Genomic DNA, 142,350 nt, shown 5'->3' with positions numbered 1-142,350 from the left:
TTCCTTTGATGATTGTGATTGGTGGATAACTCTTCCTTTGATGATTGTGATTGGTGGATTAACTCTTCCTTTGATGATTGTGATTGGTGGATTAACTCTTCCTTTGATGGTTGTGCTTGGTGGATTAACTCTTCCTTTGATGATTGTGACTGGTGGATTAACTCTTCCTTTGATGATTGTGATTGGTAGATTAACTCCTCCTTTATTGACTGACATTCAAACATTTAATCTGGAATGTTTGTTTGCAGTTTCGTCACTGAAAGAATACGACATGAACACCTCCGAGAAGATTAAAGGTCAGTCTTTCCACGTTACTATGCAGATGTCTGTCCACGTTACCATGGAGATGGTTTATTTGATGAACATGTATTATTCCTGTGTCTGTAGCTACAGACAGAGACAGACTGGACATGGAGCCACGGACCAGAGCTGACTTTCTTCACTGTAAGTTTTAGGCATTTTAATTTTACGTTTTATTTTTTAAGTTTCTTCTTCTCTGGATTAAATGTGATTGATTTCAGATTACAACAACATCACTCTGGACCTACACACTGCTAACTGCTACGTTAGCCTGTCTGAGGACCTGAAGGAAGCCACTACCCTCTCTGAGCCTCAGAGTTACTCGGACCGACCCGAGCGCTTCACTAACTGGGCTCAGGTCCTGGGCCGGGCCGGCCTGGCTGGGAGGTGTTACTGGGAGGTGGAGTGGTTTGGTAGCGTGTGTGTCGGGGTGTGTTACAGGAGCATGAGGCGGACTGGAGGTGGGGGCGACAGTAAACTGGGACACAACCGGCGCTCGTGGAGTCTGGATTGCTCTGACAGCAGCTGCAGTTTCCATCACCACAAACTGAGTGTGAGCGTGAGCTCCTGCAGCAGCAAACTGGGACTTTATCTGGACTTTAGAGCAGGAACACTTTCCTTCTATGACGTGTGTAGCTCCATGAAACTCCTTCACAAAGTCCAAACCTCCTTCACTCAGCCTCTGTACCCCGCCTTCTGGGTGGGCCTGGGCTCCACTCTGCAGCTGTGCTCGCTGTCAATGTGACAGATAGAAGACTTCAGTAACTCAACCAGCACCTACACCTGGACCTTGGCTCTGACCTTAAAGTAACTGTCATAGAACCAAGAGGAAGATCCAAACTTTGAGTTTAATCTACAAACCAAAGTTTAGAACTTATTCTTGTGTTCATTCAATCTCAAAATGTTTGAAAACTCTCTCGTGCTAGACTCACGTGAGAGTTTTGGTGAATTTGCTGCATAGATGGTGGTGGAGATGAAATCATGGGCAAAGCCTCGAGGGTGGGCGTACATTGAACTACGTCCCCCCAATACAACTAAGGTATTCAGATAGTAGGAAAGGAATTAACCCTTTCATCATCCTATTTATGATAAAACAAGACAAGAGGAAAAGGATTTTACTACAGAGTGAGATTCAGACGTGTTATGATAAACGTTTTACCACAGAGTAGATTTTGCACGCCGTCTCTCTCTCACACTGATAAGGATCACAGTACAAACGCAGCTTCTATATCTGCACCTGAGGACAAAAAATAATAATAAATAAGTGAAACATGCCATCACAATTAAATAAAACATGTTGTTCTGCTCTGTTATTCAGATGAACTGATTTAGTGTGCGTATCTCTAAGTGAATTAGGTTGGTTCTGTTAAAGGTGCAGTCCGCAACTCTCAGATCCCTCTCTCCCCCTCCCTCCAAACTTTCCAAAGTCCCTCCCTCAGAGGAGCTAACAAGCTAACATTAGTCCGACAGCAACATCACAGTAATATAACATGCTCTGTTAAAAGTATATTACTGCAGCGCTTCTCTATCTTTATGTGCACACACCATTCTAGCAGCACCACAGAGTTGTAGTGTAACAATTACAAATCAAATATCATGTAAATCAAGCAGCAGTAATAACCTTTAAAGCAGAAAAATCACCAATTCCATCTTCTACTCCTCCAGCCCGGGAAAGGGGCAGGGCCTGTGAGCAACAGCTGTCAGACAGTCCTTCAAGCACAATCCTGGCTCTGATTGGTTCTTTTCGCTCGGTCGCGGTGCATTCTGGCAATCTGCCAAAGCTTGCAGGAGCAGCAGGGGGCGGGACTCAATGAGCCAGTTTTTTTCACACAAACTACTAGTTTGATGTAAAGCTGTCCTTACATAGGGACAGCTTTAGCAAATATGACAAAAAGTCACTTTTATGAGAGTTGCAGACTGTACCTTTAAGTAAGCTGTACCTTTAAAAAACACGCAAAGTAGGTCACGTGATTAGACTCGGAGAAATTTTGCAGTCTGGTGAACATTGCTTCGTTTCATTCCTTGTGTGCTCTTGGCAATTGTGAGATTTAAACCCTCACCAACATACCAACAAACAAAATGCAACATTTTATGTTTTGTGCTTTGGGAGTGTTCTCTGAAAGCACATCTCAAAGACCCTTGCAAATGAAATTAGAAAATTTTAGTTTTTGGCGTAGAGCTGAATCAAATACATGTTGGAAAGGTCTCATCATGGAGAGTAACGTATATGAAGAGTCGTTTTTTCACACGAACCCTGCTTTGAAGTAATGACTTTTGAACCTTGACATCAGAGTATGTTTGAATAACTCAGCAACAAAAAGGGCTACTGACATGGAACAAGATATTTAAAGGAGGTATTGAACCCAGATATCATATAAGGGAACCAGTGACGTGCAGTCAGAGTAGGCAAAGTAGGCAGTGCTTACCCAAGGGTGAATTGATATTTTGATTATTTGTTTTAATTATAATGTAATTATAAATTATTTATTTTTTTCATTTTCAATAGCCTACAGTACCTATAAGTTTGTGCGTTTCATAGCCCAAATGACTAACCAGCACTATTTCCTGGAACGGCTGCCGTCTCACTTTGATGTAAGGCTGGAGGATGCCACACCCCCTCCCAAAAGCACATGGCTGCTCTGCCTCTGTTCCCATAGCGTGTTTTTATGTGTTTGCGCATGCGCAGTCAGTTCCCCAAGATGACAACCATTTATGTCCAAAGGCAGCTCCCTACGCTGCTCTTGGACGTAATCACGCTATGCTAAATGCTATATTTAGATTCACAGTGCATTAGTGAATTGATCCCATGTGACCGCTGCTGCTACTTTCTCTCTTGCTCTAGCGAGTGGGCGGGATAACACTACAGTCAGGATGATAGCGCTAGAGATGATAGAGAAACTTTTTTTTAGGAAAAAACGACAGCTTTTAAAAGATGGGAGACCAACACCTGAGTTACCAGAGCTTCAGCAAAGGTAAGGTCAGAAAATGTTTCATACTTTTCACAGTGAATGGTACAAAAGGTAGGATTGGCTTTGTGGATGCGCCTCACTGAGACTGTTCTGAGTTGTTGCCATTTTCTCTGTGTTTCTGTGTTTCCAACACAAACAACGAATGTGCTGCCGTGTCATGAGATATATCTTGTTGGGAGAGTATGGAGGCTATTATTATGAATTTTATATTTTGATAAGCGCATTGAGATGACTGTTGTAAATTGCTTTATACAAATAAAGTTGATTTGAATTGAATTAACACTTGCAAGCAGAAACATATGAAATTGTCACTGGTGGTCTCCATTTGCAACGTGCCTACCCAACCCTAGTGGTAACGACACGTCACTGGAGGGAACTGAACAACAGGGGGCACTCAAAAATGAGTCAAATCTGGTTTAATTTATATTTTAGAAATTTAAGTATTATATTTGAAAAATCTGACAACATCAATGTGTTTACATTTCATTTAAATTCCACAATCTACTCTTATTTCAGTAATCATAACTTAACATTAAAGGGAAAAGACAAAAAGTTTATAATGAACTACATTTCCCTGGAGGCAAGTCATACAGCTTATATCAATATGGTGCCATAGTTGTAGGTTTTACTCTTTCTAAAAAAAGGTTGTAACTTGGGGTTATAAAAACATGTACATTGAATATGTTAATTATCCCATGCAGCTGAACTCCTTCTTGCATAACAATGGACTGATCTACGTTGCAATAAATAAAAAATAGAGGGTAATTTCATATATTTTCACTGTCATTCTAGAAATGAGAATATGAGTAGGGAGATCTTGCATTTTGCAAAGTGGGATTAGTTGGATTATATTAAGTTTATAAAAAAGGTATATTTATAGATAAAATATATTTAAATCACATTACATGTTTCAATCTGTTGTGATCTCAACTCACTGAAGAATAAAGGTTTACAGTTTTCTATATGTATACTTCATTGTTTTTATTTCCGTATCGATCATCAGGCTACTACGAGCTTGATTGCCTGGCCACAGTTTCATAGCGTCTGTGTCCGTAATCCACTTGGCCCTTGAATGGATAATAATCTATGGTTGAGTTTGCCATTTTTGGCATCCATAGGTTGTCATAGCAACCACAGAAGAATGTTTGTTGTACCGGAAAAAATACAGATCTTTTTCATAAACTGAATGGATATTATGAAAGATAAGGGTACATTTCTCACTAGAAATGTCATCAAAACAATTCTAAAGCCACAATCTATATTGAAATAACACAATTTGTCACTAAAATATACGAAATGTCCCCCATGTTTTTCATTGAAGAGTCAGCAGTCATGTAACCTGTTTCAGCTGATTATATTTGCAATTAAAGAGAGCCTGAAGGAGAGAGAAAGGAAAGGTCAAATATTAATCATGATAATCTCGTGTATTAAAGCTGCAGGTTGTAACTTTTTATTGACATATGGTCAAAAATCCATGATCATCTTTGAGCATATTGTAATCCAAAATGTTCTGAGGAGACAGCGAATCTTATTTATTTCTCCTGGCTCAGTAAATGAAGTTTATAAATCTTTCTTCAAACACGTACGCTCCATGAACTCTTTTGGGCATTTCTATTGGCTGCTCGACTGAAGTCAGACGCGATGAGGTATTATCGGTAGTAAAAGTGTAATGACAGAAGTCCATGGAGAAGTCTCCTTAACCAGAGCCAGCCCCACCACTAAGCAGATTAAGCAGCTGCTTGGTGCCCCACGGCCACCAGGGGCCCCCACAAGATGGCTGTCCGTCAAACTTCTTAAACCTGTTATTTACAACGAAATGTTACCTACTTGTTCACAACCCCCATCCTTCAAAAAACACTGTCAACGTCACGATCAGTATCAACCATGAGGTTGGAAGGCAGATTTCCAATGATGACATTACAAAAAACTTTGCTTTTAAATAAAACATAACAAGAAAAACAAACGTCTAGTCATTAGCAAGAAGAAAGAAAATTAAAAATGTGGTTGAGATATTAGGCTGTAATGTTTTTCTTTTAAGTTTTAAACAATATTATAACTTATTTTTTCATTTGGATGTTTAGATTTCTTTTGAAGCTCCTTTTTTAATATAAACAATTACATTTACCACTTTATAAATATTATTCATATTTATTTGTTACAATGCATGATTTTATTTTATAGTTGTATTCAAATTTAACTTTACTTTTTTTTTTGTTTTAAAGAAAAACGTGTTTTTGCAGTTTTTACCTTGTTCATTGTGTTTCTGCTAAGTAGAATAGTTCAGGGTTGGAAGTGTGTTTGAAGGAATCCCTGATGCAAATGAAATATTATTGGCTTATTGAAAATAGTCATTTATGAAGACATTTAAAATTAGGCTTTAACATTTGGTTGTATTTATTTATCTTCCATGAGAGTGGCTTTGCATACATTTTATTAAACCCTCAAGGTTAAAGTGGTTCATCATCATCATTTTCAGTTAAAATGTTAGACACTCAGAGGCATTCAGACAGGAGAGAAGCAGTTAGTAAACTATAGACATCATCTTCATAGAGGAAAAATATTTACCACAAATCAGAAGTAAGGCTATAGTAAGGCATAAAAATGGAAAAACTTTGAATTTTTTTTTTAGATAAGGCTATCACAAGAACCTTAAATTCGTGCAAATATGATGAGCACACTTAAACTGGGGTAAAAAAGCAGTAATGCATGAAAAATGAGAAAAAGTGACAATCACCACAAATCAGAGGTATGGCATAAAAATGGAAAAACTTTGGAATTTTTTTTTCTGAGATAAGGCTATCACAAGATCCTTAAAATCAATGCAATTATGATGAGCACACTTAAATTGGGGTAAAAAAGCAGTAATGCATGACAAATGAGAATAAGTGACAAACAAAACAAATCAGAGGTAAGGCTATAGTAAGGCAATAAAATGATTTTTTCTTTTTTTTTCTTTTGAGATAAGGCTATCCCAAGACCCTTAAACTTGAGTAAAAATGCAAAAAGGCAAAAGAATTGAGAAATAGTGACAAACACCACAAATCAGAGGTAAGGCTATTGTAAAGCATAAAAATGGAAAAACTTTGGATTTTTTTTTTCTGAGATAAGGCTATCACAAGATCCTAAAACTCGTGGAAATATGATGAGCACACTTAAACTTTAGTAAAAATGCAATAAGGTATGAAAAATGAGAAAAAGTGACAAACACCACAAATCCGAGGTAAGGCTTTAGTAAGGCATAAAAATGGAAAAACTTTGGATTTTTATTTTCTGAGATAAGGCTATCACAAGACCCTAAAACTCGTGCAAATATGATGAGCACACTTAAACTGGGGTAAAAAAGCAGTAATGCATAAAAAATGAGAAAAAGTGACAAACACCACAAATCAGAGGTAAGGCTATTGTAAGGCATAAAAATGGAAAAACTTTGGATTTTTTTTTTTGAGATAAAGCTATCCCAAAACCTTTAAACTTGTGCAAATATGATGAGCACACTTAAACTGGAGTAAAAATGAAAAAAGGCAAAAAAAATTGAGAAAAAGTGACAAACAACACAAATCAGATTTAAGGCTTTAGTAAGGCATAAAAATGGAAAAACTTTGGATTTTTTTTTTCTGAGATAAAGCTATCACAAGACCCTAAAACTCGTGCAAATATGATGAGCACACTTAAACTGGGGTAAAAAAGCAGTATCGCATGAAAAATGAGAAAAAGTGACAAACACCACAAATCAGAGGTAAGGCTATAGTAAGGCATAAAAATGGAAAAACTTTGGATTTGTTTTTTCTGAGATAAGGCTATCACAAGACCCTAAAACTCGTGCAAATATGATGAGCACACTTAAACTGGGGTAAAAAAGCAGTAATGCATAAAAAATGAGAAAAAGTGACAAACACCACAAATCAGAGGTAAGGCTATTGTAAGGCATAAAAATGGAAAAACTTTGGATTTTTTTTTTGAGATAAAGCTATCCCAAAACCTTTAAACTTGTGCAAATATGATGAGCACACTTAAACTGGAGTAAAAATGAAAAAAGGCAAAAAAAATTGAGAAAAAGTGACAAACAACACAAATCAGATTTAAGGCTTTAGTAAGGCATAAAAATGGAAAAACTTTGGATTTTTTTTTTCTGAGATAAAGCTATCACAAGACCCTAAAACTCGTGCAAATATGATGAGCACACTTAAACTGGGGTAAAAAAGCAGTAATGCATGAAAAATGAGAAAAAGTGACAAACACCACAAATCAGGTAAGGCTATAGTAAGGCATAAAAATGGAAAAACTTTGGATTTGTTTTTTCTGAGATAAGGCTATCACAAGACCCTAAAACTCGTGCAAATATGATGAGCACACTTAAACTGGGGTAAAAAAGCAGTAATGCATAAAAAATGAGAAAAAGTGACAAACACCACAAATCAGAGGTAAGGCTATTGTAAGGCATAAAAATGGAAAAACTTCGGATTTTTTTTTTTGAGATAAGGCTATCACAAGACCCTAAAACTCGTGCAAATATGATGAGCACACTTAAACTTTAGTAATAATGCAATAAGGTATGAAAAATGAGAAAAAGTGACAAACACCACAAATAAGAGGTAAGACTTTAGTAAGGCATAAAAATGGAAAAACTTTGGATTTTTATTTTCTGAGATAAGGCTATCACAAGACCCTAAAACTCGTGCAAATATGATGAGCACACTTAAACTGGAGTAAAAATGCAATAATGTATGAAAAAAGACAAAAAGTGACAAACACCACAAATCAGAGGTAAGGCTATTGTAAGGCATAAAAATGGAAAAACTTTGGATTTTTTTTTTCTGAGATAAGGCTATCACAAGATCCTAAAACTCGTGCAAATATGATCAGCACACTTAAACTGGGGTAAAAAAGCAGTAATGCATGAAAAATTAGAAAAAGTGACAAACACCACAAATCAGAGGTAAGGCTATAGTAAGGCATTAAAATGATTTTTTTTTTAGATAAAGCTATCCCAAAACCTTTAAACTTGTGCAAATATGATGAGCACACTTAAACTGGGGTAAAAAAGCAGTAATGCATAAAAAATGAGAAAAAGTGACAAACACCACAAATCAGAGGTAAGGCTATTGTAAGGCATAAAAATGGAAAAACTTTGGATTTTTTTTTTTGAGATAAAGCTATCCCAAAACCTTTAAACTTGTGCAAATATGATGAGCACACTTAAACTGGAGTAAAAATGAAAAAAGGCAAAAAAAATTGAGAAAAAGTGACAAACAACACAAATCAGATTTAAGGCTTTAGTAAGGCATAAAAATGGAAAAACTTTGGATTTTTTTTTTCTGAGATAAAGCTATCACAAGACCCTAAAACTCGTGCAAATATGATGAGCACACTTAAACTGGGGTAAAAAAGCAGTAATGCATGAAAAATGAGAAAAAGTGACAAACACCACAAATCAGAGGTAAGGCTATAGTAAGGCATAAAAATGGAAAAACTTTGGATTTTTTTTTTCTGAGATAAGGCTATCACAAGACCCTAAAACTCGTGCAAATATGATGAGCACACTTAAACTTGTGAAAAAATGCAATAAGGTATGAAAAATGAGAAAAAGTGACAAACACCACAAATCAGAGGTAAGGCTTTAGTAAGGCATAAAAATGGAAAAACTTTGGATTTTTATTTTCTGAGATAAGGCTATCACAAGACCCTAAAACTCGTGCAAATATGATGAGCACACTTAAACTGGGGTAAAAAAGCAGTAATGCATAAAAAATGAAAAAAAGTGACAAACACCACAAATCAGAGGTAAGGCTTTAGTAAGGCATAAAAATGGAAAAACTTTGGATTTTTATTTTCTGAGATAAGGCTATCACAAGACCCTAAAACTCGTGCAAATATGATGAGCACACTTAAACTGGGGTAAAAAAGCAGTAATGCATGAAAAATGAGAAAAAGTGACAAACACCACAAATCCGAGGTAAGGCTATAGTAAGGCATAAAAATGGAAAAACTTTGGATTTTTTTTTTCTGAGATAAGGCTATCACAAGACCCTAAAACTCGTGCAAATATGATGAGCACACTTAAACTTGAGAAAAAATGCAATAAGGTATGAAAAATGAGAAAAAGTGACAAACACCACAAATCAGATGTAAGGCTATAGTAAGGCATAAAAATGGAAAAACTTTGGATTTTATTTTTCTGAGATAAGGCTATCACAAGACCCTAAAACTCGTGCAAATATGATCAGCACACTTAAACTTTAGTAAAAATGCAATAAGGTATGAAAAATGAGAAAAAGTGACAAACACCACAAATCAGAGGTAAGGCTTTAGTAAGGCATAAAAATGGAAAAACTTTGGATTTTTATTCTCTGAGATAAGGCTATCACAAGACCATAAAACTCGTGCAAATATGATGAGCACACTTAAACTGGGGTAAAAAAGCAGTAATGTATGAAAAATGAGAAAAAGTGACAAACACCACAAATCCGAGGTAAGGCTTTAGTAAGGCATAAAAATGGAAAAACTTTGGATTTTTTTTTCTGAGATACGGCTATCACAAGACCCTAAAACTCATGCAAATATGATGAGCACACTTAAACTGGGGTAAAAAAGCAGTAATGCATGAAAAATGAGAAAAAGTGACAAACACCACAAATCAGAGGTAAGGCTATAGTAAGGCATAAAAATGGAAAAACTTTGGATTTTATTTTTCTGAGATAAGGCTATCACACGACCCTAAAACTCGTGCAAATATGATGAGCACACTTAAACTTGAGTAAAAAAGCAATAAGGTATGAAAAATGAGAAAAAGTGACAAACACCACAAATCAGATGTAAGGCTATAGTAAGGCATAAAAATGGAAAAACTTTTGATTTTTTTTTTCTGAGATAAGGCTATCACAAGACCCTAAAATTTGTGCAAATATGATGAGCACACTTAAACTGGGGTAAAAAAGCAGTAATGCATAAAAAATGAGAAAAAGTGACAAACACCACAAATCAGAGGTAAGGCTATAGTAAGGCATAAAAATGGAAAAACTTTGGATTTTTTTTTTTCTGAGATAAGGCTATCACAAGACCCTAAAACTCGTGCAAATATGATGAGCACACTTAAACTTGTGAAAAAATGCAATAAGGTATGAAAAATGAGAAAAAGTGACAAACACCACAAATCAGAGGTAAGGCTATAGTAAGGCATAAAAATGGAAAAACTTTGGATTTAATTTTTCTGAGATAAGGCTATCACAAGACCCTAAAACTCGTGCAATATGATGAGCACACTTAAACTTGGGTAAAAAAGCAGTAATGCATAAAAAATGAGAAAAAGTGACAAACACCACAAATCAGAGGTAAGGCTATAGTAAGGCATAAAAATGGAAAAACTTTGGATTTTTATTTTCTGAGATAAGGCTATCACAAGACCCTAAAACTCGTACAAATATGATGAGCACACTTAAACTTGGGTAAAAAAGCAGTAATGCATGAAAAATGAGAAAAAGTGACAAACACCACAAATCAGAGGTAAGGCTATAGTAAGGCATAAAAATGGAAAAACTTTGGATTTTATTTTTCTGAGATAAGGCTATCACAAGACCCTAAAACTCATGCAAATATGATGAGCACACTTAAACTGGGGTAAAAAAGCACTAATGCATGAAAAATGAGAAAAAGTGACAAACACCACAAATCAGAGGTAAGGCTATAGTAAGGCATAAAAATGGAAAAACTTTGGATTTGTTTTTTCTGAGATAAGGCTATCACACGACCCTAAAACTCGTGCAAATATGATGAGCACACTTAAACTGGGGTAAAAAAGCAGTAATGCATAAAAAATGAGAAAAGTGAAAAACATTACAAATCAGATGTAAGGTTATAGTAAGGCATAAAAATTATTATTTTTTTTTTTTCGAGATAGGGCTATCACAACACCCTAAAACTAGTGCAATTATCATCAGCACACTTAAACTTGAATAAAAATGCAAAAAGGTATGAAAAATGAGAAAAAGTGACAAACCACAAATCAGAGGGAAGGCTATAGTAAAGCATATAAATGATTTTTTTTTTTTTTTTTTTAAGAGATAGGGCTATCCCAAGAACCTAAAACTAGTGCAAATATGACAAGCACACTTAAACTGGTGTAAAAATGCAGTAAGGCATGTGAAATTAGAAAAAAAGTGGAAAATGGGGAAAAAAAAGAAAAAAAAAGACAAACACCACAAATCAGACATAAGGCTATAGTAAGGCATAAAAATGAAAAAACTTTGGATTTTTCTTTTTTTATGAGATAAGACTATCACAAGACCCTAAAACTCATGCAAATATGATCAGCACACTTAAACTTGATTAAAAATGCAATAAGTTATGAAAAATGAGAAAAAGTGACAAACACCACAAATCAGACATAAGGCTATAGTAAGGCATAAAAATGGAAAAACATTGGAATTTTTTTTCTGAGATAAGGATATCACAAGACCCTTAAACTCATGTCATTATGATGAGCACACTTAAACTGGAGTAAAAATGCAAAAAGGCAAAAAAATTGAGAAAAAGTGACAAACACCACAAATCAAATGTAAGGCTATAGTAAGGCATAAAAATTATTATTTTTTTTTTCTGCGATAAGGATATCCCAAGACCCTTAAATTTGTGCAAGTATGATCAGCACACTTAAACTTAAGTAAAAATGCAAAAAGGCTAAAAAATTGAGAAAAAGTGACAAATACAACAAATCAGATATAAGGCTACAGTCAGGCATAAAAATGAAAATTGATATAAGGTTATCAGGACCATAACAGCGTTAAGTCTGGTATATACACCATATATCAGCCTTTAGACACAACAGTTACACGGCAAATGAAGCAGAAAAAGGCAGACCGATGTGTAGAAGCAAAACCTTAAAGTTACAAAAATTGAGTACTATCGAAGTGAGCAACTTTTAATTTGTACTTGAGTATTTTTTGTATGACTTCCTGTACATGTACTTGAGTACAATTTCAATCATCTAACAGCACTTCTACTGGAGTAGTATATATCAGTACTCTTTACGCCTCTCTCTATATATAACACAATATAGCTTATATCTTTCAACTGAAATATAAAATATTCATATACAGCACAGGTTTATGGTCAAATGTTTCATTCATTCTTTAGTTTCATCCATTGAATGATAATTTAATGATAACAAGCATGTGGCTGATGTGACAGATAGGCTCCACCCTCTCACCACAAAGTGGAGGAAACACGCTGTGCACAAGCAGCCTCCTGACACAACCCAAATAGCTTTCCTAGTGACCACAACGTAAGTCTCGGCTTCCTTTAGGTTTTGATTGTTTTAAGTAAATATGAATATAAATAACAGCAAAAATATTTTTTGCAGATAGACCGCTAATACAGCATGGGTGCATCTTCCTCTGGCTTGTTGGATGAGGCTAAAGTTAGTCACATCAAAGGTAAATAAGAATTTGTTCATTTTTCTATTGAGTTTCATCTCAGCTAATATAAGAATCATAGTGTTAAGTGAATGGGTTGAAAATAATAGTAATGAAGGCATGTGAAAAAGAGACAAAAGGGTTATTGCTGCCTATGATACAGCATTTGTGGATATTGTTACTTTTTCATTAAATGGATCTCTTATTGAGACTTGAACTGTATATAAATGCAGTGTTTAAAAGTTCATAAGTGTAATTCTGCTTATGGGACACTGGGATACAAAGCCTGGTGGTGAATAATTTCTAAGCTGTGTTTCACAGAGAGACCTTTCTTGTTACTGAATTGTTTGTTACTGTTTAAAGTGTTCATTTTGTCTTTATTATTGAATCTTTAAAAAAAATTGAATCACCTTAATCCCACATTTTTGGTGGGATTTCAAGTTTATTTTTGCATTTAAAAACTTTTTTGATTGCAAGGAACAGTTAAAAAGTTGATTTTGTTCTTTGATTGATGTGAAATAAATAAAAATAAAATAAAATAATGCATCAGTTTTTTATAGCACTTTTCAAAAAAAAAAAAAACTCAAAGAAAAAGTTTTTTTTAAGCTAATGGTTAAAGGGGCAGGCAGTATTATGGAAAAAAATCACTTTATACTTACTATATAATATATTTTATAACGGTTTTCAGAGGGCCAAAGTTGAAAAAGTTTCCTCCCTCCCTTGTTATTCTACATTTTGTAAAAAGTCAGCTCCAAACGGGCGAGTTGGATTTTCCCGCTACTTGACGTCACCTAGCGGAATTTCCTCCTCCTGTCAATCCTGGCTCCTCCTACCCTATAAATTAAGAAAACTAGCTCACAGCTAAAACAAACACTGCGGTTTAATATAGGATATACATTATACTTTATTGTCATAAATGTAAAGCTACATACACAAAATGTGTTCTCAGCATTCAACCCTCCCAGAGGAGCAGTGGGCAGCAACGATGTAGAACACAGGGAGCAGTTCCATTTTTAGTATCCATTATATTGCCTTGTATCACCTTTGACTTGATCTGATTTGTGACACAATACGATGCAGAGGTTGGACAAAACTAATGATTGGCACCTTAAATGCACTATTCCTGTAGTTAATAGAGATGAGGAGGAGAAAGTGACTTAGCAGCTTAACACTCCGGTGGGTGTTTGAAGCAGCTGAATTACTCCGCTGCTACTGCTGCTGTCATAAACATACAGCCCGAAGTGCTGAGACGGACTCACAATCACAATAGCGCTTATATAGCCATATGTTTTACTGTAATGTGCAGTTTTTTGGCTGAAAACATTAACAACAGCCAGTGTCTATAGACACGCCCACTCATGAACATGCATAAGTAGGCCCCAAAACAGCCTGTTTAAACTGCTCAGAAAGTCACCTTTCAGAGGGCTAAAAGTCTGGAAAACAGGCAAGTTTGGGAAAACAAACCTCAAATACTATGCTTTTGGGGTTCTTCGAACAAATAGCAAAATACTGCCCCTGGAAGCAGGCTTGTAACTGGAGATTTGTGTCTTTGAAAAATCCACTTTTGCTGTCTTTTTGACCACATATGAGGTAACTTGAGTGTCAACCGGCACAGAAAATGTGAAATAAAACCATTCAGTCGTTTGTTTGTGGTCTGAGTAAGTCTTACAACAAAGAGAAAAGTCCTCAGTTTCAAATTTTCTAAGTTTGTGACATCACAAGCTAAATCGGGAAAGAAATTACACCCCCAACCTGATTAAAACTTTTGCGAAAGTCCGCCATTGTTTTTCTTGCTAGCGAAGGAGTGAAGGTGCTTTCACACAGAATGCGACTGTAGCGACTGCAGGCACTTCAATGGCGGGAGGGAGGGGCTGCTGCCTCGGCTCTACAGACAGTGAAGGACGGAGGAGTTGTTGCTTGAAGTCGCTTGAAAAGTTCAAATTTTTTAACTTTGAGCGACTAGGTCGCGCAGAACCTCTTGAAGTCGCGTCATTTACAATGATTTCGAATGTAATCAAGTCACTTCAATCGCATTTGGTGTGAACACACCTTTAGTGTGTGCCACCCCGCGGAAGAGGTTGAAGGGGAGGTCTTTGCAACTAGAGGGACACACCACCCAAAACGGAGCGCTCTGAAACAGCTGGATTATAGAAGGTATTCAACCTCCCCTGTTGCTTGATCTGTGTTGTGTTTCGACCAAACCCCAGCACAAACATGTCATTTAGACCACAGGAAACACTTTTAAAAGGTGAAAACTTGGTATAATATGTCCCCTTTAAGACTAAATAAAGATTACGAAATGTTTAATTTGTGCATTTGTTTTTTAATTTTTTGAGATTTACGTCCTGTGTGAATGCTAACGTGCTTTTCTTCACGTTTATTATCGGCACAGTTGCATCCGGTCAATTATGTCCTATACAAACAAAGAATGTACAGCTATTTTGAGCCATTATATATTGTGTGTGTGTGTGTGTGTGTGTGTGTGTGTGTGTGTGTGTGTGTGTGTGTGTGTGTGTGTGTGTGTGTGTGTGTCAGTGTGTGTGCGTGTGTGTCAGTGTGTTAGATGAAAGCTAGGCGGGTCTGAGACCAACTCTAAGAATATGTGATAGTGGCTGCTCTCTGTAAACAAACGATAAACATTATGACTCTATCAGTAAAGCAATTAAAATACCAAACATACCAGAACACATGGCTTTAAAGATGTAAAGAATGGTACATTAGGCTTGGCTCAAATTTAGCAATACTCACTGAATTTTAAAAACATCTATGTCAAACTATATGATATTTTGTATTATACTGTATAACTGCTTATGCAGTGGATCAGTGGTTCTCATACTTGTTTGGCTAAAGTACCTAATTTCTCTTATTTCTGAATCCAAGTACTATTTTGTTCAAAAATAATATTTTTCTCAGAATACTATAAAAAACAACAACAGAGCCTAATGATGGAATCAGTGAGTGTTAAAGAATCTAACTTTGTAAATAAGTAGAAAAAACAGTATTTAATGCTTCCTCAATCATTTTTTTCTTCAGTGTTTTCATTTCTGGCATTTCTTATTTATTAATTTTTCTCTCTCTCTCTCTCTCTTTCTCGCTCTCTCTCGCTCTCTCTCTCTCTCTCTCTCTCTCTCTCTCTCTCTTTACCCACTGTAGTGTCATCGCGTAACCCTAGGTGTACACGTACCCCCATTTGAGAAACACTGTTGTAGAGAACAGCTAGATAAACTACATATTCAATTAAACTCACATTTTTGTAACTAACAAAATATGCTAATCTAAAATACTTTGACTAAATATCTATTTGACATTTACTAAAAAAGTGTTTTTGGTGTATTCAGGTATATACATTTATAGAAAGACTCTGAATAGTAAAACTCATTTTAAATGATTTTTGTTCTTTTTGTGTATTCAGGACTTGCTGACAGTTCGTTCCAGAGGTTCAGTGCATTTTACCGTCAGCAGTATGCAGCTGCCTACTATGGACAAGTACACAAGGAGGTGGAGCCTAAAAAAGAGGGGAGGAGCCTAATATTGACACAAAGGGTAAGGCTGCGTCCGAATAGTACCTCCTATCTCCTTTACTATCCACCGTTCCTTTACCCCCGGAAGTGTTTAAGTGGTGTCCATAACGAAGGGCGTCCGAATTCTCTTTAAGCTCAGGAAAAGAGACTCAATGTTTCCTTTATTTCCTCCTTTAGCCTAGGGAACACTGATGCATCCTTTACTAAAGGAGACGAAATAATGCAGGCCCACAATTCCTTGCTGCGACAACATTTAAAGGGAAACGCACACCCGAGTGCTCACGGAAACTCACGATAAGTAACGGAGACCATGTAAGCTTTCAAAGCAATAATATGCCTTGAACAACTTTAAATAAATAATCTAAAACCCATATACGTGTTATATGTAAGACATATTATCAGATTATAACTGATATAAAACAGACTCTCTGTGGTTCAAGAAAAAGGGATCAGAGACATTTTTTTGCCACATTATGTTTTATTCAACATAATTTATATTTATGAGTGGAAGGTGAGCGTGAGCATGTGACGTTCTTTTAGTTTCACTGTTGTTCCTTGTAGCCTCTTTGTCTTTGATTTACATTCAAACCTTATAAGTTTTTATATCAACGGAAAGTGTTACACATGAGCTTTTAGTCCATTTTTGGAAATTTGTAGTTTTTTATCCACGGCAGACGTCACTAACCTTTGTGGTCGTCACCTAGTGAAAGTGCGTCTTTCCCTAACTCCTCTCCTAACACCTTTCCTTAACCTCGTGACGTCATCCATGTTCTTAATTTAGTAAAGTAAGTGTGTGTGTGTGTGTGTGTGTGTGTGTGTGTGTGTGTGTGTGTGTGTGTGTGTGTGTGTGTGTGTGTGTGTGTGTGTGTGTGTGTGTGTGTGTGTGTGTGTGTGTGTAGCCACAGTATGACCCACAAACAGTGCTGTACCAAAGCAGTGTAAAGTTCTCCTGCTGGGATGAGCAAGGAAAGAAACCTAGAGAGAGATACATTGTCCTGAGGAGGAACTACAACCTGGAAGTACTTGAGAACATAGAGGTAACACACACATCATTTCACACAGTTCAATCCACTAAACAACAAATGTAAAAACTCTCTTTTGTGTTTCCAATTTAAGAGTTTCAGAAACCGCTGCGCCGCTAAGTTAATCATTCAACCAGCAGGGGGCAGCGTATTCACCACAGAAGAAGAGTTCAGAGTTCACCTGGAAAAGACCTGTTCAGGAATCCTTAATGGTATTTAATGGGACTAAATTCATGTTTTATCAAACATATTCGTTTTTCATATTAAACACAATGGCAGGAAATATAAATAACACAATTTCATTTAAAACTTTGGATTCTACATGAATGTGTCAAACATTTACATTGCTGTATATGAGTATACTGTGCTTTCAATATAGTAAAACTAGTAAAAATGGCCTTAAAGGGATCCTTCACTGTTTTTACAAATGTGGCGTAAAACCTTTAACATGTACTTAGAAGATCTGTGCCTAACACAACACATTATTTTGCATCACATTCGTTTTATCACCTTTTAAAAATGGGACTACTTTACCGTTTTAGAGCCTGTATTCCACCATCTTGAAATCACATGATTAATGATGTCACACGGCCCCACTGCCTGTAAACATCCTATTGTTTTCTATTGGAGTGAAGCATTACGACTGCTTTTTAGGTTATTTGGCAGCTTTTTCGGTCAAAATGCCAATTTGTGCTTCTTTTGGTTGCTGTAAATAATCCAGAAAAGTAAAAGATGTCGACGTAAACCTCTTTTGTTTATCGAAAGAGGATAAAAACCGTTTTGCCCCAAAAAATAATCTAATACCGCACAGGGCGACAGTTCCAACTCTCCGGTTTCGGAGTAGACAATGAAGCAGAGAAGAAGATCTCTTCTAAATGACCTTTACTCTCCTTTAAAAAGTGCACAGCTGATGTTATGATTGGGCGTCTTCAACAGACCGTTTAAATTTGTAAAAACAGTGGAGGATCCCTTTAACACCAAGACCTGCAATACACTAGTGGCCACTGGTGGTATTACAGTATAAAATTAAGTTGCATCATTTTCTTTCGGCATAGAATCTCTTTTCTGCAAATATCTTTCTTTTTCAGATCACAACCTATCTTTCATTGACTGTTCACACAGGCGTTTGATTTATAAACCAAACAGAACAAGTTTAGAAACTGTTGGATTTTTTGTGTATTTGTGTAATAAGGCATTCAAATAATGTACTTGCTTTATGTTCTGCTGCATGTGTGACCAGAAGCAAGAGAGGACTCTTCTTCGGTGGTGTCGCCTCCCGATACGTTTGCTGTGTACCTGCAGCTTCCTCACAGAGGCCACAGCTGCTTCCTGTTCCAACAAGAGAAGGAACGACATCACTTCCTATCTCACCTAAAGACCTGCATTCGACACTGCAACCTTGGTAAAACTTCATCTTTATTATCCAATAATAATAAAAAAAATACAATCATCAAAATATTGGTAAAAACCCTAACCCTAACTTTTTTTTCCCCAAAGATTCAAAGAAAAACTACTTCAAAACATTTTTTACTTCAATCAAAAAAAGTGTTTGAATACAAACTTTTTGTATCCAGAAAATTCAGTTGTATACTTTTTTCTTTGACTAATATTGCTTTTTTTTAAAATTGAAGTGAAGTTTTCTTTATTTAAAATATTTAATTAATATGGGCCTGACAACAAATTCTGAAAATGACAAAATAATACACCAAATGACAACAACACGCAAAGTAATAACAAAAACAGACATTTTAACAAAAAACACACACAAAAGGACAACAAAATGTCCCAAAATGACAAAAAAAAAATACACATTGTGACTCGAAAAACACACAAAATGACTAAAAACAACAACAAAACCACACAAAACAGCAAAAGACAAAGACAAAATCTTTATTATTTCCTTTATTGATGCTCGGATTGTTATTTTTTGACATGCAGACATAAATGTTGATAGTGAGACCTTTGGATCAGACAATCACATTTTTGTGGCCTCGCTGTGTCAAAAAAATACATCTGTATATCATTTTAAAGACAGTTTAAAGCTTTTAGTTTCTAAATTCACCTATGTGTGAAATAGCTGTCTAATATTAGAAAAACAATCAGTTATGACAGGTAAAGCACATGAAAACTATAAAACAAGGAGATTCTTACATTTTTTTGGAGCAGCGAACAATTTATTTTTTTTTTTTACATTGTTCTTAATAACCTTCAGCACATATTTCATCTCTACTAGAAACCCTGGCATGACAACGTATAAATAAATAGATGCAGTTTATTTCCTGTGTGGTGGGCTATGAGTCACATTTCTATCAGTCATAAGGTTTCACAAACGCAGCATCAACATCTGCACGACTGTGTTTGCAACAGTGACAGGAAGCAACACACAACTGGTCTCATCATCAAAAAACCACAACATGCAGAGTTAACCATAAAGTCGTGGTCTTCACTGCTTATAATATAACTCAGTATTATTCCTTTGTTTGATTATTATAGAGCTGAAATGTAGAAGTGGATGTGAAAGCTCAGGAATATACATTGTTTTTGATTACCGTACTTATATGTATCAATAAACAAAATAAAATCGACATTGTTTATTTAAATGTTAGTTGGTCACATAAATTAGATACAGGTTAGCGTTCAGTTTTGGAATAAATGGGGACTTCTGTCTGCTGACTAAGACTTAATTTATATTACTTTGATATGGTGACAACAGAGGAAGAATTGCATCATGGACGTTGATTTTTTTAATTTATTTATTTTTAGCTTGTTTTTGTGGAAATGCTGCAGATGCTGCTGGTAAAATAAAGAAGTTTTTGAGCAAAATGAGTTTCTCTTCCTCGTTTCTATCTGATTAAGTAAGAAAGGATTAATCCAAACTCTTTCTAGGAAAGTGATTCACAAAGACAGAAAAACATGAAAAAGTCCCAAGTACAAACATTTTATTATGAAAGCAACATTTTTTTTATCTGCAGTAGTTAAAAATGAACATTTTTGACTTATGATAAACTTTGATATTTTATTAAAATTCATCTAGATTTGTCTAAATCCCACTTTTGAATTGTTTGAAAGGAGAGATCTGGAACAATTTCACCTGTATTTATTAGGGGTGTGCATTTTTAGATTTACGATTTGCGAGAACAAATAAAAACTTGCAAGAAAACTTGCGAGAACAAATCAAAGGTAACTAAGTACAATTATTAAAAACAAGTGGTATGTTTATCAAACTGTCAAATTACATTTCTCAAAAAAGTTTAACTTTTGCTTCTAAAACAGATTCTGAATCTGTTACGTTCTTAAATTGCTAAAAAAAAAAAAAAAACAAAGACAAAAAAAGCAACATACATCTATAAAAGCTCAGTATGTTTTATAAAAATAAAGTGTAATTAACTTCCAGCTAAAACACATTGAGGACTGAGGTAGTTAAACAAGGTCTGATGTGGTTCACTGACACCTAGTGACCGGGCGTTTACGTGCTATGCATATGTTAGTGAAATTAAATGTTTTTTCTTCATGAAAAACATCATTTAAAAAATCGATTTGGTCATTTTTCGGATAGATACAATACGCGCCCGGTGAAATATCACGATATATATTTTTTCTGACACCCTTAGTATTTACATTAAACCCTCACTGAATCATAAACAACAACTACCTCCTACAGATCCCTGGCGTAGTTCTTCCTTTGAGAGCCAGGCGTTTGCCAGAGCTCTGCGACAGTACCGACAGGACAAGGGACGCTATGAATCCTGGGAAATGCAGTTTGGCGCAGAGGAGCAGGTCAGCAAACACTCACATAGTGCAGACCTGTGGAGTCATCACATACTGAATAGTGTGTGTGTGTGTGTGTGTCCAGGTGCTGGCCTCTCAGGTGATGGAAGAAGTGTTGCCATGGTTACAGACTCAGCTCCATTCCAGGGTGAAGGGGAAACAGATGGAACGGATAAGATTGTGGCAAGCAGTGAGTTCAACCTAGATTATTTAATATGTTGAGGTACGCTAATGCTATTTAGAAAAATACAACTAGTGTCTTTTACATGTAGTTTTTTTTTCCATTCTCCCTCAAATACATTTTTTTTCTTCATGATGTTTATTTTAAGTAATAATACTGCTATCATTAAAGTAATGAATCTATTTGTAACATGGCTTACATATTGTTCTAAATGTGTCTAATCCTAGATATATTGTGTGTTTTGTTGTTGTTGTAATATCTAGTGTGTTCTTTTTAAATAAAATGTGTATATAGGTATCTAATTTTAATTCAAATCTTAATATAATATTTGTATTAGTGTATTGTTAGCTTCAAAGTGTTAGCTTTAGGGTTAGCTTTACCAGCCATAAACGTATCATGATTCTGAAGTTTGAAATTTTAGATTAAGATTCAATCTACAAAATAAGTCTAACGCAATCGTTAGGGCTAGCTTTATAGTTTTAGAGGTTAGCTTCTTAGCCATAGAGTTATAGGGTTTAACTGGGTTAACTTTAAAGCATTAGGGTCAGCTTTATATGGTTAAGGTTAGATATATAGGGTTAGGCTTAGCTTTAGATCGTTATGGTTAGATTTATATGCTTACACTTAGATTTATAGGGTTAGATATATCTTTAGATTGTTAGGGTTAGATTTATATGGTTACACTTAGATTTATAGGGTTAGATATATCTTTAGATTGTTAGGGTTAGATTTATATGGTTACACTTAGATTTATAGGGTTAGATATATCTTTAGATTGTTAGAGTTAGATTTACATGGTTAGATGTAGATTTATAGGGTTAGATATACCTTTAGATTGTTAGGGTTAGATTTATATGGTTACACAGATTTATAGGGTTAGCTATATCTTTAGATTGTTAGGGTTAGATTTAGATTAGATGGTTAGACGTAAATTTATAGGGTTAGACTTAGCTTTGAAGCACAAGGATTGGCTTTATAAGATCATCATGATCATGATCATCATCAGCTTGTCACATACTGATGAAACAGCTGACAGAACAATTTCATCAACTAATTCTGGCTGTGATATGGACGTCAGATCATGGCCTATTGGAACGTCTATACGCATATCATTTTGGTTGTCTATAGACGTTGTAGAATTATAATGAATCTTTAACCCATGAAGGACTAAAATGACTCTTTTGCCCTTTATGGAGGATGAAAGAGTGAGTTTAGTGTTGGCTCAGCTAAACTCTGTGTTTTTAACATTGTTATTTGGCTTTCAGACGGTGCAGGCCACCTACACTGTGGTGCTGGAACAGCTGACAGCAAAGCTCCAATCTCTCCGCAAAGAGTGTCATCAGACAGCATCAGCCAATCAGATGCTTATTAGATCAAACTTGGACCAGATTGTGACTTCTCACAGCTACCTGGAGCAGAAAGTCAAAGGTTAACATTGATTGTTACATTAAAGCATCCCTGTCTGAACAGTAATGGTAACATTTGTTGACATGTTTCAGACTGCATAAGTAAGGAAGCAGAGGAGGTGTGCCGTGAGTTTATTACACCGTACATGTCCTCAATGACTGAAACCCTCACAGACAATATCAGTGCAGCGTTTGTTGGGATGCAGGACGCACTGCATGCACACATGGATTCTGTGTTTTCAGAAACTCTAGGAGGAGTTGAGCACACAAAGCAGGTCAGAGAGGCTTTAAATTATTGGTGAGGTTTAAGTTGATACTTTAACGTTAGTCTTTTCCATCCTTTTTTCTTAAGGCTTCATCAAGCCTGAGCTCCATCAGTCTGGATCAGTACTACCAGCAGGTGGAGAAAGTGGCAGCTCAACTAGAAGATCTAGAGCAACGTTTTGGAATGAGTGACGTACAGAGACTAATCTTCTTCACACATCTGGAACTGGAGCAGGTGAGAAGAACCACTAACCGGTACCAAACAAAAGTATTCTCAGTGGATCAGAAAGAAACTATACTTGTTGTGTTTGTGTTGCAGCTGCAGGAAAATGCTCTTTACACCTTGGAGCAGTTCATCAAGTCATCGGCTAGACTGCAACCCTCCCAGGTTCCAGTGAAAATGAAACGAGCCAAAGAAAGAGTACTAAAGGTCTGAACAATTCTGGATTTTATACTCAATTATGCAAGGAAGCCTTTTTTGTGAGATAAAATTATCTACTTTTGTTTTAGGATCATTAAACTAAGGCTGCAGTGATCCAATATTTTGGAGATTGAATATTCTTTTGATTAAACCATATTATTCTAGATATACTTTTACCTATACTTAATTTTAGATATGCAATAGAAAATAAGCCCAATCGCTTAATAATACCAACCTATTTGTTTCCTTTTTCAGAAAACATTTACTATGGTATTTACATATTATTAAAATTAGATTAAATTATTTGTCATGAAAAGATTCCACTATGTGGTGTGTCAACCTAAGAAGCATGGCAAGGCATGGTTAAAAAACGTTAAAAGAAACTCGATAAAAAAAAAATTAAATAGTTTCAAATAGATGAGGCTTTCTTGGTTAAAATTCATTAAAAAAAATGTTTTTGTAATATGTATTTGTGGACCTCTAGGAATCATTTGAGCCCGACATTAGACAACTGAAACTTACAAAAAAAATCCCTCAGGTAAACGCAAAAAAAATGACACAAAAACACTGCATAAAACACACAAAATTACTCCAAAAACACAAAATGACAACTGAAATGCACAAAATTACTTGCAAAACACACAACTACAAAAATACACAAAACCCTAACAAATAAACACTGCCGTAAATAACAAAACAAAAACACACACAATAGCAAAAACACACAAAATGATAAGAAAAAACAATATGAATCCAAAATCATAAAACAAGCACACATAACATGGGAGGAAAACATACAAAATAACACTAAAAGACTCCAAAAAAAAATCACACAAAACCAAAATAAACAGGGAAAAAGATGTTCTTTCCTGTGTTAATGCTCAGATCAGTTATCATAAATTCTGACATGAATGTTAAGAATGTAGCTCTCTGCTGTGATAAAACTTCATTATCAGTGAATAAATGAATACCAGTGAGTTAAATGAATGAACTCCTCCATAACTCAGTATGTTAAAATATGTGTGAGTGCAGCAGCTGGATTATGACAGTCGGGTGGTCCAGAGGAGGCTGTATCAGGAGGCTCTGCAGGACATCACTCTGCCCTTCCTCACCAAAACTATGGACCGTCGGTGGAGAACCGTATGTTGAACCCACAGATGTGGCACAACCCTGTGTTTGTGTTCTTTCTGCTCAACATAAAGTGTGTTTTCTGTGTCCAGGACCTGCAGCAGTTTGAGCAGTACATTTTCTCTGACTACAGCAGTTTCATCCTGGTTGAAAACATCTACGAGGATGTGCTCAGAAACATCCTCAATACAGAAATAGAGAAAGGTAAACACAAGAAATGAGCATGGCATGTTTTTTTTCCTAGGAGCATAGTGATTTAGTTATTTAGTATGTTGGGCATCATGAGGCTTTGTTTGATCTTTGATGAACTAGATTAGACGTAGGCACCGAACGTAAATGCACATGATGACTCCAAAAACACACAAAATGACAAATAAATACATAAAACCATAGCAAATAAGAAAAAATTATTCAGATGTCAACAATTTTTTTTTAATAACACACAAAATGAAAACAAAAATACGCAAAAATTACTAATTACCATTAACCGTTAACAAAAATACACAGACTGGCAGAAAATTGTACAAAGTGACAACAAAAATACACAAACATGAGTGAACATCAACCCAAATACACAAATTGGCAGAAAGTTGCCAAAATTGGCACAAAAATCCACAAAACAACAACGAAAATGTAGAAAATGACTCCAAAAACACACAAAATGACAAGAAAAATAAACAAAGCAACAACAAAAACGCACAAAACCCTTTGTTCTTTCTTCTATTAATGCTCAGATTGGTCATTATTCTAAATTTTGACAGGAATGTTGTTAAGGTGGCCCTTGGATCAGACAATCACATTTTGTTGCCCCTACTGTGATGAAAGTTGCCCATCTTTTGACATCATGATGCCACAATACTATATGAATGAGAGATTATTTTTACCTTTTTGTTTTTTGCAACTCAGATCTGCATATATTATGTCCTGTTCTCTTCTTAGAAAGCATTACCAAGCAAAACATAATGTATTAATGCTTTTTAAAATTTACTTACATGTTCCTTACATCTTTCAAGGCTCAGTTCATTTAATTATTGGTTTTTGAACTGATAAAGGCCTTTTCTGTCTTTCACAAAGTAATCCAGAATCTGACCCCTGACCTTATATTTCTGCACTCTCTGTCTCAGTGCTCCAGGAGGCTGTTAGCAGGAAGACCATCAGCCTCCTTCTGGACATGTCTGATCTGGCCTTAAGTCAGTACAGTCTACTGGGACCCAGCCCGCCCCGCTCTGCCCCGCAGAGCCCAGCTGTTCACCCTCGACTTTCCTCATCAGTCGTCCCAATCAAAAATGAGGAACTTCCTCATCTCATGCTGCTAGGTAATAGTGAAATAGCTGAGCAAAAAGTTAGCACTGGTGCTGAACTCAAAGCCAGTCCTGCTCAAACCTCAGAGCAGGACACAATCCCTGTGTCACCTGTGATTGTTGTGACACAAGAACCGGATGAACAGGAAAGATCAAAGGATCAAAGCTCAGGACATCAAAGGTCAGGGGATCAAAGCTCGGGGAAAATCAGTGAAGAAGTTGTGGCCGAGGCAGACTCAGTAAAAACAGAGACTGGAACGTCAACCTCTGAGAAAGATGTAACAGACGATGTTCTTCCAGCTGATCTAATTTCTGATCCAGAATCTAGCACCCTGAATCCAGAATTTAGTACCCTGAATCCAGAATCTAGCATCCTGAATTCAGAATCTAACATCTTTACAGAATCTAGCACCCTGAATCCAGAATTTAGTACCCTGAATCCTGAATCTAGCACCCTGGTTCCAGAGTCTAGCATCCCAAACCCAGAATCTAGCACCCTGAATTCAGATTCTAGCATCCCGTATCCAGAATCTTGCACCCTGAATCCAGAGTCTAGCACCCTGATTCCAGAATCTAGCACCTTGAATCCAGAATCTAACACCCTGATTCCAAATTCTAGCACCTTGAATTCAGAATCTGGCACCCTGAACCCTCCTGACCAGAAGTCCATAGAAACAGAACATGATAATTGTTCTATGACAGACTTCTCATCATCAGATCAAAGGTCAGAGGTCATTCCTTGCACTGAACCCTTTTCTGCTGACACAGATAGACCTTTAAAAGTCAATCTTGGGACCCTTAGTGAGGTCATTCGTTGCATTCATGAGGAGACTCCAATAGTCCAGCAGACGACTGACAGAGCCGTTTACTTAAAGGGAGAAATTAAGAAAAATTGGGATGCACAGAACGTGAAAAAGCAACAAGCAAAAGAGGTTTCAGAAAAAAAGGAAGAAGAAGAAGAAGGATTACCAGCCGAGGGCGCCATCACTGAACAGGAAGATGTCAAAGCACATCTGCAGCATGAAGATGAAGGAGCTGAGCTCAAGAAGAATAAGAGAGAAGAGAATGAAGAAGCAGCAAAAGCAAACAGAGGTCATCATACAGAGGAAGAAAAAGGAAATGTAAAGGAGGGCTTTAAAAGCTCTCAGCCAATAGAATCACAACCAGAGAGTGTCACTGAGCTGCCATTGGACAACATCGCCCTCATTAGAGAACTCATAACCGAGGTTACTGTTGTGGAGACGGTGATCAGCCCGTGTGACGTGATCCATACTAACCTGACACAAACATCAGCATCTCAGCCAAATGTGCATCACTAAAGCAAACATTACACATATTTGATGCTTAATCATAAAACCATGAATAGAATAGAGAAAATAGTGTTTTTATCCATCAGGTAAAAATTCCCTAATAAAGAACTTTGACATGTTGACTCAATCAAAATGCAAATGGTCAAACACATCAAATAAAAGCAGCTCTACAATGGACCGGTGCCCTGCCCATGGTGCCCTGGCCATGGTGCCCTGCCCATGGTGCCCTGCCCATGGTGCCCTGCTCATGGTGCCCTGCCCATGGTGATCCTGCCTGTGTCCATAATGTAAGCTGCATTAGGCTTCAGCACATGCCAGTTAGAGATAAACGAAAGCACAAGTTTCCTCATTTAAATGAGCCTTTGTTAATCAGCTGATAGATTAACGTTTCATACACAAACAAACTGCGTATGTCCTAAGACATAGTAATGTGTTTATACAAGAAAGGGTTAAATCTATCATTGGAAAACACAGCACTGTAAATAGAGCTATTAACAGCTGGAATAACCTTGATGCAGAGACAAAACAAGCTGCAAACTTGACTAGATATAAAGAAAAAACTCGGAACACATTCTTACGCGAATACGAGATCAACACATCAATGAGGAACGTCGAAAGAAGATGAACTCTTATTTTGAACTGGAGGAACGCAAACAACGTCGGGGAATGAAATCTGCAGGGAACAAGGACGACACAAACAACGATGGAGAGGAGGAATGAAAGAAGACAACACTGACTACAGCTGAGCATAAATCCTACATAAAAAGGACAAAAAAAAAAAAAATGAAATTGTGTTCAGAACAACTGTTTGACCAGAGAGACAAGCTTTGATGTAAATTTTCTGTGTTCAAAACAGGGGACGGGACTTAGATAAGCAAACTGCTTCTCTCGTCTCCTTTTTCGGCATGTACAAAAAAAAAAAAAAAATGAATAACGAAACTTCTGTGAATGCAACCATGTCGGAAATAAACTGAATAAATAAATAAAAAAATAAAAATAGATCCAAAGAAAACAGGACAAACTGATCATGTATCGACTTATTAATGATCCAAAAACAACTGTCACGTGATTACGCGAATAAACAAAATAACAGCCAAAGCCCCCCCATCCTATCATGTTTCAGCTTGATATTTAGTACTTTTTTACTATAATGTACCTCCTAAGAAACCTAATCAATAACTATTTGTATATAACTAATAAAAAAATTGCATTTGACGTTTTCGGTCAGTTAAGGTGGGTGATCCTGCAAGATTCGGTTTTTAACATCTTAGGTTGATCATTTATCATCAAACTGCTGGCCTTCAGTTATTTTTGTGATTTGGACTATTTTCTCAAAACATAGGACAGAATAAGGGCAACATCTATACGTGACTGAAAAATACTTTATCGTGATAAAACTTATTTTTGCTCAGAAAAAATAGGAAAGTTCCAAAACAAGCATTGTCATGTGTGAATTTTTTTCTTAAATAAACAAAGTACAAGAAAAATTGTTTCGGTAGTTAAGAAACAATACAAAAATATACCTGTAATAAAATGTATCCACTACAGTGCACGTTCTTTCTGGATTTTTCTTCAACAAAAGTGTCCAAAAATATAAATTAAAGAAATCACACCACAACAAATTATTTAAAAAAATGAATGGGCAGATACATACAGCTTGGTTGTCGCTTTGTTGAAACAGCAGCAGTATTTTTACACTAGTATCACAATCATTTAGGGCCTATGCTACGAATCTAAAGTGGATTAATCTCTCTGTTAGCTGGCTTCAACTAACCAAACACTCCCTGTCAGACAGGAGCTGTACTACGAACATCGATCACAACACACTAATTGAAGCCAAGTGATTACAGCCTTGCTACGTGCACATGCACATGAAAAGGGTGGAGCTTGCATCATCTGACCAACCAATGGAGAGAACTGGCAGACTGAGCGTCTTTACAATGAATGGAGGAACAGTTTATGATCTTAAACAATTATAATGAATATAAATCCATGATGACAGGAAGAGCAACAGTGAAGTAGTTCAGTGCACAGCAGGAGGCGGAGCTTTTATACTCTCTCAGATCTGATCCACTTCATAACTTGGTACCAACCAGGTTGCTGAAGTTTAAAATGATGAATAATTAAAATCCATCATTCAGACTAATGACAACCCTGTTGTTAATCAATCAATCAATCAATCTTTATTTGTATAGCGCCAAATCATAACCAATGGTATCTCAAGGCACTTTACAGTAGAGCAGTCTTAAGGACGGACTCTTCATTTTATGGATACACACATATGCATATATACGTATATACACATACATATGTATCCCACACCCAACATGAATTCATCATGGCGGCAAGGAAAACCTTCTGTTAAGCAGCAGGAACCTTGTGTGGATCCCATTCCTATGATGAACAGCCATCCACGTTATGCTGTGTTGGGTGTGTGCAGAGAAAAGGGTGGAGACAGAGCCGCTGAGTCTCTGTAACTCCACACTGAGGATCCCACGGACCTGCAAGACAAAAGCCAGAAGGAGTACAGGAGCAAACACACAAGGGAGTAAGCAGACATAGAGGGAGTGTTTGAAAGAGGAATGGGACCCTCTCCGGTCCCTCTCTAACCTAAATGACCTCTCTCTTAACGCCCTCTCCAACCTCTCTCCAACCGAGCATGCCAGACCCCCCCCCCGGCAGTCTATGCCTATTGCATCTTAATTATGAGCTATGAGCTGGTTCCTAACTAAAAGCTTTATCAAAGAGGAATGTTTTGAGCCTAACCTTAAAGGTAGAGAGGGTGTCTGCCCCCCGAACCGTGGTTGGTAGATGGTTCCAGAGAAGTGGGGCCTGATAACTGAAAGCTCTTCCTCCTATACTACTTTTAGAGATGAATGGAACAACGAGTAGTCCAGCATTTTGAGAGCGTAGTGTTCTGGGGGGATTGTATGGCACTACAAGCTCCTTGAGATAGACTGGTGCCTGTCCATTTAGGGCTTTATAAGTGAGAAGAAGAATCTTGAATTCTATTCTATATTTTATGGGAAGCCAATGCAGAGAGGCTAATACAGGAGTAATGTGATCTCTTCTCCTAGTTTTAGTCAGTACACGTGCTGCAGCATTTTGAACCAGCTGAAGTGTCTTAAGCGACTTGCTCGGGCAGCCTGCTAAAAGAGAATTACAATAATCCAGTCTAGAGGTAACAAAAGCATGGACTAGTTTTTCGGCGTCGCCCTGAGACAGGATAGATCTGATTTTAGCAATGTTACGGAGATGAAAGAAGGCAGTTCTTGAAGTTTGTTTTATGTGAGAGTTGAAGGATAAGTCCTGATCAAATAGAACCCCAAGGTTTCTAACAGTTGTGCTTTGTGCCAGAGTAATGCCATCTAGGGCAGTTAGGCTAGCATAGGTTTCTCTAAGGTGTCGCGGGCCCAGTACAATGACCTCAGTCTTGTCTGAGTTGAGAAGAAGAAAATTTTGGTCCATCCAGGCCCTAATGTCCTTTAGACAGGCCTCAAAGAAAAGGCAGGGATGAAAGAACCCAGGCAGGAAGTTGCTGACACTGTTAATGATATTAATCCACTGGATGATAAAGGAACAGCGCTCTGCAGTTAAACTTTGTTACAGCACACACGTGTTTCTATTCAAGAAGACCTCTATCACACACACTGGGATGAGAACAACATTGTGCATGTTCCTGCTGATAATGTCAGACCCAGCGTATGAATGAATGAATAACTTCAGCCGTCTGCGCACATGGATCGACACAAAGGTTTCATCAGCTGACTGTAGATCAGTCCATTAGATATAAATAATTCCTAAAGGATGTCATCGGTAAATTAAAGGATGTCATCTATAATTAATAATCTTCTTTCCTAAAATCAGCTGTCAAATCTGCACCAACCAGGATCATCTAACAATGGGCAGGTCGTTTTCTAAGAAATCTGATTGGTCAGTGGGCGGGGCTTTAGGACTCGCTAACATCCAAACCAGAGCAAAACCTTGTCGCAACCAGGTTAGCCATTCAGCATTAATTTCCATAGTGATTAAGCTAAAGTTTTGTAGTCCAGCACACACTGATTAAATCCCGGAAGTTAGCGCAATAAGAGGTCATCTAGATTCATAGCTTACCCCCTTAATCAATACCAATGTTGTTGATATTATCAATATTTTGGATCAAACCCACCCAAATCTACCAGTCAAGCATTGTTCTATTCCTAAGGATGTACCTTAATTACATTATTAAAGACTTGTTTATCATGTGTGTTAGATATTTCTTTATTAAATGAAATAAAGGTGAAGGTGAATGGCATTGATGCAGATATGAACTTGTTTCTATTTACAGTATCTAAAAAACAACAAAGCATTTAGTTTCACTTTTAATAACTTAAATATACAAATAAGAGGTTACTGTGCAAAATGTCTTTAAGAACAACAGTGAACAGTTATTAGCTAAGAGACCCATTGTCTGTCAGTTAGTACATGATGCTGTGATACATGGATACATTCAGGAAGCAGATCCTAGTCTAAGTTGGACGTATCGACAAAATTATGCAAATAATAGAAAGACTTATGCTTTTAAAAGGAATGTAGCAGCCAATTTTTCTACCAAATTCACAAACAATGGCACAATCACAAGCAATAAAATCCATTTCCTCTTACACACAAATAAAAATACACATTTTGGGGACTTGAATGTTTTGAACCTGAAAAGTAAGACACTTCGCAGAGCTTGTTGTGTAAAAAAAACAAGCAGACTCGCAATGAAAAGCTGGAATGAAAGGAATGGATGCAAGTGATGTCACATTATTCAGTGTGAGCTCATCAGAAAACATTTATGTCTGCAGGAAACTCATTGTTTTGTGTATGACAATATATTAGTGTCAAACTCTAATCTGAGCTTCCCTGCTCAGGATGGTGCCCCTGGGATCCGACCCCAATAAGTGGTAGAAAATGGATGGATGCCTTAGGCTACGTTCAGACTGCAGGCAAACGCAGCCCAAATCCAATCTGGTAAAGACAGTTTGAATAGCACACAAGGAAACTTGAAGCGCCTGTTGCACTTGCTAAAGGTTTTTCCTTCAAGTCTAAATTCCTGCTTGTGTAGAACTTCGCTTTACACAAAAGCGTCTGCTAAATGAAATAGTAGAATGGTAGAAATAACAATTCTTTTTTTCCTAAATCAAACCCAGCTCCCTTCCATGTGCTTCTAAATCTAATACGTATCTGATATTTTAACAAAAGCCCTGCCATTGTCCTACCCCAACTCTTCTCACCTGTTCCTTTCCCCCTCACGATGGTATAACACTCTTGTTAATATTCTCTCTTTAATAAAGTTTATCTTACCCTTCCTTAGGGGGGGCTGGTGATGGTCACAACAAAATAAATGCATGTATTTCATTGCAATAATAAAACATGCATAGCTGTCTAGACTGCACTTCATGTAGTGTTGACCTTCGAGCGGTGGGTGCATGCAGGTCACTTCAGGGATCCATTCAGCTCATATTCTAAACTAATATATGTTGCATTTAAAGGAGCACAGGACAGGATCAAGAAATAAGTCTCCATAGTGAAACGACTTCACAGCAATGCAGCAGATACTGTGACTAGAAGATGGATACCCGACCAAAGCCGGGTGGAAACCGTTCACATAGGGCTTTATTCTATTCCAAAAAGCTGCGCAGCAACACTGTTTTTGGCTGCGTGCTATTCTCCCTCTGTACTTAAGTCAGTCGCTGTGTGCCTCCATCCCAGTTACGCACTCTGGGTGGAGCGGCCCTGAATTGTGGGCGTTCCCATTCAAATCTGGCCTTGCGCGCATTCTCACGTCTGCTTAAGTGCTTTTCCTCTTACGCACTTCTAACCTTGGAATAAGTGCAGCGCTCCGATAAGGTGAAACATTATATTGCACTAGAAGTTTGGACTTAGTTACATTTTAAGCCACACGGATTCGTGCGTCGTGGAGCTGCAGCTGTGATCACCCGAGTTGCGCCTCAGCTGCTGCTGCTTGATTAATTAAAGCTCTGAAAGACGCAGACTTCTGTCCACGTTGCCACAGTGATGTCCAACTATTTTCATACTAGGTTCAATGTAAAGCCACAGTTGCCCTGTGCGCTAATCTGTTCTGTCGACATTAACAGTTTAAACAAACTTTGTATGAGGAAAAAATTGGATTTTAACTGTCGCGTTCAGGTTGGACTCGGGACAAAAAAAATGCAGCCTGATTCACACTCCAACTGTGACACGGTTATTTATTTACTTGCCGTTCACATGACCGTTTACTGCAAGACCTGCACACATGCCTCTGCATGTCTACTTGTCTTCTTCCAGTCTCCAAGCAGTCTTCTTCTTCTTTATTTCCGTCAGAGTGGACATATCTCCAAGTCGTCAAGAACGCGTACCAGCGTCATTTGACGTCACGTCTGCAGGACTACACGAGAAATTCGGGCCCGCAATTGCAGTACAAAACGCATCACACTCACGCAATAGGGAGAAGTGTGTGTGGGCTCATTCTTTTTGGTTTTTAACACTTCATCTCCCATTAGCATTAAAAGACCTAAAATGTTTTTTTTTTTTTCACAAATCCTGCCCTATGCTCCTTTAATATGTAATATGAACAAGCGTAAACATAAATCTGATTTCTCCAAATAATCAAAATTTTGCATTATCTGTTGTATGAACGTAGCCTTTAGTTGTATTTTGATGGATTCTAGAGGTTTAAAAAGTTGGCATGCAGGACTAAGTTTACGAGTACTGATAGAAAGGCTGTTCATCGGGTCTGAAGCCATAAGCGGTGACGGGTCGTCCAGGGGAGGAGCTTGTCTGGTCAAAGACGTCATTGGCATCGCTACAGAAGAAAGACAAACATGGATTATAGTTAATGAAGAGATGAATTATTGGAGTTCATTTTGTAAGCAAAGGGTCTGTGAATGTGTGTGAACTCACCCTGTATGGTAAAAGTCTCCATTCTGTTGCTGCAGATCATTGAAGAAATCCGGACTGACTGAGCCCTCAGCAGGAGTTATTCCATCTAAACACAAATCAGGACAAAACTTTGGGTTTTTTTCCACCAGCAAACCTGCGTTTTTGGAAATTGAATTGATTGAAGGACCTTCACCAGCTTGTCAAATTTAAACTCTTTTTTTTCCTGCGTTCTGTGGAGTAGATTATAGGCTAAAACCAAACTGGCAAATAATGGGCATGGCAAATCATGAATGTGGTTAAATTGGCAAAAATAAGCATGAAATATGGTGAACAATAAAAGTGACGAAGTGGTGAAAGAATATGGCAAGTTTGGTTTAGTTGCAGAAGCCATGGACAAAACTGTGTCCAAGAAAAAGAACTCATAAGGACACATCAAAACTATCAGCAGATGCCTCTGAGGAAGACTGGCAGTTGACAGTCGAAACATGTCAGGAGATATAAGTACATTTCCTGATAAAAAGTTGTCTGAATAAATGAAACCGTAACATATAATTTAAAAAGAAGACCATACGGACTTGCTGGAATTATGTATCAAACACTGTTGTGCTTAAGAACACTTAGTTTTCTAGCTGATCACTCATTACAGTGTGTTACTCTGCAGGTGTTTTTCCTATCATTTAGGGATTATTACCAGCACTGTAGAATAGATCAGCCGTGTCGTTGTCGTTTTCATACAGATACGGCTCAGACTCATCTGCTTGGCGACTCTCCACCATCTCCAACCACTGGTTGTTATGAAAGCGAAACTTCTCTGACTGAATCTTCCTCCCCCACTCCTCATCATACTCCTGAAAAGTGAGGATCAACCAGGTGAGCAAAAAAACACACAGGTAAGCAGCGGGTTTCATCCTGAAAAAAGGAACATGTGTTTACTCACAGCGATAATATCCAACGTATTGTCACAGACTTTTCGAATCTCTGTGTTTTTATCGTGCATCAGGTCAATCAGGTAGGCCGGAGCCTCTGCAGAGGGAAAAAGGTCAAGGAAAAAGAAACAAAACCTCCTGCATCTCAACTTAAAGATCTGCAGGAATGGTTGAAACTAAGCTTTTTTGGGTCATGACCCCATTTTTATATCACAAATGTTCCTCAACCCCAGAAACATTTATTTTTCTAGAATTGGTTTTTGATCATGTTTTTTTTTTTTAAATACTGTGTTACAAATACTACAAATACTTGTGTTACAAGTAGCCAGGATTGACAAGATGCACCAGCTCAGATATTGCTTTTTACTGCATTTCATTTGAACTAGATTTATGTTTGAGAATGTTAAAGTATAGAAAACAAGCTGTGAAACTTGGAAGGATACGAGTGTCTTTGATGATGACGTCTCGTGTCGCTTGATGAAAAACCATCTGATAGAAGACGTAGACGATCTGGCACACAAACTCATCATCCTCCTGCTGGGCTGCACTCAGAAAAACAGAAAAAAGGCAGAACACGTCCTTTACTACCTTATCATGACACCATGTGATGTATATACGATGAGTATTTGACACTAAATGTCTATTTAGTGGGCATCATGTTACCGTTAAGCAGCTCGATGAGGGCGGGGATAATGCCTGATTTAGCCAACATGGCAGCACAGGCGTCGTCAATGGAAACGGTTCCTATCATTATCACCACCTCCAGGATGAGGTCGTCCTCAGCGGAGCCTGAAACACACGTGTCACGGTAAATTTACGGTTGTCCTTGTTTGGAAACATGATTTGTGCTCTGGTTGAATGAATCCAGTAATGAACCACGACGGCAGTTACTAAAACGCAATCATTTGAAAACTGTTGTAATCTGCCATTCAACACATTATTTTTCAAAGTATAAGCAAGAAAAGATCACTAAAAACTAAAAAGTAGTTTGGCTTTGAAGTGATCTTGACCTGGTTTGAGTCTATCTTTGAGGTAGGGCACCAGGTTGTACTCCTTCAGTACCAGCTCCCAGTCCAGGTCAGGGATGGTCAGGTTGGCCAGTGTTCCCAGACACTCCAGCACCCACTCCTCCTCTTCCTCAGCACGGATCTCTGCTGCCAGGTCTCCAACATAGTCCTGACGACAACAATTCACAGAAAATCAGTCAAATTAGGAATGCTGTAAGCTCCCCAATAAAACCATCATAAGTTCTAAATGCAAATGTTGGGTGATTCTTTTCTTCATCTCTGATGAGTTTCTGTATGTTGAGCTCCAACCGCTCATAAGTGTTTTAATATTTCTATATTAAAAATTCACATATTCCACAACACTTTTAGATTCATTTAAACACACCTAAAAAAAACATACAGTAATAAAAAAATTTAAATCTCTTTTTCCTCCTTATATTTCATGTGTATTTAGTGTCATGCTACATTCCGTGATGTTAATATTAAGGATCAATGAGCCGTAAAATGTCTTTTTTAGTTTTGTCCGGTAGATTATTATTTTATCATCTCCCTCAAACCTTGTGATTTTATTTATTTGTAAAACCAAAGAACTCAAAACAGGTCTGCAGTGTAACCTTTTTGCACAAGTTTTGTTTGCTTTTAAAATGTGAAAAATGAAAGACTAAAGGAAGTGATAGAATTTAGTATTTTGAAGAGCAATGTTCTAAACTTTTCATTTATATTTGAGATAACTACCAACTACCTCATGTGCAGTTAAAACAAGTTTATATTGTTTCATGGGGATTGTTCAATGCTTTACAATAAAAGAAGATGGGAACATTCAAGGTGTATGATGTCATACACGTCATATACTTCTCATCAGAAATGCAGCAGTTAATTCTGTATCATGATATTTGTTCAACCCTTTATCTTTTATGTAGTGATCACTATTGTAGCGACCCTTTTTGCCCCATTGCTGACATTTCTAATTAGTTTCGGTGCGTGTTGAGACCTACAATGTACAGTGGTTTGGTGGCTCCATCATGTTGTGAGATGTTTCTGATCATCTTCATGAGAAGGCAGTCTTTCATTTTCAGAGCTCTCTTCATCAGCATTTTCAGTCCATTTCCTGTCAGTGAAAAAATACAGACACAGCATTAAAAACAAGAAGATATAGTCATCAACATCCCCCGCCAGATTGGTTGTCATTATAACTCACAACCTTTTCCTAAATGTCCTAAATCTTAAGATGCGGTCACAAAAAACACGCGATTAGATCACATTCAAATTAATGAAAATGACACGACCTCAACCGACGTGACTTGCGTGATTTGAGCGACAAGGTCAAGTGTGTCCTCGTCGCTCTAAGTTGAAAAATTTGAACTTTTTAACCGACTTCAAGCGACAACTCTCCCGTCCTTCACTGTCTGCAGAGCCGAGGCAGCAGCCCCTCCCTGCTCCTTCCTGCTACATTGAGATGGCTGCTGCGTGCAGAGTGCTGAACTACATTTCTTCAATTCATAGGGGGGAAATTGAAGCGGTTAACTTCTTGAATAAGCCTACATTCTGAGTGAACTCATCCTTTAGTAACTCCATAAAGTTGATAACTTAAACCGCAAAAGAGGAGCTGTCTATGATAGGTGCTGTAAACATACTAAAGACCAAAAAGCACCACGATGTTCAAGTGACTCAACAGGTGCGATTAAAGTGACTACAGTCGCATTTGGTGTGAACGCACCTTAAGAACTTAGATGTATACATACAAAAATATTATCACATCAGAATATAAAATTACTAACTATCTTAAATGGTTTCTAAGAAAAGCTGTCCCCTTTGAAGATACCTCGAACAGAGTAAAAAAACGGCACAAAGGCAATAACTCCGCAAAAAACATTTTGTGCACTTCTCCTTTTCGAATTCCATCAAGGTATTGATACCCTGAAGCCACACACCGAATTTGGTTATTGTATCTTAAATGGTTTCTAAGAACAGCTGTCCCCATTAACTTGGATGGACGGACGTACAGACGGATGGAGCTCAAACCTACATCCCGCTTCAAACTTTGAGGCGGGGGAAAATGAACCAGAGAACCTCTTTTTGTAGGGATCTCTGACAGCATTATACCTTCACACATTAGCTGGGCGTTTTTCTTGTTTGCAGCGAGGTTGATGAGGATGGAGATGAGCTCGGCTTCAGTTTCCTGCTCGCTGTGCTCGTACAGCGATTGCATGAGCTGCAAGAAGAAGGATTCAGGATTTAGGAGAATCAGCGTGTGGGTGAGTGTGTGATTCACCTCTCCTGGCGCTACAGTACCTGAGGTATGCAGTCAGTGTAAACAAACATGCCCTTGAAGCGGTCGTCGATGCTGATGTGATACAAAATGCGTAACGCTACCTGGCGGTTATTCTCATCACCTGACAGACAAAGGAAGAAAAAATTATTAAAAAAAATCTGTGCAGTACGAGGTTCGTAATATTTTGATTATAAAGTTGTAATTTTATGAGAATAAACATTAAATACCGACTTTATTCTCAAAATATTCCAAATTTGATCTCGGAATATTGCAACTTTATTCTAATAAATTCGAACTCTAATTTCAAAATAGTACAACTTCAATCTAATAAAATTATGACTATTCTCAAAATATTATGACGTAATCTTGAAATATTACTTTAATCTTATAAAATTATGACTTTATTCTCAGAATTACTCGTAGTGCTCAGATGTATTTTTATTTTATTGTGGCCCTAATAAGTTGTAGTAAAAAACAAAGCAGAGAAAGGAAGAATTTTTAAATATATAAAACAGTAAAAGTTGAGAACATCAATAATAAAAGATTTAACAAAGCAAATAATTCAAAGAATAAAAATAGAAAATTATAAGCATGAAAATTAGAAAGCAATACATCATATCCAGAATGAATAAATAGGTGTTTAGCTTGCATTTACTTTTTAGTTTTGCTCTTTGGAACAGTTAAAAGAGCAATACCAGAGGATCTGGGTTCATTAACTAAAACCATTTGTGATAGGTAGTCTGGGGCGATGCAGCACAGTGCTTTATAAACTGATTAAAAATGTTCAAAATCAATGCGACAACTAACACTAATTGTCGTCTAATAATTCAAAACACAAATTAGCATTTTACTGCCAAGTATAAATGTAAATCCAATGATGCTGAATAGAAATTGACTGATTGGTTAATTCTTTATGTGCATAAACCCTTTGTCTCTGATCAGAGGAAGTCTTACCTAATAAAGCTGTGAGTTTTGGTAACAGCCCAACTTCCACCATCTTGGCTCTGAGACCAGAGTCAAAGGAGAGGTTGAGCAGCAGCCGCAGAGTCAGGTTCAGTAAGTCCTCGTGTTCACAGGGAACCAGACGAGCCAATCGCTCCACAGTATCCACTTCAGCCTGCAGACCACACACAGGAGGAGTTTCACTTAACTCACATTCATAAATAAAAGACTTGTTTGGTCAACTTTCTCTCACAAACCATGTCATTCTTGTTTTCCAGGAAGATGGACAGCTTCTTCAGGAAGGAAACCACGAGCACCAGCAGCTCCTCGTCGTCTCGCTCCAGCACTTTGACCAGAAGTCCCACAATGTTTTTATTCCTCATCTTCAGCTCAGTCCTCGTGTCCTCAGCCAGGTTGAGCAGGAGGTAAAGAGACACTGGGACACACATATGAAGAAATATTTTTTTGTAAATGACAGAATTACAGAATACGTGGAGTTCGATTAAAGCTGTAAAGCTGTGCATCAACTAAAAAGGAAGAGACAATAGTACCTCTGAGCAGCTGTTCCTGCTTAGCAAGCAGGCCTTGATACTTCTTCAGAGCTTTGTCCTGGTCTCTTCTCAGCGTGCCGTTTTCTGGAGCAGACTCACGTAAAACTAGAGTTAAGGAATGTATTTTTTTATCCTTACACAGAATATTTTCATTCATACAACAGTTAGTTCCGACCAAGTAAATTGGTTAGACAAGAGACATTCAATTTTTTTCTCATTTTAATGCATTTTTGCTACATTACTCCTATTTCTGCCACTTCTCCATCACATTTCAATAACTTTTCTGCACGTTCAAGACATTTTCAGCACTTAAAAACCCTTTCCACCACTTTTCCACCTCATGTCACATATGTTGACTCATTATGGTCACTTTTAACCTCTTTTCATCATATTTCATGCTTATTTTTTTACCAATTTAACCCCAATCATCATTTGTCATGTCCATTATTTGCCAGTTAAAACTAATTGTTCCTATTTTTTCCTGACATTTTTAAGCCAATATTGACACTTTGATCATTTTTAACCACTTTTTCTGCCTGTTTTCTTCTCACTTTTAACCAATTTCTGTGGTTTTTAAAATCCCATTTCACCAACTTTTCCACCATTTTTGGTCACTTTGAACCAATTTTGTTTCTAATTAGAACAAGGATTTACATCTTTAAGATGACTATATACTATGGCACAAATAGTAAACTTCCTGGATAACAGTGGATATTATTCAGATGAATAAATAAATGTGGTTATCACCGATTCATAGAACAATGGACCTTCATTTTGCTGCCTTTGCGGATGGGCCCCAAATATCTCTCCCCTTTATTCTCCCTTATAGATAGCTGTTGTTAGTCTGTATCAGCACTTATGGAATATCTCTTGTCCAACCAAATTCATTGGTCAGAACTACTGTAAGTGTTGTATAATGCTCCTCCTGTCAAATAAAAAAAGTGACAAGCAGAACATTAAAGGATATAAGCCTTGCTCTTCTTGCGTAGCTCCTCACACCAAACGTCGTGTCTCTTCAGCTCATGTTCCACCACGCTCATGCACAGGGCGCCTATTTTGTAGCTACTCACCACGCCGTGAAACTGAGAGAAGCTGGAGGAGATGCAAGAAATGAAGCACATTAGAGAGGAATGCTACGTAACGTGTGCGCGCGTGTGTGTGTGTGTGTGTGTGTGTGTAAATGTGTGATACCTGGAGAAGCAGAAGAAGACGTAGATGATGATGGTGGCCAGCTCTACGCTCTGCTTCCAGTCCTCCCTCAGGACTCTGGCAAGAGCACCAAGTGTGGCTTCTACACAAAACAGACACAGCACTTTATTATTCAAATGGTAAAATCATAAATACAACGTACAATTGATTGAAAAAATATCCAAAAACTTGAGTAGACAACTTGTATATAAACTGCTTCCCATTTATTCGAATCGCAACACAAATTACACGGAAAGAGAAACAACTTTAGGATTCTGTTTCTGATTCTGTAGGGCGACCGTGGCTCAGGTGGTAGTGGGTCGTCTTCTGATCGAGAGGTTGGGGGTTCGATCCCAGTACCTGACTATGTGTCAAAGTGTCCTTGGGCAAGACACTGAACCCTAAGTTGCTCCCAGTGGTCGACTAGCACCTTGCATGGCAGTCCTGTCCCACTGGTGTGTGAATGTGAGAGTGATTGGGTGAATGAGCTGATATGTAAAGTGCTTTGAGACTGCTTCAGTGTGGTGATAAAGCGCTATATAAAATCAAGTCCATTTACCATTTTCCCATTTGTTTATGTCCAAATTCAACACAGGAAGTGATTACCTGATAACGTGAAAAAATAAACTCAGTAAAGTTAGTGTTTTTCTGTGAGATCAATACAACAATAAAACAGCTGCATTTTCTTTACCCTTGAAATGTGAAAAGTCTAAAGTCTAATTCGCACCGCGGGGTAAAATCAAAATTACAGAAAAAATTAATAGTGTAAAAATAACAGGTAATTCAGTTGAAGCTATCTCAGCCCTTCCAAATACACAAATTCAATGAAAGTCCACAATATTTTCCAGGGCTTACAGCTTTCCTATGCTTTTATCACATGATGAAAGTCATTTTTAAACGCCAATTTTCCAAAACCCTGCAATTTTATTTAAATTATTCTACAAATTTTTTTCCAGACTGAATAACAATTGGTCATAAACTCGAGGAAATTTAGAGATTGGATATTGTCTGTAACTTCCATTACTTTACATATATTCATAGGGCAGAATAATGTTGAAATTACTCATTTTCACCGTTGAATTTTGTGGCCCACCTAAGATCAAAGTGGTCCGTGTTTGGCCCTTAAACTACAATTTGTTTGACACCCCTGCTTTACGTGAATGGGACCTGATTTGTTGCTAAAATCTAGTGTTGCCATTCATTCAGTGCAGTTATTTTCCAGCACATTGATGAGTGAATCACATCACAGCCACTTAGTCTCACAAGATCTACTAATAACTTTCAGGCTGCATAAAACTGACCATGTGAGGAAAATAATAGGATTAATATCCAATCTAATAATGATCCAAACACGTACCGTTGTGCAACAGCTCTTCTAGGTTGTCTGGGTTTCGAGCCAGCTGCAGAATGAGAGCCGCGCCTCTGATCTTCTCTGGGATGCCTTCATACAGCAGCTCAATGTAATCATCCACTTGGGTTATAATGGCTTCTTCGTTTAGCTACACACACACAAGAAAAAATAAATTAAACTAAAAATAAATTCTAGTAGCTCTTGCTGCCAGTAGATCAACCAGAAAACTGAGCAGTGACAAAATAATGGACTATTGTGTGTGAACTCTTACCTCCATCCCGTCAAAAGGTGTCAGCTCTCTGGGCTTCGCTGTTCTTTTTTCTTTCTTTTCCACTGGATTGAAAAACACAATCATAGAACTAGTTCAGGTTTTTAAAATCCTTTCATATTGCGTGTTATTTTTTAATAGAGAAATAAATTACGTAATTTTAAACAATCTATTGAGTAAAAAAGAAAACAGTCATCAACATCCCCCCCCAGATTGGTTCTCATTATAACTCACAACCTTTTCCTAAATGTTCTAAATCTAAGAACTTAGATGTACACATAGGAAAATATTATCACATCAGAATACAAAATTATTAACTATCTTAAATGGTTTCTTTGAAAAGCTGTCCCCTTTGAAGATACCTCAAACAGAGTAAAAAAAAAAACGGAACAAGGGCAATAATTCCGGAAAAAGTAATTGCACACTTCTCATTTTCGAACTCAATCAAGGTATTGATAGCCAGAAGCCATACACCGAATTCGGTTATCTTATCTTAAACAGTTTCTGAGAAAAGCTGTCCCCTTTGACTCAGACGGACGGACGCATGGAGCTCAAACCTACATCCCCGTTCCACTTTGTGGCGGGGATAATAAAACCCGTAAAGCAGTGTTTTTCAGACTTGGGGCCTCATTATAACTCTCAACCTTTTCCTAAATGTCCTCAATCTTTAACTTAGATGTATATATATATATATAAGAAAATATTATCACATCAGAATATAAAATTTCTATCTTAAATGGTTTCTAAGAAAAGCTGTACCCTTTGAAGATACCTCGAACAGAGTAAAAAAATGGAACAAGGGCAATAACTCCTGAAAAAAAATAATTGCACACTTCTCATTTTCTAACTCCCTTAAGGTATTGATACCCTAAAGCCACACACCAAATTTGGTTATCCTAGCTATATTAAAACCCGTAAAAGCAATGCTTTTCAGCCTTGGGGTCATGACCCCATGTGGGGTCTCCTGGACATAAAATGGGGTCGCTTGAAATGTCTAGGAATGATGAAATTGAAAAATTACTGATCAAGATATAATTTTTTTAAGTTTTAGAATGTATTCATTTTTATTATTTTACACAGTTAAAAAAAACAAAAAAAAACAATACATAATAGAAACACAGAAATATATATACAGTGCAGGAAGAGGCAGAAAGATCAGAGTTAAATAATTATTATATTTTTCAAATACAGTACAAGTGTGTTCTATAGTTTCAGTTTCACAAATATAGATTTAGATAATAATAATAAAAAAAAAAAAATGCATATGTTAAGATTTCATTTATTCATACAACCTTTTTTCAGGAATATTACTTGGATCTCCTGACATGTTTGGACTGTCAATTGCCAGTCTTCTTTAGAGGCATCTGCTGATACGCTTTGATGTGTCCTTGCCTTCCGCGTAATAATTTGGAAGTCAAGGATACTTGAAAACAAAATGAACTTGCTAGAATTATTATGAAAATAAAATGCACTAATTGTGCACTAATCCTGGCTACTCTGTAGTTGTAACACAGTACAACAAATATGATCATAAAACTAATTTTACACTAAGAAAGTCTCTGTGGTCGCCAGAAATTTGAGATATAAAAATGAGGTCACGACAAGGAAAACATTGGGAAGCACTGTCGTAAGGACATCGAGAGTAGCAACATTGTTGAGAAACAGAATATTCTCACGTTTGTCCTCCACTGGGGATGATTTCCTGTTCTGCAGGTAGTAAAGCAGATGTTCCACCTGAGGCAAACGTGATGAAGGGATGAGTTTACACTCCTCCACCACTTTCTTGGCCAAAGCTGCCACATCTGTGCTCGGAGACAGGCTTTTCACACGAATACTACAGGGAGAAAAAAAAAGATGCGTGACTTTCAAAGGAATAAGAAGCCAAATCATAACAATCAATACAAAAAAAACCATTTAAATCCCTCTCTGAAGTTTTTGTATTAATTTGGGTGATATGTGGAGCACACTTACATTTTTTGTCCTTCCTTGCGTTCACCCAGCACATGTCCTCCTCCCTCTCCCAGGATGGAGGCCTCCACCTCATAGTGAACAACGAGGGCCTTCTCTGTTGGATGGACATCCAGACTGCCTGCAGTCACTTTGCTGCAAGTGTCATAAAGAAAGTGGACATAATAAATCTGTTATTTGCTATAATCTATGAACAAAAATGACACATTATTTATAAAGACCTTTTACTATATGGGGCGCCGATTGTAAAGTTGCGCATGCTAAAATAAACAGCAGCTTTTTGCAACATGTAGCAACAAACCACATTTAAAAAACATGTGGATTTTTTTTTTTTTGTTGTTGTTGTTACTTTTGACCAGATCTACAGCAATTAATTGTGATATTTTTTCTCTTGTAAAAATACAATATAAATGTTAAATCTAAAATTAAATGTTAAATATTAAATCTGAAATTAATGGTTAAATATTAAATCTAAAATTAAATGTTAAATATTAAATCTAAATGTTAAATATTAAATTTAAATCTAAATGTTAAATCTAAATTTTGAATCTAAATGTTAAATATTTAATCTAAATGTTACTTTTAAGTCAATGTTAAATATTAAATCTAAATCTGAATGTTGAATCTAAATTTTAAATCTAAATGTTAAATATTAAATCTAAATGTTGCATTAAAATCTAAATGTTGCATTAAAATCTAAATGCTAAATTTAAAATCTGAATGTCACTGCTAAATATTTAATCTAAATGTTACATATTAATGTCAATGTTAAATCCAAAATATAAATGTTAAATCTAAATGTTAAATTGAAATCTTATATTTAAATCAAAATGCCTAATGTTCATCTAAATCTTAAATCTAAATCTTAAATATTGAATATTCAGATTTAGATTATACATTTAGATTTAACATTGACATATTCTTACGAGAAAAAAAATATCACAAATACTGCTATAAATCTGGTCAAAACTAACAAAAGCAAAAAATGGACATATGTTTTTAAATGTGGTTTGTAGTTAAATGTTGCATAAAGCTGCTGTTTATTTTAGCATGCTCGACTTTACAATCAGCGCCCCATCTTACTATACTATTATAATGATGTCCTTAAACTATAAAGTTGCATAATTAGTTCTAAAAACGGTGATTATCACAACAATGGTTATTATGCGTCGATCGCACCATAGCAAACAATAAGGAAAGCACTGTGCCCGGAAGACACGCCCATAGCAACATGCGTTTACATCAATAAAAAGCACAATATAATGTAATACAAATGATAATGTAAAAAAGCACATCACTAATTATCAGACTTAATCCCCAAATGTGTCAGCTAAATAACGTGATATTAACGAACAACGCTGTTTTAGGTCGTGGTGTCACGGCTAGCTGTAACCTAGACTTCACAACCCCGGTCACGATGGAAACACCAAACCCCGTCAGGAAAAGGACAATTTAAAGATGTCATAAGAAAGCTTCAACAATAAGAAGCCTTACACATAACTTTAACTTGTAATGACAGTTTTTCAATGTGAACTTCTATACGGTTTACTAAATAATCAGGTGTTAATCCCGTAAAGGTTAAACTCCTGAAAATGTATCTCAAGCAGTCCAAACGAATGGTTGACCAGACACGTGAAAAGCTGTATAAAATACAAGATATTTAGATACAGAGACTTTTCCTTTTGCCAAATATTGAGCCGAATGACGTTAAATATCAGTTTAATTCGTCTGTGCACGTCTAATACCTCTTACACATCGGCTAATTGTTCTGTTGACCGACAAAAATTAAAATTGACACAATTTCATTGAACTTCGGCGTGGGTTGTTTGCAGCAAAGCACAGCTAGCTAATTAGCCCGTTTCCGATTTAAGGTCGAATTAAATGCTAATAAAAGCTGTTGGAGATGTATTGTGAAGCCTACAATGAGCTGATATGAATGCATTAACTATCTATAAACGATAATATTACAGAATATTGACAATGATAAACACTGACTCACCGTTTGATGTACCGTGGGTCGTCCTGCATCTTTATCTAATGTAGGTTTCTCCGTTTCTTCACTGTGACAAAGGTGTTTAATCACATTGATGTATCAGTCAAATATCAACCATTTAAACCCGTGTGTTAGCCCCCAGTGCCACCCAGTTCAGCACAGTTCGTTTGGAGCTATTGTTAGAGTCGGAGCTTAGTTGGAGCTACTTCTGTTTAGCCCTAAGAACCGGTTTGGTTCCAGTTGCAGTTGGAAGAGCCAAGGACGTACGTAGGATTTCCTCTGTGGATCCAAAGACACAAAGACAGGGAGTTTATTTATAATTAGCACACTGTGTAGTTGCATTATTATTTTATTTATTTTTTATTTTATTTTATTTTATTTTATTTTATTTTATTTTATTTTATTTATTTTATTTTATTTTATTTTATTTTATTTTATTTTATTTTATTTTATTTTATTTTATTTTATTTTATTTGATAACATGCAACATTTAAATTTAACATTTAGAGTTGGATTTAACATTTATATTTAATATTTAACATTTAGATTTAAAATTTAGCTTTAACATTTAAATTTAAAGTAAAAACTCACTGTGACACACAAAGCTCACGAGGGACATCTGCTGGTGAGATTTAGAGATCGTACATTTAGTTGAGATCCTGTAGTTTCTAAGCAGACTGGCCTCTGATGTTCTCATAGCAGTAATGTTCTGAAAAGAAAAAGAAAAAGGGCAGAATTCTGAGGGGGGAAAGTCAGTATTCTGAGATTAAATAAACCATTCTGAGTTTAAAGTCACAATTCTGAGATTAAAGTCAGAATTAAGGGGAGAAAAAAACTTACAATTCTGATAATAAAGTAACAATTCTGAATTTAAAGAGAAAAAAGTCACAATTCTGAGATTAATGTCACAATTATGTGATTAAAGTCAGATTGACATGAATAAGAGTCTGTGACAAATGAGGGTTTGCGGGGGGCCCGCCCCTAAACAATCACAAACAAAGTTACTGATAATGTGGATAAAACTTTGCTTTTACAAACAGATACAATTCATTTGCACACATTTGTTTTAAGCACACACACATCTGTTCCATTACATGTGAATGAATAACTCACTCAGTCCAAGTTCATAACTGGAGTGAAATCCTATCAACCAATCACAGCCTGTGTCTGTTTTCCAGCTGTGAGTGAGTGGCTGTGATTGGCTGGTAGTCCTTCAAAACCTAATGCTTGGATCAGGCTCTCAGTAGTGTCTCATTCTGACGATGCAGGACGCAACTTATTAGGTGTAACTTTTGAAATTATTCTGCAATTGTTAAAAATATATATTAGAGCAGAGAGAGATTCGTCCTGCACTTTTTAGCTTCTATGTTTATGCGACCCATGATTTCAGATCTGGATTTTTGTGTTTTTTTAACCGGGAACAATTTTTTCAAACGTTTCCAGATTTAATCCTAAAAACACTGCGTTTTTTGTGGAGATGTGGCACAGGCTGTTTTTGGTGTGTTTATGGTGCGCTCTGGACGCGCTGGACACAAACAGGAGCGCGCAAACGCTTCTGGACAAAGAGATGAAATACTTAGATGAGGTTGGATATTTTATCACCCCAAAGCCGGAAAAAGATGCTCTGTCTGTGGGTAAAGTAGAGATAAGTCCCCAGGGAGAGCCGCTGGAGGATGAAGAGGAAAACCAGGAGAACATCATCAGTCAGGTCTGTGTAGCTTCATGAAATTAAATTATAGCCAACTATTGTCACTGTTGAAGTCACGTAAATAAACAAACGTGCCCTAGAATAAAACATATCCTATAATTTACATGGAGACTTCAGCCGTATTACTTTTTTGTTTTGTTTATTGCAGTGAAAAAGCTTTTAAACAGGGTTTCCATATCATAACATGGATATCCTGTGTAGAGTTCTTTAGGATATTTTTTTTTGCCTTTTACAGCGAATAGCTATTGATTAAATTGTAAAATAAAAATTAGCCTCAATTTATCTTCTTAGAAATGTTTTATTTATTACTACACATTTTCTGCTGCTTGATTGACTCAGTTTTGTTTTTTTGTTTTTTTTGTTTTTTGTGACTTTTATTGAACATTTTCAAAAACATTAACTCTGTGAGGATAATAAACTCAACTTCCAACTTCTTCAAAAGTAAATAACACAAAAACAACAAAAGGGGATACATGTCAGAAAGAAAAAAAAATCAAATCAACTAATAAGGTGAATCAGGGCTCTCTTCAGAGTTGGACATACAAACAGATATCAGAAATATATATATATATATATATATATATATATATATATATATATATATATATATATATATATATATATATATATATATATATATATATCCTTTCACTGCCACATGACTATGTATGATTATTTTGGGTGACATTGTTGCTCAAAGCCACTCACAGCTCTGTCCTTTTAATGAACTCACCTGCTGAAGAAAAAAAAAAAAAAAGTAGTGAAGGGGTGTTAAACTCACTTTAGTCTTGTGGTCAAATACGGAGCAGAAAACAGATAATTTGCACTTCTACATATGAAATAAATTGCAAAATATGTAACAATCATGTAATATAAGCACCGGTAAAACTCTGAGCCTCAGCAAATATTGTTTTCATTTACACAAAGATTTCTTTTTTCTCTGTCATTTTTACTTTTTCGTGTGGACCAAATTGGATTGGCTCTGGATTTTCCCTCCAGGCCATGAATTTGACACATGTGCTCTAGTTAGGTTTTTTTTTTTTTTTTTTTTTAAACTATTTTCTTTCATCTTAATATCTCTGCTCCAAAGTAGGACTTAATATTTGTCACATGTTTCCACTACAGACTGTTTCTTGATCTTTCCTTTAAACATAGTCCAAACCACCAGAACACAGTGTCAGTTCAGGTTAAATGATGTGGTAAAGCAGACCTAGAGGTGTGTGTGTGTGTGTGTGTGTGTGTGTGTGTGTGTGTGTGTGTGTGTGTGTGTGTGTGTGTGTGTGTGTGTGTGTGTGTGTGTGTGTGTGTGTGTGTGTGTGTGTGCTCTATGGTCACAGTTGCAATCTTTCTGCCAGTCAGTTATGTAAGAGTTCCTGAAATCCAGAACGGTGCCTGTTTGAAAATGCCCAGAGCTGATCTCCATGAAGGTTCTGCTCAACAGAGAGCTTTGTGTTGCTGTGACTCAGCGTTCCCTTGACATCATAAAACCAATGCAGCACAAAAAGCCCAGATACTATAACCACTGGCCAAGAACACTTTACACTGTAGTCATTTTGCTGAGTCAACGCTAATGATTATCAATGACTGACACAATGGAAGATTATATTTGCTGCGCAGCAAGGGTTGGAGCCAGGCAAATTTAGACAAAATGAGGCAATTCTGAGCAACTAGCTGAGAATAAAAGATGGTGGTAAAGGTGGTATTCTAATGTGCATTTTTCATCAGTTTAGGCTTGGAATTGTAATTTATGGCACAAGAGACAATGTTTGGTCACACTTTACTTGAAGTTTTATACATAAGGCTGACATTACGCTGTCATTGTCTGTCATTATCATGAATACAGTGTCATGAAGGCTGTCATTACATGTCGTTTGCTAAATTGTGACACCTTTGGAGCTATGTTGGCATTTTTTGGGTTAGTTGGAGAGATTGTTCATGAGAGTAAAATTAAAAAATCTGTCAAAATTCTGTTTTTGAGCTAAAATTCCGATTTTTTTTCCAAACATCATCTTCATTGACCCCAAATGTTTGTCATTTTTAAAATTAATATTCAAAATGCATTTAGCAAATTTGCCAGTATTTGTTTGCATCACAGTTTACAGTCAAACATGATGACGCAATGTAGGATAGATTTTTGATAAATCAAAGATCAGTGTGAATCGTGTGTGTAGGACAGTCTGAAGATGAACTTTTGCAAGTTTGGTGTCAAGTGAGCAATAATTGTGGGAGGAGTTTTACAGTTTTTAAAGAATAAAAAGCAATGCACTTTATAATTTGCAATAGGTTTAAGTGTACGAAAGTTTCCTCTGTGTTGGGGCTACATTTTGGTGAAAGTCGCAAATCTGACATCTGACATCTTTCTGTGTTTCAGTTATTGGGAGATTATGACAAAGTGAAAACTGTCTCCTCTGGGTCGGACTGTGTGTGTCGCTGTATTGTCCGACCAATCAAGCGCTCCGACTGCAGCCGTCTCCTTGGCAGCGACACAACAGCATCACACCAACACTTCTACTCAGTGGAGACGGTAACCATGGGAACCGACTGTAAGAAATGTGAGTGCATGGCCCCGCCTTCAGCTGTCAACCCCTGCGAGGGAGAATACCGCTTTAAAAAACTTCAGGAGGCGAGCAAAGATGATATCAAGGTAGATGCAGACAAGTCTTTTCTAAATATTCTATAGACTTTTTTTGAGTTCGAAATTCACCATTTACAGGGTTTTTATTTCATAGGATAGAAAATCCAACAATTTAAATAAGGTACCGATACAAAAGGTCTTTCAAAACCTTTCATTTAAGGAAAAAACATGATTTTATTTAAAGTAATGAAGTAAACATAAATGCAAAATCTTGAAAGTTACTAGAGATTTTGCCTTCAGGCAAATGGATGATAACATTTATTTTTCCTCTTAAAACAATAAATCATCCGTTGCCCACATTAAGATTTTAAAGCTGCTGTGGACGATAACTAACATTTTTTAAACTGCAGCTGTATTTTTTCCAAAAGTTGTTCACATCCACTGCTGATGCCAGTGTTTGACCAAAAACTCTCTTTCCACAGAAACACTTGATAATGACCAAAATGTAAACAGGGCACACTATAAATGAACTAGAACAAAAATGGCATCAAGTGAATCACTGTCTTCCTTGTCTAGTGAAAAAACCTAAGAAATAAGAATAAAGTAAAAAACACTATAGGAGCCGTCTACGGCACATGTGTCAAACTCAAGGTCTGGGAGCAAAATCTGGCCCTTAAGAACATCAAATTCCTCCCGCTCGAGAAGATAAAAATGACAGAAAAATCATTACGTTTATTGTAAATTACCAACTAATTCAGTTGTAGATATCTCAGCCTATCCAAACACAAAAATTAAAATCAAAATACACAATATTTGCAGAGCTCAGTTTTCCAGTTCTTAGATCACATGACAGCAGTCATTTATAATCTCAAATTGTTGAAAGCACTCTCAGTTTTTTCAAAATCTGGCAAATTTTCCATAAATTATTCCACAAAATGTCCCCAAATTCTCAAAATCAGGGACATTTAAGTGAAGATCCTGCAGTGACTGATCTATTAATTTATCATCTATATATCAATTGTATGTGGAAGAGCAAACCAGGGCAAATTAATGTTGAATTTGCTCTTTTTCCCACAAAAAATCTGTGGCCCACTTAAGCTCAAACTGGTCCGTATTTGGCCCCTGGATTAAAATGAGTTGGACACCCCTGGTCTATGGGATTCTTAAACCCACAATGCAATGCACAAAAATTGTAGTCACGTGATCATTTGTCAACAAAGTGATTGTTGGTGATGGAGTCAAAAACAATCTTGTGAGGGTCAGTTTGTGAGTAAATTTGATTTATTGATCGATGAGGTCTAAACTATGTTTTTATCTGTGTTTGTTATCGTCCCCAGCAGCTTTAAGGATTTTTGCATTTTCTGGCGCATGATTCTCTAACTTGTTCCTTTCAGATGGCAACCATCATTGATTTGTTAGAGGGCTCTCTGTATGGAATGGACCTGCTAAAGCTCAACTCCGTCACCACTAAGCTGCTGAGCAGGATGGACAACATAGAGAAGGTGAAAACACGGAGAATCAAACCAACCTCAAGATGAAATATCTGTATTAAATAAAAAGTTATTTCCAGAAATGTAGCCTATGTGTTTTAAGCATGAGTTTGAAGAATAGTTGGATTTCCCCTTTGTGCTCTAACGCTCATCAATGCTAATGCTAATCTGTGTTAGCTGAAGTAAAACCACACTTTTCTCAGTCTGTCCACTTCACTCTACAGCACGTGTCAAGCTCATGGCCCGGGAGCAAAACTCGCCCCTTTGGAGAAAATGACAGAGAAAACCTGAATCATTGTGTAAATAAAACTCTGCAATATTTGCAGAACCTCTCATTTTTCCCATGGCTTACTGTATATTGCATAATTGCAGTCATTTTTAATGTTAAACGGTTCAAAAAACCTCAAAATTCTTACAAAATCTCTCAGTTTAACCCAAATTATGACATATTTCCTTTAATTGAATTGAAATTTGTCACAAAAATCTAGGAAATGTAAAGTAAAGATGCTGTTTATTCCATATTTATCACTTATTGCTTTGATCTGGTCTGTTTCTTACATATTTAGTATTTTATACAAACGTAGAAGTGCAAACTAGAGGACAATGAAGTTGAAATTACTCATCTCCCTGCAAAAAAATCTGTTGCCTACTTGAGATCAAACTGCGCTGTATTTGGCCCCCGAACTAAAATGAGTTTGACACCCCTGCTCTACAGGCTTTTACTAAAAATCTCACTGAAAAGAGAGAGAAGGACCGAGCAAAGGAAAAAGCCAAAGAAAGGGATAAAGACAAGAAAGCCCAGCAGAAAAAGAAGAAATTTCTTGATTTGGAACGTCCGGAAGCTAAAAGTGTGGCATCCGCAGACAAACAGGTAGTGAAGTGTCAATCAAAAAAAGAAACTACGATGACTCGTCACCACTAAAATCCTCATTTTAATCTGCTTACAATAAAAAATACATTTGTTTCTTCTGTTTCAGAAGTTTAATGAAAACGGACTGAAGAAAAATCAAGAAAGTCTGAAGCAGAAACAGCAGCAAACCGGGAATAAGACCACGACTCAACAGCCAATCATAGGGAAAGTAAAGCCCCGACAGCCAATCAAAGACAAGAACAGCATGGTTGTCAGAGGTGTGACCTTTTACAAGGCAGGGGAAGAGATCTTTAAGAAGAATGATGAAGATGAGAAAAGAAGAGGAAAGGGTGATAATTAATGCTTTTGCTCTATTAAAGCTTATCTAAACAGATATATACAAGGAATAATAGTTTGGTTGGATTTTATTTGAAACTGTTTTTTAATTTAGATTTTCTTCATCCAACAGCCCTGGTAACCCTGAATGCTACAGTGGACTTGCTTATCACCACACCTGCTCTCAACTCCGAGAACCAGAACACTTCCTTAAATATCTCAATGGTTCCCAGTCCACAGCCGGCCAACCCAACAAGCACAAACGCAACATTACCCTTGATGATCTCAGATCAGGTTCCACTTCCCAGTCCTGCTTTCACTAAAGAAGCCAACAATAAACCCTTATCAAGAACAGACGTTTCAAAGACCACCAAGAAGCCAACCCCGCCGCAAATCCCGACCACCACAAAATCCCCTCCCACTACCATCCCATCATTACCAACCGAACGTGCAACTACGCCCCAAAAACCTGCAACTACCAAAGCCGTGACTCCGCCCTCAACCCCTGTCATTCTGGACACGACAGCATCACCATCATCAGATGCTAAAACCATCCCAGCTACTGGTTTATATCCCACTATGGTACCTCAGCCAAAACCCAAGAGTCGACTTAGCTGGACAGAGAGCGTCGCTGACCAACCAAAGCCTACCAAAAAAAACAGGTAAAGTTAAAGCTGCTTAACCACATAACTAAGTGGGGGACAGTCGCTCCAGTGGTATCTGTCATTGTGTCCTTGGGCAAGACACTTCACCCACATTGTCTAGTATGAATGTAGTGAGTGTTGGTGGTGGTCGGAGGGGTCTATGGCGCACTATGGCAGCCTTGCTTCTGTCAGTCTGCCTCAGGGCAGCTGTGGCTACAATAGTAGCTTACCACCACTAAGTGTGGAGTGAAAGAATAATGCCTTCATTCTGTAAAGCATTTTGAGTGTCTACGATAAAGCGCTATATAAAATCCAATGCATTATTATTATTATTATTATTATTATTATTAATAAAACTTTTTTAACTGTAGTGTCTTTTTATTTAATCTAAAAGCTGTTCGGGACGACCGTGGTTCAGTGGTAGAATGGGTCATCCAATAACCGAAGGGTTAGGGGTTGAATCCCACCCTATCCGAGTTATTGTCATTGTGTCCTTGGGCCAGGCACTTTTTCCACAACGCCTTGTATGAATTGTGCATGATTGTTGGTGGGGGTCAGAGTTGGCGTGAAATGGCAGCCAAGCTAAAGAACAACTTTAGGATGACTTGAAAATGTGAGTTATTTGGTTTAGTATCAAAATACATTAAAAAAAAAACACACTTACTGTATTGATCATGTCCAAAGTGGAGGCTATATTAGACCTCATGTCTTGAAGGTAGGTTGAGATAGTTGGATTGGGTAACGTTGACATGGTTAAAGTTCTAAGTGTCCTTGACGAAGACAAAATAGGTTTAGGTTTGAATATATGGGTTGGAGGACGACACCATGAAGCTCTTGTTTTGGGTGCGCTGTGGTACAAACACGTGATGGAGTCTTGTGAAGTGAAGTTTATTACAACACTGCAAGAGTTCAGAGCCTCCTGGTCTTCTTCCACAAGTAAAGTCCAACTGCAAAATATCACAATGTGGCAGTAAAATTAAACCTTGTACAACACCAAATGCATTTCTCTTGTCGCATGTTTTCTTTCAGGAGTGTGCAAAGACACAGTCGCAAGCATCTCTGAACCGCAACAGCAAAATACTTATGGCTCAACCAGCGGAGCTTGGATGAGGGATGCTCGTGGTCATGGAAGTGTCATCTACCTCACTAATGGTCACTATGGCAACAGTTTACTTGAGTTCAGGGACATGGACATTTTTAAATCAGGTATTGTATATTTTCCTAATCTATATGATACCATCAGCACTCCTTCTGTATCCGGTTACTATGTCAAAGACCATGGTTCTTTGTTGATCAGGAAATAAAAGTGCTAAAATATTTGTTTATTAAGTTGTTTATAACAGAACTGAAATCTCAGTATAATTGTTCATTTAATTACTGAAATCATAGGATTTCCAGCAAAGCTTACTCTCTGTTTAACTCTTTAATATTCTGGAAAAGAATGTGCATGGTGTTGTTTATTCATGCCATGAGATTGTATCATTTAGTGCAGACGTGGGCAACTGGCAGCCCAGGGCGACTCATTCTAACTTTGTGCGGCACCCTAAGTAAACATACAAAACTTCTCAACAAAAATACACAAAATTACAGAAAAACACATCGAATGACAACAAAAATACACAAGATACACAAATTAACAACAAAAACATACCAAACAACAGCAAAAATACACAAAATTACTCTCAAAACAAACAAAACGGTGTGAAAAACACACAAATGTCTAGAAAACACCCTAAAGCACAAAAAGCCTTTGTTCTTTCCTGTATTAATGCTCAGATTGGTCACTATTCCAAATGTTGACATGAATTTTGATAATGTGGCCCACAAATCAGACAATCACAGTTTTGTCCTCACAGTTGCCCTTCTCTGATTAAGTGGATCATACATTGCTAAGTTCACACAATGATCGTTTCTATTTCTTGTGATGATTGCGTACATGTGCTTTCATTCAAACGCAGGTCAGGCGAGTAACTCATACAAGCTGCCCTACAGTTACACTGGAACAGGCCACGTCGTCTACAATGGAGCGTTCTACTACAACAGAGCCTTCAGCAGAGACATCATCCGATACGACCTGAGGCACAGATTTGTAGCTGCGTGGACGACGCTGCACGACGCGTTACTGGAGGAGCAAGCCCAACGCACCCAGACTGAAGTAAGACACGTGCAGGGCCGCTCTTGTTTTCCTTCAGCTGTGTGAGTTACGCTGCGTGACCGCGTGTGCACGTGAGACTCTTTAATGTGTCATCACAGGTCAGCGAGGGGAACACGGATACTACAAATCACTAAAGAGGTCAAAGGGCAAACAGTAAGGAGTGCTGCAGATGTAGGAATATTTACATCAAAGGAACCATTTAGAATGGATGGAAATGACTTTCTCCATTTGTTTGTGAGAGTGATGTGTGAGGTTGTATCACCTCTGTATCATGACTATTATTTTCACCCAATAGTCTTTTTTTAATGTAGATTTTATTCTGCATTTGTGTCTTACATGTATTCATAAATGCACCACAAAAAGCCTTCACTGGTAAAGTGTACTCGTGCACTAGTAAACCAAAATTGAGTACATGTACTCCAAATTTAAGCACTAGTAGATCATAACTATGGTTAATAAATGGTAAATGGACTTGATTTATATAGCGCTTTATCACCACACTGAAGCAGTCTCAAAGCGCTTTACATATCAGCTCATTCACCCAATCACTCTCACATTCACACACCAATGGGTCAGGACTGCCATGCAAGGCGCTAGTCGACCACTGGGAGCAACTTAGGGTTCAGTGTCTTGCCCAAGGACACTTCGACACATAGTCAGGTACTGGGATTGAGCCCCCAACCTCTCGATCAGAAGACGACCCACTACCACCTGAGCCACGGTCGATATCGTCGATATCAAAGTTATAGTACAACAGCTTTCCATAGTCACGACACAATGGTCAGAAATCTCTGTCTTTTTTCTAAGTAAGTAAAGTACTAAGAAACCTGAGGTAATATATTGTGTATAGCTTTGATAATAATGATTAAATAAATGATAATATTCACTGGTTGCATCTTTTCATTTACAGTTAGAGTTTGACGTTGATGAGTCTGGCCTGTGGCTGCTCTACCCGGCTCTGGATGCTGAAGGTTTCCATCAGGAAGTCATCCTCCTCCTGCAGCTCCACCCAAGGGACCTGCAAACGCTACGGACATTTCGCACGGGTCTGCGGCGTGGTTTCTATGGCAACTGCTTCCTGGTTTGCGGCGTGCTCTACGGCGTTGACAGCATGGAGCGGCGCCACGCCAACGTCACGTACGCCTTCGACACGCACACGCTCACGCATACCGTGCCGAGCCTGGCCTTCACCAACACACACGGCTACACCACACAGCTGAGCTACTGTCCGCTGGATAAAAAAGTGTACGCGTGGGATGATGGCCATCAAATGATGTATGACGTCATCTTTGCTTATTGAACCTGAGGGAAGAGAAAGCCACGCTTTGATGGAACCATCTGAGACCTTCAGAAGGATGTTGAAACATAGAAGATAAGGAATCCTAGCTGTACAACGAGGTGCCTTTCAGTCTTTGAGGAGCAGAAAAGACATCAAGAAACAAGAAAACTCTGTTAAAAAAAGGTACAGATAAACCAAAATAATCTCATCTTTTTATTGAGGATTTGTGTGGATTAGTACACGATGCTTGTGCTGAAACACATGCAGATACTTAAAATGTAAGTACACCTACAGGTTTTTGCTTACCTGCCACTTGGGGGAAATTTAAAAAATGCCTTGATTCTGGAGTAGTTAAGACACGCCCAGTCACAGCAGCCCCGCCCCCACAGCGCTGCACAGTTCCACATGGAGTTGTCAATCAATGCTCACTGAGGGAAACTAACACCTCCTCCCATCTTTTAAAAAAGGGGTGAGGCCAACAGTGACAGTCAGTGACTCCTGACTCCTCCCCCTCGTGCATTGTCCCCTCACCTCACCTCTGACTCCTCCCCTCATGGTCTCCAGTCTGCTGTAGCCAATCAGACGTGACAAGCTCAGATTCCGTTCTTTAGTTTCCACAGTTAACCGCAGGTCGTAGTAGCCCCGCCCCCTCCTCAGTTGACTACAGGCCGTAGAAGCCCCACCCCCTCCTGGGTCATTAATCGCTATGCAAAACAAATCTATGGTTGTTTTCAGTTGCCACCTGTTCACCCTCCGCCGCCATCAGACACGTTGTTTAGTTTCTTAGTGAACGGGACGTCGGTGTTGGATGGTTACAGCAGTTAGCCAATCAGAGAGCAGATGTCTTGGTTTTCTTCTTTTCTGTAAATAGATCCAATAAAACTTTTAAGTTTAAAAAAAAAAAAAAAAAATGATGTCACTGATCTTATCTCAGCTAATAGCAAAATTCAATTGCAGTAGCTGGCGTTTAACCCATAGACGGCATTCACTCTGACATTTTACAATTAAAAACACTAAATTGAAATACTTGGACTTACATGTGAAGAGTGGGACCAGGAGAATTAAACTATATAACTTCATACCCAGCACTAATGTGCCTGAGAACTTTTGTTCGATGACCCTTCAGGAGTTTATTTGCAAAAAACCAATATGAGAGTCCTTGGAGCTGTTGTCGATTGGCTTGCTAGTGCTGGTCACACATCGGTCATGTCGTCGTAATAATATTCATTTGTCACTTTTCCCTCCATGAGGTTGTGCTTTTTTCTCATATGGCCAAAGTTTGTACTGAAAAGCTGCAGCCTGTACTGTATTGTGATTGCACATTATGTTTTTGACACACGGTGCTAATTTCTTTGTCTTTTCTTTTTTGTTGAACACTTGTCAAAACCAATTATTTGCTTTCTTATTGCTTATGACGTAATAAACGGGAAAAAGTGTTCTTTTTCACAGCTAATAAAACAAGTTCACATTTTTATTTTGATAATTTATATTAAAATGTTCTCCAATGAATAAAAGGGAATGGCTCTTTTTTTCTGCTTGTTCAGCCAGTTGTGGACATTATGCCTGAGGTGTGACCGTTTTCCTGGAAACAGCAGAACCTCTGGAAAAATCCCAGCATGGAAAGTTAGAGCCCGGCCAGATGCTATTGTAGCGACAACTGGGAAAACTTAGGACACGGACCAGATTTGACACGTGCTGCAGAGCCTCATGCAGACTTAGGAAGTCATATTCATCAGCAGTTCATCAGAACGGAGTTATAAGTTTATAATAATTCTCATTTGTTTGAATAAGAAAAGAGAAGTACACCGGAAGTTATAATTCACCTTCATCCATTAAACACACAAACTGACTTGTAATTTGTAAAAATCATCTCCTCACCTGGATGACACACTTTGTATAAAGGTCATACACAGGGCTTAAATCAGACATATGCAACTGGTAGTCTGCGGGCCACATGCGGCCCTTAGTCTAATTTTGTGCGGCCTCCAAAGTAAATGCACAAAATAACAGAAAAACACAAAAAATGACAACAAAAATGACCGCAAAAACACACAAAATGACAGAAAAAAGTACACAAAAAGAAACAAATAATACATGAGAATTACTCCAAAAATGCAAAGCAACAAAAATTCACAAAATGGCTCCAAAAACACATAAAATGGCAGAAAAAATACACAATCAGAACAAAAATGACCCCAAAACACATAAATGATCAAAATGACTCCAAAAACTATACAAAATGATGAAAAAAATACACAAAAGGACAACAAAAAATACAAAATATGAACCAAAAATATATACAAAATAAAAACAAAAAAATGATAATACACAAAACAAACAAAAACACAGAAAGTGACTCCATAAACACACACAAACCCTTTGTTCTGTCCTGTATTAATGCTCTAGTTGGTCATTATTCAGAATGCTGACATGAATGTTGATAATGTGGCCCTCGGATCACATTTTTGTGGCCCCCACTGTAGTAAAAGTTGTCCATCTCTGTTCTAAATATAGATTTATATCAGGCAAATGAAACATGGTAACTGAGATTTTAATCCAAAATTAATGAATTCAAGCAGAAATGTTACACTGAGACTTCTTGAAAGTTATGTAACCTTCATATTTATGTGGTGGGGGGTGTGTGTGTGTGTGTGTGTGTGTGTGTGTGTGTGTGTGTTTAGTAATGGACCACCAAGCAGGACGCACAAGACTGTCGTCCATTTATTTTCACTGCATTTGCTTAAAGATTTACCAAATACACTGGTTACACTATGTGTGTGTTCTGCACAGAGGCCAGTTTGAAAAAGCCTGACTTCAGGCAACTGCAGGGATGTACACACACACACACACACACACACACACTGCGCACGCAATTAAGCTGTCCCCATGTGAAAACATCTGGTTCAGAGCATGCACTTACACGAATAAACAATAAGACTCAAACATAAACTCACAAAGAACAAACTAAAAGTAAAAATAAAATCAAGGATACAGAAAAAACAGATGCATATTTAGATTTGAATGTCCTGAGAATAGAATAGAACAGTTTTTTTTTTTTGTTTGTTTAGTTTGCAATGTCATCAGCTGGTTACTGTCTTCATAGAAATGGTATTGTGCTTCTTCTCTTTTAAATTAGACTGCTATAATAATAATAAAATGCATTTAAGGATAATTTAAAGTGGCCTAAATCTGGAGAATCAGACAATTTCAGGCTAAATTTAAAAAGATACGATTCATAAACTCTGCTCTGGCTCTGTGTGAACCTAAAACACTGCTGGAAGGGCCGGACGTCAGATGTTTTTAAGATCTCTGGACGTGAAGAGGCAGAAAAGGGCTGATATAACGGTCTTGGTATGATGGAAAGAAAGCGCATGAAGAAAAGTTTCCTCCAGTGAGCTTTTAGTGCCAGTGTTTATTAATGTGCAAGTGCATGCATGATCTGAGGCAACCCTGCCAAAGCTATTCAAAGCACCCATTAGGCATTACACAACTGCACTGATTCCAACAAGGCAACCTTCAGACTGGAGAAACCAATGCACCTCTTTCTGCACATGTGTCTTATCTGCTTTTATTCACCAGGATTAGGTTCAAAACCTTCAACATGAATGTTGTGAAAGTAAGTTCTGCAGGCCTCCCTTGAAAAATAGGTTTTTAACCTCAATAAATAAAGGTTAAATAAAAAACAACATAACCTAACATAATAATGCCATGAAGTATTTGATCGCCATGCAATGATTTCTGATGTTACATAAACCAACATGATGAAGAGTGTAATTCCACTACAGAAACTATGGGTGCTTTCACACCAATTTAGTTCCGGACTCAGTCTGAATGGACGGAGGACAGCTGATCATTTTATCACCTTGGTTTGGAGCGGTTTGTGTTGAGAGCACAACTTCTGATCTGCTCCAAACAGCCTCTGGTGCAGTTACATAAGCTAACCACTAAAGGGCGCCGTTACTAGGGTAGAGACGTCGCTTGGCAGAAAAACAGAAACGTAAAGAAGAGGCTCTCAACATTGAGTCAAAACGAGCATTTAAGAGTGCGCAGAGACTTCTTCCTTCTCCGTCTTTTCTTTCACATTATTCAACAATGGAGCAACAAGTTGCCGTGCTTTTGGTGGTTTTAATACTCAGTTTTGCACAATCACGACTCTCCTGATCATCCACAAGCTCTATGTCATCGCCGATACTTCCTTTGTTTGAGCCGCTCCGAGAGCGGTTGTGTTCATGGCGCTCATAATCGCTTTTGACTTTGATTGGAAACACTCTGAGACCGCCAGAAACAATCACTCTAGAATTCGCCTGTTTGATTCGCTCTAGACTTTGCGTGTTCACACCGCCCCAACGAGGCGGACTATCAGAGCAAACACATCCTAGAGCGTTTTAACCTGTTTTTGATACTGGTATATCAGGTATTGGCCAAATGTCCAATATTGTGCATTCCTATTTGAGAAGACGACTTTGCTCATTACAGCCCAAAAAGAAATCCCAACAAAACGTCCAAGCCACATTAACTGACTTCACTTTGATCGCCTTTCACTAATGCTCTCAGACTCTCTGTTAAAACCATCCCTCATTTTTTTTTTGTGGCCAAAAGAGAAGCTTTCCTCATGACTCAGCAGCTCTAACTTCACCACCACAGTCACATGCATTACTGCAGCCACACGCCTCACCAGCCTACTGTCAAACTCTCAGTCCACTCAGTTGTGAACTTGTGAACCCTCAGGTTTGTCAGGGTACTTTACGTTTCTACCTGTAGAGGATGGTTCCACATTAGAGGCCAATGGTCTTAGACCTGAGCTGATTAGCAACCTGGTGTCACACATGGTCGGATTTCTGTTAAATCGTGTTACAATGATAGATTTTTATTTAAAACACATGAAATTCATCTTCTGCATTCTTGGTGAGCAGTAGAGGAGCATTGGACCACTGGAGGAGCATTATTCTATTAAAGGCTCTGCGATCTGTGGGAAAAGTGATGGTCAGAAGCGAAGGAAAGATGGAGAAAGATTCAAAGATGAGATCTACAGTTTCCCACAGACACTGGATTAGAACATCTGGTTTGTTACTCTGAGCGTCTCAGACAGACAAAGGGAGACACGCAGCCAAAATAACGACGTAATACAGACAACTCTGATGGCAGACCCACAGGTTGGTCATCAAAATGCACACAATGTATGTACAAGAGATTATTGTATACAATTTTTTTTTTCTAAAAAACTCAAAAGTCTTAAACCACATTTGATTTCTTCACAAAGGAAAAAAGTCACTGTGAAAGTGAGACAGAAAAGTCAGAAAACCACTGTTTGCAGGACTTTGCAAATGTTGCATACTGTATTCATTAAAGAGCCAAAGTGCCAGCAGAAAACAGCTTTCCTGTAAATACCGCATGCAATAGCCCCGAAATACATCAACCTTTCCACAAAAACGGCCATGATAGGCCCCACATGTCAGAATGGGAATTACATATTGTGATTTTGTTACTTTTCCAATGGGAAGGTCTTTCTGCAACTTTTTGGATCGGGTTAGAGCAACACTTAGCACTAAAATGTGACACGGATAATCAGCAGAATGTCAGATACAATCAGACTCATGAAATATCAGATTTTACTGGGCTGATTACATTAGGTCTGCTGTGTTAATCTGACCTCATATTTCCACAAAATTACTTCAGTTCTCAGAGAGATCAGCCTGATTTCAGCAGTAAAATGGGAACAGATGGATCTTAATATTATTATTATTATTCAGGCATTTTAGAGAAATTCTCCAAAGAGCAGGTACTGTAAACCAAATATGGGCAACAGGATGCCCACAAAGAAAATGCACAAAATTACTCAAAAAACATATAAAATTAAAGAAATGTACACGAAAGGACAATATATAAAACAGCAGAAATACACAAAATTAACCCAAAATGGCACAATATGACTAAAATACAGAAAAATATAATTGTTTTTTTTTATTTATTTTTTTAAATGGTGTTGGAAATACTTCAAAATCAACCAAAAGTTGCACAGTGTGACTAAAACACACAAAAATTATATATTGTTGGTCAATATTCTACATGATTGTTGAGAATGTGGCCCTTGAATCAGACATTTTGCATTTCCGTGGCCCCTACCGTGATAAAGGTTATTCGTTGCTAAATTAAACAGTTGCTTAAAAATGGATTATATCCGAGAAAAGAATAATTCGTATCAATATTTTCATCTCTGGGGTCGATTGGGTTGTCAGTGTCATGAACAAAAATCCTCAAATAAGAGAGTTTAAAGAAAATGTTTTTACCTTTTCTACATATATATTTATACATGGTTATCATTCTTCACATTACACTTACAGTTTTTTTTAAAAAAAATAGTTTTTGTTTGACTTGATTCCTTCCCTTGACACTTTCACTGTAGCTCAAAACTGCATCACTATGCTCTGAAAGTCCCACTAACCCAGGGGTCTGCAACCTTTACCCTCAAAGGAGCCATTTTGCCTAATCTCGCCAGGATTGCAGTCCTTCCGGAGCCGTAAAAAATACCTTGTCAAGGAAAACAATAGTGTATAAAATGCTATGCAGTTAAAATAATATCGAATAATTTTTAGAGTTAATTGATTTGAAGAGCTACAAAAAAAAACTTGATCATGTCGTTCAACACATGCTAATTGCTATTTTCTTGCAGCATATCAAACATACATAATAAGCTGGCATGTTGGCAATGAAATAAATCTTTCCCCACACAAATACAATCTCTATTTTCTTTCAGAATAGTCTTTTTGTTAGTTTAGTTATCTTAAAAGGAATTTAAAACCTAGGTTAGCCACAGGGGCAATGAAAGTTGATGGTCTGTAGTGGAAATCATTTTTTTTTTAGGTTAAACAACTGTTTTATCAGATTTTTATTTTAAGTTAATGGCATTAATCATCAATACCAATAAGAAATACCAATTCATAATTTAATTTTTTTTTTTTTTTTTAAAGCTATAGGGAGCCATTGCAAAAGAGTTAAAGAGCCACATGAGGCTCCAGAGCCGCAGGTTGCAGACCCCTGCACTAACCTGTCGTCTGCTATTGTCTTTTCAAACACTCACTGTGTTTCTCTATATTTCCCTCCTAATAAAACTTTAGAGTGATGTCAGGGTTGAAACGCAGGTTTTCTTTCAAACTTTGTAAAAACTTGCAATAAAATGTTTTATTTTGTGATAAAAAAAAAAGAAGAAGAAGAAGAAGCATGTTTTCAAAGTGAAAATACGCAGAGAAACCAAATGAGACATCTTGATCCCTTCAACCAAGCCTGCTCTCTCCTCACTATGCATTTATCAGTAGAACTGTTAATTGGAAATCCTAACTTTGTGACAGCAATGAAAAGAATCCCTCATAAATCATTCAGTTGGAACATCTGGAAAGTGACTCCCTGCACTTGCTTTTATTGTGGCGATAACTCACTGTCAGCTTTATTATCTGACCATGCTGCTGCTGCTGCTGATGTTAAGGAGCATTACAGAGAGAACAAAGGCTGCCCTTAACTCCACCCATAACTGTTCCCAGGACAGCTGATCTCTGGAAAAGTGGTATGATTTTAAAAAAAAAACAAAAAAAAACACTTACTGTAAAATGCATTTTCAGTTTGAATGTGATCTTCATTCATGCTCTCAGAGTGAGAGTGTAAGAATTATCACTAAGGGCAAATTATTTCCTTACTTATATAAAGAAGGTTAAAATGACCTCATCCTATATTTCTTTATATGGACTTTTGGATTTTTAAATTTCAACTGTTCAACCCTCCACATGCAGCAGCTATATTGTGTTTTTGGAGGCTGTATCCTATATGTGGGACAAAAAACTACATAATTACATATTTAAAAAAATGGTGAATTAAATGTAAGTAATGTAAGTAATTAAATAAATATCTGCAAAAATAAATACATAAATGAATAAATACATAATTAAATACTTGTTTCTCATGTTTTTGTTGCCATATTTTTATATGTACAAAGTTTGAATATAAATACAGTATATGGAAGTGTTTCTCATATACTGTATATTCAAACTTTTCATTCATTCTATATATTCCCAGAGTCAATAAATACATATTTAATTTCCTAAACCGCTTGCCATATATACAGTATATATATATATATATATATATATATATACATTGGGGCTGGGCAAAAAAAAATTATTTAATTGATTTATCAAATTTGTAGATAAAAAAATAAAAATAAGCCAGCCCCCTCTTTGTTTACATATGTTTACCCTTTGAGTAGGCTATATGTGTGACACAGGCATGATTAATGTTTTATTCAAACTATGCTGAGACGCTAAGGGAAGTTTATTATTTTTTTTAATTGTAATGTTATATGTTGTAAAATATGTAGTTATCTGATTTCTTAATCAGAAAATTTAAGCTACTGTGAAGTTGCTGTTGCAATTTTGCTTATACCTGGATTAAAGCTTGAAATTGTATTTTGGAATTGTTCTATGCATTTTAATTCATGAGGACAATCACAGCAATAAAGTTACACATTTGACAATATATCTGATGTCTGCAGTCATTTTTAAGTGCATTGAAAACTACATATATAGTTAATCAGGTTTCTTTTTTTTTTTTTTTAAATCAATTACTAGACATTTCAGGCGACCCCATTTGAATTCCAGGCGATCCCACATGGAGTCACGACCCCAATGTTGAAAAACACTGTTTTAGTGTGTCTGTTGCTCTGTGACTCTGAATGCAGATGATCGTCTCCATCTGTTAGCTTCAGAAACATTGCACTGTGCTGGTTTTGTGTGGTCTTCAGTGTCTTTTCCAGTGGAGACAAAATGGATCCAGATCAGAGGAAGTCCACTGGGATCAATTCCTGACTGTATGGAAAACTCTGACCGCATCCCTGTCTCTACATTCTTTTTTCCCTCTCCATCCCACATTTTCACTTTGCTCTTTCAAACCTATTTTCCACCTCATTTAAAACCTTTCCTTACCACAAACGTACAGTAGTGTCAACGGAATCAAACGTCCCTGGATCCCGTTCTTTATGACACTTCAGTTAAAGTCTATTAAAATGGGAGCACGCTCGTATAATGGTTCTTTACCGTTCCAGCTAAAACTGGGAGGTTTGCATTAATGTGGTGTGGGTGACATGGGGTGTTGATCAAAGACTGCACTTGGAAAATGTATCTTAAAACAAACTGAGTGTGAGCCTAAAAACATATTAAAGTCACATTAAACTGAATTTAAATGTTGCTAATGCTATGTTGAAAACTTACAAAAGGAAAAGTTGATTTATTGAGCCAGTGCAGTGTAATAACATTTGATTTTTAAAAGTTGCTCTTATGATTCGTGAAATATTTTGTAGAGGCACAAATCTGTCTTTGAGTCTCTGTTCAAAGTTTATGTTACAGATGCTATAGGGCGCCGATTGTAAAGTAGCACAAGCCTAATAAACAGCAACTTTTTGCAACATTTAGCAACAAACCATGTTTAAAAAAACGTAGTTGTTGTTTGTTTTTTTAAATGTTGCTTTTGACCAAATTTGTGATATTTACTTTTCTAGTATTGTTAAATGTTAAATCTAAATCTAAATATTAAATGTTAAATCTAAATTTAATTCTAAATTTTAAGTCTATATCTAAATCTAAATCTTAAATATTAAATCTAAATGTTCAATCTAAATCTAAATATGAAATCTAAATCTAAATTTAATTCTAAATTTTAAATCTAAATCTTAAATCTAAATCTAAATCTAAATGTTAAATCTAAATATGAAATGTAAATCTAAATGTTATATCTAAATGGAAAATATCAAATCTAAATGGTAAATATTACATCGATATCTAAATGTTAAATATTAAAACTAAATGTTAAATATTAAATCTAAGTGTTAAATATTACATCAAAATCTAAATATTAAATATTAAATCTAAGTCTAAATGCTATATCTAAATATTAAATTTAAATGTTATATCTAAATGTTAAATATTAAATCTAAATTTAAATATTAAATGTTAAATCCTAATCTAAATGTTAAATCTAAATCTAAATATTAAATATTAAATCTAAATGTAATATCTAAATGTTAAATATTAAATCTAAATGTTATATCTAAATATTAAATCTAAATCTAAATGTAATATCTAAATGTTAAATATTAAATCTAAATCTAAATGTTATATCTAAATGTTAAATATTTAATGTTAAATCTAAATTTTATAACTTTACAATCGGCACCCCATACAATGCTAGTATGCTAGCAGCTTCATAAGTTAATTCATCAAACCTGGGTTACATTTAAACAAATGTTTGGTTTGGATTGCTTTCTGTTTTATTGAATACAGGAAAAAGAGGTGATTTTTTTGTTGTCGTTTTTAGTAGCAACTGTAATTTTGAGAAACTCCAAAAATGTACAAATGAAGCAACACGGGACACATTATCATTGCTTTCTATGGAGAGGAAGTCAAACAAAAAAGTTTATACGTCAGCTTTCAGTTTCTTTTGTCAGTTTGGCACAGAGACTAAAAAGAAAGCACGTCAGAAAAGGTAAGCAGCCATTGTTTTATTATTAACATTTTTTATTTAAATAATTAAAAGAGCTTCTGAGTTCACCACATCTGATTTATAGTTTTCACTGAGTGTAATGTCATTCAGCAGATGATAAAATAATCACCATCTAAGTTTTACCTGATGATACTAAGTAGTCCTGTTTTTGTCGTTGTTTTAATGAATAGTTATATAATAAACATGTTTTTTTTCTAATCAAATCTAAGGAATCCTTTATCCTTTAAATGAGAACCCAGTTAAACAGTAACACTCAACAAACAAAAATGAAAGTCCATGTGGGGACACATTTCTACATCTTCACATTAGTTTTAGGGCTCAGTGTAATGAAATTGACAGAAGTCTAATATCAATCCATAGATTGAGATTAACAGGCGTTTATATAGATGCTGATGTAAACACCCATTCTTGTCCATTTAGCCCTGGGAGAAATGTTACGACTCACTGCAGCGAGTGTAGGAATTTGAATGAGGTACAAACAATGATTTCTTAAATGGATCCTCCACTGTTTTCACAAATGTGGCCTAAAACCTTTGACATGTCCTTATTAGAAGATATGCCTAACAAAACGCATTATTTTGCACCATAGTTGTTTTATTTTAAAAATGGGAGTACTTTACCGTTTTACGACCTGTGCCCCGCCATCTTGAAATCACGTGATTGATGACGTCGTTAGCCCGTTAGCCCATTAGCCCCTTGTGTTTTATTGGAGTAAAGCATACAGGATCATTTAGCAGCTTTTAGCAGCTTTTTCAGTCAAAATGACAACTTGTGCTGCTTTGGGTTGCTCTAAACATCAGTAAAGGTTAAAAAAAGTCAGTGTAAACCTCTTTTGTTTACTGACAGATGATAAATGAAAACTGTGGCCACAGGGCGCGACAGTTCCCACTCTGCTGTTTCGTAGACGCCATTAAGGAGAGAAACATGGAGCTCTATAATTTAGAAATACTGACTAATACTGATGTTAAATTCGGAACTATTTTGGAGAACAAGAAAAAACAATTTACAGTTAATAATCTTATCATTATGGCAAAATTCTTAGTAGACAAATGTACATTTGGTGACACTAAACCTGCTTTTATTGTGTTTCTAAAAGAACTAAAATCTCTGAAGGAGTCTTTAAAACTATGTAATTCCAAGAAGGTAGTATGGCTTTATAATAATCTGATAGCTTTGAACCCATTGCACCTTAATGTTGTTGGCTTATACAATTGTTACAAATTGTAATGTTTTTTTTTTTTTTTTTCTCAATTCTTTGTAATTCACGCTCAATGTGCAACTGTTCTTTGCAAAGTGTAAGCCTGTAAGCTTCATTTGTTAAAAAAAAAAAACAGAGCTCTTCTTCTTCTTCTCTTCGTCCCATTTTTAAAAGTTAATAAAACAAATATTGTGCAAAATAATGCGTTTTGTTAGGCAGGATTCCTTTAACCCAAATATAATGAAACAACATTTGTGTTTCCTATAGTTACATCTGTGTCTGAACCACATTTTCACTTTTAGTTCCCTTTGTCATTTCCATTCTTGAGCAACAATTAATCACCAAACTTGTCTTTTTTTCCTCATGAATTATGTGAATTATATTACTGTCAGAATGATTTGTGCTTATATGAGATGGTCTGAATTAACCTCTATCCCACTTCACACACTAAGATAAGGTTACACTATCTAGCCCAGTGGTTCCTAACCTTTTTTTCAATAATTAGTTTTTGATCATGTTTGTTATGATGTGTAACAAATACAGAATAGGGAAATACAGGATAAGTGCACAATGTGACAAGATGCGCGAGCTCAGATATTTTTACACTGCATTTTTAATTAATTTATCTTTTTTCTGCCTTTTTATTCTCTTGTTTTTCTTTCAACTGCATTTCATTTGAACTAGATATATATTTTAGAAAGTGCATGGAAGTAGATTTGTGTCTTTATTATTCAATCAAAAAAAACCTTTTCAAAAGCAAAAAGTGTTTAAATGCAAAAAAAAAAAAAAACATGTTTGAGACCCAAATAATTGCATTTGGGGGCGCACGGTGGCTTAGTGGTTCGCACGTCCGCCTCACAGCAAGAAGGTCCTGGGTTCATGCCAGGTGGACTTGGATCCTTTCTGTGTGGAGTTTGCATGTTCTCCCCGTGCTGCGTGGGCTTCCTCCCACAATCCAAAAACATGACTGTAAGGTTGATTGGAGTCTCTACATTGCCCATAGGAGTGAATGGTTGTCTGTGTCTGTGTTGCCCTGTGATGGACTGGCGCCCTGTCCAGGGTGTACCCCCGCCCAGCGCCCTATGAGAGCCGGAGATTGGCACCGGCAGACCCCTGTGACCCTGTTAAAACGGGAATAAGCGGGTATGAAGATGGATGGATGGATGGATGGATAATTGCATTTGAACACATTTTTTCATTGTTGTTGTTTTTTTTTTTATTGAATAATAAAGCAAATCTACTTCCATAAAAGTGAAAGTACAGAATATACTTCTTTAAAATTGTGTGTTGTTTTAATTTGAAAAATTATAATAATTTAAAATGTTTTAAATGTATTTCTTTTAATCAATTACTAGACACTTCAGGCGAGCCCGCATGGGGTCACGACCCCATGGTTGAAAAAGGCTAGAATCTTCTTTTCAAGCTTTTGTTCTGTCAGACAACAACCTTTTACATGATATTTAAGAGGGTGAAGCTGATTTTTTCCACAACTTTGATGTTTTTGTGTCCCCTTTCTTCAGATCTTTCCTTTTCATTCACAATGTCAGATAAACCTGAGAGCCTCAAACCCCCAAAAACTCCTGGGTCTGATACGTTGACCTCTTCCTACCACAATGAGAAGCCCCCGCCGTATTCTGCAGCTCCAGTGATGAACAGTGTCCCTAAAGCTGAGAGCACATCGATCTGCCAACCTTCTGCTGGATACGAGTCTTTCCCCGGCTTTCTCCCATCGACTGCAGAGGACACAACTCCACTCCTATCATCATCTTCCTTTGATGATGACACAGTGAGGAGAGGTTTTATTAGAAAGGTTGGTACTAACATTTTATTTTAATTTTAATTTTAAGTATTTTGCTTTGAGACATCACTCATTTTAGTGTATCATATCATTATTATGTATTATTTATTTGTTTATTTTGGCCCTATCACAGTTTTAATTGTTTTATGATCTACATTAGGGGTTCTAAACCTTTGGGCCAGGGCCCCATTTGAGCTCATGAGACACTGGGAAGGGGTCGCCAGATGACTTCAAGAAACTCAGAATATTTTTTGAACAACTTAAGCCCATTCTTGCTTATTTTTACCATTTTAATGCAACTATACCAAACTTGCCATATTTTGACCTATTTTCATCACTTTTTCTTACAATATTTTTTTGCTACATTACTCTTATTTCTGCAACTTCTTTATCAAATTTAAACCTTTTTTCCATTTTCAAGAGATTTTCAGCACTTTTAAACCCTTTTCCTCCTAATGTTGCATATGTTGACCCATTCTTATCACTTTTAACCTCTTATCACCATATTTCATGTTTATTTTTGCCAATTTAAACACATTCACGAATCGTCATGCCCATTTTTTGCCAGTTTAAACTAATTGTTCCTACTTTTTAAATTACATTACCCCAACTCCTCCTTTCCCTATTTCTTTTTACCACTTTTTCAACCAAAGGAAAAAAAAAAAAAAAGTGATTGTCTGATACGTGGGCACAAGATTAACACTTGGAATGAAGACCAACGTGGGCATTAATACACAAAAGAACAAAAGGGTTTTCTGTGTTTTTTATTGTTGTCTTTTTGGAAAATAGTTGATATGTGCGTTTTTTTTTTTTTTTGAGTAATTTTGTGTATTTTCTAGTGATTTTATATATTTTTGGAGTCACTGTGTAATTTTGTTAGTGTTTCTGCTTTTTTTATGTATTTTTCTGTGATTTTACATTACTTTGGCCCCCGGGGGTTCAACCAGTTGCCCACACCTGCAGACTGAGCATCGATTACTTCTTCCATGTATTTGCAAAGATCTCATTTTGGTAAAAGTTGTACCTGAAAAACAATGAACATGAAAGGACCTTCCTGTTTTACGTAACTGAACCCCCCCCCCCCCCCCAAAAAAAAAAGTTTATTTAGTTATAGTAAAACTGTCTTGTCATGGTTTTCTCTTCAGGTCTTCAGCCTCCTCATCCTGCAGCTGCTGTTCACCTTCAGTGTGGTGTGTGTGTTCACCTTCTCTACCGTGGTTAAGGAGGCGGTGCAAACCAACCTTTGGGCCTATTTAAGCTCCTTCATCATCTTTGCAGTGGTCGCCATCGCCCTCAGCTTCTCTGAATCCTTCAGCCGCCGTCACCCCTGGAACGTGGTGGGACTGGTGGGTCCAACGGCCTGTACTCATCAATGAAGCACTGCATTAGAGATTATATATTTATTCATCAGGACAGAGAGCACACAAAAGAAAAAACACAAACACAAAAAAGAAAATTCTCACGCAAAAGACAAAACATGAACACAAAAAAGAAAACGCAAAAGACAAAAGACAAAACGGGAACGCAAAAAAAAAAAACCGCAAACAATAGTCAAAACACAAACGCAAAAAAGAAAACGCGAAAAAGAAAACACAAAAAAGAAAATGCAAAAGACAAAAGACAAAACGGGAACGCAAAAAAAAAGAAATCGCAAAAGACAAAAACTCGAACGCAAAAAAGATAACACAAAAGACAAAACGCCAACGCAAAAAAAACGCAAAAGACAAAACATGAATGCAAAAAAGAAAATGCAAACGCAAAAGACAAAATGGGAACGCAAAAAAAACACAAAACACAATAAAGAAAATGCAAACACAAACGACAAAACAGAAAATGCAAACGAAACCGGAAGATGTCGGTGGAAGGGTTGGCTCACGTGACATCACTGACTGGACGAGGCAGATGTCGTTCAATGATTATCTTACGGTTTCTTTTTTGTGTTTGTGTTTTCTTTTTTGGGTGTTCTCTCTGTTGCATTTGTGTTTTGCACTTCAGGGCCACCGAACATATCTTTATACAAAGCAACTAACATTAACATGGAAGAAAAAAATAAAAAAGGTTCAAATAAGGATGAAAAGTTGAATAGGATTTATAGATACAAGTGAAAGTAAACCATGTAGATATTTAGTGAGTTTAACAAATGTTTAGGTTGTATTCTTCAACAGACTGGTGTGTGTGTGTGTCCCAACAGGCTGTTGTCACCTTGAGTTTATCCTACATGGTGGGGACCATTGCCTCGTTTCACGACACCTACGCTGTGATCATCATGATGGGAGTCACATTGGTCATTACAGTCAGCATCATCCTGTTCTCAGCACAGGTAGATAATCATCATCATGATGGATGAATTGCCTTCGAGATCTTAAAAACTTTTTTTTTTAATTCAGGGGGAATTTAAAGTTTACATGTTTACTCTGTTCATTTTCTGCTTTCTTCCTTATTCTCCTCCCACAGTACATCACATGTATTGGCAGTGGGAGGGTAATAAAGCATAGTATACATGCTACACACTTATTTTCTTAATAGAATGTCAAACAATCAATAGATGGATGCCCACTCATAAAAACATGCTTATCACATGCTGATTTTATATAAGAATTATTAAATTATTAAAGGTGAGGTGCAGCATAGTCTAAAGATACAACTAAAAAGGGCGTCACATACAGGAATGAATGTTTAAACTATCACTGGTTTCCTTTTATTTATTTTTTAGACCAAATGGGATTTTACCATTTGTTATGGTGTTGTATTGATTCTTGCCGTGGATCTCATCATGTTTGGAATCATCTGCATCTTCTACAACTCCTACATCACTGATGTCGTCTATGGATGCCTGGGAGCTCTTTTCTATTCTCTGGTAAAAAGAAATTAAAGACAATACATGTTACATGAATACATTTAATAAGGTTTTTTTTCCCTCATCCATCCCAGTTCCTACTGATCGACTGTCAGCTCATGATGGGAGTGATGAGTTTCCGTCTGGATCCAGAGGAATATGTCAGAGCTGCACTCACCATCTATCTTGATATTATACTCCTCTTCCTCTACCTGCTGGGGAGGAGGTAACAATGTTAAACAGACATGATGCACATGTGATCATCGCAAACAAAGCTGTAAAGAAAAAGCCTCTATTACAATATCTTATTTTGAAATATTTCTGCCTTTGAAGGGGTGTACCGACTTACAAACCAAAACGCTACTTTTTGCTGCTGGTGGGATGATATTGGCTCTATGTTGTAACAGAATCTTGTATTTGTTTGAAAATAATTTTAAAAAAATCAAAATTTTTATCTTTAAAGTGTTTCTCAGAATGTTTTTCTCTGTGTGGGTCATCTTTAACATAAAGGATCAAACCTGCCAAAATTAAAAAATAAATTAATAACGTGAAAAATAGCAAACAGGAAATTTAAATACAAATAAATATAAGTGGATAAAAATACAAAAGGTAAAAACTAAAAAAAATTCCAAAAATTAATGAATAAACGAACAAAATTGAATATATATATATTTTAATATTTAGAAAATAAATGAATAAAAGTAAAATAATTATATATGGGTTTAGTTTTTTTACATTTCATTTGTGGATAGTATTTTTTAATTTTTGTATTTATTTATTTAATGTATTTTTATTTAAACATTTGTATTGTATTATTTTTTTGCCTTGTATTTAATTTCCTTTTTTTCCACATTTATTTATTCATTTAATTTTCATTTTTGGCAGGTTTGGTCCTCCATACTTTAAAGGTTATATTCAGAATGTATTTTTAAAATTTCAGATCAAAAAGATTGAAAAAAAAAAAAAAAAAAACTGTAATAAGTCCAGATGAAATAACTTTTTAAATCCATTTTTAATGAATTTTAATGTACTTGTACATTGTAAAAGCAACATGAAAAAAAAACTAGTGCAAAAATGCCCCGAGACCATTTCAATCCAACATTCTACAAACTGTCGTTCCACAACCGTAACAAAGAAAAACATTCGACAATAGTGAGATAAAAACCACAATGTGAAACTGTAGAAGGAAAAACAGTTCTGACGTTTTATTGCTTGAAAAACATTTACCGAAAACTATCGAACCTGTCCAAAAAATTAAAAAATAGCATCACTGCAGTATGATGAGTTAGTTTTTACCCATATTTTCAGCTTTACATATAATAACTCAATTAATAACTGAAGTTCAAGACTCAAATAATAAGTCAAGCATTGCAGCAGTCACTCGATGATTGTAAAACATTTTTGCTAGTGGATGGAAAGTTAACATGTCTGTTAACAGGTTTATAATATATTAAGCAGAACGTGAACGCTGAGTCGTCTCCTCGCTGTGGTGAGTCTTAGTAGTTAAACTTCACACGCAGCAGATACTTCAAACGGACCTGGGCCGGGTTGTACACGATGAACTCATTGTAGAGAAGGGAGTAGCTGCTATTTTTACCCACGCCTGTTTTCACACCGGGGCCCAACGGCACTGTGGCACCGTCCCTAAATGACAGAAAGAAAATAATCAGAGACAAAGGAAGCATGTTGATCAATCGTTTCAAAAATATACATTATTCAGATTCAGATTTGTTCTGCTTTTGTTCCTTAAACCTCCCTGTTAATTTAAACTGTGGGGAAACTAAATGCTAAAACTTAACTCTGTACACAATTTAGGTACTGTATGACGCGGGAAAATGGCGGCCCCGCTAGTAAATACAAAATGACTTGAAAAAAATGTTTACAAAATTAGAGAAAAATACAATAGACAACAAAATTTTAGAATACACAAAATGTCCACAAATTTTACCCATTATGACAGCAAAAATACATAAAAGTATAAATAATAAATATTCAAAATGACAACAAAAAAGCACAAAATGACATAATACACAAAACATCAAAAGGAATATACAAAGTGACTCCAAAAACACACAAAATGACTACATTTTGTGCGGCCCCCAAAGTAAATGTACAAAATGACCAAAAAAAAAAACCACAAAGGGACAAAAAAACAAAATGACTCCAAAAACATAAAGTGATGGAAAAATACACAGGACAACAAAAACACACAAAAATTAATCATAAAACACATAAAATTAGAGAAAAATATATACAAAAACATTAAAAAATAAATACACAAAAAAAGACTTGTTCTGTATTTAAATATAACACCAAAACTATGACAAAATTTAGTCATGTATGTCTATCAGAAAGTATTTTTGCTGTGTTACACAGTAATTTTAGCGATAATTGTGTACGGATGATCATTTTCCAGCCTCGTATGAAACATGTCATAGTATTGAAACAGACTAACAGGGTGACTGAGTTTTTGGGGTCAGGTCCAGTCTGTCCCAGGCCTTTGGTGCAGTGTTTTCCAGCTGGTAGATTGTTGGCGTCGTAATCGGCGTGTAGCAGCTCGTTGGCGTCTCCCAGGGCAACCTGCACTCACACACAAAACATTAACACGCAACAATGCATTGTTACATTAATGCAGGGTGAAGCTAAAAGCTTACAAGCGCCCTTTACTGGTGCCTTTTCACCATGGGTGACGAGTCAGTGTCTCTTTTCCAACTTTTGCTTTAACTGACCGCAGCATAAACAATAATGTTTTCTGAACTTTTCTCACGATATACAAAATAAATGAGAAGCGATCTCACCTCACACAGCAGGAGCAGTCCAGTCGAGTTGGACTCGTTGGTAAAACAGTAGTTGGCACTTTTTGACGACATATCTGCAAAGTAGATGCCTTTACCGAACTGGATGGGAAAAAATAGACAAAGAAAGTTACGCATAAAGCTGCTGAAGACAAGTTTATTCATCAGATAAATCCAGTGTCGGCCTAACGATCAATAAATCGATGATCATTTGCTCAAAAAAAAAAAGATGTAAAAGGTACAAATTGCCGCTTGAATATTTATTTTAATCTCCACTTGGTTTATTGACATTGTGAGATGTGGAGTCTAGAATGATGCATAGAAATGTTTTTACTTCCACAAGTTTTACCAGAAATGTGTTGGGAAGTAACTTTGGTACTTCTGTGCATCCGTGTACAGGACTCCATATCCCAGAATGCAATGCAAAGAACTTTTCCAACAACGTGAGAAAGATGATGGGGATGAAAACAAAATTTCGAGCTGTAATTTCAACCTTTTACGTTTTTTGAATGATAGTTTTATTTTATTTATTTCCAACATGTGAACAAAATATAATAAACAAATAAAACAAAAAGATTCTCAACACAATTTTGCAATTCAGTTCATATTTTTGAAAGAGGAGTGGGAAGAAGTGCATACTTATTTAATGCCTTTTTTTGTTAATTAACTAGCTTCTCATTATAATAATTAACAACAAAAACTGTTCATTTCTCCTAACAAAATCTTCGACGTCTTTCTTCAAGCATTGATCTTTGATTCATTGATCAATGAGGCCTACACTGTGTCTTTATCTGATAAAAAAATTATCTCCAGCAATTTTAATTTAAAATGTCATACTGATACTTCAGTTTTAATACTACTGACAAAATATTGTCAAGATGAGCAAACAATAAAAACGTGTCAAATGTAGACGAGTTTCAACCATCCTACCATGTAACCAGTGACAGGAGATTCAGGTGGGGCCACCCTGAGGCCTTTACTAAGAATGCCGACCCAGTTAGAGAGACGTGAACCATGCCAGAGAAGAGTCCTGTTTGAAAAACACAGTTTTCCATTGTTTTGGTGGATTTTAACAGCTCAGAAACACAGTGTTTTAATCTCAGTGTGCATCTGATCTACTCACTTGTTGTGTAACTGTGAAAGGAAGTTGTCGTTTTCCCCTTCCCTGTCCACCGAGAAGCAATCCACCAAGGTCATGGTGTAGTAGTTGTGGGTGGAGGCGTGGGTCGACTGCAGGTACTTGTTTATGATCTTCAGAAAAGATTTTACTTAATGCACAACTCAGGCAGAGTAGCACAAAACTAATGATTTAGACAAAAAAACACACATGGGCAACTGATGGCCCGGGGCCACAAGCAGCCCTTATTCTAATTTAGTAATTGAGATGTTTTGACAACAAAAATGCACACACAAAATTACTCCAAAAACCAACATTACGACAAAAAAATATACAAAATGATTAAAAAAAATATACATGACAACAAAAATACACAATAATGACTTCAAAAACACAATACAACAACAAAAATGCACAAAATGAGGCATACAAAAATACACAAAATGACAGAAAAATATACAGAATTACTCCAAAAACACACTCTATAACAAAAAATACACAAAGGACACATTACAACAAAAATGCGCAAAATTACTCTTGAAACATAAGATGATGACAAAAATACACACAAAATGACAAAAATTACTCCAAAAACACATTATGACAACAAAAAAACACAAAATTACTCTTAAAACATACAAGATGAGAAAAATATACAAAATGACAAAAATATACAATGTGACAACAAAAGCACACAAGTATAACAACAAAAACACACTAAACAAAATATACAAAATACCAAAAACATGTCTCAAAAACACACAAAATGTCAATAAAACCCCCCATTGTTCTTTCCTGCGTTAAAGCTCAGATTGGTCATTATTCTAAGGGGGTAAACTACGAAGCGAGATTACCACTTATCTTGCTAACTTCCAGGATTTAATCAGTGTGTGCTGGACTACGAAGCTTGCTAACGACTTACGGAGCTAAATCACCATGTAAACTCATGCTGAACGGCTAGCCTGGTCGGAAGCAGGTTTTGGCGAATTTTGGCGTATTTAGCGAGTGATAAAGTCCCGCCTCCTGACGAATCAGTTTTCTTAGTGTGGTGGCAAAATTAATAAATTATATTTACTCATGTATTTACTCATCGATCTTACTCAATTAAATGTATGCCTGCCTCGAGATGTAACTTTCAATCACTCTCTTTGTCTGTCTTTCTACCTTGGGAAGGTCAGAAACGCTCACATGCCTCATTTGATAAACACAGCTACAACTCAAGGTTGGTCAGCACCCACAGACGCCACACACAGACGCCAAACACCTACGCACATCTACGCATGTGGCTATCATATGCGATACCGGTGGCACCAAGCCCATGGGGCAAGCTGACCTCTCTTCCTGTCCTATCTTCTGGGGTGGGGCTATCAATCTATGCTATGTGGACAGTTTTCCAGTTAGTTCTGTTCTTTTTCCTCCGACCGGCCGGTCACATCTCCCTCATCGATCCTGCTTTGTACTCCTTTTCTATATCGTTTAGAATAAAAAAAAATGTTATTACTTCATCACCTTTTTCAGTCTGGTTCTCATCATTTATCAATGCAGAGCATCCGTCACAAGTTAAAGCCGAGGTAACCGTAAATTTGGCCCTGACATTAGAAAGCGAGCTGTCCAATAAAAGGTGTTGTGTGAACACGTCACTGTGTGAATCTGATCTGACAGCTGACAGGAGAGAGATAATATTTACAAACCGATGCAATCCTTTAATTTACCAATGACATCCTTTAGGAAAGATATAGATTAATATCTGATGGACTGATAAAGTAAAATAAGTAAAATAAGTTAGCTGATAAAGCTTGTGTGCGTCAGGCGCTTTAAGACCGATAAATTCATAACTATTCATTCATTCATTAATGTACTCTGGAGTAATGCAAAGAGCTTCAGTCCTGTAAGATAATGTAAAATATAAATATATACCACCTTATGATGTAATAAGTTGATCTGTATGAATGCAGCATCAGACCAGAGACAAAGTAAAAGAGAAAGGGAAACTGATCAGAATGTCTGTTTATTCTTCTTTTATAATCTCACTAATTTAAGCATTAACACTCATCAATTCCTGCATTAATTACTTTCTGCTTTCACTGCAGCAACAATGTTGTTTTTGGTCTAATTTATGGATTTTCATATTTTTAAAGAATTATTCCTCAATTGTGACGTAAGTTGCTCTCAGTTCCTCTGTGATTGTGATTGGTCTGATGCTGTAATATTCACCGTTTAACCAGACTGAAATCAACACGCTTAACTCAGCCTGTTGTAGGGCAGCTTCTGTTCTATGTTTGGTTAGGTTAGGTGAAGCCCGCTAAAGGAGATAAATCCAGAATATAATTATTTAGCTTAAAAACATAGGCCCTAAATGCAGACATAGATGTTGATATCAGATCAGACTATTACATTTTTGTGGCCCCAGCTGTGATAAAAGTTGCCCATCGTTGCAGTAAAAGTACAAAGGACCATCTTTTTAAGCTGCAATATGCTAAAATATATAACTTCTAGTTGAAACCCAATGCAGTCAGCTGATGAATCTCTTAAAGTGGTACTCACTTTGTAGTTGCTGCCACTGGGATCCAGAGGCTCCAGTTTACACTGCAGTGAGTGATAATGACGATCCACAGGATGCTCGTCGCTGTCCTGTCCAGACTGGACCATTTTAACAGCTATCTGGATGTCACTCAGGGCCTTCAGAAACACAACACGGAACAAACTCATCCTTCATGGTTTATAGCAAACTTCTTTGGCTCAAGTACCCCTTTCTCTTATTTTGGAATCCAGGTACCCCCTTTGTCTGACTACAACATTTTAAAGGATCTTATTTTGTAAATAAGTGGAAAAAAACAGTATTTAGTGCAGTGGTTCCCAACCCTTTTCTTGGATCGTGACCCCATTTTGATATCAAGACTTTCTTTTTACTGCATTTTAGTTTAACAAGATTTATATTTCATAAAGTGAAAGTATAGAAATAGTTCTAAAATTATGTGTTGTTTTCATAAAAAAAGAAGAATTAAAAACTTCAAAAATCAATTAATTTTTTTTAGAAACTTCAGGCGACCCCACATGGGATCCCGACCCCAAGGTTGAAAAACCCTGATTTAGTGGCTCCTGAATAGATTTATTTCTATAGTTTTGATCATTTTCGGTCATCTCAAGCCTGGGGTGACACTTTGTTATTCACACTATCTCTCTCTCAAGTACGCCCTGTAGTGCCCCCTAGGGGTACACGTACCTCCATTTGAGAAACACTGGTTTATAATTAATCTGGGCAGGACAAAGTAGATTAAATTCAAATGCTCTACCTCCAGTAGAGCCATTTTTTCCTTCAGGTGGACCTCCGTACTAATGAGAGGAGGAGTCTTCAACCTGGAAAAGTGAAACTCAAAGTTACACACGCCTATAAACCAAAGGCACAGCTGTGCATCTCCTACCCAAAGTTGTGTGGGATGCGGGTGTAGAAAAGGTTGCACGCCTCCACCAGAGCTTTATTTCCACTCTTCTTCTTTTTCAAACAGTCCTCGATTAACTTCAGCGCTTCATATCCAGCTCGGATCTGCTCTGTAGTCAGTTTACCTACCAGTGGAATTAAACAGAACATAGCAAAGAATAATCACCCAAACTGTGCATTTATTATATCAAACTAGAGTTTGAACAGCCGTACGGACCGAGAGGAGCTTTCTGGATGTCAAACTTCATCTCCAGCACACATTCCTCCATGGCTTTGATGTCACAGATGAGCTCCAGAAGCGACCGAACCTTCACATCTAACTTGGAAATCTTCTCTGTGGGGGCGGCATCCACTGTGGTCTTCTTCTTCTCCTCCTGTACAATGACAAAACAAGTGTGTAGCAATGCAACTATCATTGTAGCTATCATTGCTGGGACGATACCCTATTGTCCCAATTTGATTTTAATCACCATTGTTGGGTGCCGATTCAATTTAAATTACGATTCTGATTTTATAAGTATTGTGATCCTACAGTGACGATTATCACAATTTTTTCCTTATCCAAACACATAAGTTGAATCCTAAACTTTTAGAAATATGTCCCAGTTCCAAAAAACAATCACATTGAGTCATTGACTGATTTATCATTATTTATTCAATGATTTATACTGAAATAAATACAATAAAACCTCCATCAGAAAGGAGGTAAACAACACGTACAAAAATAAAATAAAAATTGTACATAACTTTTTGAAGTTAGTCAACTGTTCATCAAGTTAGTGCTTTGGAGTGTCTAGGTTTTTGTGTAGCAACAGGAGCTGATCAACATGCTGGTAGTTAGGCTGCTCTAAAAGAGAAGTCACTTAAATGTATTTTTCTGACATTTCCTTTGTTTTATGGACCTTTTGTTCATTTTTATTGTGCGATTGTGTGATTTTCCTTCTTATTTCACTGTTGTTTGTGACTCCCCCCTCATTTTTACTATGTTATTTAATCTTTAATGGTTTAATCAGCCATTGTCATTATGCTTGCAGTCAGTTTAAGGTTTTACCTCCTCATTTGCGCTGTAGTCCATGAACACCATGTCGTATTTTCCTGCTACTTTCTCAAATTGATCCCGTTCGTCCCACTCATTCTTCGTCTTGTCAAGAAACCTGCAACACGTTAAACCAGACACCCCCAAATATACACATTATTAAAAACATAAAAATAAAATTAAAAAAAAAAACACAGTCTTACTTTTTCTTGAAGACATTTTTGGCCTGTAGCAAGTCTCCTCCACAGGCTGTGAGACTGTTTTGGCCCACTTTACCCACTGCAGCAGCAGACAAGAACAAACCATTAGTACACTGGGCAATCTCATGGATCAAATAAATAAATAAAAACATTAAACTATTGTCTCACCTCTGCCCCATCTCGCCCACACACTGTATGATTTGGCGTTGTCGTCTTCCAGCAGCTGAATCAGGTAGTATTTGTTGTTGTTGAACTGAAGATTTGTCTGAAAATTACAAAACAGATGTTGATAAATTTAGCACTAAGGTTTGAAAACTTCCATTCTGTTGTTGTTAAGATAATGGGAGCTTCAGTGTTAATTAGGAAGAGTTTAAAGCTGCAGATAAAGACAGTGTAGGCCTCATGGATCAATAAATAAAAGATAATTTGCTCAAAAGGTTGAAATTGCTGTGCAAACATTTGTTTTGATCCTGGTTTATTGACATTGTCGGAAAAGTTTTCAGCATTGCATTGTGGGAAAACAAAGGGTTTTCAAAGTGTGCGAGTATCAGTCCCCCTAAGACACCACAGATACATGTACTTCCCACTTTCTTCTTCTCCTTTGTGTGATAATGTTTACCACGATTTCTTCTGGTTTATTTCGTCTCGCACGCTGCACCTCCCCTGAAGAACTCTGGCGCCCCCCAGGGAAGGCGCGCCCCACACATATCAAAGAATAATTTCTAATTTCACAATCACACTTGTGTTTTGTTTTGTTAAAACTTTACCTGGTTCAGCATCACATCGAACACATCATTTCCTTCACTGTAAATGTGAGCCTGGAAGAGAAAATACACAAAACACATTTTAAAAAACTAAAGGTGATTTAGAGTTAATGTTTCCCAGTTTAGCGAACTGGGAACTTTATGTCTTACAGTGTTGACAACAAACACAAAGTTGAATATTTATTTAAATGGTAAACTAAAACTATTGATAATTCTAAAGATGTCTATTTATGAATTTTGATAAAATATTATTGCAAAAAAAAACATTCAGGCATTACAAAAGTAGCTTAAGTGCATAAAGACCTTTCCCAGTTTAGCTTTGCATTCAGAGTCCACTGGAGCTTTTCCTTTCATCACCACTGTTTTCACAACTTCTGTTCATTAACACAAGAAAATAGAAACTGTATTAATCACATCCAACACACAACAGTTACTATTTATTTAAAAGTAAAACAGAGAAAAGTAATTAGGATAAAATCCTTAAATCACCTTCACTCGTTGATTCCTCTTTAGGTTTTTTTTCTGCCGTTGTCTGTTTCTTGCTTTGTCCTTTCCTCCTTTTGGTTGGTGGTTGTTCCTCTGCCTCCACTTCTTCTTCTTTTATTTGTGCTGGTTGCTCATCTTTGGCCACCGCCACCGCTTCATTTACACTTTCTTGTGAAAAGAGAAAAAGAAAACATTACAGAAAATGAAAAGGCAAATTTTTGGCCTAAAACAATAATTTCACCTAAATGTCAGCATTTAGAATAATGACCAATCTGAGCATTAACACAGGAAAAAACAAAGTTTGTGTGTTTTCATTTTATTTTTAATTTTGTATATATTTTTATCTCATTTTATGTGTTTTTGGATTCATTTGTGTTGTCTTTTTATGTATTTTTTCCATCATTTTGTATGTTTTTGGAGTCATTTTGTGAATTTTTGTGGTTTTGCATTTCAGGACTCATTCTTGTGTCCTATTTGTCATTTTGTATGTTTTCGGATTCATTTTTGTGTTTTTTATCCGTCATTTTGTGAAGTTTTGTTGTTTTGCATTAATGGAGTCATTCTTGTATATTACTTGTTGTCTTTGTGTAATTTTCTGTGTTTAATATTTTCAATTCAAGCGAATGACGAATGTCACAGAAAATCGGGCCAACCCTCTTGCCGCACAACCAGACTCTAGTGGCCCCCAGACCATGTCTGGGGGCCACTAGAGTCTCTGATCTACAAAGTCGACTTATTTACCCACAAACTTATGACAAAGTACCTGGCTTTACAGCGTGAGTGCGGATCTTCCTCTTGTACTTTGTAACAGGGTTGATTTGGAACATCTTCTTCAGATCCACTTCATAGTCTGTCCCTGAACCCAGGTCAAGGGTCACTGAGGTTTCACCCGCAGACACGGCCGAGTCCAACAAGGCGCTGGCTTCAGATGAGTAGGTCTCCCACTGACCCTGATCTCCCTTCCACTGCCACACTGGTCACACACAGATTGGATGGTATTAGTATATTTGAGTTGAAAAGAGCGACTTTCTAGTTCTAGTAGCACATGATAGAGATAACTACATGCTGATTGTGCAAAATTGCACAATTTGGCAATATATTGCAATATTACATCGCGCGATTCTCAGATTGACTCAAAATGCATCCATATCAATTTTTTTTTTTTTTTACCTTTATTTACCCAGGAAAGTCTTTTCCATTGCAGGAGACATTGTAACAACACAAAGAAGCGCGCTGAAACCTGGGGTACTAACTTTCTGCATTTATTTGTTGTTCTAGGCATAAACCTCAGTTAAGTTGAACTAAAGTTAAAGTTGGTTTAAAAGCCACAGGCAGATTGTAAGTTATTTTAAATTGGTGGCACATGGCATGTTAAAGCCAATGTTTTGAGTGTAAACTATGCCAATAAAATATATTTCATACATAATGTTCTCATAAAGGTGTACACATTTACAGATTAGTTGTTTCTTAGGTATATATATTTTAAAAAATAGCGATAATCGCCTCATACTTTAATATCGGAATATATTGTATCGTACCGTGACCTATGTATCGGGATACGAATCGTATCGCCAGATGCCAGGCAATACACACCCCTAGTTTACTGTGTATTTAAGAAGGCAATTACTCCTAGCTGGTGGTGAATCACATCTGGGATTATAGGCGTAAAATACGGTGGGGATTAGGGGGTTACAACCCCCGCCCCATATACTCAAACCTAACTAGTTTTAATGCTAACTTGACAATCAGTCTAAATGTGTTGATTTTGTGATTATCGAGTAGCTAGTTCTGTAAGACAGTTTGATGTGAATGGAATGAATGAACATTTCATCTGTTTGATGAAATGTTTGCAAATCTTAAATTAAATATGCACTGACTTCTGCATTTGTGGCATTAAAATATAGTATTTGGGCATGAAAAATGAAATGGCATTGAAAAGCATTAAATTTGTTTTGCTTCTGCTTGTATCAAGTATCAACAGTGTAATTCTGTGATTAATTTGTTGCAACACTGTTATGACATAAGTGTGACTGAGTTCAGTAAGATTATTGGGCCAGCGTATTTATTAAGATTTTATTTACATGTTCATATTAAGGCTAAAATGCACCAGAATGCAGGAAATTGCGTGCATTTTGTAACATTTTGTCGAGGGGGAGAACCCCCAGACCCAGGTGTGCTGAATTATCATCAGGCAAATTAAAGAAAAGCAAAAATAAAGCTAATGAATGAAGCCGTTCTCTGTCCAGACATGTCGGCTCAGTCCGAACAGCTACAGACCTGTTATGGCGTCGGACGGGACCTCCTCTTCACTTTCTGCTGCTTTCTTAGTCTTAGCGGTGGACCCTCTGGTTCTCCTCATGGTGGACTGTTATTATTAATGCCTGTCAGTACTGGTTCACACCAGCAACAACAACAACAACACAACCTTGGTACCAAAGCGGGAAACTTTCGCCTCTTCCGTCTTCTTCTTCTATTGGTTTTTTGGTGGTTGAGCAACAACTTAAGGTGCATTTCCGCCACCCACTGGTTAGGATTTTTATTATATTTTTTTTTAATTAATTTTTTTTTTTTTTTTTTTTTTTTTATTGAACATAAGTGCACAGTATATATATGGAGGTATATGTGCGTGTATTCCAAACCATTAACAAAGTGTAAACACATACAGAGTGAGCTCGATTCTGTTACTAAGGTGGAACAAAGATTCGCAGCGTACGACGTTTCCGGTGTCACGGTCTGAGTTTACATCGTACTTCGTTCCTCTTAAAATTAAAAATTAAAAAAAAAAAAAAAGTTACATTAGGTTAACTGTTTTTTTTTTTTACTGCAATGTATATTGTAATCATGTTTTTTTGGGAAAATAAATTATTTAATTTTGTATGGAGTTTTATTATAATCATGTTTTTCCAACATGTGCTTTATTTTTATCCAAACAGAATACAAGTAATATTAATAAAAACTGCATTGACTAAATTATAAAACACATTTGAGCAGTTGTAGATTTTTGTACAAGAAAAGTAGCCATTCAGCACTCGTCAAATAACATTAGCTTTGAAATATATATATATATATATATTTTATCTCAGCACGGCGGAAGTAGAAAAAAGCTAAGCGGAAGTAGCATACATTAATTTTTCGGTAGCGCGGAAGCTCATTACTGATCTCAGACCGTGACACCGGTCGGAAATATTTTCTTGATGGACCGTCGTCGCTCAAACGTGGGTCCGGTGCTGTTGAAGCGTTGAAGTGACCTTAAAACTGATTGTAAACGCTGTGTTGTGATATAATGGCATCGCGGAGCTACAAAGTTTGTGTGGTGTGTTTGAGGACGGCTGTGTCTCGGACCGTATGCAGGGTGAGTGTTGGAGGATGTCATTGAACGCATCATTTTGAACCGTGGAGGTCAGGCACAAGAACGAGCATTTAACATCAGACGGATGTAGATTGACTGATAGTTTGAATTAATGATTTTATATTTTATTTGGAATTAAAGGTCCCCTGTGGATTTACGTCTTGGGTGTTTTGAAAGTTGTGAATTGAATGTCAACAGTTTTCCAATGAGTAATATAGTAATACGTGTAAAGTGTTCAGTTAGGTTCGTCTGCATTGAATAAATCTCAGCCTCTTGATTTTTTTATTGTCATAATTTTACAAATCAGCTAAACGCCCTCTTTAGCCTCCTGATGCTAATTTTTTTTTTTTTTTTTTAAATTAGAAAATAGAAAAAGGACAGTCATGTGGATGCAAATTGCACATTGAATGATAGTACTAAAACAAACATGTTAACTATAGTGCAAGGCTGTAAAATATTCTAAAACTAAAATAAAAAAAAGATGATAAAATACATAAGAAAAAGTGGGTAAAAAGAAACAAAGCATATTCGTTACAACAATGGGGAAAAAACACTCACAGACAAAAGAGAATAGCATCATTTATAATGTAAACAAACAAGGGTATTACAATATATTGTATTCAAAAACAAGCAAACAATCTTCAGCTTGGGCAGTGTTGAGCTTTTTCAATATTTTTAATAACAAAGAAAGTTTGTTTTTAAGGCAGGCCATGAGTGCTGTCAGATGTTACTACATGCACGTTACTTCCTGTTTTACTTTTGAAATAAGGTTTTTTTTTTTTTTTTTTAACTCACCAAATAACTACAAAGTGCCACAGGTAAAAATCACTTCATGTAATTTAAGCCTCACTATGAGCCATTTAAATGTCGTTATTCTAGTTAATAGATAGACATGTTACTGCACCACTGCTTATTAGTGAGGTGTTGGGAAATCTCACTTACAAATAGATATAGATATATTTCACAATATTAAAGTGCTCCTGACTGACACTTTAAGGCCCATGGAGCAAGGTTTGTAGTGGTTATATTGTTATTCATTATGGACCATTGGCAGAATTGTCCCATTTCAGTAAGCTTTTTAATTCTGTGTGTTTTGCCACAGAGTGATGTGTGACTATCAGCACCCCTGTGTCTCTATCATTTATTTATTAGAGCAGTAATCTATGTAATCTTATGCTCTCATCATGACAGGGTGTGAGCACAGCGGCAAGTCCACAGACTTCAGTGGACATCCTGAAAGGAAAACCGCACAGGAAGCACGACGGTGTGATCAACCTGAAAACTCTGCGACTTCCTGAGGAGCTTCAGAATGCTGCTCGGTCCATTATTTACAGTGGGAATCAAATGGGATTTGGTCACATGCCGTGTAATAAGCTCAGTGGAGCTTTTTACTGATTTCTGTCTGTCCTCATGTAGGTTCTCAGGTGAAGCAGCTCTCGGATCACACCAAGAAACTCACCAATTATCTGTGGAGCAGGAAACGACTGGTGGACAATCAGACGTTGAGGCAAAAAGCTGTGAGCTTAGAGAAAGAAATGTGGGAGAAAGCCATGCAGACACGAACAGGTGAGCGACTTCCATGATCCTAATGTGCTCAAGAAAGATTGCATTGCTTCCTGGTTATTATGATTATATAATGTATTTTCTTTACAGACATAGATGACCAAGCAATGTCAGATCACATCAGGAGAAAAGTCTTAACAGAACTTAAAAGGACAACATATCACTGGACTCCTCTTAGGTAATTCAATATGTTACTGTAGAGACAATGAAGTTACACATTTTTAACATGCACTAAATTGTCTTTAGGTAATTCAGGTTGTGCAGTAACATTTGAGAGGAGGGCTTTGACTTTGTTGCAGGTATGATGAGGAGCTGGGTGTGGTATACATGGCATCCCGACTCGCTGGAGGCTATGCAGCGGTGAAGAGATCTCTAAACGAGGTAATCTACGAGTTAATATGAAGGTTTAGGGGTCCTGAATTGTGTGTAAACGTCACCTCACTTGCTAATAAGCCGTACAAACCCCAGGGAATCAGGAGTGCGCGGCTGCTACACGTTGCAATGCGCCCTCAATCCATTTACGCGTTTCCCTCTATTGAATATGTATAGTAGGCGGAGCTCACAAGGGAAGCAAAAAAATGGGAAGAGGACATGCAAGTAAATTAATGCAGTGGGCGCAATGCAATTAATTAAATCTGGAATCCATGGTTACGGAAAAGCCCATTTATCTTTTATTGTGCAAACATTTTTTTTACACTTTAAATGTGATTTATCATTAGTAACTTGTATTGATCTACTTTTAAAAGAGCTGTAGATGTTATTTAGGAGCTGCGATTTTCTGCTACTTGAACTATGAGTCCGCATGTCAGCACATAACTACTGTATATACAGTTGCATCTCCTGGAATTAGGTTGATTGCTGGGCTATTACATATGGCTACAGTTACAAAGTCTATCCAACCTTTTTTTTTTTTAGAAAATGTGAAAAAAAAATGATTTAATTTTAAAAAAGACATTAATTTGTTTTGTAATTTTATTATTTCAGATAAAGAAGAGGGATCCTACGTTTGCTCCTCAGACTCTCCTGGACTTTGGTTCCGGTCTGGGAACAGTGGCGTGGTCAGTGTGCAACATTAGGCTTCAGCAGAGTTTAGTTTAGTTTAAAGAACCATGAACTGAGCTCTTTTTCCTCCCACAGGGCCTCTCACTCATACTGGGGTGACTCTTTGAAGGAGATGGTGTGTGTGGACAGCTCGGGCCCCATGAACATTTTAGCTGAGCGGCTTCTCAAAGGCACGCACACCTGCATTCCTCTTTATACATGTAACGGTATTAGGTACAAATGTAAATTAGTGTGTGTTTTTTACATTTGAATTACAGGTGATGATGAAAAAGCCGAACCTCACATCAAACATGTTTATTTCAGACATTTTCTCCCCGTCTCACCAAAGGTATGATACACTATTTGTATTGACTGTTCAAACTGCTGAGCTTTTATAGTCACACAATGTAAAGCTGACATGTGTATCTGGAAACTTCAGGGCCACATGTAGCCTTCAGTTTAATTTTGTGTGGCCCCTAAACAAACAAAATGACACAAAAAAACCCTACAAAATGACATACAAATTGCAAGAAAGGACGAAAACATTACAAAAAATTAAACAATAGGACAACAAAACAACTACAAATATACACAAAAATAAAAACAGATTAATAAACAAAGTGAAAACAAAAATTACTCCAAGAAAAAACATTTTTCAGAAATGTTCAAAATGTCAACAAAAATTTACAAAGCGACATCAAAATTGCCCAAAATCACACCAAATATGCTGGAAACGACCCAAAAAAATGCTCACAATGATTTCAATAACACACAATTTCAAACAAAAGGACAGAAATTTACACAGAAATACTTACAAAATGGCAAAAAAAAAAAACTGCACAAAAGGACAACAAAACAACTGCAAATGTACACAATAATAACAGATCATCAAAATTGGAACAGAAATCACTCCAAGAAAAAAGATTTAAAAAAATATACAAAATAGCAACAACAATATTCAAAGTGACATAAAAAATGTACAAAATGATTCCAAAAACAACTAAAAAAATGCACACATCAACTCCAACAACACAAAGCCAATGAAACACACAAAATGAGAGAAAAATATACAAAACGTCAAGAAAAACACATTAAATCCTTCTTTTTTCCCCTTGTACAAATGCTCGGTTCAGTCATTATTCTAAATGCTGAGATAATATTGTGATATTGTGGCCCTTGGATCAGGCAATCACATTTTTGTGACCCTCACTGTGATTAAAAGTTATTACCTGATGTAAAAAATGTAAAATTATTCTTAAATCAAAGTCAGAATTACAAGGTTTGATAAAAGCTTTTAATGTCTGGCTTTTTACTAGTGGTATTGTAAATTATAATTAATACAAAGACTCTTTATTCAATCGTTCTTGGTTCACTAGTTTTGCACGAGTCAAATTAATCTTTATTTATTTAATTTAAAAACATATATAAAATGATGTCTAAACTTGAGGTTCACATATAATCGTATTTACTTCTTAATGAACTGTGGTTTAAACGTTTTCTTACAGGTCCAGTTTGACTTGGTGGTTGCAGCCTTTACGCTGTCGGAGCTTCAAGGTGTTAAAGATAGAGAGGACGCAGTGTTCACTCTGTGGAGGAAGACCAGTTCCTATCTGGTTGGTTTAAACAGCTCCGTCCGTCTGTGCGTCCGTTTGTCCGAGTTAAAGGGGACAGATTTTCTCAGAAACTGTTTAAGATACAATAACCAAATTTGGTGTGTGGCTTCAGGGTACCAATACCTTGATGGAGTTCGAAAATGAGCAGGGAGCAATTATTTTTTCCAGCATTTTTGCCCTTGTTCCATTTTTCTTTACTCTGTTCCAGGTATCTTCAAAGGGGACAGCTTTTCTTAGAAATGGTTTAGGATATGATGACCAAATTTGGTGTGTGGCTTCAATGTATCAATACCTTTATGGAGTTCGAAATTGAGAAGTCCGCAAAAAAAATTCCGGAGTTGTTGCCCTTGTGTAATTTTTTTGGACTCTGTTCGAGGTATCTTCAAAGGGGACAGCTTTTTTTTTTTTAGAAATCGTTCAAGATAGGTAGTAATTTCATATTCTGATGTGATAATATTTTCTTATGTATACTTCTAAGTTTAGATTTAGGACATTTAGGAAAAGGTTGTGAATTATAATAACCAATTTGGCGGGGGATGTTGATGACTGTCCTCTTGTTAATGATGATGTTTACATAGTTTAGAGTAAAATGTAGTCGATAGTTTGTAATTTTAGGAATTTCTAATGAGAAGCCTTACGTCATGTTTTCAAGGTGTTGATAGAGAACGGGACAATGGAGGGTCATCAGATGTTAATGGAAGCCAGGGATACTTTATTAAAGGTATTTATAAACACTTTTTTCCTTCTTTTGTGTTCTTGAGCATTTGTTTTGAGATTTTCTGTTCCAAGCTAAACATATTTTTCTTTAGAAACGAGAAGCGATGGTCCACGACCCGAGACCTGCATCGGTATTTGCCCCAGTATGTACCAGTACCTTTCCCTCCTGGTTAAAGTTCCAACACAAAAAGTCTGATACATGCAGTGTTACAGTTGTGCTGAAGACTATTCATGACTGTTTTTTATCCTCAGTGTTCACATGAACTCAAGTGTCCTAAACTGGCCCAGAGGCCCTTCCTACCCTGTAACTTCCAGCAGCCGTACCACCCCCTGCATTTGCCTGGGGTGAGAAAGATCTTAAATTTATGATTGTGTTCATATACCGTACTAAAAACACTTTTTTTGTTTATTCATTTTTTTTTACAGTAGGCTTGCAAATGGTTGGAAAATCTCTGTTAATTTTTCACACTAAGGTCGGGAATTATAGGATTTTTCAAAAATATAAACTTTCAATTGGAATTATTTAATGGAATTAAATGGAAATGTTGAGTATTTTTAAAGAACTGTATCATATCCAAACATAATTCAAAATAATACGAGTAATAAACAAAACATTTTGAACTAGGGTTGCATAATTCCTGGAATTTTCAAAGTTGGAATGAATGGAACATTTTCAAAATCTAGTTGGGAAAATATATTTAAGAATCATCTAAATGTATTTATTTTATTTAAACCAGGGGTTCTGAACTAGTTTCACCCTGGGACACACATTTTGCCGCTGTCATTAAACTGTGATTCACGGGAAACTTTTTTTTTTTTTTTTAGAATTAATTCAACCAAATGTAGTTTTAAAAAATAGCATATAACGTATATAATCTTTTTGAAAACATAAATCTATATATTTCTCTGTGCAACATGCATTTCACACTGTCTGTCAAAAGAAAAGTTTCTTTCAAAATAAAAGACAAGTCCAACATGAGAGACATTAAGTATATATTTATTTTTGACCTGCTGTCCTCGACCCACCCAGTACAGGTCTGCGACCAACTTTTAGGTTCCGACCCACCAGTTGAGAATAGCTGATTTAAGCATTACTTAGAATTTCCAGTTAATTCTAGTAGATTCCAATGAGAATGTAATATTTTTGAGTATTCCCAAAAATTTCCGATCTTAAGTTCCTGTAGAAATTTACCGGAAAGTGTTTTCACCTTTGCAATGCAGTGATTAGTATATTTTGTACAAGGTGAAACCTATGTCAAGTTTTTCTTCTATAGGTATTTATATAATTAGTTATCTAATTATTATTATTATTATAGACACACTGTAGTATATGAAGATTTGGGTTTATTTCCCAATTTCCACTTCATAATTGGTTTTTGTCTCAACTGTTGGTGAACTTATAACACTAAAGATTCATTTTCTAGCTTTATTAGTTTTTTTTTGTTGTAGGTGTAGCTGCTTTCAACAAGATTTAAACTCGACGAACTTGACCTCACTTACCGTTGTTTTGTTTTTTTCCCAGCGCAACGAGCGTCAGACAGAGAAGTTTAGCTACCTGATAATGAAGCGTTCAGAGCCAGTGGAGGCGGAGGCTGAGACTGAGGGGGTGGAATGGGCCAGAGTGGTCGCTCCCGTACTGCGCAGAACACGGCACGTCCACTGTCGGATGTGTTGCCCCGACGGACAGCTTCAAAATATGGTGGTAACCGCAGGGAAACATGGCAGGTGAGCCTCAATGTCATCAACTGGTCAATTTCACTATTTTTTCCTAAAAAAAAATTCCTCAAATTGTTCTAAATCAGACATAGGCAACAGGTGGCTGATTGTGTGGCCCTCTAAGTAAATCAATAAAAATGACTCAATAAAACCTACAAAATTACAGAAATATACACAGAAGGACAAGAGAAAACTGTATAAAAACAAAGATAACAGAGACACAAAATTAGCCAAAAAAACCAGAAAAAACGACAATAACAGAAATTTCCAAAATATAAATGATACAGACAAATAATAGAATAATATATAAAACATCAGAAAAACACAAAAATTTAGTAAATAACAAAAATGCAGACTAATATATAAAAACAACAGAAATACACACAGTTAACAAGAAATTGCACAAGAGGACTAGAAATACCAGAAAAAGTTACAAAAGTATTCCAAAAGCACACGAGTAAAAAAAAAATACCAAAAGTATGTAAAATCACAAATAACAACACAAAAATGACTCTAAAAACAAACAGAACAACAATAAAAACCTTTGTTCCATTAATGTTCAGATTGGTCATTTTTCTAAATGCTGACACGGACATTTATAACGTGGCGCTTGGATCACACGATCAGTCGGTCAAGCTCCAGTCCTGAAGTTTGCGGACGACACGACCATCATCGGACTCATCTCTGATGGGGACGAGTCCGCCTACAGGTGGGAGAAAGACCGGCTGGTGTCGTGGTGCAGTCAGAACAACCTGGAGCTCAACAATCTAAAGACGGTGGAGATGATAGCAGAGTTCAGGAAGAACTCAGCCCTCCTCACCCCCTCACTCTGGGAGACTCTGCAGTGAGCGCTGTGGAGTCCTTCTTCTTCCTGGGGACCTTCACCCAGGAACGTTCAGCTCCCTCATCAAAAAACCTCAGCAGAAGATGTACTTCCTGGGGCAGCTAATGAAGTTCAGTCTGCCAACAAAGATGATGGTGAACTTCAACAGCTCCATCCTCTGCTCCTCCATCACCATCTGGTACGCTGCAGCTATGGCCAAGGACAAGGTCAGACTGCAAGGTATCATCCACTCTGCAGAGAAGGTCGTCGGCTACAATCTGCCCTCCCTCCAGGACCCTGAGGCATGCAGGAAAGATTGTGGCTGACCCCTCCCACCCCAGAGACAAACTGTTTCAAACTTTCCCCTCTGGTAGGTTTCAGTCCATGGGGACCAGAACCTCCAGACACAAAAACTTTCCCTCTGCCACCTGCCTCATGAACACAGCCCTAGTCCCCCACTGACCCCTCCCCCATCACCAACTCCATAAAAACAATATTACCTGTTGCACTTGTATATAATGTATATATTTAACATCTATCCTTAATTCATCCCTTATCCTTGACTTTTATCATTATTATCGTCTCTGGTTTGTTTTTGCAAAAAAAAATCTTGTCTGATAAAAAGAACTCTGATGTAAAAGGAACATCAACATGACGTGTATAGTGACAGAGAAATGTAGAATAAATTAATAAAACCTGTTGACACTAAACTTACATTTTGACTGAAATCAAAACAAAATAACTTTTTTTAATTATTGGCACATAATATTTGAAGTCAGCTTGTGTTATTGGTTGGTTTACAGTCCTTTGTGATACACATTTAGAGATTTGATATAAGATTGAAGGGTGGTTATTACAAACTTTAACCTGTTTTTTTTTTTTTTATTCCATCAGAGATGTGTACCGCTGTGCTCGGAACAGTGATTGGGGAGATCAAGTGCCAATCATTCAGAGAATCGAAGAAGATGAGAACGAAGAAGATGAGATTCAGAAAGATGGAGATGCAGAATAAACAAGCGTACATCAGATAATATTTGAACCTTGTTTTTCTGTTGTAGACACTCGGAGAACAAAACAACGCTAAGGTTTTACAAACTGATTTTCCAAAAACCATCAGAATCAGAGTGTTATGATTTACAGTTTGTCCTTTACATTTAAACACATCTAACTCCCAGCAATCTGCTTCAGCGCTGAGGACAAATCTGGGTATTTGTACTGGAACCCAGAGTCTAAAGTCCTCTTTGGTAGAACTTTCTGGCCCTGGGTGAGGACCACGGCCCTCTCACTGCCCATCAGGGCGTTCATGACAAAACCAGGCACAGGAAAGATAGTAGGTCGTCGAAGAACCCGGCCCAGTTCTTTAGTGAACTCGTAGTTGGTGTTGAGTGACGGGGCAACACCGTTGATCACTTGTGGTGAAGGGGACACGGCGTCGGTGCTGGGCTCCAGGGCCTGGGCAATGATCACAGCCAGGTCTGAAACGTGGATCCAGGGGAACGGCTGCTGACCAGAGCCCAACGTACCGCCAAGGCCGAGCCAGAACGGAAGAAGCATTTGTTTCATCGCACCGCCATCACGACCCAGCACAGCACCTGGAGCAGAGAGAGGGAAGTTCAATGTTACAGAACAATGAATGAAGCGACCAACAAAGAAATAGGGTCATTTCACAAATGAAAATATCTACCAATTGTTCCTTAATAATTCAATTGGCACACTGTAAATTCTTAGTTTAATCTGATGAATACTTTTTGAGATAAGGCCAATTTAGTGTCAATTTTCGTGCATCCTTATTTTTCTTCCATTTTCAGCTTCCAATATCTCAGGAACTTTATCACATAGGAAACTGAAATGTGATATAGTAATATAGCTCCACCTACTCTCTCAGAATATACAAAAAGACCTGCTATATATCCTATCAGGTTGATATACTAGCTACTCAAAAACTGGTAGAAAAAAAGGTTTGTCTGGGTTACAGGCTCAAACATGTTTGGGTCTTCAGTAAACAACTTATCATATGCCTCAGCTCCCTGTGATTCTATCAGCTTTGAGCTATGAACATAGACTGTTCACATCACTAATGATTAGTCACATACAGTATATGCAATGGTTCTTGGGTGACAGTCTTCTGAAATCCGAAAAAGTATTTGCTATTTTCATTGGACCATAACATGCATGTGGGAATGTAAGAAAAAAATCAAATCTCTGTTTTAATTTATAGTATAAAGGTTATTCTTTCTTGGGATATAAAACAATTTATCTTTATGTGACTTCTTTATTTCAATAATAATTATAAGTTATAAAAATGAAGAAGTTGCATAAAGTAAAATTATGACCCAATACTTACCTGGTCGAACAATGACCTGTTTGGTGGTTTGTGCCACATTCCCAGTAAGAAGAGCTGCAGCCTCCCACTCTTTGATGAGTTTAGAGAGAAGGTCGAATGGTGTCCACTCGCTGTCTTCTGTGTACTGATCCGTCAGACTTGGTTTGTAGCAAGCTGCACGAACAAAAGAAAAGCAAGACATTTCCAACCGTACGTGTCTGAGTCTAACCCCCAATTTCCACTGGATGCGTAACAGCAACGGAGCTGATACGTTTCCATTAGTGTTGTGCCGATCTGGATACTGGTATTGGGAGGGGCCCCGATACGTTTTTATGTTACTGAAAAACAAACGTTTCTACAGACGTGAGAAAATTTTGACAATTTCAAGGACCTGATTTTCGGCGAGAAAAAAGTAATTCTTTTCTTTTCGGCATCGGCCGTTACTAAACAACTGGGTAACGATATTGGCATCGAGACAAATGTAATATGCGGCCCATCACAAGACCTCCGCAACAGATACGCAGACCTTCTACGGAAAGATTAGCCCGTGAAGGACAGGAAGTAGTGCACAGACAGAATAAAATATCTAGTTTATTTTCAAAATAAAATAATCTGTGTTGAAGGCGGATTGTATTTCCATCCATTTTCCGACCTGCTTGCTCCTTTTTAGGTTCGCGGGGTTCTGCTGGTGCCTATCTCCAGCTTTCTTTAGGCGCTAGGTGGGGGTGGATCGTATTTCACATATATATATATATATTAGCCTTATCCATGGTTGAATCACATTCATCTCCACAAAAGCAGAAGATCTACTGGGCAGGACCGAGTCGATTTCCTTCTACTTCTCTCCAAGGACACAATGAACCGTTTGTACGGCTTTGGGGTTCTCTTTGTATTTATTATAACTTGCTATATTGTGCAATTGCCAATTATGTGTGACTTAGGGAGATCTCCTGAGTCCTTGCCGCAACAGTTAAGCATCACAGAAGGAGGCGGTGGGGATTGACAGACAGCGGATTTCCGCAGTGGCGACGTTAAGGCGCAGTTGCGTATTCAGTGGAAATCTGGCGTAACAGCACAGCTGACGCTCACCAACGCCAGAAACCAGCACCCAGGAGTGGGGAGGACTGGAAGACGCAGCAATGGCTTGAGACAAAGCTTTTGTAGTGTCGATGCGACTGGAGAAAAGATCCTTTTTGTAGCTTTCGTTCCACCTAAAACGTAAAATGTTTAAAGCCTTTCAACTTTGACAGATGTGCATTTGCGGTGCAAAGTAATGGATATACTGTTAGAACTCACCATCGAAGTGGATTCATGAGATTCTCTCCTGCCAAATTAACAGCACCATCACATGGTGGCAGTCCCTGAGACTCCAAATCACCCTGCAGGAGCACAAAGACCAAATATGGAATCTATTCTACCTCTAGAGTCAGATCCATTCTGATAAGTTGTGTTGGGCATTACCACTGTTGATCATTGTCAGGTTGTGGTGAAATAAAGACTTGTTGTAAACCTACTTTGATCTTTGATACTTAGCTGTAAACGTGCATTAACTCATACCCATGTTATCCTGCCAGGACCAGCCTTACGAGAAATCACTGTGACATCGTGTCCTTTGTCCCTGAGCACGCGGATGAGCTCTCGCCCAACAAAGCCAGATCCTCCTCCTAAAAAAAAAAAAAAATACAGGAAAATGTCATATTCTATTTTAACATTAGATATGAACTCTAAAAATGAAATTAAAAAATCATGTAAAAATAAGCACTTTTGTTTCATGCTTGTATTTTTGTGAGGCTTCACATATATAATAATAATACACTTTATTTATAGAGCGCTATTAAAAACACATGTTACAAAGTGCGTTCCAAAGGCAGCTATACACTAAAATATTATTCGTACATAATATTTGGAACAGCCTCTTTACTGATCCAAGAATAACATTGACCAAGTAGCAAAGATCAAACTTAGTTTACAAGTCTTTGATTAGAAATATGCTATAATAGCTACCACACAAAGCTACAGTAGCATTAACTGGAAAAGAAGCTTCTATATCTTAGACTTAAGCAATTATAAATCAGAATCAGAATTCCTTTATTAATTCCAGGGGGAAATTGCTTTTGTTACAGCCACAGAAAAAAAATCACAAATAAAAGAATAAAAACGTTTAACAAAGACGAAAGAAAGAATAAATGTATAATTAAGTAAAAGACTGTTAATAATAGGGATCAGACACACACACATTACAGTAGTAAAAAAATTAAGTAAGCTAGATACAGGATAGATAAAGTTACAATAACATTATACACGTCACAAAATCCTTGATTCTACTTTAATAGTAATAGCAATCATACAAAGGTTATATGTTAACTAACTTATAGATTATCAAGCAAATATAGGATGAATCAATGATATTGTATTTCTAACCCTTGTAATTATGCAATGCGCATGCGCAATGTTCTTACGGACTTACAAAACAGGGCAAGAATAGAGCTTCATGAATGCACAAAAAAAGACACAATAAAAGTTCATTGTTAAACATGAGCAACAGCAGACACTCTACGTGTTGACTGATTGTGTTTAAATGCACGATGCATTAAGTCCTGGAATGTTAACGTAGCCACAACAGTACATTTGCAATGTGTCACACTGACCTTTACGTTACAACTACACAACCATTGAAAGCAAAGCAGGGAAAAAAACACACACTTACCTATTAAGACTTTCATTGTTCTGAATTCACAGTTCGACTTTCGGCAAATTATTCAAAATCATAAACGAAAGACACACACGTCTCCTCTTGGTTTGAGTGTGTCAATTTAGCGTAACATGTATTTTGACCTTCCTTGTGTTCCGTACTGAAATGACGTCATTTGTATTTTACGTTTCCTTGTTTACGTCAGAGCCGTTTAATGAGATTTTTTAGATTCATTCAAAAATATAACAATTTAAGAGGTTCAGAATCATTACCCCCTTACTAGAGTTTGTACGAGTATAAGTTAAAACTTTGAGTCAAATCCAGAAATAGTATAATAAAAATACTCTTTTTTTTTTTTTTTTTTTTTTTACCAAATGAAATTAATGTTTAAACATAATTTAAACATACAAAACCAATACAAAACATAAAATCAATTTGATTTGACTTGTGTCCAATAATGTGCTGGTGATGTTTTAAAATGCAAGTGGTAGGATGTGGGGAAAGAAGACTGTAATACTATTAGGTTAAATTGTTTTGCAAATGAATAATTCTATGACAAACTTTTGGCAATGGAAAAACAACAGATAAATATGAACGGATGATACACGGATTATGGGCCGCCAAATGTTTTTTACGTTACTTTTGACCAGATTTACAGCAATATTTGTGAAATTTGTGATATTTTCTTTCTTGTAAAAATATAATGTCAATGTTAAATCTAAATGTTCAATATTAAATATAAATGTTAAATATACATTTAAATCTTAAAAATTACAAATAAATTAAATCAACACATAAAAAGTACGTAAGTTCGTAATTAAATAGTATAATATAAAACTTTGAGTATTATATTTTTAGTAAACTGGTTGTATCTGCCCATAATTGTGAGTCTAACCTGAAAGTTGGCAGCCAGCTGTAAATAATGACAACTATCAAATCTATCTCATTAATAAATGCTTCTATGAAATTTAACAACATGCAAGGCTTACAGCATGTTCAAAGATAAAATAAATAAATACATTTAAAAATAATAAATACTAGTCACTTGCTTTCTACGCTGCAGACCCGGGATAATGTTTTCTTACTCGTAAACACGCAGCTAAAACAAACACAGTAGAGATAAACTATAAGAGACAAGAGCTGGAGACATACTTTATATAAGATGCTTTCTGGTAAAATTCCATTATCATCATGATCAATATCATAATTACCAGTGCAACATTAGTGCACTTGGTTGATGCAACCAATTATACCACAATACTCAACAAAGTGGCATAATTCATGACGCAATAACAGCCATCAATGGGTTTTATGTCATTAAAAGCCATTGATTAAATAAAAAGCCATTTCACTGGAACCTGACTTTTTATGCAAATGCACTTACTTTGTGTAATGCACTTCCTTTGTATAATGTCAGAATTAATGTTACTGTAAATGTATTTTCTGTGTTTTGTATTTTCTATATGCATTTGAAAAGCCCTTCTAGGGACGGACGTTGCAAATTAGCCTTGGCTATAAATGTTGTAGTTTGATACATGTTGAATAATGAATAAATAAAATGCCTGCATCCACTTTGTACGGTCTAACTAACAGACGCTTTAAACATTAAACACATCACCAAAATATTCTTACTCTGGGAGAGGAAAAGTTGAGGATCTTTATGTTCTAGTATCACCAAACATTTACTGACAACTCCCTTAATACCTCCTTTGTAGTTTTCCATCCATTGACTACATTAAATATGTCTGTGTGTATTTAAAAAACATTAATACCATCCAATATCAGGTTGATACATGGTAATTGAATCTTAAATATAATAAACTCTTATGCTGTATATTTTTAGTCGACTATATCTGTGACAGATTTAGTCGACTAAAATCATAATGTCATTTAGTTGACTAAAATTTTACTAGACTATAACTTAAAAGTCCTGATGACAAAATTTTGACAAAAACTAAGTTGCATTTTAGTCAAAAGACTATAACTAAAACTAAATAAAAATTTGCTGTGAAAGTCAACACTGATCAGAACACTTGTTGCACATGTGCATTGTATCTCATAATTAGGACTTTATGACTCTTAGTTCTGACTTTTTCTCTTGTGATTTTTTTAGCTCAATATTACTACTTTGTATCATCATTATGACCTGTGTATTTTATTATTATGACTTTGTGTCTTATAATTATGACTTTTTGTCTAATAATATATGATACTTTTTTTTGTCCCACAGTTGTGTTTCATAAATACGAGTTATTGTGGTGATTTTTTTTTAAGAGGCTGAAATGGACATTGTTTGAAATGGGCTTTCATAACTCCAGTACAAGAGATCTTGCAAAATAAAAATGACGAACTCTGCTGTAATGTAATTTTATGTTTAGCCAAATTCTTTTTTCACAAAAATAGTGCTATAGCATTACTTTTGATTTTGGGTGATTTTTGTTTCTTGTCATTTTTTGTGCCTTACTGCTTTCTTAGCCCTTTAAAGTACGTGCATTATATTTGCAGTAGTTTTTAGGGTCTATTGATGGTCTTAACTCAATTTATTTTTTTTATGAAATTTTTGAAAAAATATGCCTTGCTGTAGTCTGAATTGAGAAAAAAAAAAAAATCAAAGTTTATCCTTTTGGGTTCCATGGTGTAATGGTTAGCACTCTGGACTCTGAATCCAGTGATCTGAGTTCAAGTCTCAGTGGAACCTCATGGTATCAGTCACAGGACTTTTATTTCTTTGGAAATATATCTAATATTTGTATTCCTTTTCACCATTTTGAGGCGTTGGAATTTTCTACACCTATTTCTATGCCTTACTAATGCCTTACCATTTTTTCGCCCAATTTTTTGCCTTACTATTGCCTTACCACCATTTTGAGGCGTTTGAAATGTTTTCACCCGTTTCTTTGCCTTACTGCTTTCTTAGCCCTGTTTAACTATATGCATTTTATTTGAAGTAGTTTTTAGGGTCTAATGATGGTCTTAACTCAATTTTTTGTTTTTCGAAATTTTTGAAAAAATATGCCATGCATTACTTTTGATTTTGGGTGATTTTAGTTTTTTGTCATTTTTTGTGCCTTACTGCTTTCTTAGCCCTGTTTAAGTATGTGCATTATATTTGCAGTAGTTTTTAGGGTCTAATGATGGTCTTAACTCAATTTATTTTTTTTATTAAATTTTTGGAAAAAATATGCATTGCTGTAGCCTGAAATGAGAAAAAAAAAAATGCAAAGTTTATCCTTATGGGTTCCATGGTGTACTGGTTAGCACTCTAGACTCTGAATCCAGTGATCTGAGTTCAACTCTCAGTGGAAGCTCATGATGCGCATCATGCGCTTACAATTTTTCCCCCGTTTTTATGCTTTACCATAGCCTTTCCTCCACTTTGGGGCGTTTAAAGATTTTTCACTCGTTTTTATGCCTTATAGCCTTTCTTCCGTTTTGGGGCGCTTAAAATCTTTTCGACTTTTTTCATGCCTTACGATAGCTTTTGCTCCAATTTGGGGCATTTGAAAATTTTCCATCCGTTTTTATACCTTACCATAGCCTTTTCTCCTTTTTGGGGCATTTAAAAAATTTTCGCTCATTTTATGCCTTTCTATAGCCTTACTTCCGTTTTGAGTAATTTGAAATAATTTTTCCCATTTTTATGCCTTACTATAGCCTTTCCTCCAAATTGGGGCGTTTGAAAATTTTCCATCCGTTTTTTTGCCTTACTATAGCTCTTTCTCCGTTTTGAGGCGTTTAAATTTTTTTCGCCTTTTTTATGCCTTGCTATAGCCTTTCCTTCATTTTGGGGCATTTAAGTTTTTTTTCGCCCATTTATTGCCTTATTATAGCCTTTCCTCCAAATTGGGGCGTTTAAAAATTTTTCGCCCAGTTTTATGCCTCACTATAGCCTTTCTCCGTTTTGAGGCGTTTAAACATTTTTTGCCCGTTTTATGCCTTACTATAGCCTTATGTCCGTTATGGGGTGTTTAAAAAATTTTCAACTTTTTTTATGCCTTACTATAGCCTTTCCTCAGTTTTGAGGCGTTTACATTTTTTTCGCCCGTTTTTATGCCTTACTATATATAGCCTTTTCTCTGTTTTGAGGCAATTGAAATTTTTTCGCCCGTTATTTTGCTTTCCTATAACTTTTCCTCCATATTGGGGCGTTTAAAATTTTTTCACTGGTCTTTACGCCTTATTGTAGCCTTACCTCTGTTTTGGGGTGTTTAAAATGTTTTCGACCTTTTTTTATGTTTTACTATAGCCTTTCCTCAGAAGAAAAATGGGAAACAATTAATCTTAAGGGTCTTTAGAGTTCCATGGTGTAATGTTAGCACTCTGGACACTGAATCCAGTGATGTGTTCAAGTCTCAGTAGAACCTCATTTCAATTACAAGTCTTTAGTGTATAGATGAGAAAAAAAATTCACTAGGTTTGCTTTTTTTTTTTTTTGCCATACTATAGCCTTACCTCTGTTTTGAACACAGCTTTTTCCATTTCCAATACTCAATGTTGCTGCCTTGAGTATTAGCCATCATTAATCCATTATCATGCACTCATTACTTATTTCATAATTAAAATGTTATGATTTGATCAAGTGATGTATTTTAAATTTTACAACTGAACAAAACAAATTAAAAGATTCTGAAAGGTATAAAAAAGCTGCTTTTATTGTGTAAAAATTTGTTTACATTAAACTCAAGTTTTATTTACAATAGAATAAACTGAGACTCTGAATCATAACCTTCATAAATTCATGTAATTTCCTCCCAAAGGAAACTTGGCTACAAGACTTAGAGCTTGACAAGTGTATTAATGTGATTTTTAACAAGCAATGGTTTTTATTAGTTTTTTTCACTAACCAGTGGATTACAGATTGACAAAAAGCTACATTTAAATAAAGAAAATCAGAAAAACCCTATAACCTTTACTTTTAGTGCATAAATAATCACAGGTTTAACAATAAGATTAAACTTTGACCCTGAAAAATAACCTTAAATTAAAATTTATGGCATTAGATTCAGTCGATACATTCCAATACTGTTTTTTTTTAATGTTAAATACATTAGAAAGGCCTTATTTAATCTGCATTTACTACAAGACATTTATTAATGTGCTTTTTTAACATTAATGGATTTGACAGGTAGTTTTAGTCAGTAACAGGCTTTAATACATTATCAACTTACCATAGACCTTAATCAACTTTGAGCCGCTTTTTGGATTCATTGAGTTGGACTTACAACACAAAAACATCTTTGTAAAATTTTATTGATTTATTAAAGATTTTTAGTTCCAGTTTAATGGAACGTCCACTATTCACACACGTCCCATGGCTCCATCTTCAAAGTGTGCTTTAACACCAGCAGACGTGCTGCAGAGTCCTGTGGTTCTTATGGACCTGAGAAAACCACAAGGAATTCATTAGTCTTAAGTTTCATCTTAAGATGAAGAACCACTGGTCTGAACCTACTTCAGATCTGCTGAGTCAGGACCATCTCAGGCCATCTGTGAGGATTCACCAGTGATTACTCAGCATGTCACGTCACCCTAAAAAGACAAAAAGAGGAAAATTAACATCTTGAAACAATACATTTTTATTAAAAACCTCAGTCACTGCATGCAACACGACTCACTCACTACTCCCTTTGAAACTCACCACTGAACTGTGCAGGAGAAGCTAAAGCTAACCACTAATCAGGAGCCATTTTAGGACCAATGCAAACAATGCTTCCTGTGATGGAGGCCAATGCGTTTTTTTTTTGATTTAGTGGACTTGAGCACAATCCCCCCTCCCCCATTTAACAGGGACTGTCAGGAAGGAGTCTGATAGGTGGTGGAAGAGGCTGTGGCATGTTTGCAGGTGACATTAAAGTAGGAGAAGAACAACAGTCGAACTTTTCAGGAATTCATGGCAACAAAATGATCTGAGTTTGAAGGATGTGAGCAAAGCAAAAGGAGATTTTTACCTCACGTGCATTGGCCTACTTTCTCCACTTATGAGACCTAGGCAAGAGCAGCTTTCATCTCTGAGGAGCACCTGGGTGTGGACGCAACACTTCACTCTCCATGAGGACTTGTGGTAGTAGTAGGTAGCTGCCCTCTTGAATGTAATGAAGCGTTAACAGGCACCAGACACCCACCCACCCCCCTCAATATTTAATCCCACCAAGTCTTTTCCAAAGAGAATTCATTGGACTGGAAGCTTTTGGTCAACACTCTAAGATTTATGAGTCACTAGAGAGTTCTACATTCTTGCCGTCACAACCCCAAAAAAATATATGGAGGATTCAAACGATTTCAGCGACTAGATAATGTGACTCTTGTGATTCGATTGCGCTGGAAGTTAAAATTTAAAAAATTAGACAGTTTCTCCAGATCTGTAAACTAACAATTTTTAAAGGTCATAATGTTGAAGTTTTACAAAAATAAAGTGACAAGAGCATCAAAATATGGTTACTTAAAATTATTTTTAATAGATTAAGAGAAATCATTCATTTTTTATATTTTGAGATTAAAGTCAATTTTAATAATCTAAATTTAATATTTTAAGATTAAGTACAATGCATATATATTTTTTAAATGGTTACATATTTAGAAAATAAGTATACTTTTATAAGACTTAATTACAATATTTTGTCTTATTTTATGACAAAGACGTAACTCCACTGGCTTTAACTTGTTAAAAGATGTTTAGCCACACTGAACCCGGTCAGCACGTCACCAGTGCAATGAAGAGCATAAAGCACAACTTAACTAGTTTTCTGAAGTCACGTCAAGTTCAAATGCACCTTTAGGGTCTTTCAGCCAAAACGATCATACGCTACGCAATTGAGTTTCTTTTCCATCTTTAATTTATAAGATATTATAGACTTAAGAGTTAAACTCATCTGGTAGTTCTTTTTTTTAGAAGGCAAAAGGAAGGTCAAGATTATTTTCCACAGTCTGTTTAATAGGCTCCATGAAGCCAAACGGACAAAGAAAAAAAAGGTTGATCATACAAATACAAAACTGTATCCCTTGGTGATGACGTTATCGGTGGGGAAACTAAGTTACAGGCTTTCAAGTCAAATTGCGAGCACGATTAGTCCATTAACAGCACATTTTAATTAACAAAAAATGCAGATGTTGAGCAGAGCACAGAAGTAATGATACCTTTGGACTGACTGGTGCAATTTTGCAACTTCATGAACAGCCGGCCAACTTCAGGTGTGTAGTTCACCAGTCTGAAAGGAATTCACTTTTTTTGGGAAATTGAACATACAGGAGCCTTTTAGACTACACTAAAGTGTACACTAGTAAAAAAAAAAAAAAAAAGGAGCATAAAATTGCCACAAAAAAGGTGTTTTTCTTTTGGAGGAAAAGTCTCTTCCCTCTCAGTTTAAAAGCTGGCAGGAGGTAGGTCAGTCATAAAAAAACTGAGAGAGGAAATTAACCAAAACAAGCCCCGTCAGATTAACAAAAACAAAAATAAAGTATCAAAGTAGGAAACACTGACGTTTGGACAAAGTTCAGAGCAAAGATGGTGGGCGTGGCCTGTTCAAAAAGCCACGAGACGAACAAGGACTGTACAGTAACCAGGTCACACCGTTTACTCGAGGAATCAAAAGCAGCCAATCAGAAGGTATGGAGCGGTAATTTTAACATGGTTTTTCTTTATACGTGAGAGGAATGACCAGAACTCATGGCTACATTCTTTTTTAAGATGCTGAGCTACAACAACAAAACTACAAAACTAAAGTCAGCAATAATAAACACGTGGACATTTTTTTTCTCTTGAGGATCTTTGAAATACAGCCAGCCAAGTGATGATCTTGAATCAGGGGGAGATGTTTACTCGTGTGCAGCTGAGGATAAGAAGTGGGCACACAGGTAAAGACACGGCAAAGTTTTTCCAACACTAAAGTTTCACACAAATTTACCCCCACCCCATAAAAATTTAGGAACTCCCCGCCCCCTCCTCCCTTCACTGTGTTTGTTGATCAAAAGGAGCTCCATCATCAGCTGAGATATGAGTCACAGTAGGACTGAGAGACGAGGAGGCGCCAACAGTGCGTACGACCAATCATATGTTGGGGCTGTTCTAAACCCTAACCAGTTCACTCAATCCAGGGGTGTCAAACTTTAGTTCAGGGGCCAAATACAGACCAGTTTGAGCTTAAATGGCCCACAGATTTTATGCTTAGAGTAATTTCAACTAATCCATGAATAAATTATACATGAATAAATGATGAGGATATCAGTCTTTGCAGTAATTGTTTTAAATTTGGAAACATTTAGCAGAATAAATTTAGGAAAACTTTCAAGATTTTAGGGAAAAAGGCAATTCTTTTAACAATTTCTGAAGGACTGATGTCATGCAATAACAATGCTGCAAATATTAGATTAATTGATTTTTTGCATTTACAAATTAGCTGGTAACGTAAGCAACGTTTCTGTTTTGTCATTTCAGCTTTGAGTGGGCCAAGTTTGATGCTTTAAGGACAGATTCGGCCCCCGGGCCTCAAGTTTGACACATGTGACTTAATCCATGCAGTGTTCAAATGTGAAGTGTTTAAAATTATTTGACAGCCCCAACATAAGCCTAAAAGCACTCATGTATATGCAACTTTCTACTTACCATTATAATTGTCATATCCATCGCGGTAGGAGCGATCGTATCCTTGACTCCTATAATCAGAATTAAAGGTTATGAATTAAAGGTTATTCATGCATGTGTCTGATCGGATGAACAGAAATCTAAATAAAGTCTTGGCTTACCTGCTGTCTCTGCTGTAGCCGCCGGAGGAATATCCGCCGCTCCTGTATCCGCCTCCACCAAAGCTTCTCTGCTCGCTGTTATAGCTTCTGTCGCCACCATAGCTTCTGTCGCCACCACCATAGCCTCTCTCACAATTGTATCCACCTGGAAGAAAAGAGAAAATGATCAAATTCAGACTTTGATCATACGTCAGAAGTCTGTAGTGGGGGCTTAAGTAGAGTTGTCAATTGTGTCCAAATGAGTCTGTTTGAAGGTTAGATGTACATCCCTTTTGTACATACTCTATGTTATAAGGGGTATAAATAAAATAGTGTGCGATTATCCAGATTTAATTCTATGGGACGTGCACATGATAAATGCAATTTTTTACTCATTGTTATGATTTTTGTAATGTTATTTGGAGTCGTGTATTTTGCAGTCATTTTTTGTTGTTATTGTAGTGTGATTCGAGAGTCATTTTGTGTATGTTTTTTGCATTTGTGTTCATCTTAAGTGTATTTTTTTGTATAATTTAGTTTTGCTCCACACATTCAGACTTCCTTTGCTTAAACAGATGTGCAGATTGAAGTGAATTAGGAAGAGCTAGGCCTCCCACCTCTACCTCCACGGGATCCAAATCTGCTGCCGCCTCTTGATCCAGAGTTGTACCCCCCTCTGCGCCCGCTCTTTCCTGCTTCATCGACACGGATGGCACGGCCATCGAGAGTCTGAAAACAAATGTAATTATTTTTTAAAAAGCTCAATTTTTCACAGATGTTAGTTATTTTAATGTTTGCAACATTGTTACCTTTCCATTCATAGCCTCCATGGCGTCTTTAGCATCTTCCTTGCAGTCAAATTTCACAAACCCAAAGCCACGAGATTTCCCAGTCTCTTTGTCTCTGATCACGTCAACTGGAGGAAAAAATTAAAATACAGAAGTCCCTCGTTATTCGCGGGGTTACGTTTTAAATAACCTGCAATAGGCAAAATCCACAAAGCAGTCAGCCTTATTTTTTGTATTTATACATGTTTTAAGGCTGTTAATTTTGAGAAGTCTATAAATACAAGGATAGCATTAGCCGCTAATCACCAGCTTTTTGTTTTTGAGAGGAGAAAAGGGAGAATAGCTCCGCATTTCCACAAACAGTGAATTTTAGAGTTAAATGTGTCGCTGGTGGGCGAATGCAGCGGTGAAAACATTAAGCACGTGAAACTCAATATAGTGAGGACTACTGTATATAAAAAAACATTACTAGAATAACTAAAAAAGGGGGGAATTTATTGGAATAAATCAGATGAAAGTAAATTTAATTGATAATTTACATATTTAAATATTAATTTTTATTCAAAGTAAAAAATAAAGTGCTGTAAATTTTCAGTCAGAAACTTTCAAAGGGAATTGAAGAGAAATGTTTAGCAATGATGTTAAATATAGTTTTGGAAACTAGTCCAGCATAATTTTTGTTAATTTTAGTTAAGCAATAAGTTATATTTAACGGACCCGAAATTTATTTACTGTGGTCAATATACATTTAATTTTCTTAATTTTGATTGTTTTTGGGCCTTCAGCGTCTTTGGTTGCTTTAACATGTCAATTTAGATTAAATTTTTTTTAAATTGAATTGTGTTAAAATTGTTGGAGAAATATATATCTAAAACATCTGCACGAATTAATCGTAAATAGCATAGATTGTTAATTTTAGAAATATCCTGGCCTTCTCCTTCTCCAGTTATTGTCCGGGCTTTGAAGGCCTAAAGCCGGGTTCTGGTGGACTGGACTTACCCTTCTCGAGGACTCCGTATTTGCCGAAGGCGGAGGCCAAAGAATCCTCATTGGTCTCGAAGCTCAGACCTCCGATGAACAGCTTTCCTTCGTCACCCATGTTTAATGTAACTATAGGTAAACGAAAGCAAAAAAAAAACCGCGGCCGTTAGCATTAGCCACCATGCGGTTATGAAAGCTAAAAGTGGGTCAAAGCAGCCAGGTAAGAAAATAAAGCCATTGTAAGAAAAAAGTAGAAACTCCGAAACAATATATATGTTTAACGAAAATGCAATTGTTTTTGTTTTAATTTGGCAACAAATTGAGGCAAAACGTCGAGGTTTTTGCCGACAGAGAAAGCCTGAGGCCTGTGAACGTGGTGCGTCGTTTTTCTCTCGGCGCCATTTTGTAGAAGCTCCGCACTTTGTTTGCTGCAGCGCGGCCTCCTTCACACTTCGCACCCACGACACGGCTTCAAAAAACACGGCTTTATCACCACACCACGCATTAAACACGAGTAACAAACACACGCAGCACCATATCTGAAGATGTGTGAAAACATTACAAGCAGATATCGAGGATTTTAATGATTTAAATTACACTTAAAAATGTAAGATACACATTGTAAAGCTTGAAAACGCGTGTAATGTGTAATACGCGATTAAAACAGGCGGTGAGCGTTTGTTGAATCATTTGTGTGATTGTGTGTGGGCTTGGTTTACCTTGCGTCTCCGGTCACAAACAAACTGAAGCTCCGCTGAGGATCGAATGAGGAGGAGAGAAAGAATCCGGTCGCTTTTGAGTGCTCACGGCGCTTCTTCTTCGGCTGTTGGGAGGACACGGAACCACAGCGACACCACCGGCCACAGAACACTACTACCGCTGTGATCAGGAACAGCGGTTAGAAAATTACAGAAAAACGTACAAAAAATATAACAAAAAAAAAAAAAAAACATATAAAACCACGACGGAAAAGATATATCCTATCCACTTCAACACTTATTAGATGGTTTTTAACGTTATTGGAAGTACTGTATTGAACCATGCGAGCTTTATCAGTGCATTCACAGAGCTTCGTAATGGAAAAAAAAAAAAAAACGATTTATTCATAACATAGGTATGTATTTTATTCGGACACACACGTAAGGGCTGATTTATTAGTTTTTAATTACTAGTGCAGTGCCCGTAGGAAGTATGTCTTGCTATAGACAAATGGGAGATTAAGTATCTTTTTCATAGATGGTTTACATGGGAGCTTTAATTCAGAATTAAAATTATAGATAGATAGATAATTTATATTTTACTCAACTAGTTTATCATTGTAACACCTTTTTTATCCCAGTTTTTACCCACAATACAATAATTGTTAGTTTTACCAAAGAAATTATGTAATGATAGTAATAGAGCAAAACAAAACAAAATGAAATGAAATTAATCAATATCTAAAGAGTTAAAGAGGATTGTCATAAGTTTATTTAAAGCTGTGGTATACAGATTCTTAAAATTTGTCTTCAATTAGGCTATAAATTAACCGGAAGATGGAAAAATTATATCCTAATAAAGAAAAAAGTGCCAATGGTGACAATGTTTCACAATCAAGGTTGCATATTTATTGTTATTTAATGTACATTTTTTCATCAGTGAAACATTCTTGGCACAGAACAAAGCATGGATTACATTGAACACTTGGATACATTAGCAAATGGAATGAGTTCTTAGACAAACAGACGCTACACACACTGCAACAGTTAAAGCAGGGGTTCTCAACCTTGGGGTCGCGAGACACTGGGAGGGGATCGCCAGATGCCTTCAATAAACAATTCTTTTTTTTTTAACAATTTCATACCATCTTTTTTTGTTTTTTTTGCAACTACACAAAACTTACTATATTTTAACCTATTTTCATCACTTTTTCTTGCCATATTTTTGCTCTTTCAAAAGCATTTCTCATTCAAATTTCAAGAACTTTCACTTATAAACCCTTTCCACTACCTTTCCACCTATAATGTCACAAATGTTGACCTATTATTGTCACTTTTAACCTCTTTTCATGACATTTCACGCTTATTTTTTTTGCCAATTTGACCACATTCACAATTTGTCATTCCCATTTATTTGCCAGTTTAAACTAATTGCTCCAATATTGACACTTTGGACCCATTTCACCACCTTTTCAACCATTTTCGGTCACTTTTAACCCATTTTATTTCTGATTAAAACAAGGATTTTCATCTTTAAGATGACTATATACTATGGCACAAATAATAGTAAACTTCAAGGATAATAGTGGATATTATTCAGATGAATAAATAAATGTGGTTATCACAGATTCACAGAACAATGGACCATCATTTTTCTGAAACGGTTGAGAACCACTGAGTTAAAGGACAGACTGGGACTACAAACGCTAAGTACATCGAGCAGCACAGGAATCACATCTTCAGTGTCAAAGCTCAGGATGTAAAGATGCGGACATTCCACAAATGTAGGTCAAAGGTCAGCAGCTCTGGCTTCAGTCACAGTGAAACACATCGTCTTCTTCACGTAGACGACTACAAACATGGATGACGTCGTTGATACGGCTCAGAGGTTTGTGACACGTTCCTGCGAAGCCGCCTCTGACGCATCAGACGCTGGAGTCGCTCCACTTTACTGTGCAACGTTTGATTTTCCTCTGCAGACGTGTGCAAACGCAGATCCTGGCCTGCAACAGGGATGACAAAATGCACAAGTTTTACTTAAAAAAATAAACTTCAGATAATACACAAAATACACAGTAACACACAAAATGACAACAAAACTAATAACCATCACCAGAATCACTCAAAACAACAACAAAAACACACGAATTACAGCAAAATATACAACATATAACCAAAAACACACAAAATGAACATAGCAATACACAAAATGGCACCAATAACACACAAAATAAAGGGGGAAATATACAAAATAACAACAGAAACAGATATAAATGATCACAAAAACACACAAAATGAGAGAAATGAAAGCAAAAATATGCAACATATCTATATATAACTAAAAACACACAAAATGACAACAGCAACAAGCAGAATGACAGCAAAAACACACAAAATGAGATAAATGAGAGCATAAATATACAACATATAAACAAAAATACACAAAATAACAGCAAAAACACACAATACAAGAGAAATATGCACAAATTAACAACGGAAACACACAAAACAACCACAACAACACACAAAATAAAAGACAATTTTCTACATCATACAAGGATCACACAAGCAACAGCAAAAACACAAAAAAATACAATAAAAATACACAAAATGAGAGTGAAATATACAAAATATAACGACAAACACAAAATGAGAGAATGATGACAAAATAGCACCAGAAACACAAAACAACAACAAAAACACACATAATGAGAGGAAAAAACTGCTAATTGATAACAGGAAGTTCAGGTTTGGGGTCAGATATAATTGTAATCGATAATTAATTACAATTATGACATCATTATAATTGCAATAGTAATTGAAAACATCTTTTGCTGTTGTAATCATAACTTTCAGAATATTGACTTTATAAATGTAACTGGCATGGGAAAGTCAATTAAAAAACTGTCAATTGGATATAATAGCATTTTATTTAAACAGTGATAATATAATTTTACAGAGTAACAATAGTGTGGCTGTAACTGATGTTTATCACAAAGCTATTGCTAAATTCCAACTCTTGTCCCTCGTTGGGCTTTTACACAAGACATTATAATCAGTGCATTGAAATGTAAATGTTAAGATGCTAAAACGACACCATACAAAAGCACACATACAATCACCACAACAGGCCTGTGAATTTACCACTTTTAAAATATATTTTGCATGTATAAAATTCAAGTTTTGGGCCTCAATTTATTGCCAAAAGTTAGTCACAGTCACAGACCTCCTGTAATTATTTATTTTGTAAAATGGTTTTAAAAGTTCCTGATACACTTCATTTTCTGATTGAGAATCACACGGAAACTGTTTCAAAGTAAGTACAAGATGATTTTGTTGCAGCCAACGACATCTCTAGGCATATCATTAACACCTCAGTTGTCAAAATGTGGGTTAAACTCCTTTGTGTTAATCAGGATTGGCTCTTATTTTGAATAGGTGTGAAATGCTCTGACGTAATAGTGAATGAAACCTGTGGTGAAGGAGGTATTGGAGTAGTTCAGACCTATTGTTTAAGCAGTATTTTACATGTAAAAGATCTGCTGTGTTGACCCATGTTATGCAGAGTTCACCGCTACATGCTATAGACCAGTGGTTCCCCCCTTGAGCCTTTTTGTCATACCATGAGTACCCCCGCCCTCACTCATAGGTGTTCATGATTCTCCAAAAGTAGAACACAACACAACTGAATACACAAAATAATAATCACGGCAAACTGTTTGGGAACCACTGGTATATAGTCATCTTAAAGATGTAAATTCTTGTTTTAATCAGAAATTAAATAGGTTAAAAGTGACCAAAAAAATGGTAAAAAAATGTGGTGAAACCCAGAAATTGGTTAAAAGTTGCAAATTAGAGAGGGGGAAAATGAACAGAAAAAGTGGTAAAAAGGGTTCAAAGAGTCAATATTGAAGTTTAAATTGGCAAATAAAGGGCATGACAAATGGTGAATGTGGTTAAATTGGCCAAAATAAGCATGAAATATGGTGAAAATTGGTTAAAAGTGACAATAATAAGTCAAAGTATGTGATAATAGGTGGAAAAGTGGTGGAAAGGGTTTATAAGTGCTGAAAATGTCTTGAAAATGTGCAGAAAAGGCATTGAAATGTGATGGAGAAGTGTCAGAAATGGGAGTAATGTAGCAAAAATGCATTAAAAAAAGCAAAAGTATGGCAAGAAAAAGTGATAACAATAGGTTATAATATGGCAAATTAAATGCAGTTGTAGAAAACAAGTAAAAATAGGCAAAAATTATATTTTTTAGTTTCTTGAAGGCATCTGGTGACCCCCTCCCAGTGTATTGCGACCCCAAGGTTGAGAACCCCTGCTTTAACTGTAGCAGTAGCGTCTGTTTCTATGTGTTTTGTCCAAGAACTCATTTTTTTTGGTTATGTATCCACGTGTTGAATGTAAACCATGCTTTGTTCTGTGCCAAGAGTGTTTCACTGATAAAAAAAAAAAACTACATTAAATGAACAATAAAGACATAAATGAAAGCTGAAAAAAGGAACAAGCGGGTCAGAAAATAAATGATGTATGGTTATACTGACACAAAAAAGGCTCAGACAGCAACAACAAAAATATTAAAACCTATATTTTGATGGATAAGAAAGCCTAAGGTAACCAAGAGATAGAAACAAGGATTTACATATATATTTTAGTGTATTTTATAGCTGTTTAAAGACATGGGTCAAAACCAATTAACCCGTTATCATACGAGATGCTAACAGAAAGCTAACACAAGAGGAAGGATACGTTTAAAGGCTCTGTAATTGTGATTAATTGTAATATAACTTTAATAATTGAAAACATAGTTGTAATTGATTTTAAGGGGATGAAAAAATGATTGTAATTTATCTGTAATTAGGAAAAATGCCGGCCACTTTAATCGAAATGTACAACTTGTGACCAAAAACAAATAAAATGACAATGGCAACACACCGAATGACAGCAAAAACACACAAAACGAGAGAAAAATGTACAAAGCAAGAACAGAAACCCACAAAACAACAACAAAAACACATTATATGTAGTAAATTATACCAAGACCACATAAACAATGGCAAAAATACACAAAATCACAACAAAAATGACATTAAAATACACAACATATAACCAAAAACACACAAAATTAGGGAAAAATGCATAAAATAACATCAGAAACACAACATGAGAGGGAAAAAAATGATCACAAAATGATAACAAGAACTCACAAACAACAACAAAAATGGAAAAAATGAAATAAAAAATGCACTAAATGATACCAGCAAAACAAACAACAAAAATATACAAAACAACGACTAAAACACATAAAAAAACAAGAACAATATACAAAAATGACAATAACAATGTTCAGATTGGTCATCATTGGTCAACAGTGTCCTCACCGAGCAGCTCTGACCTCTGTCTCACACTGCTGGAGGTGGTGGTGCTGTGGGCGTGGTTGTCTTCAGGGAGACGTGAGGCTGGGTGGTGGAGGGGGGCTGAGGCTCTCTGGTGGCTGTACGCTGCTCTGAGGAGGTCATTGAGGATCTGAAGGATGATGAGAACGCCACGGCGAGGATGAGAGACGCTACTTTGACTACGAGGAGTCAGACTGCCTGAGAGGATGGAAAACAGTAATAATATAGTATGAGAATAAACTGATAGGACAGAAAACACACAGCGAGAAAATAATGTGAGACTTTTATTCCTAGAGGCTCTGCTCAAAATGTTATTTTTGTTTGTTTTAAACAAATTACTACAACGGCATTTATACGGCATTATAAGAACAAACTCGTAATAGTATGAGAAAAAAGTCATAATAATACGAGAATAAACTCATAACATTATGAGAATAAACTCATAACATTATGAGAATAAACTCATAATATTACGAGAATAAACTGCTATCAGTATGAGAATAGAGCACAATCAAATCACTCATGTCTGATGAAGGGCGGTCAGCCCGAAACCTCACGATTTTGGTGTAAATTAAAAGTGAAATTGGGAGCTAACCACGCAGTTGTGCGGACCTTTTTTCTTAGCATCAGTATGAGAATAAACACATAACATTATGAGAATAAACTTGAAACATCATAAGAATAAAGTTATAATATTATGAGAATAAACTTAAAATATTATGAGAATATACTTGAAATGTTATGGGAATAAACTTGTCATAGATAGCATGAGAATAAAGTTGTGATATGAGAATACATTTATAATATTACAAGAATAAACTTCTAATACTATGAGTGTGTGTGTGTGTGTAGTTTTCTCTTGTGTACCTGAGAAAGTCCCTGAGAAGACTCCTGGAGAGTGATGAACTAAGCTTTCTATGACAGCTCCAGGTTGAGACATATTGTCATCATCACGGGTCTGTTTGAGAAAAACACGGAACATTAATGAGGAATGTGTCATTTTTAAGGCTTTTCTTTATTACAGAGTAATGTGGTGTGTGTGTGTGTGTGTTGACCTCTGTGAAGGTGGAGGCTGCTGCTGGACTCTGAGGTCCAGAACCAGATGGACAAACTGGTGCAGCAGCTGGTTTGGGACTGAGAACCAGTGGGGTTGAACCTGAAGGTGGAGCTGAATGAAGCTGGGAGGAGGGACCATGGATAGACTGGGAGGACTGGGAAGAGGGACCATGGACTGAGTTTGACTGGGAGTAGGGGCCATGGACTGGGTTAAACTGGGAGGACTGGGAGGAGGGACCATGGACTGGGTTAGACTGGGAGGAGGGGCCATGGACTGGGTTAGACTGGGAGGAGGGGCCATGGACTGGGTTAGACTGGGAGGAGGGGCCATGGACTGGGTTAGACTGGGAGGAGGGGCCATGGACTGGGTTAGACTGGGAGGAGGGGCCATGGACTGGGTTAGACTGGGAGGAGGGGCCATGGACTGGGTTAGACTGGGAGGAGGGGTCATGGACTGGGTTAGACTGGGAGGAGGGACCATGGACTGGGTTAGACTGGGAGGAGGGACCATGGACTGGGTTAGACAGGGAGGAGGGACCATGGATAGACTGGGAGGACTGGGAAGAGGGACCATGGACTGAGTTTGACTGGGAGGAGGGGCCATGGACTGGGTTAGACTGGGAGGAGGGGCCATGGACTGGGTTAGATGGGGAGGAGGGAGCTGCTCCTGGTGTGTGGTGGATGGACGGAAATGTTGAGTCCTTGGAGGTGGGGGCCCAGGTGGAGAAGTGTTCGCTGCTCAGAGGTCCACTGGTGACCCCCTCAGGCTGAGGGGTGGAGAGCTGAAGCTGGACGTGCATCATGTGGGAGGAGCCAACACGTAGAGAAACGCTGAGAGGACAACGTCTGCACAGGAAGTCATTGATCTGCAACACAAACAGTCACAACAGTGCATAGTCATACATACTGTACATGTCCCGTATTTTCAATTACACAAGATCATGTACAAAAATTACAAACAGGCAAACAATGACAAATGTATTTGGATTAATATTGTGTATTTGTGTTGTCATTTCGTGTATTTGAAGTAATTTTGTGTATTTTATTGTCATTTAGTGTATTTTTTCTCTCATTTTGTGTGGGTTTGTTGTCGATTTGTGTACATTTGTGGTCATAATGCATGTATTTGGATTAATATTGTGGTTTTGTTGTCATATTGTGCGTATTTGGAATAATATTGTGTATTTGTGTTGTCATTTTGTGTATTTTTCTCTCATTTTGTATGTGTTTGTAGTCATTTTGTGTATTTTCATTGTCATAATGAGTGTATTTGTGTATTTATGTTGTCATTTAGTGTATTTTGCTATCATTTTGTGAGCATTTCTTGTCATTTGGTGTATTTCTGTTGTCGTAATTTGTGAATTTGGAGTAATTTTGTGTCTTTGTGAGTCTTTGTTGTCATAATGTGTGTATTTGGAGTAGTTTTGTGCATTTTGTTGTCATTTTGTGTACTTTTGATGTTGTTTTTGTGTATTTTTCTACAATTTTGTGTGTGGATGAATGGAAAGGTTAAACTAAGTCCATGAATATATTTAAAAGACATTAATATTATTTGATCATTTTAACCCTCATATTATCCTCAAATATTACCAAGACATTTTACCCATGGGGTCAATTTGACCCCATGGAGATTTGCCTCCAGAAAAATATTTTTAGAAAATTGTCGACCAAGTTTTTGTGTCAGACACTTTGTTTATTTGTTGAAGCCATAAATAAAGCTTTGATAATTAAAACCTTGACCTGTTCTCTAGCGCCAGTTTTAGAATAAGTGTATTTTGAAAATCTTTCACCCAAATATTTTCTAATTTGGGGTGCACATTCATGACTCTCACAGAATTCATTTGGGGTTATTCTCTATCAAAAGAAAAAGAAAGTAAACTACTATTTGTTGATAGATAAACATTGAATGGGGTCAAATTGACCCCAAGGACAATAGGAGTGTTAATGGTAATTGTTTAATTACCTGTACATCAGTCAAATCTTCCAGCACGTCCATGGTGCTCCTCTCAGCCCTGCTAGTGGAGCACTGCATCATCAAACACAACAAAGCGCCTCTTTAATCAGCATATTTCCACCTGTGATCGAACATTTATTGATTATTGGGACTTACCAGTAAACCTGCTTCTATGGCTGGGACTAGGGTGAGTTTGCTACCATCTGTCACCCTCTGGTCCAGCAGAGTCCCTGCAGTCAGGTGTCTATAATAATAATAATAATAATAATAATAATAATAATAATAATAATAATAATAATAATAATAATAATAATAATGTCATTATATTTTTATGAACACACCCACACACACCTGTCTTTGTGCAGCAGGGCTATCCTGTCCCGTTGCAGCCGTAGTTTGTGGCAGATGTGGTTCCTCAGGCCGTCCACGGTCTCCCCCCGGGGCACGGTGAGCTCCACCGGGCGGCCGGTGGTGGAGGTGACGGACAGACGGATGGAGGGATGATGCTCCTCCTTATCCATGCACACACGCTGATAAAAACCTCTTGGGGGGAGAAAAAAACCCCGATTCTCTTTAAAACCCCTGAAAACCGAGGAGCCGCTTTTGTTTATGTGCTCAGATTGAAACGCACGGAGTAAAAAGTGTGTGTTGTTGAATCTCTTCTGGTTTTCAGGCTCTACTCTGAGAGTAAAACACCCGTATCCTGTCACAGCGTCATAGCTAAAGGCCCACCCACATCGCACAGACAAGCCAATCAGAGTGAGGCTTCTTACGGCGTTAAAAAAAAAAAACATTGTCCAATCAGGAGATAGTTCTCGTTACTTAGCTTTGCCCCGCCTCTACCAGTCTTACCATTCATAAATGATGCAATACAGCCCAAATAAAAATAAAATAAAGATCTAAATTATATATATGTTTTAATCTATTATTTTATAAACTCCTATAATGTAATTTATTATAATATGTCATAATAAAATAACATTAAATGAAGTTAAGATCTAAATTTAAAACTTTAAATCTATTTTTGTATAGACTCATATAATGTAATATATTATAATAGAATACAACATAAGAAAATTAAAAAATAAATTATATTAAATTAGATACGATATATGATTTAATATAATACAACATGGGCAATAGTGTGTTTTTCCACTGTTAGTTATCTATCTTAATAACATAACATGACATAACATGACATGACATGACATGACATGACATGACGTAACTTAACATAACATAACATAACATAACATAACATAACATAACATAACATAACATAACATAACACAACACAACAACTGGATCCGATTTTTTTTTTTTTTACACCATTTCAAACAAAAATCAGACAAATCCATCAAAGACTAATCCCTTCAACGATTGGTTTTCTGATTGATCAAAGCGTGTGTCGAAATGTAAATAGTGATGTGATGTCTGGGAAACACCATCAACACCCACACATCAAGCCTAGGGAGGGGAAAGAGACTCTGAGTTCTTCCATCTTTGCAGCATTATTAGTATTCCTATCCATCCCCACCTCTGTCACGTGACGCACAGAGAACAAAAGCTGGGCTTGGAGTAAAAGTGACGTAGGAAGGAGAAGGGGGAGGGGCTTGTGCATGTGTCTTCTCACAAGAGGCTAAAAATAGCTTTGTTCACAGCATCTCTGCGTCACTGCATCCTCCATCACCTCCATCTCTGCTTCTCTTACACCTCTCTGTCCTCCTCAGGATAAAACACGCTTAGCAAACTCCAGGTTCGGGGGCCAAATATGGCCGTTTAGAGCATCCAACTTGGCCCACAGACATGAACATTGAAGAACAGTCATGTGGAGACAGGGCCATCTATAAGGAGAAATAAAGGTGAGAGATTTTTGGGGTCCATCCATAAAGTCAGCAACATGATGGTCCATTGTTCTATGAATCTGTGATGACCACATTTATTTATTCATCTGATTAATATCTACTGTAATCCAGGAAGGTTATCATTATTTGGGCCAAAGTATATAATCTTAAAAGTCTAAATCCTTGTTTTACTTAGAAATAAAATGGGTTAAAAGTGACCAAAAAATGGTGGAAAAGGTGAAATGGGATTTTAAAAATCACAGAAATTGGTTGAAAATTGCAAATTAGAGTGGGCTAAAATGGAAAGAACAAGTTTGGATGAACTACAGCCGGGTCCGCAGAATGTCTCTGCGCCGAATAGCACGTACCACGTTCCCCAGAATTCAGTCAAATGACTCGGTTCCACTGAGTAAATAAAGGTCTCCAAGAGGCTCTTGACTCATAGAATATCCATGTCAAATAACAGCCCGATTCAATGATTCGGTACCACTAACTATCGCAATGTTTGACTCACAAATAAATGAGAAATTGACTTTCGTTTTTTTTCCTTTGGGCCCCTTGGGGCGTCAATGCGTACACATCCATAGATTATAACTACCAAATTTCAGCCCTATCCGTTCACAATTAACAGAGGAGTCGTGATTTTAACTAGTGTACACAACAACAACAAAGTGAGTGACGTTTTGAGTTCAATAGCTCGGCCTAAAAGTGGTAAAAACTGTTCAAAGTGTCAATATTGGAACAACTAACAATTAGTGAAATTTTTTACTTTTGACCAGATTTACAGCAATATTTGTGAAATGTGTGATATTTACTTTCCTTGTAAAAAAAAATATAGTTTTAAATCTATAGGTTAAATCTAAATCTAAATGTTTAATGTAAAACTTAAATGGTAAATCTAAATCTTAAATATAAATGTTAATTGCAAAATCTAAAATTTCAATCTAAATCTAAATGTTGAATCTAAATCTAAATAATAAATCTCAATCTAAGTGTTAAATTTAAATGTTAAATGTTAAGTTAAATCTAAATCTAAATGTTAAATATTAATAATAAATCTAAGTGTTAAATGTTAAATATAAATATAAATGTTAACTCAAAATGTTAAATATAAATATAAATGTTTACTCAAAATGTTAAATCTAGATGTTAAATCTAAATGTTAAATCTAAATGTTAAATGTTAAATGTAAATCTAAATGTTAAATCTAAATCTCACAAGGTGAAATTAAATATTTAGCTCATATATCAATTCACTGGAAAATACCAAAATAAAAGCTCATTGAAACAATCGAGCGCTGTCCACGGAGTGGTTTGTTGCTAAAGTTGCTGTTTATTTTAGCATGTGCAACTTTACAATCAGGGCTTCACACCTGCAGGGACTGAAATCTGTCACTTAATGCTTTGATATTGTCAGTGCTTTACATACTTTACATACTATTTAAATGTTGAGGCAAAAAACTCAGGCAATTTAGTGATGAAATCACTCGTTTTGATTAAAATGAGTTTGATGCCCCTGGTCTGATCTTATCTCTGGATGGATGAGATGGTTAAAGTGTGTAAAGTTTGTGTCCTCAGAGAACCTCCTCTGCAGTTCTTTCCATCCTTGGAACGTTTCCATCAGACAACTGATGCTGCTTTACATTCTTCAGGAACAATTCCACAGGATGTCCTGGACTCCAGTCGCAGCTGTGACGTCAAACACAAAGAACACACACACACACACACACACATTCCTCCCACCCTTTCTCGGCCTCTAGTGGAACATTCCTCACATTTTTTACTCTGCTGTGCTGTACCTTGGACTTCTGGGAATTTGAGACAGAGACTGCAGACATGAGAAAGTTGGACTCAAATACTTCAACATGATCCGATTGTCAGAATGAGATCAGTTGGAACTTACGCAGAGACATTTAAAGCATTTTTTGTTTTGTTTTGTTTTTGGTGACCATAACAACTCGTGTTGTGCATCGCTTTGGATAAAACCGTGTGATAAATGAAATTGTAAAAAAGAATACTGTAAAATTTCAAGAAAAAAACTCTCAAGATGAGAGAAAAATACATGACAAAAAATACATAAAATGAGAGCAAAATATACAAAGTGACAACAAAAATGACTCCAAAAAACCCCAAAACTAAAACAAAATACAATGAGATTAAGAAAAATAGAAAAACAATAAATGTTCTCAAAATGACTGAAAACACATGAAACGACAACACACGCACACACACAGACAAAACGACAATGAAATACACAAAATGACAATAAATGTACAAAACAATCAGAAAAATACACTAAACAACAAAAATACACCACATATCAGAAATGTATACTAAACAACAATATAAACACACAATATGTCTCCAGAAATATTAAATATAGTAAACATAAAAAAGTTCTGATGAACTACAGGGCCCGCGAAACGTCTCCGCTCCAAATAGCACGCACCACTTTCCTGAGAATTCAATGAAATTAGTCAGTTCCACCAAGTAAAACAAATGAAATTGTGCAACATAAAACCGTAATCTACGTTGAATTACCTTTGAAACGATGTATCACACGACTACAATCCGATAATTTTAAAAATGACCGGAAAAGGGGGTGGGCCCCCAGGCCCCCGCTCCCCTCCTTTCAAAAAGGTCTCAAGAGGCTCTTGACATCCGCTCATAGAATATCCATGTCAAATTACAGCCCGATTCAACGTGCATTAATGGAGGAGTAGTCATTTGAAAAATGGGGCCCCCAGGTGCCCCCTGCCACCCCCGTTACACATACGGAGTAATGAGCCCCATTCATATAGTGGTATGTGTCAATGATTCGGGACCACCAACCGTCGTAATATTTGATTCCCAAATAAATGAGAAATCGGCTTTTGGTTTGTTTTTGTTTTGTTTGTTTTTTGTTTTTTTTGGGTGGGGGGGGCACCTTGGGACTCCTTGGGCCCCAAATCTAAAATTGGGCACTGAGTGTCGATGCATACAGATCTATAGATTATACCTACCAAATTTTAGCCCTATCCATTCACGAATAACAAAGACATAGTTATTTAACTCGTGTACACAACAACAACAACAACAACAACAACAACAACAACAACAACAACAACAACAACAACAAACACAACAATATCAACAATATCAACAATAACAACAACAACAAAGTGAGTGGCGTTTTGAGTCCGGTAGCCCGACCTAAAAATAATGAAAAAATACACAAAATACAGTAAAAAACAAACAAATAGAGAAAACCCCCAGAAATGTAAAGTACTACAAATAATGAACAAAATGACAGAAAAACACACAAAACAACAGCAAAAAACCACAAATATACACAAAAGAACAACCACACAATATTACTACAAATACACGCAAAATAACAGAAAAACACACAAATGACAAAAAAGTACTCAAAATATTTAACAGAATGCCAACAAAACACTCAAGATAAGACAAAAACACATAAAATTACAGCAAAAATAAGTTAAATATATATATAAAGTAACAAAAATGACTCCAAAAACACACACAAAGTAAATAAAATTACAAAAAAGTGGCCACAAAAATGATTAAACAAAAAAAGTAAAAAAAAAAAAAGAAAGAAAGAGAGAGAGAAATATACAATGTGGCTGAAAATTATTACAAATAAATCAAATTACAATTAAAATATTAATTTGCATCTTTAAAACCAAGGACTTTAAATGAAATGCAAGTCATAGTTTTACACATGAAACAGATTTACTGTTTACAAAAGAAAATAAAAACATATCTAATGAAAGAAAAGCTTGTATTTAAAGACATTTGATCAAAATCACGATGAATGAGAACAACAGAGCAACACTGACACCGCGTGGTTGAGGTGTGGAACTGCACGAGCCTTTACAGAATTCTCCATCTGCGCAGAATCAGAATCAAACCCAGAATTTCACTGAACATTATTGATCACGACCTAAAAAACAACAACAACCAATCACAAGCGCAACCACATCAGCTCCCACTGGATCCAGTGAAACAGACCCAGTTCTGTGAATGGAGACGCTCCTCTTCCTCCTCCTCCTCCATCATCATCATCATCACCATCACCATCACCATCACCATCATCACCATTATCACCATCACCATCATCATCATCACGTGGTGCCTCTGTAGCGGGGCGGTGGGCGTGTGGGTTTCATTCATAACTCTAGACTGATCTACAGCATGTGGTGGTGGACAGAGGCTCAGGTACAGCTCTGCACGCGCTGCTCCTTATTACGTAACACGTGGAGGTGAGAGTCAGCGCGAGACGGTGGACGTTCATCGGCATGCGACGTTTCAATGGGTGGTTTATTGCCCGCAGGGACGACCGTGACTGACGGAGGATGAAGATGAGGATGAAGATGCTCAACTCCTCCTCCGGCTGAGAACTGAACTCCATTAACAGCTGCGTAGAACTGTAAGACATGAGTGCACATCTGGATCATCATCATCATCATCATCATCATCATCATCATTCACATCCCGGTGTTATGATCCCCCTCCTCCCCGTGTGTGTGTGTGTGTGTGTGTGTGTGTGTGTGTGTGTGTGTGTGTGTGTGTGTGTGTGTGTGTGTGTGTGTGTGCGTGTGTGTGTGTGTGTGTGTGTGTGTGTGTGTGTGCGTGCGTGTGTGTGTGTGTGCGTGTGTGTGTGTGTGTGTGTGTGTGTGTGTGTGCGTGCGTGTGTGTCGTGAGAAGATGACACACACACACACGCCTAAATCCACTCTGCAGTGTTTGAACTCAGTAAATAATGAACTGAATATTTATCAATCAGCCCCATTGATTAATAATCAGTCAATGAAAACTAACATTTAAAAAAAAAAAAGCACAAAAGATGACTCATAACACACAATAAACAACAATAAACATCAAATATAACGAATAGCTGCACAAAATGACAATAAAAAAACACAAAATGACAAAAAAAAAAACGTAAATTGAGAGAAAAAATTTGCAGAATAATGAAGACATTTACAAAACAACAACAAAAAACACAAAATGTGAGAAAAATATACACAATAACAAAGGAATTTACAATACACTCAAAATCAACACAAACTGACTCAAAATACACACAATATGAGAAAAAGAAAACACACCAAAAAAAAAAAAAAAGAAAAGAAAATGACAAGGAAACAAAAACACTAAATTGTCCATAAACATGGACTGTTTTCCTAAAGTCGTGCTCTGAAATAAACAAACATTTGGTCGACTTAAACAAACAAAATTCAACAAAAATTCTTCAAATTCCTTAGAATAAAATCATTCAATGTTCCACCATTCTGTGAGTGTGATATCAAGAGTTATTGATCAGTGAAATGTGATCGATCACATTCATTCCAACAGCTTTAGAAGCAGCTGGTGCTGATCGATGTGAGGAAAGGGTTTCTCCCCCTCCCCCCACCCCCCAACCCCCACACACTTATTTATGATGGAGACCCCCCCCCCCCCCCTTTATGGAACACACCCTCTGATTTCACTGACACAATTAGTGCTTCATGACAGAAAATATATAAAAGATAAACATGTTTTAAATAAATACTAAGAAGGTTGAAGGGTGTGTGTGTGTGTGTGTTTTTGTGTGTGTGTGTGTGTGTTTGTGTGTGTGTGTGTGTTACCTTGAGCTGTTACATAAAATCTGATTCTCATGAGTCGCAGTGTCTATGGAGCCATGTTACACAATCTGCTCTCACTGTAAACACACACACACACACACACACACACACACACACACAGCAGATGTGTTTTGACAGCTTGTCGTATACTGTAGATGAGCCTTACGGTGATTTAAGGAAAGATCATTATTACAATAATCATTGAAGGTAAAGCAGTGTTTTAATGATATGTTACACAAACTACATCAGATCTATCACTGCAGGGGCCACTAACATGGGGGCCAAAGAGCTTTTCATATATACATATATATTTTGTTGTTTTCATGTGTTTCCCTCGCATTTTGTCATACATTTGTTGTTTTTTTTTTTATATGTTATTGGAGTGAATCTTTTCCATTTAGTCTTTTTGGTATAATTTCATACATTTTTTCTGTCATTTTGTATGTTTTTTGAGTAAATCTGTGTGTTTCTGTTGTCATTCTTTGTGTTTTTGTGGTCATTTTGCATCTTTGTCTGTCATTCTGTGTGTTTCTGCTGCGATTTTTCTCTAATTTCGTGTGGGTTTTTTTAGTCAATGTTTGTTGTTTTTTGTGATTTTGGGTTTTAGGAGTCATTTTTGTGTCGTCATTTATATTTACCGGACTATAAGGCGCACTTAAAATCCTTTCATTTTCTCAAAAATCGACAGTGCGCCTTATTATCAGGTGCGCCTTATGTGTGAAATAAATATGTCAAAATGTTTTAGCACAACTTTGGTAAACTATGAAGCTGCACTGCTTGATGGATTTTTGGCGCTTCAGGGCTACCGTAGTCAGACGCCTCGTGGAGTGATATGTACCTGTACTGAACTGATAAAGTGAGTGTAATGTTCTATATTTTATGTGTTAAACCTGAACAATGTTGAGAATTATTGTTAATGAGTTGAATAAAGTTTGACTTATCTGACTATTTTGTTTCGCTTAATGTGTCTTAATAATAATAATAATAATAATAATAATAATAATAATAATAATAATAATAATAACAAACCGGTGCGCCTTATATATGAAAATAGACCCAGTCAAATCCATTCATTGATAGTGCGCCTTATAATCCGGTGCGCCTTAAAGTCCGAAAAACACGGTATGTTTGTAGTCAACTTGTGTGTTTTTGCAGTAAATTTTGTCAATTTATGTATTTTTGCTGTTATATATTTTTCTTCTGTCATTTTGTGCATTTTGTTGTCTTTTATGTTTAAGTGTTATTTTTGTGTTTTTGGTGTCGTTTTGTATACTTTTCTGTCATTCTGTGTGTTTTTCGACTTAATGCGTGTTGTTTTTTAATTTGACTTGTGTGTTTTTGCAGTACATTTTGTGTGTTTCGGTTGTTGTTTTGTATATTCATCTGCATTTTTATTGTCGTCTTGAGTGTTTTAGGGTAAATTTTGTGTATTTTTTTGTCATATCGTGTGTTTACTTTAAGGGGCCGCGCAAAATTAGATGGAGGGCCGCATGTGGGCTCCAGTTGCAAGAAAGAATTTGTGAACGTTCTCCTCTCTGCAGGAATCCTCCCTCAGACGTGGACCATGAGCAATGATCTGCCTGCTCTGAGCAGCCTGACAGAGAGCACCACTGTGAGTACTGACACACACACACACACACACACACACACACGTAATTTTGTATATTTGTTTTGTAGGTTGTGTATTTGTATTGTCATCTCCTGTTTTTTGAGTAATTTTTGTACATTTCTTTTATCATTTTGTATATTTTAGTTTTCTCGTGTGCTTTTGCAGTAATTTTGCATGTTTTTGGAGTCATTTTGTGTATTTTTCATGTAATTTTGTATATTTTCCTTGTAGTTTGTGCATTTTTATTGTACATTTTTCTATCATTTAGCATGTTTTTGTGGTGTTTTGTGTACTTTTTGAGTCAGTTTGTTGTATTTTTGTACATTTTCCGGTCAGTTTGTGTATTTTTATTGTCATCTTCTGTTTTGTCCATTTTTGTTGTCATATTGGGTCATTTTTGTATATTTTTCTATCATTTTGTGTATTTTAGTTTTCATGTGTGCTTTTGCACTAATTTTCTGTGTTTTGTTGTGTATTTGATTTTCATTTTGCATGTTTTTGTTGTTGTTTTGTGTGTTTTTTTGAGTCATTTTGTGTATTTTTGTTTTACTTTATGATTGATTTCCTTTTGTGTATTTGTCTTTAATTTTGTCAGTTTTTTAGTCATTTTGTGTATTTTTGCTGGGTATTTCATCTATTTTTTTGTAAAAAAAAAAAAAGTATTGTTCTGTCACTTTGTGTGTTTTTGGGGTCATTTTGTGTGTTTGCTTTTGGTCCTATGTAGAAGGATGTGTGTTTATGTGAAGATGCTGTTGTGGAGTGTGTTGCCACTAGTTGCTCTCTGTGGAGTGTGTTGCCACTAGTTGCTCACTGTGGAGTGTGTTATAGATGGAGGAGCCTGAGGCGTTGCTGTTTTGCTGAGCTTGTAAAAACAGACGATGTGATTAAGTTACACAGTTACACACATTCAGCGAAAGCTTTAGTGAGTCTGTTCTAGTGCCACATACATTTCTGTTTTGTATGTTTCTTGGAGTTCTTTTCCTTTTTTGCAGTTTTTTGTAAGCATTTTGTAATTTTTTGTGTTATTTTTGCTGTCATGTATTCATAGTCTTTTGTGTGTCTTTGTTGTATTATTGTGTATTTTTGTTGTCTCTGTAATTTTGTCTGTTTTTTTTGAGCCCTTTTGCTATTCTATAGCAGTTTTTTGTGTTTTTAAAACTGTTTTGTAATTAAATGTGTTAATAAATTCATAGTTGTCTTTTGTCTGTTTTTAGAGTGATTGTCGTTTTATGTATTTCTGTTGCAGTTTTGTGTGTTTTTAATGTCTTTTAGTATACTTTTGTAGTAACTTTGTGTATTTTCAGTAATTTTGTAGGTTTTTTTTGGAGTCCTTATGCATTTTTGTACATTTTTATTATTTTTGCGTCAACGATATGTAATTTCAATGTCTTCTATGTATCTTTTGTGCAAATCGATGTCCTTTTCTGCATATTTTCCTGTCAGTTTGTGTGTTTTGGTGTTATTTTGTGTATTTATTTTGGGGCCCCCAGTTGGCCCCAATGTTAGTTACACAAAATTAGTGTAACATCCAAACTATTAAAATATGTTTTGTGTAAAAGGCTTTTTTTTTGTGGATTCATTTGTTCCTTTGAACACTTTCATCCTCTTTGGAAAAATCTTTGGAGGAAAAAGATGCTGTGCTGGGATTGCTCATCATCATCATCATCTTCCTCCTCCTCCAAAGTCCGTATTTAGCCTGTTTTCCCCTCATTGAGAGGAGCTTGAAAATTGAATTAAGTGTTCGCTGACGTTTGGATTAACATCCCTGAACCGCTCAGTGAGCTGAGATGGAGACTGAGAGCTGTAATCAGAGCACAGTTATTCACATTGTTTCTGTGGGAATGTAGCAGTGTGTGTGTGTGTGTGTGTCAGGGTAACAAATAGTTCCTCTCACTATATATCACAGCAATGATTAATATGACAAAGAGGTTCATCACTGATGCAGAACTCAAAGAAAGAACGATTAATCATCCTCAGCAGGTGAAAAACACAGCTGAGATATATAAACATGTGTCTCACTGTGTAATTATTGTGACTATTTTGTGTTTTAGGACTCAATTTTGTGTATTTTTGTGTCTTTAGTTATATTTTTCTATGTTTTCGCTGTCGGCATGTGTGTTTTTTGGAGTAAATTTTTGCATTTCTATTGTCATTTTGTCTGTTTTTCTGTCATTTTGTGTGTTTTGTTGTTGTTTTTAATTGAATTTTGTGTTTTTGTTCTGATTTTGTGTTTTTGGTGTCGTTTGGTATATTTTTCTATCATTCTTATGTTTTTGCAGTAAATTTTGTGTATTTATTTCTGGCATATTGTGTTTTAGGAGTCAATTTTGTGTAATTTTGTGTCTATATTCATATTTTTCCATGTTTTCGCTGACGATATGTGTGTTTTTCCTGTAAATGTTGTGTATTTTCCAGTCATTTTATGTATTTCTGTCATTGTTATATATTTTGTTTCTGTCATTTTGTGTCTTTAATTATAATTTATGTGTTTTTGTAGTTGAATTGTGTGTTTTTGGAGTAAATCTCTTGTTTTTCAGTGTAGCTTTGAGTAAATTTGTGTATTTCTATTTTTTCTATTTATCTGTCATTTTGTGCATTTTGTTGTGATTTTGTGTTTTTAGAGTTGTATTTTTGTTTCTTTATATATTTTTTCCCGTATTTTTGCTGTCGATTTCTGTGTTTTTGCCGTACATTTTGTGTATTTTTCTGTTATTTTATGTATTTCTGTTGTTGTTATATATTTTTTTTCTGTCATTTTGTGTGTTTTGTTTTTGTCTTTTATATAGATTGTATTTTACAATCTGTGTGTTTTTTGAGTTACTGTGATTTTGTGGTTTAGGAGTCAATTTAGTGTATTTTTGTGTCGTTGTTAATATTTTTCTGTGTTTTTGTAGTCGGTTTGTGTCGACTTGATGTAACTAAATGAAATAATTAAAATTATTATTATTATTAATAATAATAATAATAATAATAATAATAATAATAATAATAATAATAATAATAATAATAATAATCTACAAATGACTCAGATCAAAAATCATGAAACCATCCACATCGACACATATTTATACTTCAATAAAAATTCCCCAATTTAAGTGTTCACACAATTCTTAAACAAAACGCCAAAAAGTTACAAATTTTGACTAAAACTCATTTAAATCACTTCATTTATTTCACATCTTTCAAACCAAGCTGCATTTATTCCTTTTTCCACAGCAGCACTGATAGAAATGAATGAGTTTACTCACGCTCTGTAAACAGCCAATGGGAGGACAGATAGTCAGAAGTAGCCAATTGGAAGAGGAGAGGGTAAGAAACCCGGAAGTGAGGAGGAGACGCCTGATCGTGTTTTTCCTCCTAACTTTATAAAATAAAAACATTAAACAAACTAATATAGATGTGAGTGTTAAATGTATGAGTTGTGTTGATCAGGATCAAAGTGAGAAACCGTCAACATTGAGTCCGTGAGTCCAACCGTGAGTGACGTGTGTGTGTGAGAGAATGAGATCTACTGAGGTTTATATAACCAGCAACATCTCATGTTTCTCTTCAGATCGAATAAATCTTTCGCCTTTTACTAAAGATTTCCGTGGAGAGGAACAACATGAGTATCTGACAATTTTTTGATGCCCTGCCAACGTGGGGCTTCCTGTTACTGTCAAAATAAAATGATATAATCGAACTCTTTAGATAGCAGGAACACGTCATTTTAATAAGCAGCAAAAATGTTATATTACATATAGATTTAACATTGCGAAAATAAGGCAATTGGAACTCTAATCAACAATTAATTAGTGATATCCTGAGGGGATTTTATTTTAAATTTAATATTAATGTGACAAACTTTTAATATTACAGAAATACATGTATAATATTCTGAGGGGGGAAAAATGTCTTCCTGTCACTGTCAAAAAATTTTAACAAACATTTATGGAGTCGAGAGACGGTGCAATAAAAATACATTGTATTGAAAGTGTAATTAACTTGATTAAATTGTTCTGCATATTATTTTAGTGTAAACCAAGAGTAACATCGGTTAATAATAAACACATGTATGATACAGATGTAAAAAAAAACAAACATCATTTTTATGTTCACGTTGAGAATAAGGTTTGAATTTACAAGGAAAAACACGTATTATGAGAATAAAGTCCCATGAAAAAAGTCAGAATATTACAAAAAAAGTTGTAAGTTTAAGAGAAACCCCCTCCAATATTATATATATATATATATATATATATATATATATATATATATATATATATATATATATATAACATATAATAAATTCAAATAAGTCCCGAGCAACAAAATAAATAAATAAAATTAAAAAAAAGATGTGTTTTCTGTTCTGTCATTGTTTATTTCCATAATGAAGCTTTTTTTTTTCTTTCTTTCCTTTTTTTTTCTCTAATCACGACTTTATTATTATTATAACATTTAGAGTTTATTTCCCCAGAATTTTATAACTGAATTTTTCCAATATTAAATGTTTAACCCCCTCATATTATAAAATATTACAACTTTATTCTCGTAATTTTACATTTATTCCCCTCAGAATATTGCAAATTGTAATTTCACAACTTTCTTCTCACAATATTACATCTTTATTCTGGTACTTTTACGTGTTTATTTCCCCCTCAGAATATTAAATATTACAACTCCATCCTCGAATGTTACAACTTTATTCTTGTAATATTACTTTTCCCCTCAAAATATTAAATTATAGAAGTTTATTCTTCTAATAATAAAAATAAACTACCCCCAGATGTTTCTACAAATTTTCCCTCATAATATTAATTTCATATTAGAAGTTTATTTATTCATATTACAGAACACCATAAATGTATTTCTGTAATATAACAATTACACACATCACAAGTGTATTCCACTAATATAAATACATAAAAAAAAATCCCCTCAGAATATTATTGATTGTTGTTTAAAGTTTAAAACTTCATTCATTTAATGGTTTTAGAAATAAAGGTATCATTACACCTTAACAGTCCACGACTTAATAATTTTCCTACTGTTCATATATTCAGACACTAAGGTATTTATTGCAGAATTTTGCATTTTGTTTTATTTTGACAGAAACAGGAAGCCCCACATTAGCAGGGCATCAAAAAATTATCAATTGCTCATGTTGTTCCTCTCCACGGAAATCTTTAGTAAAAGGCGAAAGATTTATGCGATATGAAGAGAAACATGAGATGTTGACGGCGTCAGAACCTCAGAGGAACTAATTCTCACACACACACATGTCACTCACGGTTGGACTTGATGTTGACCTTTCCTCACTTTGATCCTGATCAATACAATCCATACATTTAACACTCACATCTATATTAGTTTGTTTAATGTCTTTATTTTATAAATTTAGGGTAAAAACAGGACCGAGCAGATACTCCGCACTTCCGGGTTTTTTCTACATAAAGGACCAATCACTGCTTGGCTTGGCGTGACGTCACTGTTAAAAATACAACGCAACAATAACTTCTGCCACATAATATACAATTTAAAAAAACTAACTACTGACTCACACACATTTAAAAGATATTAACGGATGATTTAGAAGAAGATTTACTACTTTAATTATAATTTAAGGTGCTGGAGAAGCTCTAAGCCCCGCCCCTCTCCCGATTGGCTACTTCTGACTATCTGTCCTCCCATTGGCTGTTTACAGTCTATGGCTCTCCCTTGTCTGTTCGTAGATTAACATCATCAGTTGATTAAAATGCTTTAAATGTCTTATATTTTACGTTTTGTTTTACAATTTTTCTGTTTTGATTTAAGATACATTTGTAGTTTTCTGTTTTTATTTATTTATTTGTTTTGTAACATGAAAGATTTAGGAAAACAGTTCACTCTAATGTTTTTAAACTAAAAATAAATGAAGTTAAAACTGTAAACAGCAGTTGGAGTTAGATTAAAAATGTATAACTTTACTTTTAAACTTTATTAATACAGTAACTGTTCACCACACGGGAAGTAACATTCATTATGAGGAAGAAGCCACCACATAAGATTAGGACTAACATGCTAATATTATGATTTATTTCTCATAATGAGCTGTTCTTTTTCTCTCCTAAAATTACAACTTTTGAATTGTAATAAATTGTAATTGTCATACATTCAGACTTTTCTTTTTTTTCACTGCAGCCTTAAAACGCTTTCAAACAAATTTGATCTCAATTGAAAATGCGAGATGAATATATTTGGTGATTCTTTTATCTGTCTCAATATAACTACTTTTTAATGACTTTAAAGTATTGATATTTATATGAAAATATTGTGTGTAATTATCTGCGTAATCCTGTTTAGTTGAATGTCTTCGTTGTTATTCTCTATTTTTATTGGTACATATTATATGCATGTAATATGACTTTATTTGCATAATAAATTGGGGTTTTTTCTTCTTCATAAAATTACTTTTAATTGTAATATTCTGACTTTTTTTCTTGTGGGACTTTATTCTCATAATATTCAGAGTTTTCTCCCCATAAATTTAGACTTTTTCCTCCTTTTTTTCACTGTGGCTTTAAAACGCCATCGTACAAATCTGATCACAACTGAAAACGCAAGATGATTATATTTGGTAATTATTTTATTGGGCTTAATATAACTAGTGTTTTAATTACACATCTACGTAATGTGTTGGTATTTATTATAAAGTTTATTGTAATATTATGACTTAGTGACAGGACTTTATTTTCATTATTTTCAGGGTTTTTTTTCTCATAAATTTAGACTTTTCTTTTTTTTTTAATCCCACTGTGGCTTTAAAACGCTATGACTGCATTTGCTGATTACGAGCAGTTGATCGACACGCCCACTTTTAAGTATTGGTATTTATAATAAAATGGAAATAATACATTGTGTGTGTGATTCTCTATGTAATCCTGTTTAATTACATAGTATTATATTAATGTTGTCTTATCTTGTCTTGTATGATCAGGATGTGCCAGTGTCAGCTGGTCAGGTGGAGAACTATGTGTTGCTTCTGGTGCTGCTCAGTGTGTTTGCTGGTGGAACTCTGGTGCTGCTCTCTCTGCTGCTGCTCTTCTGTCACCGCTGCTGCATGGGTGGACGTCGCTACTCTAGGTTAGTGCTGACTCCAAAAAACTCACAAACTAATAGAAAATACAGTAAAAAAATACATAATAAGGATCATATAATTAAAAAAAAATGTCAGCTAAATATACTAAATGACTAAAAAACAAACAAAAAAGTATAAATACACAAAATGGCTCAAAAACTTTGCAAATGTACAAAATACATAAAAGCTTCATAAAAATACAAAAATAACTGTGAAAATATCAGAAAAATACAGTAAATGACAAACTTTACAGAAAAGGATAACAAAAATATCTCTCCCAAAACATTCAAAAATACATAAAAGGTTAACAAAAATAAAAAAAAATCAGAAAAATACACAAAAAAAAAACATACGAAGCGACACAAAAATTTGCAAAATGAATCAAACTCGATGCAAATTTCCAGAAAAATACACAAAAGGATAAAAGAAATACACAAAACAACTAGTAACATAGAAAACACAGAAAATAATACTAAAAGACAAAAACATTTACAGATCTACAAAAAAATACACAAAAGGATAAAAGAAAATGTCTCCCGAAATATTCTAAATGACAAAAAAGTACATAAAAGGTTAATAAAAGTAATAATTAAAACGTACAAAATTATCAGAAAAATACACTAAACGACAAAAAAACAACAAAAAAAAAAACATACAAATTGATGTAAAGATATACAAAATGGCTCAAAACCATGCAAATTTAAAGAAAAATGAATAAACGAAATCTCTTCCAAAACATTAAAAGTGACAAATGCATAAACTACAAAAAAAGTACAAAAATATTAGAAAAATACACTACATACAAAAACATACAAATAAGTAAATTGGCTCAAACACTAAAATAAGATCCCAAAAATATACTAACCGACAAAAAAAACGAACAAATATACAGAAAACGACAATTAAAATAAACAAAATTAATTCTGAAACATTCAAAGTGACAAAACAATTACATAAAAGGATTAAAGCAGTTTTAAAAAAGTACAAAAATATCAGAAAAGTATACCAAATGACAAAAAAAACACATACACATTTAGGAAAAAATACACAAATTGACAGAAGTGAGGCAAAGGTCAAACGTGCTGATTGGATGTTGTTGTTGTTGTTGCAGAGCCAGTGATGACCTTGAGAAAACAAACACCACCTACGCTGAGGATTCTCAGCCCACACAAGGTCAGAGTTCATCCATATTTACACTGATGGAAATGATTCCTCTAACATTTCCTTCTCTTTGCGCAGAGATCACAATCCGTCTGGATGATTCTGACGCTCTGTCGGCGTCAAGTCGTCAGGATGTTGAGTCTGAACGCTTCATCAGCACCGGATCCATTGGACGCAGAGTTTCCTTCAACGAGTCGGCTCTTTACGAGCAGGACAGGACGACGCAGGACAAAGGACGCAGGTGATGCTCAGGTGGTTAGAATCCACCCCCATCAGCAGCTCTAACTCCTCCCCCCTCAGGTACACACTGACTGAAGGAGACTTCCACCACCTGAAGAAGGCCCGGCTCACCCACCTCCACCTCCACCTGCCCCCGGCCCCCAGCGACATGAAGATCCTCACCATCATGGAGTGCGACTCCACCGACAGCAGCACAGTCAACATCAGCCAGAGCTCCGCCCCCAAACCGCCCCTCGCCATCTACAAGGTCAGACTCTCCCACAGAACCCATAATTAATAAGGAACTTATCACATTTAAAACCAAGAAAAAGCTTCATTTTTTTCATTTAAAATCATTCCACAAATAAACATGATCCTTTCAAGATAAAATAACTTGGAAAAACCGATACTGATATCGATCCATATTAAAGTTTATGGCAAATATCAAAGTAAAATGTTGATACCAGTGAAACAAGTCAAAAGGTGTCAAAAAAACTCAAAGAAACTCAAAAAACATTTTTTTTTTAATTTATCAAAAATATTAGAAAAATATACTTAACGACAAAAAAACTAAACATACAAAATTACAAAAATACATGCAAAATGACTCAAATCATGCAAATTTACAGAAAAACTGAGAAAACAAAAACAAAATTTATGACAAAACATTCAAAATGACAAAAAAATACATACGGAGTAAGTTTGAAAAAATGGCAAAAAAGTACACATTTTCAGAAAAATACACGAGAATTAACAAGATATCTCCTGAAACATTCAAAAGGACAAAGAAAATACATAAAAGGTTAATAAAAATACAAGAAAAAAGCACAGATTTACACTAGGTGTGTCAAACTTAAGATTTGAGGGCCATATCAGGTTTGCCAGAGCTTCCGTGCCAGACTTGGATTTTCTCACAAATAATCCCACAGAATTTTCACAAATTAGAAAATTGGAGTTTTAAAGAGCAAAGTAACTTTTTACAGTACTTGACATTAAGTGATTTTCATGTGGAAATGCAAACAATGACACAATAATGTTGAAATTGATCTTTTTCTCCAATCAATTGAATGTATTTACTTGGGTCCGTCCATCTAAGATCATACTGGGTCAAACTAAAGCCAGTTTAACCTTTCTGATTTTCACAGAAATCAGATCAGACTTAAAGTAAAAAAACAAACAACAGAGATCAACAGCTGCTCTTGTTTTATTGTCCAGCCCCCTGAGAGGAGAGTCAATGATTGGACGGGAACGAGTCTCAGTGGAGGTTTACCTGGAGACAGACATCACTCCACCATCTTGGACCAGAGTCCAAGGAAGTCCACATCAGTCACCAAATCACAGCGCAGACGCTCCCAAACGGTACGTTACTAGCATTAGCTGGCATTAGCATTAACTATAATTAGCCTATACATCTAATATGGGCTCCTTCCTTAACATCTCCTCACCTCCTTCTGTCTCCTGGTCAGACGGAGGCTTGTGGAGACCGGAACGATGCAGACAGGGTGGGGGCGGGGCCTCAGACATCGGTGCTTCATTTTCTCTCTAAACTGCGACGTCACGCCAGCCTGGAAGGCATCGCCCCTTACTTCAGACGGTGGAAGTTTGACAGCAACCATCGAGCGGCTAGCCTGGATGCTAAAGGTTTGTGTGCTCCACGATGAACACCAAACATTAACTGAAGACAGTCAGACGATAACGCATTGTGTTGAAACCATCATCAGGATCTCCAAAGAGAAAACCTTTCCAGAGGCAGAGAGCGGCAAGCGAGACCACCGAGCACACCGAGGGTGACTCGTCTCCTCAGAACGACGCCTCAGAGTCTTTCCCGCAGACGCCTCTTTTGCAGTCACTCTCTGCAGAGTCCTTGTCCCATCCTGAGACCTCCTCAGTCTTCCTAAGCAGGTAAACATCTCAACAGCTTCGTATCCTCATGTAGTTTCATCCCAGGAATGACTCATTAATGTGTGCTTGTTGCTTTGTGCAGATTGAACCTGGAGGCCATGGTGGAGATGAATGGCAGCATCGGAAAGGACGATCCGTGTTTTCCCACTGGGACCCAGGGGGAGGTCACTGTCAATGGAACAGAGGAGGAACACCAGAGAACCTCTGGAGGAGACTTCAAAGCAGACTCAGAGGATGAGAACACAGAATCCGTGTCCGGTTTGTTTGGGACGGAGCAAGAGGCGGCTCTTCAGGAACAGTTTGAGAACCTGCTGAGAGCAGCTGGAGACCCCAAAGCAGACGAGAGGACGAAGACTGAGCTGGAGGATGGAGAGGAGCTGGTGCTGGGGGCCGAAGCCAGATGTAGGACAAACTCGGGCTCGTCTTGCTCTTTTGGGATTCGTCAGGAGAGTTTGGAAGCTCCTCCCTCTTTGTACAGAGACATCTGGAGCCTGCGGGCATCCCTAGAGCAGTACGTCTCCTCCGACCAGAGCAGCACCGACAGGGAGTCCATCCGCAGCGATGCCGACAGTGTCTCTTCTCTGGGCGGAGGAGGAGGAGGAGGACGGCCTGGCCTGGACAGCTGTTTGTCCCAGGACCTGGACGACGATCCTGAAGGTAACGGCGAGGGAGAGGCACCCACCACCAGAGGGACGGTGGACAGCGAGATGAGCGGTGGAGCAGGAGGAGAAGGAGAAGGAGTGAACAGGAAGCTTCTGCAAATGGACAGCGGCTACGCCTCCATTGAAGCCCCGCCGAAAGCTCCTGAAGACATGAGGCTCTTCGGGACTCCCGGAGCTCCTCGGGGAAAGACAGCGTCCGAGCGCAGGCTGTTCTTCACTAGCTCCAGAAAGAAAGGCTCGGTGTGTGAGAGCATGGAGGCCAGGCTGTTCCAGGAGGAGCTGGAGGACGAGATGACGGAGAAGACTCTCCAGGAGCCATGCCCACTTCTTCTGAAGTCGCTCCATCCGCAGAAAGCTCCAGAAACCCCCACCCAGCTGCCGTCCCCTCTGACCAAGTCTGTCCCACAGCCGCCCAGTCCACACTGTCCCCGTCTTCGCCGTCGTGACTACAGCATCGACGAGAAGACGGACGCGCTTTTTAACGAGTTCCTTCGTCACGACCCACAGTTCGACCAGCAGGACTCGCCGTACCGATCCAGGCACCGATCCCGAGTCCACCTCCGGAAACAGTGGCAGAGACACAAGCAGTACAGTGACCCAGGCTCCAGCACCGGAGGGAGGTACTCCCCCACATCTTTGGAGAGGCAGAGGTTTTCCCCCCTGAGGCGAGGTGACAGTGCCGGCTATCCCCTGGACACCAGATACCACAGCACACTGTCGCGCATTGCCAGTGCTGCCGATGAGGAGGCGAGCGAGGAGGCCTCCAAAGAGCGAGCCGAGAGCCTGGACCTGCACGACGAGGGCTCGGAAGGAGACCCGCCTTGTGACGAAACCAACGCAGAACAAAGCACAAACATCCCGACCGTGAACCACACGGATCCACGCGTGGACAACAAGAACAACAACAGTAGTCAGAACGTTGCGTCCCAGGCCGATGGTGCTCTGACAGACAAGCTGGCAACGAGCGTGGAGGAGCGGCTGTATGGAAGCCTACGAGGTACCGAGCAGCTCGACCACGTGCTAACAGCTGCTAACGCAGAATCTCCTGGTCTCAGCCCTATATGAACCAACCACAACATCATCCATTGAGTGAAAAACTGGCATCATCATTTGTGTCTTAAAAGGTTTGTCCACTGTTTTTACAAGTTTGGCCTAAAATCTTTGAAATGTACTTATTAAAAGATCTATGCCTAACAAAACACATCGTCATGCACCATATTTAGGTCGGGAGGATAAAAACAGTTGTGACTGCAGGGGTTCAGTTCCAACTACCAACTCTGCGATTTGGGAGTACACAATGAAGCAGAGAAGAAAAGCTCTCCTAAGGAACCTTTACTCTCCCTGAAACAGTGCACTGACACGCTCTGGTGGCTGAAGTTAGTGAGTAAATCACCAGAGGTGTAAAGAGTACTGATATGTCCTAGTGAAGTAGAGGTACTGTTACTTGATTGAAATTACTAGTACAAGTAAGTCATACATAAAATACTCAAGTACAAGTAAAAAGTAGCTCAATTAAAAAGTAGTCAATGTAAAAGTTACTCGTTATTTCCACCCCCTCTGTATACAGTAAACATCTCATGTATAAACTTAGAAAGATAAGCAAATTTTACATTTAATTATGATACTGCTGCTTTTACCATGTTTAAATGCAAATATTAAAATTTCATAAGATGCAAATATGTCAAAAATGTGGTCAGAGAATTTAATCATCATCCTCTCTCTCTTGTGGTGTAGAAATGTAAGAAATTACTTTACTTCTTTTCAAACGTACTTAACAAGTATTATTAGTGATTAAAAATGTACTTAAAAAAGTACAAGTACAAGCAAAAGCAATTCAATTACAGTAACGTGTGCTTGTAATCAATTACTTTCACCTCTGATAATCAGGGACTGTTGAAGACACACAAACCCTGAGGACAGAAGTCCTTTTGGGTGGGAGTCCTTCAACAGTCCGTGATTATTCGCTAACTTCAGCCACCAGAGCGTGTCAGCGCACTGTTTAAGGGAGAACTCTTCTCTGCTTCATTGTCGACTACCAAACCGCAGATCTAAAAAGCTGGCTGAATGCTTCACTCCAATAGAAAACAATGGGATGTTTACAGGCAGTGGGGCCGTGTGACATCAATCAATCACATAATTTCAAGATGGAGGAACAGGCTCTAAAACTGTAGTCACATATTTAAAAGTTAATCAAATGAATATGTTGCTAAATAATGTGTTTTGTTAGACATGGATCTACTAATAAGTAGATTTTAGGCCAAACTTGTATAGACATTGGAGAATCCCTTTAAAACAGAACTTGTGATTCCTCTCAGACTTTATCCGCCACTGTGACGCCATGTGACACGTGGAGCTAATGCACTTCCTCATTACTAGAAATATTTATTTTCAGACGTAACTGTGACCTTTAGCATGCTACTGTGTGTGTGTGTGAATACTGTACAGTTTGAAGACAAAAAGCACTTTGACCGGAGAAAAAAAGAAAAGGCAACAGCGGTTACCCATCGCTCTCATCAAAAACCGTCCTCAAGTGTCCTTGTCCCGCCCATCACGAGGGTCTTCGAGGGTCTAAGACGGAGCGTGTGTGAGAAGTAACTGAATTTTATCATGAACTCATTCCAGCTGGAAATCTGGAGCTAATGCAGCGAGAAAACCATGGAGTAGCATAAATGAAACGATGGAATAAAATCATTGGATGTCAGTGAAATCAAGTACATTTATCTGGAACACATGCACTTAAGTTTGGTCAACTAACGACTTTACAAGTCTAACAAAAATAAGTCGCACTTGTACTTCTAGATCTAATAGAATCATATGCTAACCTGGGGGCAGAGAAAAGCTCATTTTCACTTCTTATTGGCTTCTTTTCCAAAATATTCCAACAAATCCAGATGCTGGTTTTGGTTCTAATCCCTCCTACGTTATCTATATCTGTTTACTAGTAGTTGGCCAACTAGTTAACACAAACATTTTGTTTTCCTACTAAAGGCTTTTGGTTCAACTAGACAATTTTTTCTGTTACTAGTAGACTTAAAAGGTTACTCGTAAAAACTCAAAGCTTTACTAGTATTGCTAGTTACACATATGGAAAGCCATTTGAGCATAAATGTGATAGAAGTGATATCAACCATAGTTAGTGCGCAAGTATGCTTTACTAGTGAAGCCAAAGGTGT

At 36.5% G+C, this 142,350-nt stretch overlaps 11 protein-coding genes, 1 long non-coding RNA gene and 3 other non-coding genes across 20 annotated transcripts in view; 8 read left to right on the top strand and 7 right to left on the bottom strand.

Annotated features, from left to right (window-relative positions):
- LOC114458469 (E3 ubiquitin/ISG15 ligase TRIM25-like) overlaps positions 1 to 1,986 on the top strand; it is a 12,427-nt gene extending 10,441 nt beyond the window's left edge. For both annotated transcript variants that reach the window (XM_028440843.1, XM_028440842.1), the window contains exons 5-7: positions 249 to 296; positions 388 to 444; positions 522 to 1,986. In XM_028440843.1, coding sequence (XP_028296644.1) covers positions 249 to 296; positions 388 to 444; positions 522 to 1,045 — 629 coding nt within the window. In that variant the 3' untranslated portion in view covers positions 1,046 to 1,986. The remainder of the gene's footprint in view (positions 1 to 248; positions 297 to 387; positions 445 to 521) is intronic.
- Positions 1,987 to 12,518: 10,532 nt separating this feature from the next.
- On the top strand, positions 12,519 to 27,752 carry LOC114458441 (protein Niban-like). Of its 3 annotated transcripts, none has more exons than XM_028440808.1 (15): positions 12,519 to 12,546; positions 12,629 to 12,697; positions 16,089 to 16,219; positions 17,097 to 17,234; positions 17,314 to 17,431; positions 18,460 to 18,621; positions 20,881 to 20,996; positions 21,073 to 21,177; positions 22,434 to 22,596; positions 22,668 to 22,849; positions 22,927 to 23,073; positions 23,158 to 23,268; positions 24,292 to 24,399; positions 24,480 to 24,591; positions 25,512 to 27,752. In XM_028440808.1, the coding sequence occupies exons 2-15, from the start codon at positions 12,643 to 12,645 to the stop codon at positions 27,005 to 27,007; spliced, it is 3,144 nt and encodes a 1,047-aa protein (XP_028296609.1). In that variant the 5' UTR covers positions 12,519 to 12,546; positions 12,629 to 12,642; the 3' UTR covers positions 27,008 to 27,752. The 3 variants fall into 3 exon arrangements, with proteins under 3 accessions (XP_028296609.1, XP_028296610.1, XP_028296608.1); XM_028440809.1 differs by having other exon boundaries at positions 12,625 to 12,697; positions 18,463 to 18,621; XM_028440807.1 differs by having other exon boundaries at positions 12,625 to 12,697.
- A 5,748-nt stretch (positions 27,753 to 33,500) lies between these two features.
- Positions 33,501 to 46,619, bottom strand: LOC114458471 (kinesin-associated protein 3-like). Its single transcript, XM_028440846.1, has 20 exons — positions 46,377 to 46,619; positions 44,381 to 44,512; positions 44,086 to 44,243; positions 42,413 to 42,474; positions 42,148 to 42,289; positions 40,794 to 40,893; positions 40,570 to 40,694; positions 39,603 to 39,701; positions 39,309 to 39,487; positions 39,064 to 39,226; positions 38,130 to 38,230; positions 37,941 to 38,049; positions 36,833 to 36,945; positions 35,841 to 36,006; positions 35,494 to 35,619; positions 35,274 to 35,372; positions 34,842 to 34,927; positions 34,596 to 34,752; positions 33,926 to 34,010; positions 33,501 to 33,827 (listed from the first exon to the last, which is right to left on the bottom strand). Exons 1-20 carry the CDS (start codon positions 46,403 to 46,405, stop codon positions 33,725 to 33,727), a joined length of 2,334 nt encoding a protein of 777 aa, XP_028296647.1. The 5' UTR covers positions 46,406 to 46,619; the 3' UTR covers positions 33,501 to 33,724.
- A 1,090-nt stretch (positions 46,620 to 47,709) lies between these two features.
- On the top strand, positions 47,710 to 58,303 carry LOC114458420 (olfactomedin-like protein 2B). The gene is made up of 10 exons (XM_028440786.1): positions 47,710 to 48,078; positions 50,450 to 50,722; positions 52,048 to 52,155; positions 52,859 to 53,014; positions 53,121 to 53,343; positions 53,463 to 53,991; positions 54,740 to 54,909; positions 55,003 to 55,179; positions 55,932 to 56,128; positions 57,039 to 58,303. The coding sequence occupies exons 1-10, from the start codon at positions 47,848 to 47,850 to the stop codon at positions 57,426 to 57,428; spliced, it is 2,454 nt and encodes an 817-aa protein (XP_028296587.1). The 5' UTR covers positions 47,710 to 47,847; the 3' UTR covers positions 57,429 to 58,303.
- A 9,601-nt stretch (positions 58,304 to 67,904) lies between these two features.
- Positions 67,905 to 74,034, top strand: LOC114458476 (protein lifeguard 1-like). Its single transcript, XM_028440851.1, has 6 exons — positions 67,905 to 67,931; positions 70,668 to 70,957; positions 72,091 to 72,291; positions 73,137 to 73,265; positions 73,659 to 73,802; positions 73,877 to 74,034. Exons 2-6 carry the CDS (start codon positions 70,688 to 70,690, stop codon positions 74,009 to 74,011), a joined length of 879 nt encoding a protein of 292 aa, XP_028296652.1. The 5' UTR covers positions 67,905 to 67,931; positions 70,668 to 70,687; the 3' UTR covers positions 74,012 to 74,034.
- Positions 74,035 to 74,963: 929 nt separating this feature from the next.
- Positions 74,964 to 86,103, bottom strand: LOC114458475 (poly [ADP-ribose] polymerase 2-like). Its single transcript, XM_028440850.1, has 17 exons — positions 85,896 to 86,103; positions 84,382 to 84,591; positions 83,622 to 83,786; positions 83,436 to 83,506; positions 83,136 to 83,186; positions 82,537 to 82,633; positions 82,372 to 82,447; positions 82,184 to 82,286; positions 81,350 to 81,506; positions 81,116 to 81,257; positions 80,987 to 81,050; positions 80,238 to 80,372; positions 77,700 to 77,827; positions 77,507 to 77,606; positions 76,580 to 76,678; positions 76,237 to 76,361; positions 74,964 to 75,425 (listed from the first exon to the last, which is right to left on the bottom strand). The coding sequence occupies exons 1-17, from the start codon at positions 85,975 to 85,977 to the stop codon at positions 75,278 to 75,280; spliced, it is 1,953 nt and encodes a 650-aa protein (XP_028296651.1). The 5' UTR covers positions 85,978 to 86,103; the 3' UTR covers positions 74,964 to 75,277.
- Positions 86,104 to 86,737: 634 nt separating this feature from the next.
- Positions 86,738 to 95,471, top strand: LOC114458459 (methyltransferase-like protein 17, mitochondrial). Its single transcript, XM_028440829.1, has 14 exons — positions 86,738 to 86,970; positions 88,159 to 88,300; positions 88,384 to 88,533; positions 88,621 to 88,708; positions 88,830 to 88,911; positions 89,515 to 89,588; positions 89,668 to 89,762; positions 89,850 to 89,920; positions 91,077 to 91,184; positions 91,837 to 91,905; positions 91,994 to 92,044; positions 92,154 to 92,246; positions 93,424 to 93,626; positions 95,335 to 95,471. The coding sequence occupies exons 1-14, from the start codon at positions 86,902 to 86,904 to the stop codon at positions 95,450 to 95,452; spliced, it is 1,413 nt and encodes a 470-aa protein (XP_028296630.1). The 5' UTR covers positions 86,738 to 86,901; the 3' UTR covers positions 95,453 to 95,471.
- LOC114458460 (epimerase family protein SDR39U1-like) lies at positions 95,237 to 99,606 on the bottom strand. Its single transcript, XM_028440830.1, has 6 exons — positions 99,471 to 99,606; positions 98,321 to 98,427; positions 98,060 to 98,142; positions 97,853 to 97,974; positions 96,785 to 96,937; positions 95,237 to 96,032 (listed from the first exon to the last, which is right to left on the bottom strand). The coding sequence occupies exons 1-6, from the start codon at positions 99,484 to 99,486 to the stop codon at positions 95,605 to 95,607; spliced, it is 909 nt and encodes a 302-aa protein (XP_028296631.1). The 5' UTR covers positions 99,487 to 99,606; the 3' UTR covers positions 95,237 to 95,604.
- A 2,475-nt stretch (positions 99,607 to 102,081) lies between these two features.
- trnaq-cug (transfer RNA glutamine (anticodon CUG)) lies at positions 102,082 to 102,153 on the top strand. Its single transcript has one exon. It is a non-coding gene; the product is annotated as a tRNA-Gln (tRNA).
- Positions 102,154 to 104,688: 2,535 nt separating this feature from the next.
- LOC114458455 (cold-inducible RNA-binding protein B-like) lies at positions 104,689 to 110,795 on the bottom strand. Of its 2 annotated transcripts, none has more exons than XM_028440825.1 (8): positions 110,662 to 110,795; positions 109,961 to 110,071; positions 108,983 to 109,089; positions 108,791 to 108,902; positions 108,195 to 108,339; positions 108,055 to 108,104; positions 104,908 to 107,281; positions 104,689 to 104,835 (listed from the first exon to the last, which is right to left on the bottom strand). In XM_028440825.1, the coding sequence occupies exons 2-7, from the start codon at positions 110,058 to 110,060 to the stop codon at positions 107,268 to 107,270; spliced, it is 528 nt and encodes a 175-aa protein (XP_028296626.1). In that variant the 5' UTR covers positions 110,061 to 110,071; positions 110,662 to 110,795; the 3' UTR covers positions 104,689 to 104,835; positions 104,908 to 107,267. The 2 variants fall into 2 exon arrangements, with proteins under 2 accessions (XP_028296626.1, XP_028296627.1); XM_028440826.1 differs by having other exon boundaries at positions 108,797 to 108,902.
- Positions 110,796 to 112,201: 1,406 nt separating this feature from the next.
- On the bottom strand, positions 112,202 to 119,985 carry LOC114458463 (midnolin-B-like). 2 transcript variants are annotated; one of them, XM_028440834.1, is made up of 7 exons: positions 119,404 to 119,985; positions 119,209 to 119,296; positions 119,062 to 119,124; positions 117,098 to 117,964; positions 116,910 to 117,000; positions 116,028 to 116,240; positions 112,202 to 112,643 (listed from the first exon to the last, which is right to left on the bottom strand). In XM_028440834.1, the coding sequence occupies exons 1-7, from the start codon at positions 119,844 to 119,846 to the stop codon at positions 112,492 to 112,494; spliced, it is 1,917 nt and encodes a 638-aa protein (XP_028296635.1). In that variant the 5' UTR covers positions 119,847 to 119,985; the 3' UTR covers positions 112,202 to 112,491. The 2 variants fall into 2 exon arrangements, with proteins under 2 accessions (XP_028296635.1, XP_028296636.1); XM_028440835.1 differs by having other exon boundaries at positions 116,042 to 116,240.
- Positions 119,986 to 124,741: 4,756 nt separating this feature from the next.
- Positions 124,742 to 131,496, bottom strand: LOC114458425 (uncharacterized). Its single transcript, XR_003673038.1, has 3 exons — positions 131,383 to 131,496; positions 126,529 to 126,602; positions 124,742 to 125,325 (listed from the first exon to the last, which is right to left on the bottom strand). It is a non-coding gene; the product is annotated as an uncharacterized LOC114458425 (long non-coding RNA).
- Positions 125,015 to 140,582, top strand: LOC114458422 (voltage-dependent calcium channel beta subunit-associated regulatory protein-like). The gene is made up of 11 exons (XM_028440787.1): positions 125,015 to 125,160; positions 125,232 to 125,327; positions 128,067 to 128,137; positions 135,093 to 135,238; positions 136,345 to 136,406; positions 136,473 to 136,635; positions 136,695 to 136,881; positions 137,829 to 137,972; positions 138,080 to 138,254; positions 138,335 to 138,515; positions 138,598 to 140,582. The coding sequence occupies exons 3-11, from the start codon at positions 128,090 to 128,092 to the stop codon at positions 140,240 to 140,242; spliced, it is 2,751 nt and encodes a 916-aa protein (XP_028296588.1). The 5' UTR covers positions 125,015 to 125,160; positions 125,232 to 125,327; positions 128,067 to 128,089; the 3' UTR covers positions 140,243 to 140,582.
- Positions 131,669 to 131,781, top strand: LOC114458483 (U5 spliceosomal RNA). Its single transcript, XR_003673044.1, has one exon. It is a non-coding gene; the product is annotated as a U5 spliceosomal RNA (small nuclear RNA).
- On the bottom strand, positions 133,237 to 133,349 carry LOC114458482 (U5 spliceosomal RNA). Its single transcript, XR_003673043.1, has one exon. It is a non-coding gene; the product is annotated as a U5 spliceosomal RNA (small nuclear RNA).
- Positions 140,583 to 142,350: the final 1,768 nt, after the last annotated feature.

This window comes from Gouania willdenowi, unplaced genomic scaffold, assembly GCF_900634775.1.
Source record: "Gouania willdenowi unplaced genomic scaffold, fGouWil2.1 scaffold_119_arrow_ctg1, whole genome shotgun sequence".
Classification (NCBI taxonomy): domain Eukaryota; kingdom Metazoa; phylum Chordata; class Actinopteri; order Blenniiformes; family Gobiesocidae; genus Gouania; species Gouania willdenowi.
The sequence above is the reverse complement of the archived record's forward strand: the minus strand, read 5'-3'. Positions and strand labels throughout refer to the sequence as shown.

Coding starts and splice junctions, on each gene's coding strand:
- LOC114458463 (XM_028440834.1), bottom strand. CDS start 119,846: ATGTTTTTTTTTTTTAACGCCGTAAGAAGCCTCACTCTGATTGGCTTG. Junction 119,297..119,403: donor GCCCTGCTGCACAAAGACAG/GTGTGTGTGGGT, acceptor TTATTATTATAG/ACACCTGACTGCAGGGACTC. Junction 116,241..116,909: donor CTTCTCAGGGACTTTCTCAG/GTACACAAGAGA, acceptor CCATCCTCTCAG/GCAGTCTGACTCCTCGTAGT.
- LOC114458475 (XM_028440850.1), bottom strand. CDS start 85,977: ATGAGGAGAACCAGAGGGTCCACCGCTAAGACTAAGAAAGCAGCAGAA. Junction 81,507..82,183: donor ACTACAGCGCAAATGAGGAG/GTAAAACCTTAA, acceptor GTCATTGTACAG/GAGGAGAAGAAGAAGACCAC. Junction 80,373..80,986: donor AAAAAATGGCTCTACTGGAG/GTAGAGCATTTG, acceptor GTGTTTCTGAAG/GCCCTGAGTGACATCCAGAT.
- LOC114458476 (XM_028440851.1), top strand. CDS start 70,688: ATGTCAGATAAACCTGAGAGCCTCAAACCCCCAAAAACTCCTGGGTCT. Junction 70,958..72,090: donor GGAGAGGTTTTATTAGAAAG/GTTGGTACTAAC, acceptor TTTTCTCTTCAG/GTCTTCAGCCTCCTCATCCT. Junction 73,803..73,876: donor GAGCTCTTTTCTATTCTCTG/GTAAAAAGAAAT, acceptor CATCCATCCCAG/TTCCTACTGATCGACTGTCA.
- LOC114458455 (XM_028440825.1), bottom strand. CDS start 110,060: ATGGGTGACGAAGGAAAGCTGTTCATCGGAGGTCTGAGCTTCGAGACC. Junction 108,903..108,982: donor TGGAGGCTATGAATGGAAAG/GTAACAATGTTG, acceptor ATTTGTTTTCAG/ACTCTCGATGGCCGTGCCAT. Junction 108,340..108,790: donor TGGATCCCGTGGAGGTAGAG/GTGGGAGGCCTA, acceptor CTTTTCTTCCAG/GTGGATACAATTGTGAGAGA.
- LOC114458460 (XM_028440830.1), bottom strand. Junction 97,975..98,059: donor CTCATGAATCCACTTCGATG/GTGAGTTCTAAC, acceptor TTTACGTTTTAG/GTGGAACGAAAGCTACAAAA. Junction 96,033..96,784: donor ACAGGTCATTGTTCGACCAG/GTAAGTATTGGG, acceptor TCTCTGCTCCAG/GTGCTGTGCTGGGTCGTGAT.
- LOC114458471 (XM_028440846.1), bottom strand. CDS start 46,405: ATGCAGGACGACCCACGGTACATCAAACG. Junction 39,488..39,602: donor GCAGGAACAGCTGCTCAGAG/GTACTATTGTCT, acceptor TGTGTGTCCCAG/TGTCTCTTTACCTCCTGCTC. Junction 33,828..33,925: donor GGAGACTTTTACCATACAGG/GTGAGTTCACAC, acceptor TTTCTTCTGTAG/CGATGCCAATGACGTCTTTG.
- LOC114458422 (XM_028440787.1), top strand. CDS start 128,090: ATGAGCAATGATCTGCCTGCTCTGAGCAGCCTGACAGAGAGCACCACT. Junction 136,636..136,694: donor ACGCAGGACAAAGGACGCAG/GTGATGCTCAGG, acceptor CTCCCCCCTCAG/GTACACACTGACTGAAGGAG. Junction 136,882..137,828: donor CGCCCCTCGCCATCTACAAG/GTCAGACTCTCC, acceptor TTTATTGTCCAG/CCCCCTGAGAGGAGAGTCAA.
- LOC114458459 (XM_028440829.1), top strand. CDS start 86,902: ATGGCATCGCGGAGCTACAAAGTTTGTGTGGTGTGTTTGAGGACGGCT. Junction 88,534..88,620: donor AGCCATGCAGACACGAACAG/GTGAGCGACTTC, acceptor TTTTCTTTACAG/ACATAGATGACCAAGCAATG. Junction 92,045..92,153: donor CTGCATCGGTATTTGCCCCA/GTATGTACCAGT, acceptor TTTTATCCTCAG/TGTTCACATGAACTCAAGTG.
- LOC114458441 (XM_028440808.1), top strand. CDS start 12,643: ATGGGTGCATCTTCCTCTGGCTTGTTGGATGAGGCTAAAGTTAGTCAC. Junction 20,997..21,072: donor AGTTTGGCGCAGAGGAGCAG/GTCAGCAAACAC, acceptor GTGTGTGTCCAG/GTGCTGGCCTCTCAGGTGAT. Junction 22,850..22,926: donor GAGTTGAGCACACAAAGCAG/GTCAGAGAGGCT, acceptor TTTTTTCTTAAG/GCTTCATCAAGCCTGAGCTC.
- LOC114458420 (XM_028440786.1), top strand. CDS start 47,848: ATGTGGCACAGGCTGTTTTTGGTGTGTTTATGGTGCGCTCTGGACGCG. Junction 52,156..52,858: donor GGATGGACAACATAGAGAAG/GTGAAAACACGG, acceptor CCTGCTCTACAG/GCTTTTACTAAAAATCTCAC. Junction 55,180..55,931: donor CATGGACATTTTTAAATCAG/GTATTGTATATT, acceptor ATTCAAACGCAG/GTCAGGCGAGTAACTCATAC.